This window comes from Grampus griseus (genome assembly GCF_964374135.1).
Source record: "Grampus griseus genome assembly, chromosome: 20".
Taxonomy (NCBI): Eukaryota; Metazoa; Chordata; class Mammalia; order Artiodactyla; family Delphinidae; genus Grampus; species Grampus griseus.
Window position 1 is genome coordinate 2,001,943 of NC_139014.1, and position 142,880 is coordinate 2,144,822.

Here is a 142,880-nt window from a genome sequence, read left to right on the forward strand (position 1 = left end):
ATTCCCCTCTTATAGGCTTAATCTGGCCTTTCTGATGTGCCTATGCTTCCTCTGACTTTCAGAAAGTCCGTGGCTGGGGGTGGGGGGGTGGGGGTGGGATAAACACAACTAAATAAAAGAAATACTCTGATAAGCAGGGGCCTTATCATACTGGTGGATTTCGGGGAGCAGCTGGCCTGTTAGGACAGTGATGTCCAACAGAAATACTATAAACACGAGTCATAGAGGAAATTAAAAATTTTCTAATAGCTATATTAAAAAGGTAAAAAACAAAAGCGAAATTAATCTTAATAATACTTAACCGAATATATCCAAAATATTACGGTTTCGGCCTGGAATCAGTATAAAAATTATTAGAGGTATTTATATATTTTTTGCATTATGTGTTAAATCCATTGTGTATATTACACATACAGCCCTAGAGCTATATACCCCAAGGGTACAACAGGTACCAGCCAGACACAAAGATACGTGTGTTCCAAGGACCTTCTTTATTCTTTTAGCGACTTCATATGTCCGAAAGCGTCCCCTGCCTCTCATCCCCTTTCCTCTTCCACGGGCGGATACTTGCATGGGAAAAAAAAATGGCTGAAGCAGTATAGAAGTCGCTCCCCCGCCCTCCCCTCCATCATCCCCGATGAGGGCAGTTTTTACAGGCGGCTGAGATTTCTCGTGTGGTCACAGACGGTTTGTGCCCACCGGCACGTTTTGTACTTCTCACTATGCGGAGTCGGGGCGAGGATGGGGACATTCCAGGAGCTAGAAGGACTCAGGCCTCTCTTGGACCCCGACAAAGTCCTTTCCAGCATTTTGTGCCCATAGGGACTGTGTGGCCTCCACTGGCGACAGCACCCATGGAGGGGAGAGCGGCCCGGTTGGCCAAACAGACACTTGGCAGGGCTCGGATTTCCTGGACCGGATGGCGGCCCGGAGCCCGGAGGCCGCGGCGCGGGCCGAGCACAGGATACGCGGCGGGCGTGCGCATCCCGGGATCCGCCCGCGCTCGGCCCCTGGCGCAGCTGCAGCGGATCCGCCTCCTCCTCCCGGGCTTGGAAGCGGCAGGAATTCCCCCTCCCCGGCCCCGCGTCCCCCTCCGGCCCGGGCTACGGGGCGGAGTCGCCCACCTGTCATCCGAGACGCCCCACGTGGGTCGGCCTGGGTTGGGGGCGGGGGTTGAAGGCAGGGAGAAAAGGCGGAGGCGGCAAGGGAGGTGGGAGTGAGGGTGGGGAGAAGAGAGGCGAGGAGGAGAGAGGGGAGCTGCCCAAAGCCGCGCGGAGAGCGAGAGAAGAGCAGCAGAGAGAAAAGAGAGGACCTGTGGCGTCCAGACTGGAACAGGTAAGGGGCGGCAGGTGAACAGAGGAGGGAAGCCTCGGGCTAGAGAGAGTGAGGAGAAGACCAGAGGCAAGCGCGAGGAGAGCTGCGGACGAGGGACAAGGCAGGACGGAAAGAAGGGTAGAAGGGGGATCATTCCAGGCGGAGGAGGGGCGAGGGTCCTTCAACGAGCGGCGGCGGAGGACCCGGGGCCGCTGCCCCTTTAAGGTTGCCAAGGCGACGGCTCTGGCCAGAGCGAGGCGCATTGACGTCAGCAGCCGGGCACTGATTGGCTGCGACGCGGCCGTTTCCGGTGGAGCCGCCGAGCAGCAGCTGTAGCCGAGTGGATTCGGGCTGGGAGGGGAGCGCTGAGGTAGCTCCGCCGGCCGCCGCCTCGACCGCAGTCCGAACCCGCCGCCGCCCGCCCGCAGGTGAGAGGCCTCGGCGGGGTCCCCCGCGCGCCCAGCTTTGCCGCCAGCCGCCCGTTTGGAGGCGCCGGGCCGATCCAAGATGGCGTCGCGGGGAGCGACCTGCGGGGGACGGCCGCACCCCCTGCGCCTCCCGGCCCGGCGCCTCCAGAGGGCCCCCCGCGGGCCTAGCTCCCTAGCCCGGGTCTGCGCCCCCCAGACCCCCGGGGTCCGCTCCGGCCGCCCCGCCCCTGCGACCTCCCCGCTCGCCCTCCCGCGTCTCCTGAAGGACGGTGGCGAGATGTCCCCGGAATCCGCCATCGACCCCCTGCCTTTCCGGCTGCTCCGGGGACCCGGCAGTCCTCGTTTTCCTCTCTCCGGCCTCTTCCGCGGGCGCTTCCCCTTCCTTCCCGGGATTGTCGCCCCGCCCCCGCGGTGGTCGTCGCCCGGCCGCTCCGTGGCTTTCTGTTCCCTCTCCCCTGCCCCCCTTTCCCGGTCCCCGCCCCCCCAGGTCTCCCCTTGGCCTTCCGACCCGAGCGGGATGCAGGATGGGCCTCCCTTCGTCTCGTGGCCGTGACTGTGGCCTAAGTGGAGTGAAGGGCACTTCCGTGTCCTTGCCCCCGAAACGTGCGCGGTACCTGTGACCCGCCCCCCCTCCCCCGGCAGCTCAGTGTAGGTGCGACGCCGAACGGCGTCACCGCCGGAGGGATGCCCGAGAGATGGGTCTTCTCGGTGCTCCGAGGATGACCCCGAGGAAGGGCTCCTGGCTGGTCTGAGGGTCTGCGGCCTGAATCAGCGAGTTTCTCAAGGTGTCTGGCATAGCGCCTCGCGTGTGATCCCTTTGAAACGGAATTGTGTCACAACCGACTTTATGAAAGAAAGAATCTCAGTGTTTTCTGAGGAGGAGAGGCAATGCAGTGTACGTTTTGCAGCAGTTAAATAATTGGGGGCGGGGGGGAGCTAAATTGTTAGGCTCTTACAACCAAGTACGAGGACGGACTTAATCTAGGTGTATTCGATTAAAAAAATAAGACCGAAATACGGATATTCCGGGGTTCACACGGTGACCTGACTGCGCCAGTCCTGGGGCATTTATGTTAATATGCTACCTTATTTCCAGTGTCCTCCTTTTGGTGTTTTAAATACATTGTTGCAAACAACAAACCAGTCTCACGCTTAGCCCCAGTTCTCTCATTTCTACCGCAGACCAGATCTTCGAATGATTTCTCTGATCCGTTGAATACATGTATTGATATTCCTGAGATGGATCTGAATGTTTTGAAGCATAAAAAGATCTGATTGATCATTGTTCTCGGTGGCTTTCAGTACAGTATTTTTTCAAATGCAGAAAATCCTACTGAAGTGGATTCTCAGTTCATGTGGCTGTCTGAACTGGAAAAGGGGCTGGTGTAAATCTGTCCGAAAGTACCGTGTTTTTTGTGTGTTTGTTTTGTTTTGTTTTTTGTGTTTGTATTAGAGTGTTTATTTCTGAAGTAGCAGCATGAGTCTTTTTCTGTGGCCTCTTAGTTTACGTGCTTGTCAGGGAGCTACGACTTTCTCATGGTCTGTTAATTAGTTTACTCGTTATTGACCCTTACCATGAAAGTTGTCAAAACAAGATGCCTAACAGCACGGTAGCTCTTTACTCTGCTGATTCTTTCTTCTTTGACATTTATAATGTCATCTCAGTGGTTTTGTGTGCATTATATTTGGAAAAGACCAACTAGTATTGAATTCAGTTGCAAAGTGGAGGAGACCTCACTTTTATCTTCTAATCTTAATTACTTAATAATTAGGAGTTGAAAGGAAAACAGTTTATGGCTCTTTTGTTAAATTAGTAAGCTTTTAATTCCAGGGTAAGGTTAGCTGCCCATTGTTATATTTATTTTACTTCACATCGAGGTAGTTTGAACCTTCTAAAATTCACTAAATGCAGTTTTATCTATTGAGTCTTCATGTGAGTTTAAAACTTAATGTTTTAACATTTTCCTGTCCAGATGAATAAAATGTTTTTTTTCCTGTCCAAATCTTTTATCGTTTACTTAGTAAGGTGTTTCTTTGTTTATGTGGGGTTTTTTTTCTGTTAAGAATTTGCTCTCTTACTAGTGGGTAAGTGTGTTATCATCTAGAGCTGGAATCTGGTAAAAAGAGTCTAGGATTAAAAGTTGCTTTTATAACTCATCTGGGGTTTCTTTTGTGTTTTAAAAAATGTTGATTGTGCTAGTAGTTGGCTAACCAGAGCCTTTGCTCCAGTGGTTTGCTGGGTGAGATTAGGACACTCCCCTGGGATCTGGGTTACGAATAGGGAATGTCAGATGTTCTTTCTTGTGCTTTCTTGCTTTCACTTAGAGCTGACTTGTGTGCCCTTATAATTCTCTGTCCCGTTTGCCATGTACACACTTTGCACGGCATCATGATTTCTTTTGTAGGAGGAGAACTGAATGAAATTCCCTTAAGGGCCTGACTCCTCTGCACCCCGCCTCTGCCGGGGATAAGTGGCTCATACTTCCAGCGGAGAGCTGAGGTTCTTCTCACTGTGGCTGCCTGCAGAGCCTAGATCCTGTGCAGCAGGACCTCAGTGAAACACTACTTTGAGAGAATGCTATTTCTGTACATACTTGACTCCCTAGCCCTCACCTCCCTGTTTAAAAAAAAATCTACTTAGAAAGAAATCCTTGTGAATCAGTTGCCTAGTGAATTTGTTAGGTCGAAGGCCAAATTGACATTTGCTCTTTGTAAACAGTTTTCACAGGCATCTGTGTGTTTTCCCCATAGTGAGCCATGGCGTCTGGCAGCACCGCCAGCGAGGAGGAGCGCAGCCTCCGGGAATGCGAGCTCTACGTGCAGAAGCACAACATCCAGGCCCTGCTCAAGGACTCCATCGTGCAGTTGTGCACCGCGCGGCCCGAGAGGCCCATGGCATTCCTCAGGGAATACTTTGAGAGGTTGGAGAAGGTAAAAATAAATGGGGCAGAGCATGAGATGACCCTGACGGTTGTTAAAGGGGATGCTGTAGAGTGTCGCTGATTTGTACCTTTTGGAAGAAAAGGAATTCTGACCAAATCATAATCTATAATCATCATCATCATCTAAAATAGAACTTCAGAAAAGAAATGTAGTTAACGCACTTGAAGTAATTTTTAACTTTGTAATCAGTAGAATTTATCAAAACCAATCTGTATGCTAAGTTTACTTGGCTAACAGGTTTTCGTCTTCCAAACATATAGTTCCTTGTAACTATTTTAATTAGTACATAAAACTGACTAAATGAAATAACTGACTAGGTACAGTTGATCAGAAGTAGTACAGCACTGTACAGCAGAACCTAACACAACATTGTAAATCAGCTATACTCCAGTAAAAATTTTTTAAAGTACAGCAGTGGTACTGCTGTACCACTGAAGTGAGAAATTCTACAGTACTTGAAAGCATTTAATGCTTTTTTCTTCAGCAAAGCAAGTGAACTTATAGGTTTTATCCCACCTTTTGAAATCACTGTAATGAAACAGTTGAGTCTAGCTTGTGACTGATATTTCAGAAACTCTGAATTAGTGAAGTGTGTTTTACTGTAGAATATGTCTCAGGTGAATCGACTCTAGAACAGAGAGATCAAGATGGATGGTTATCAAAATTTTACTTTACAGCTCTGGTCAGGACTTGTTTCCTCTTGAAAAAAAAATTAATGTAGTTTTTAGTCGTTGTTGTTCATCCTCATTCTGTGTATGTCAGTGGGACCTAAGCATGTGGTGTGTGCTTTTCTAAGCAAAATGATCATTTTTCATCAAGGTCGATGCTTCAGTTCACTTCCCTCAAAAAATGATGAATGAGAAAGTTTGGATTGTTAAATGTTTTGAGTAGTTTGTTTGATTTGCTTCTGAAATTCAGCGAGATAAATTTACAGGTTTTCTTAAGCATATTGAAGTTTTGATGTGGTTCATAATTGTGAACCAGTTGGGGGGCATTTTCTTAGATATATGATTGTTAATTATCTAATTGTATTGCAGAAATATTTGTAATCTATCCCACTGGTTTGGACAGTTTCTTAACCAGCATAATTTACTAGTAAAAGAGTCTGTTTTACTAGTGTTTAAAAAATGTTTGGGTGGCTCAGTGATCAGGAATTTTCTACTGTTTTCTTGAAAAGCTGTTTGTTGAAATTGGTGTCTAGTACCGTGATTAGACTAATCAAAAACAACAACAGGGGCTTCCCTGGTGGCGCAGTGGTTGAGAGCCCGCCTGCCGATGCAGGGGGCAGGGGACGCGGGTTCGTGCCCCGCTCCGGGAAGATCCCACATGCTGCGGAGCGGCTGGGCCCGTGAGCCATGGCCGCTGAGCCTGCGCGTCCGGAGCCTGTGCTCCGCAGCGGGAGAGGCCACAGCAGTGAGAGGCCCGTGTACCGCAAAAACAACAACAACAAAAAACTAACCAGTCCCGATGAATGTAGCCTTGCTGTCTTGGAATTGTGGTAGAAAGTCTGGTTTTCTCTTATTTAAGCAGTTTCCTGATAGTGAAATACTGTAGCGCCAGGCTGCTGTGGGCCTTCCCTGTTTTGAAGTGAAGTGTGTTTCTGGAGACCTGATTCTGAAATTGGTCACTGTAAGGTGATCCCTCTTCTTCTCTTTGGACATCAATAGAAGCCATCTGATGAGGGGATGAGGTTGGTGAGACGTGAAGGGTGTGTCTTTTTATAGGGAGTGTTGCATGTGTGGTGCTCATTTCAGAGCCTGTACTCTCATAGCCCTGTTTAAGCACTGAGCAAGGGGAAAACAAGAAATGATGATTAAAGTAGTTTCTTTGCACGTGGGATTTTTTAATTTAATGATTGTTGGCTTCTTTGCCTTTTAATAAAAGTCACAGCTTAACGCTTTTTCTTATAATTCAAGGATCTTTGTTCACTTGTATACATTCCTTTAGCCAGGGTTGAATGTAAATATCTGGACTTTCAAGTAACTAGGTTTTCAACTTTTCAAGAGGTCATTGTTCTGTGCATTAGGTGTTAGGTTATATGTGTGAAAATATGGTCACGCTCTTGTCATCTCTTTCCCTGTGTTAACCAGGGGTCATGTTTCTGGTACCCTCAACTGCTCGATAAGAGATGCACCAAAAAGCTCCATTGAAAGCTTCTGCGTTTTATTTCAGACTGTTACCTGTAATTTGAATCCTCTTTTCTGCACACATTTATTAGAACCTCCCTGTCCGATAGATCAGAGGAATTTTAATAGCTCCGACCATGGAGTGTCTTCTGTGTGCCAGGTACCGTGTGAGCACGTTACATACATACATACATGCTCATTATTTCAGATGTGTGAGGTTGCTGATTATCACCATTTTACAGAGGTAGCAGGTAAAACTAAGAGAAATCAGGTAACTTCCTGTGGTCACACAGGGTAGTAGCTTTATGTTGTACCATACGACCCCCAAATTTCATTTGTTTACTACAGAAGTCCTCATTTCTTGGTCATGTGCAGCTCTTGTGGGCTCAGCCCATCTTCTCTTCTTGGCTCCATGTGTCTTGTTCTGGGGTTGAGTGGAAGGAGCTGCTCCCAAGGCTGAGAGGGATCGGATGCTGCAGGGGCCAGAGTCAGATCTTACAAGAGGACATGCTGTGGCAAAACAAGCCACTTACCCAGCCCCAGGTCCGTGGGACGGGGACGTTTACTTCACCTACAGGGAAGCATGGAATGGCAGGGGCAGGGAGGGGACAAATAGTGATTGTTGAAAGCATATTAAGTAAGCGGTGGGCACAGCACCGGAGCTTAATACTCTAGGATGTGTTGACAGTAAGTGGACCGGGAGGGGTTCTTTTGTCTGTTTTTGTTTTAATAAGTGAGAGAACTGAGGAGGGAGGAGACTGACCGAAGGATGAACAGCAAGAAAACAACAGCAAGAAAAAGGACGTAAAACTGTGTAATAGAAATCGATGATCTCAGTGATGGCTCTGAGTCACCAGGATTAGGTTCTAGCTGATTGCTATTGAAGATGAAAACCCATGGAACAGTGTTAAAATCAAAATGCTTTTGGTACTTCAAAATTGTCTTAAAAATTCAGTTAGATAGAAGACAGTTCCAAATGAGATATTACTTGTGAAACTTTCCGTGAAATTTTTGTGAAATATCAGTGACAGATTTTGGGGTAGAATTTGTGTTTTCATTTATACTCTTGAACTTTAGACTTTGGGGGAGACTTGAGTTTTAAAGTTCTCTGTTAATATGGAATGGGAAAACCTCACCTGTTTACTGGAATTACCGGAATGAAAATGAAGTGGGTTTTCTTTAAAAATGTATTTTTTTAAAAAATGGTTGTATATTTGCACATGGTTCAAAATTCTGCAGGTACAAAAGGATATGACAATAAAAAGTCTTTTCCCCACTTCGTTGTCTTCCTAGAGTGCAGGAAGACACTGTGTTCCAGGGATAATATATGGGCACTTACAAATTCATATCCAGCATGTGCATGGTATTCCATTGTATGGATGTACTAGTTTATTTAATCTCCATGTTGACGACCATTTTGGTGGTTTCCAGTGTTTTACTATTAAAAGCAGTGATATAATAAATAACCTTGTATATCTTGTCATTTCACACACACGCATATTTTAGAATAGATTCCTGGCAGTAGACTTACTGGATTATTTGGTCAACAGGTAAGTGCATTTGTAACTAAATATGCAAATATATTAAAGTTGTGTTTGTTATAGGCTTTTCTTACTGTGTTTTTAATTGAAAATTAGAAAATCTAGAGAAATGAGAAAAATAAAGCCAATTCCTCCCTCCAAAAAATAAAAAAATAAAAATCAAACATGAGTCTATAATAGAGATAAACACTATTAATGCCTTGATTGTTATCGTTCTAGACTTTTCTTGCTGCATTTATATGTTCTTTTATTTGTCTTGATGCCAAATGCAGAGCTGAGTACCATGCAGGAGAAAAAGTAGGCAGGTCCTTAGTTTCTTTTTTATCAAAAAATTTTCAGAAATAGTAAATGCTGAGTTCATTTAGAATTTGAAAGACGGCTTAGAAAAATAATGGAGGGTGAGTCAGATGAATGAGAATGTAAATAGCTCACCATTCTTGGCTTTTTTCATTCTGATTTTACGTCAGGGCATAACTCATTCTTTACTGAAGACCTGCGAGGAATTTCTTTTTAAGGCCCTAGATCTGAAAAATAAGAACGTTAAGTAGTTGATATCAGTTTTAAACGGATTGGTTTAATAAGTTTTTAAAAGCGGGTAAACTTTTTTTTGTTTTAACTTCAAGTGTCAACCCTGACCATAAAGAATGCTTCCAGCTCTGTTAGGAGAAGTATTGTTACATCCGATCTTAGTTAAATTCTAGGTTGCCATCACATTTCATTATTTGTTTATACCTGAGACTCCAGCTACAATATGAGCTCCACAGGCTCAGGACTCTCTCCTATTGGTGTTTTTTTTTTTTTTTTAAATAAATTTATTTATTTATGGCAGCGTTGGGTCTTCGTTGCTGTGCGTGGGCTTCTCATTGCAGTGGCTTCTGTTGTCGCGGAGCACGGGCTCTAGGCACGCGGGCTTCAGTGGCTGTGGCTCGAAGGCTCTAGGGCACAGGCTCAGTAGTTGTGGCGCGCGGGCTTAGTTGCTCCGCGGTATGTGGGATCTTCCCGGACCAGGGCTTGAACCTGTGTTTCCTGCATTGGCAGGCGGATTCTTAACCACTGCACCACCAGGGAAGCCCTCCGACTGGTTTTTATGTTCCCCTTGCCTAGTGTAGACTTGGCGTGGCAGATCCAGAGAATACATATTGAATGAATGGAGTAGCACAGTGATCTAGGCATTCTTCTGTCACTTTGCTGTGCCTGAGTGATTATTCCTAGACGGCATTCTTGGGCGGGGCAGGGATCTCACACTAATTTCCCAGCCTTTTGTTTTTACAGTTCATTACTGTTGAGTGCATTACAAATCATTGTCGGTATATTATCATAATGAGTATATAATTTTTTATTTGCCTGTTACGTGCCCTGTACCAGTGGCTTTTGTTCATTAATAAATACAGCATCTGTTACCCTCTGAGAAACAGTGAAGTCTTTCCAGAGTATTTCTTTTCAAGCTTGACTCTCCATTTTTTCCCCCATTTGTAATTGACCTTTGCCCCTTAACTTTCAGCTTGGTAATAGAGGGAGAGATTTGAAGTGACTGAGAAGGACCGTCATTGGAGTATGAGAATACCAGCTGAAGAATGCCATGCTGAAGGGTCTCATTTTATAAACTTATAATCTTTTTCAGGAGGAGGCAAAACAGATCCAGACTCTGCAGAAAGCGAGCGCTCGTGCAGACTCGAGGGAGGATGAAATCTCTCCTCCTCCACCCAACCCAGCGGTAAAGGGCCGGAGGCGACGAGGCGCCATCAGTGCCGAGGTCTACACGGAGGAAGATGCTGCATCCTACGTGAGGAAGGTAGTGTTCATATCTGAGCACTGGGACCCACGTGGTAGCCATCCAGTCTTCTCTGATGAATGCGTGCACTGTTTTGAGTAGTAAAACACAAACAGGATGGATCGTACTCCATCCTGTACAGTTCCTGGGTACTTGGGGAACAGGTTTCTGTAACAGCATACCATCAGAGGAAATAACTAACAGTAATTATGAAACAGTGCATAAGTGAGTTTTGGGGGTTTTCTTTTGCATGTTGTTGTTTTGCAGTAGAAGAGCAGGCAGTACTCCTTTTTCTCTTGAATCATGGTGTCAGTTTCTTGACATCCTGTAATTCATGTTGTGGCTTTCAGCCTTTTACCCTATGAGCGTCATTTGTCTCAGTTGGCTCTTAGAGCCAGTCTGCCATTTCGAGTTAAGCTGTTAGCCTGAAGGGGGAAGGGAATTGAGCTTGCAAGAGGTTGTGAGACTAACAGTACCTGATCACAGTTTAGAAAATGACCAGTTGTCAGAAAATGCTTAGTTTTGCCTCACTAATCACCTTGGGCAAGGTGATTTTGGTTTGTTCCTTTAGTTGTTGACTAGGAACCAAATACTAGCCTTTAAACACAGGCCTAGATGTAGGCAAAGGGGATTATTGAGTCAATATTTGTTGAGAACTTTGTGGATCAAAGACAGCGTGAGTGTTATGTTGAAAATATTTAACTCAAAGCAGCCTTGTTTAAATACCGTAATGTAGCTTGACATTTCATTGTAATTTAGGTTGCAAGCATGAAGTGGTCTTGGTTTATGGAATCGTCATTTTGACTTTCTGTTCTTTCTTAGGTTATACCAAAAGATTATAAGACAATGGCTGCTTTAGCCAAAGCCATTGAAAAGAATGTACTGTTTTCACATCTTGATGATAATGAGAGAAGGTAGGTGCAGGTACTTTGTTATACTATTTTTCCAGTGCAGTTGGTGTCCCAAACTAGTCTCATCACTGTTGCAAGTTTTAAGGCTCTTAGTAATTGTTCACCTGATAACAATCCAGGCTGAAAATCTGGGAGCTTTAATTCTAAGGTTAATGTTTGAAATCCACAGAAGCAGCACATGAAATGTAACGCGAGGCCTTCTCTCCCTTGCAGTGATATTTTTGATGCCATGTTTCCGGTGTCCTTTATTGCTGGAGAGACTGTTATTCAGCAGGGTAAGGGTGGCTGCTTTATGGCATGCACTGTTATTATTGAAGTTGTTTTCCTCTTTAAGCCCACGATTTTCCTTCTGTTATACTACTGGGTTTTCTTATTTCTTTTAATTAAAATCTTCTGAGCTAAAAGGCACACTTTGCCTAAGGGACTAATATTTCCCTAACATCTGATATAGTTTTGTTTATGGTAACTGTTAAAGGGAATTCATGCATTTTTACTTTGTATGGAATTCCAGAGCCACACATATTTCACATATCCTTTATATTGCTTATTAACCACTTACAAAGTAAAATAAAGTAGAAAATAAGCACAACACTTCTATTCTTCATCATCTAGCCCGTCTCTTTGTAAGGTTCTGTGCCTTCTACTGGTTCTTACCTTTTTTGACCACATATAGTAACATGGATCTCATCTTTTGGTGTCCTCTCTTTTTTCCTTTCTTATTTACTCTCGATATTTTCATGGGTCTTCATAATCCATATATTTTCTTGTTTAGTGACAATCTGATATTTGTTGCTTACTATTTGAGTTGTTTCTTGTTTTGTTGTTATAGATGATGTAGCGTTTAATGTCTTTGTACACACAAGTGGCTTTTTTTTTTTCCAGAGGCATTCTTTGCCACGAGATGACTAAAAACTCAGTTTTACGACTTCTAAAATAAATTGCTGGACTTTTTTCTTGAAAGTTTCTGTTCATTTGTAATATACTCTTCTCTCACAGCACCTCTCTGACATAAGTTCATTATTTTACATTAATTTGGTTTGATTTGTGCTTCTTTAATTAATATGCTTCTAACTTTTTTTTACTCTCCTCGCTTTCAGGTGATGAAGGGGATAACTTCTATGTGATTGATCAAGGAGAGATGGATGTAAGATTTAATAATTGCAAAAATATGTTGATAATCTTAAAAGTCAACTTGTTGATATTTATTGCTTGTAAGAGTTTCTGAAGGGCTATTACATCCTTGTATGTTCGATTCCTTTTGCCAAATATTTTACTGACACAGATACTTTCTAAAGGTAATTTCTTCAGCTAGACCTACAGTTCAGAACTTTTGCTAGATTAGTGGTTAAGGCGTGTGTGTGTGCTGTGGAATAAGACAGGTGTCAGGGAGAGTCTAGACCGGTCGTGAGCTGGGAGACTGGGTGTACAGCTTTCTTGGTTCTGGAAGTCTTGTTGCTCCCATAAGATTATTAGAAAACTCGGTACCTCCTGCAGGTAAAATGCTTGCCTAGCACCGTGCCTGGCACAGTGCTCTGTAAATACATGTGGTTAATATTAATGCTTAGTTCACTTTTTTTGCCCTGGTCATCCTTACAGAGGACTTTTTCTTATCAGATAATTAAACTAGGTAAATTACAGACACTCTGAACTTACTTAACTCATTGTCAGAAGTCAGCTGTTTTGCTCCGTTGTGTACCGAAACTGTAACACATTTTACTTTTTAAAACAAAGTTCAGGATTCTGACCTCTTAAAAAGGTTTGCAGGTTTTTAATACTTACGTATTTGTCTATGTAGAAAACAACAATGCTTTTGTATTTTAGGTCTATGTCAACAATGAGTGGGCAACCAGTGTTGGGGAAGGAGGGAGCTTTGGGGAGCTTGCTCTGATTTATGGAACACCTAGAGCAGCCACTGTCAAGGCAAAGACAAATGTGAAGCTGTGGGGTATCGACCGAGACAGCTATAGAAGAATCCTCATGGTAAGATGCGTACGTTTGGAGTGTGGCTCACAATCCAGGCTGTGTGACTAATGGTTAAATAGTACCACCACATTGAAATGAGAGTATTTTTTACTTTTAATGATTGAATGCTTGTATTAAGCCCAACTTAGCATTATTCATTATACCGTTTGAGACAGTGATCTTTTAGAACAAAACTTTGGCCAGAAATAACATGGGAAACAAATGTGGTGTATACGCAGTGGTCAGCTTATGTTTGGGAATCTCTCCATTTGTCAGTCAGTGCATCTTCCCTTAGCTGATCTTTACACATTACAGTTGGCCTGAGAGGTGCCGCTTCCGAGTGCATGACGTTATTGAAGGCCACTCAGAAGCCATCAGCTTCTCTAAATGGAAAGGAGGTTAGCAGTGGTGCAGGTTTCATGTCCCCTCTCACTGTAAAGGAATAAACGAAGTAATAAAACCATTGGAATGTTCTGCTGATGTAATTAGACTCTATGAGAACTTTCTGACAAATTTATGGAGTAGCTTGGGTGTTTAAGTCCCAGTAAATGGCATTAGTCATCTTAAATGGCTTTCTTAAATTTGTGTATTACATGTCTGGCTGTTTGACAGTACGCGGTTGGATGTACTTAGAAAATTTTCTGTACTGGGGGATGGAGATATGTATATCTATTGTGTATATACTTGTATATGTATATGTAATAGATACATATTATATAATAAATATTTACATACTTGGAAAATTTTCTGTACTGGGGATGGAGATAATGTATATCTATTATATATATACTTATGTAATAGATACATATTATATAATAAATATTAAATAATATAAATACATATTATACATATATATTTATAAGTATATAAATTGCCAAGGCAGTTTACTGTGTAAGGGATGTTTATTATAGAGGAACAGTGTGTTTCCCCTTTCTGTCCCCCAGATGTATTTAGCAAACCTTGCAGATAAGACATTTTGGTTTAGTTTGGGGTTACGGCACTTTTTTTGGTCAGGGTGGGATGTTGTTTCTATGGTAGCAGTTGTATTTCCTTCCTTCTGTGGAGGATCAGGGTTGTGGAAAAGGACCCTGGGCTGGAAATATATTCAACTGTAGTCACATATATGACTTGGGTTTTTGTTTCTTTGTTTTGTTTTGTTTTGAGAACTGATTGTTTGCTTTTTTGACACTTCGCTAATTTGTGAATTCTTTGGGCATATACCTGGTGTTTCTTTTAGGAGCAAGTTACTAAGAGCTTTTGATTGAACTGAATAGAGGGCTTACCATCTTCAACAGGAAGAAACCAGTCATGTATCAAGCAGCAGTAGCAAGCTTTGACTTCTCTGTTGTTGTTCATTTACTTGAAACAGTGTTTCTTACTCCACAGCGTGATGTGAATTACACTTTCTTTTTTCATTTATAGGGAAGCACACTGAGAAAGCGCAAGATGTATGAGGAGTTTCTTAGTAAAGTGTCTATTTTAGGTAAGTTTTGGAAGATTGCACGGAGAATTGTTGTATTGAAGTGTTAGTCATGCTTAAGGAAACTGATTGTATTTCATAAAGATTACTCCAGTTATCAACTCTTTTTCTTTTTTTAATGGTTAACAAAAACCATATGGAATGCAGAGTTGAAGTGTGACTAAATTAGAAGTAATTTTAAAGTGCGTTTAATTTGCTAGTATATGACAGACCTCTAAATTAGAAATAAGTGTTACTTATTCCTCCTGGAGAGACAGAAAGACTGGAAGTGTTCTCCTGAGTGTGGACTTTCACAGTTGTTCCCCCTGGGACTTGTTTCTCTGTTGCTCCGTCAGTGAGTTTATTGGTTCAGGAAAGTGAGTATTTCCAAGAATGCATTTCCTCTGTAGAAAGAATAGGTGTCATTAGCTTGCTTTCTCTGAAAAAATGCTAGAAGTGTGGGGAAATTTAGAGTAAAGTAGGGTAATTGGAGGCATTTCTACATATTTTGTTATGTGGACTTAGAGACATTATTACAAGCTGTTCTTCATTGGGAGGGGAAATGGCGATTTATAAGGTAATATAGTCTTGAGTCATTGCTTTGTTACAGTGAATTGACTTTTTTGCCCTTATTTGTCCTTTCTCTGAAATGGTTACATTTGTTTAGTGTCTTGGGTGTTAGTTTGGCCTTTGGGAACAAAAGTTATTTTCTAGTTACTCTTGTTGGTTTTGTAAATAAATTCTACTGAGGATTTAAATTGATACATTATTTCTCTGAATCTCTGGAACTATTACTTTTGGGTCCTGTAATTGTAGGTTCGATTTGCATTGATGGCATTCTTTAGGAATACTTAACCGTTACATTTTTCTTATCCCTGTACCATCGGACGCAGTTGGTATAGGTTAACCTGGCCACTTGGCTACTGAAAGAAAGCTCTAGGGTCATCTGTAAGTAACAGGAGGATCTTGGTGAGACGAGAGGTAGTTGAAGACAGGTGCCATGTTGGATTAGAGCCACTACTAGAGTATTTTGGTTGACTTCTTTATACCTTTTGTTTTGAGATTTTTTAGCAATACCAAATAATGCAGAGAAATTCTTTTGATTCCTGCCTTTTAGAATCTCTGGACAAGTGGGAGCGTCTCACGGTAGCTGATGCGTTGGAACCAGTGCAGTTTGAAGACGGGCAGAAGATTGTGGTGCAGGGGGAGCCGGGAGATGAGTTCTTCATTATTTTAGAGGTAAAGACGGGGCAGCACTGGGCGGGGAATAGGGGGACACCAGTTCTCATTTACAGCTACCGTTCTTAAGATAAACAGTTTTATTTAAAAATTATCGTTCCCTTTGAAATGTCGTCGTTTGGTTTTCGGCCAGGCCACCACATTTTAAATGAGGGCTTTGCATGAAGTAATAGCCGAATTCTGACCTACTCGAATTAATTCTCCTCACAGAAGCCAAACAGAACTCAGCCATTTAGCACACAGGCTGTGATGTACTGCACCGTTCTTGTTAAAATCATGCATTTGGGCTAATTTGGCAAACAGGATCAAAGGCAGGTATTTAAATTCTAAATGTTACCATGTTTTATATCGTCACAATCCATGGAAATGTCTAGCAGATACTCTTGCCAGCCAAGGAGATCCACAGAGCAGATTCGCTGAATGTGGCTCAGTAGATGCTAATCGCTGTTGTTTAAGCCAGGGGTCGAGGAAGTCTTTCTGTAAAGGGCCAGACAGTAAGTAATTTAGGCATTTATGAGCCATAGTGTTTCTGTTGCAGACTCAACTCTTGTCATAGTGGGAAAGCAGCCATGGACAGTATCTAAATGAGTTGGTGTATTGTTCCAATAAAATTTTATTTATAAAAGCAGTGAGCTTGGATTTGGCCCTCCTTCTGCAGTTTGCTATCCTGAGTCTGAACCCTCGAAGTACCTCAGCGTGATGAGAAGTACCTCCTAGCAGGAACTGTGGGGGTAAATAAGCGTCAAGCCTGTAGTGACTCTTCAGTTACCTTTTATCACATGAACACAGAGGATTTGAAATAACTGCTGAGTCCTTTTTTTTTTTTTTTTTGCAGAGTAGCTAAAATTGCATAGGATATTTAAAATGCCACCCAGGATTTGAAAGTATTAATGTGTTTTGCTTTTTGGTGATTTTGTTATAGGGTTCAGCGGCTGTGCTACAGCGTCGTTCAGAAAATGAAGAATTTGTTGAAGTGGGAAGATTGGGGCCTTCTGATTATTTTGGTATGTGGATTTCCTCACAATAAACACAGTTTCTGTAAGTCACTTCTCAGTGAGCTATCACAGTCTTTCATAATCTTGCCTTTTCTTCTCCTGAATTTTATTTATTTATTTTATTTATTTATTTATTTTTGCGGTATGCGGGCGGGCCTCTCACTGTTGTGGCCTCTCCCGCTGCGGAGCACAGGCTCCGGACGCGCAGGCTCAGCGGCCATGGCTCACGGGCCCAGCCGCTCCGCGGCATGTGGGATCTTCCCGGACCGGGGCACGAACCCGTGTCCCCTGCATCGGCAGGCGGACTGTCAACCACTGCGCCACTGGGGAAGCCCTGAATTTTATTTTTTATTTTAGTTTTCGGCTCTCAGAGAAGTAGTGTGAGATTTTGACCTTGACTCAGTTAATAATTAAGTTATTGATTGTCTCATATCTGTCAGTTGGTTTTTTCCTGAGGTGCAGATGTAGTGTGGCCTGTACTGAGTTACTAGGAGGAAAAATACGGGTTTTCTTTTCCCCGGAGGGCGCCCCTCAGAAGACGTTTCTGAGGGAGCTAGCCTACTCTCAGCCCTTTCCCCTCCTGCAGGCGAAATCGCGCTGCTGATGAATCGTCCTCGCGCTGCCACCGTGGCTGCCCGTGGCCCGCTGAAGTGCGTCAAGCTGGACCGCCCGAGGTTTGAACGTGTTCTTGGCCCGTGCTCGGACATCCTCAAACGGAACATCCAGCAGTACAACAGTTTTGTGTCCCTGTCCGTCTGAAACCTGCTTCCCGTGCCTCCCTTCCGCCTCTCCCTGTCCAGGCTTCCCCATGCAGACTGCTCTCTGGCCCCTCTTTGCAGCGCCACGTGGCCAGTGGCATCGCAGCTTCTTGTCGGTTTCTGTTAAAAGTTGCTCTTATTGCACCATTTTTATTTTGGAGCATTAACTGAGTGCTCATACACAGTTAAATAAATAGAAAGAGTTCTGTGGAGACTTGGCTGTTCCTGCTTCTCTGTGCAGTGTTAGTGTTCACCCTGGGCCGCGCGTGCCATGCTTTCTGGTGAGGGCAGACCCTGCGCCATATGAGTTACCATAGAGTCATGATGTAACCGTGCAAGATTGCCTTTCAAGTGACAGAAGTTTCCTGTTACCATAAGCAGATTCTAGACTGTGGCCATATATGCTATATTTCTTTATAGAATAAACGATCTCTCATTAAGCTCTGAGGATTAGGAAAAACAGATATAGAAAAATCTTAGTATAGTAGAAAGACATCCGCCTGTATTTAAACTAGTTTAAGGGTGAAAAAATGCCCATTTTTGCTAATTATCAGGTGGAAATGATCTGTTCAGTTCTTTTTTTTTCTTTTTAACAAGAATTTTTATTTGTCAAGCGACTTTGCCTGGTTTTGTTTATATCTTGTTCTTAATGTTTCCTCTCCAGTTCTAAAATATGTTGAGGAGTGGCTGTCTATACCTACCTGCCTTTTAAGGTTCACACCAAATCATAAGCTGCAAACATTGGGTAATGATTTAACTGCATCTGCCTCAGCTCACAGACTCTGATCACACCTTCATTTATCCAGCTGGTGCCAAATGTTGATCATCACATGCTGAATTGAGAATAAGAATTTGAGGTCTGCACTCTAGGTTGCTAACTTAGACTTTTTAGTTAATGTATATCCTTCAGTTGAGTCCAGGATAATAATCTCTTACGCTCTTTAAGCACTGATTCCAGGAGATTGGATTTACTGGGAAAAGACAGACTAAATGTTGTAACCGAAAAATGGAGGTGGGATTGCTAAAGGGAGAAGTGACAGGTGGACAAAGTTCAGTGTCGGGAGCTCTGCCCCACTCAGTTCACTGGGGCAGGAGATTTGGGAAGAAGTGTTTTACTTTGCTTTAACCTTTCCTCCCCTGTTTACATCGACTAGAATTTATGGTGGGTTGCGGGGTGGGGTAGGACGTGTTTGTGTTTCAAATTGGTCTAAAAGGCCATCCTACTGAAAAGTTCTGCTTTCCTATCTACCACCTTATTTCTCTGGCAAACGTTTTTGTGTAAACAAGTGTTTTGAGTCTTAACTTTATTTCAGTATTTTCCAGCCTTATCAAGGTTATGTGTTGTTACATTATTCCATGTGCACCAATGATACCCAACTGTTTATTTTTATTATTGTTATTTTTTGAAACAAAATTTCACAGTTCCATAATGTAGGCACTTTTATTTGCATTGTGATTTATATAGTATATAGGGTTATATTGGGGGTGACTGCAAGCATTTTTTCCATCTGTGTGCATCTGGCTCTGATTTTTAATCCCCTCTCCTTCCCCTTTCCCAGGTAATTTAAATTGGTCATGGTACATTTTTTTCATAGATTTGAACAGCTTTTGGGTTGTTACTAAGTTTGGAGTATGAATCTGGGAAAGAGATTTTATTTACATTCTAGTGTGGGATAGAAAGCCACCTTATTTCAAATGTTTTATTTTTCAAAATAATCTTTACTAAATGAGGATTTTCTGGTCTGTATTTTGTGTTTAGCTTTTTATATTTAAAAGATTAAAAATAAAAATTATGTTCTTATTAGCTTAAAGCTTGATTTGATCTTTGTTTAAATGCCAAAACTGTACTTAACTAAATTATTTAGAACGCCGTAAGTTTGCAGAGTTTCATATATGTATATAGTCATGCTCCTGTGTATGTTCAGATTCATAACAGTGATTTCTAAATGGGTTCTGTTCTTAAATCATTCGGCTTTGCTGTTTACTCCCTTTTGTAATTTTTAATCTAAGAAAATTTAAGTCTGAATTTAAAAATGATCACATTTAAAGCCTTATCTTTGTGCAGTCTATGTGAGAAATCACGATTGGCATCATTTGTCTCAGTGGATATTCAGGGCTTTAGAAGTCATTATTTCTGGGCTTGGTAAGTGGATTTATGAGCTCCACTGCTCTAGAAAGCGTAGATGGCCAAAGGACCATTTTGTATTGTTTCCTGGTCACTAGTCTGATTATACTGTGTGTGCTAATATACCCTCTTCTTTTTGTTGTAGATTGTCTTAATGGTAGGTCAAGTAATAAAAAAGATTAAATAATTTAATTCTCTAACGAATCAGTTTTTCTTCCCTTTCTCCTTTGCTCCTCTTCTTCCTCTCCCCCCCACCCCCCGAAGCTGCTAATCCGGTGGGCATGAATGAAAATCGAAAGTGAATTAGGGGATCGGTGTTTTGAAACAATAATGTGTTTGTTTTCAGTGTTTTCCAATTCAGTTTGTCAAAGAATGAATCTAAAAACCTTTCTTTAAGAGTAATTGAGATGTAGCAGATCTGTACTGAGCAATGGAAGGAAAACAATAAATCAGAGGTCAAAGATTTCCTTTTTATTGAGGGTAGACTGGTTCTCTGGCTTTGGAACTTTCCCACACTTACTGGGGGATGTCATTTCTAGGTCAGCATACCCTTTGGTTTAAATTTAATATGTGCATTCATATATTTAGGTATGCTTCTGTATTTCGCACACATATAAAGTCATTTCTAACATGTCTCATTTCTGAGGTGGGGACGATTGAATTGAATTCATTCGCGTATTGGAATACTCCACGTGCGTCCAGTGGAGTCGGAGATGATGTCGCTGCCCAGGACTTTGCTTAAGCCGCGCCACTTTGTACACATGCACTTCGTCCAGATTCGGCAATCCCCTCCCTCAGCCTGCTGGAGCTGGAACCTTGGAGTCACAACAGAACATAATTGAAGAACATTTTCCTGGGTTGACTGTACTGGTTGCAGTTTAATTTTCCCTCGAAAACACTGGCTTATATGAAATCCCTTTTTGTATTTTAATGGCTTAAATATTGACAGTGTAAAATTGAAGTAGTATGATGTTAGTTTTCTTAATATTGCTTTCTCTCCAACCACAGATGAACAGCTGAACCCTTTTTGTATTTTTTTTTTTTTTTTTTTTTTTTTGCGGTACGCAGGCCTCTCACTGTTGTGGCCTCTCCCGTCCGGACCTTTTTGTATTTTTGTTAGGCCCTGGCAGTGTACTTCTAGATGGGCTAAAACTACTAAAACAACATGGAGAAGCAGTGTGTTGATCACCATCATAATAGCCATCAGGAAAGACTGTGGAGAGAACACAAACGGAGAATGGTAAATCTCTCCCTTCTTACCCTAAGGAGTTTCACACAGCAGTCAGTGTTACTGTGTGCGTATAAAGTTAAAATTTGTGGACTGACAGAAGTCCAGAGCTGTGACTGCATCCTGATGCTGCCTAAAAACCCAAACCACTAATGAGCAGAATTTTTTCGTTTTGCGAAAGCTCTCTGCCAGTGTAGCTTAAGTAGCTTTGTGGTTTTCTAAGTCACCACTAGATGGAGGGCTTTTTATCATCTTTGTTAGCCTCAAAGTCAGTTACAGTCGGTCCTCGTTGTTCACGGATGCTGTATTTGCGAACTTTGCAAATTTGCGTACTTGCTGAAATTCATCTGTAACCCCCAAATCAGTACTCCCGGCACTGTCACAGTCATTCCCAGACTTGAGTGGAGAGGGGCCCGCGTCTCCCGACACGCGAGTGCCTGGCACAGGTCAGACGGGGCACACTCTGCCTTCTAGTTTCAGCTGAAATCAGATGCCCTTGTTTTGGTCTATTTAGTGCCACTTTTTTGCATTTTTGTACTTCCTGTTGGTGATTTCTCTATTTAAAGTGGCCCCCAGAGGAGTGCTCGTGTCCTGGCTGGGGGTCCCGAGGGTGAGAAGGCTGTGGTGGGTCTCTAGAGGGGTACGTGTTAGCCAGCTTCTCTCAGGCGTGAGAGGCAGCGCCATTGGCCGAGCTCAGTGTTCGTGAAGCAACAGTGGATACTAACTGAGGTGTCTTCATCACACCGTAACGCAGGAATCAAGATCGTGTATTGGTAGGTTGACAGGAGTGTCACCAGAGGCTCTCACAGGAACCTACAGCCCCGTATCGCTTCTAGGGGAAGGCGGCACAGGAACCTACAGCCCCGTATCGCTCCTAGGAGAAGGCGGCACAGGAACCTACAGCCCCGTATCGCTTCTAGGGGAAGGCGGCACAGGAACCTACAGCCCCGTATCGCTTCTAGGGGAAGGCGGCACAGGAACCTACAGCCCCGTATCGCTCCTAGGAGAAGGCGGCACAGGAACCTACAGCCCCGTATCGCTTCTAGGGGAAGGCGGCACAGGAACCTACAGCCCCGTATCGCTCCTAGGAGAAGGCGGCACAGGAACCTACAGCCCCGTATCGCTTCTAGGGGAAGGCGGCACAGGAACCTACAGCCCCGTATCGCTTCTAGGGGAAGGCGGCACAGGAACCTACAGCCCCGTATCGCTCCTAGGAGAAGGCGGCACAGGAACCTACAGCCCCGTATCGCTTCTAGGGGAAGGCGGCACAGGAACCTACAGCCCTGTATCGCTCCTAGGGGAAGGCGGCACAGGAACCTACAGCCCCGTATCGCTCCTAGGGGAAGGCGGCACAGGAACCTACAGCCCCGTATCGCTCCTAGGAGAAGGCGGCACAGGAACCTACAGCCCCGTATCGCTCCTAGGGGAAGGCGGCACAGGAACCTACAGCCCCGTATCGCTCCTAGGGGAAGGCGGCACAGGAACCTACAGCCCCGTATCGCTCCTAGGGGAAGGCGGCACAGGAACCTACAGCCCCGTATCGCTCCTAGGGGAAGGCGGCACAGGAACCTACAGCCCCGTATCGCTCCTAGGGGAAGGCGGCACAGGAACCTACAGCCCCGTATCGCTTCTAGGGGAAGGCGGCACAGGAACCTACAGCCCCGTATCGCTCCTAGGGGAAGGCGGCACAGGAACCTACAGCCCCGTATCGCTCCTAGGGGAAGGCGGCACAGGAACCTACAGCCCCGTATCGCTCCTAGGAGAAGGCGGCACAGGAACCTACAGCCCCGTATCGCTCCTAGGGGAAGGCGGCACAGGAACCTACAGCCCCGTATCGCTCCTAGGGGAAGGCGGCACAGGAACCTACAGCCCCGTATCGCTCCTAGGGGAAGGCGGCACAGGAACCTACAGCCCCGTATCGCTCCTAGGGGAAGGCGGCACAGGAACCTACAGCCCCGTATCGCTCCTAGGGGAAGGCGGCACAGGAACCTACAGCCCCGTATCGCTTCTAGGGGAAGGCGGCACAGGAACCTACAGCCCCGTATCGCTCCTAGGGGAAGGCGGCACAGGAACCTACAGCCCCGTATCGCTTCTAGGGGAAGGCGGCACAGGAACCTACAGCCCCGTATCGCTCCTAGGGGAAGGCGGCACAGGAACCTACAGCCCCGTATCGCTCCTAGGGGAAGGCGGCACAGGAACCTACAGCCCCGTATCGCTCCTAGGAGAAGGCGGCACAGGAACCTACAGCCCCGTATCGCTCCTAGGGGAAGGCGGCACAGGAACCTACAGCCCCGTATCGCTCCTAGGAGAAGGCGGCACAGGAACCTACAGCCCCGTATCGCTTCTAGGGGAAGGCGGCACAGGAACCTACAGCCCCGTATCGCTCCTAGGAGAAGGCGGCACAGGAACCTACAGCCCCGTATCGCTCCTAGGGGAAGGCGGCACAGGAACCTACAGCCCCGTATCGCTCCTAGGAGAAGGCGGCACAGGAACCTACAGCCCCGTATCGCTTCTAGGGGAAGGCGGCACAGGAACCTACAGCCCCGTATCGCTCCTAGGAGAAGGCGGCACAGGAACCTACAGCCCCGTATCGCTTCTAGGGGAAGGCGGCACAGGAACCTACAGCCCCGTATCGCTCCTAGGAGAAGGCGGCACAGGAACCTACAGCCCCGTATCGCTCCTAGGGGAAGGCGGCACAGGAACCTACAGCCCTGCATCGCTTCTAGGGGAAGGCGGCACAGGAACCTACAGCCCTGTATCGCTTCTAGGGGAAGGCGGCACAGGAACCTACAGCCCCGTATCGCTCCTAGGGGAAGGCGGCACAGGAACCTACAGCCCCGTATCGCTCCTAGGGGAAGGCGGCACAGGAACCTACAGCCCCGTATCGCTCCTAGGAGAAGGCGGCACAGGAACCTACAGCCCCGTATCGCTCCTAGGGGAAGGCGGCACAGGAACCTACAGCCCCGTATCGCTCCTAGGAGAAGGCGGCACAGGAACCTACAGCCCCGTATCGCTTCTAGGGGAAGGCGGCACAGGAACCTACAGCCCCGTATCGCTCCTAGGAGAAGGCGGCACAGGAACCTACAGCCCCGTATCGCTCCTAGGGGAAGGCGGCACAGGAACCTACAGCCCCGTATCGCTCCTAGGAGAAGGCGGCACAGGAACCTACAGCCCCGTATCGCTTCTAGGGGAAGGCGGCACAGGAACCTACAGCCCCGTATCGCTCCTAGGAGAAGGCGGCACAGGAACCTACAGCCCCGTATCGCTTCTAGGGGAAGGCGGCACAGGAACCTACAGCCCCGTATCGCTCCTAGGAGAAGGCGGCACAGGAACCTACAGCCCCGTATCGCTCCTAGGGGAAGGCGGCACAGGAACCTACAGCCCTGCATCGCTTCTAGGGGAAGGCGGCACAGGAACCTACAGCCCTGTATCGCTTCTAGGGGAAGGCGGCACAGGAACCTACAGCCCCGTATCGCTTCTAGGGGAAGGCGGCTGTCTCCGCTGATTCCGTGTCCTTGGTGATTCATCAACCATAAAACTACCACAGATAAGAGAATCAACTACCCTTTTTACCGTCTTCAGACTCAGATTGTCCTCCTGACTTTGGGGGAGGCTAAGTGAGTTCCTCCAGACCCCTTTCTCCACCAGCTCGTGGGCTGTCGGTTCCCTTTCATTTTTTAGTTTGCTGTTAGTAGTACTGACAGGAAAACATGAAAAGTTCTTAACATAGAGACAGGAGAGTTTTTATGTCATGCAAAATTGAACAGTGGTCCAAAGTGAGCGTGTTGGAAGAACTTGATAGATCTAAGACTGGGGTCTTTTGTTTTCTGGTATTTTTGACAAATGGTAGTGGCTTAATTTTGGTATTAGTGAAAAAATAATGGATGGGTGAATAATAAAACATCTAGGTACGCGACATACTGTGGTCAAACTCAGTTCTCTTACTCTCAGTCTGTAAAGTACGCCAGCATTTTTATTATAGGCCATCTGAAAACTAGTCCGTTGTCACGGAAGAGGCCGGGTCGAGGTGCAGCTGGCCTGCCTTCCTGAGCCTCTGCAGTTTGCGAGTTCAGACCATTTTGTGCTATAGTCTCTGAACACCTTCGCCTGAATATTCTCCTCTCGCTCCGCTGCGTGTGATTACCTGGCTCCCCCTCCAAGAGGAAACGTAGGCTTGAAGTAGAAGAAACCATCTGTGAAGTGGGAGGCCTTGAGCAGCAGTAGAGACGCCTCAGTAACACGAGGCTCTGGGATTGAGGTTCCTCTGCTGAAGACTGGTTTTTGTTTTAAAGCCAACAAATACAACTGCATGAATTGGGTGAGATGCTGTTGAGTTTTGCATTACAGTGGAAAGAACGCTTTGGGATAGTTTTGAATCATTAAGTTGCATGATTTTAGCTAACCTTCCTGAGCCTTAGTTTTCTTGGAGGTACCCTGGGGGTCAGGGATCCTGTCTGTCGGGGAGGATTGGAAGCCTGCGTTTGACTTTGGCACGTGGAGAACGAGCTCCGTGAATGGAAGTGGTATCACTATCACGGGGACGTAGGTTCGGGGCAGCGTACCAGTGATGGGGGCAGCCGGGCTGGGCCGGAAGCGCCCCTGTCTCTGGGCACACGGCAGACGTCTTGGATGACGTCTAGAGGCGTCTTGACCTCATACCCGCTTTAGCGACAGCTTCTTCTCACCCTACTCGTACTGGTATTTGCGCCTCTGGCCTGTACCAGAAAAGCTGGGCTGATGAAATCAGCCGTTTTTACTTGCTGAGTGATTAATGTGAATACACGCCTATCCTGTGTGTTTTCATGGATTGTTGAATAAGAAACAGCCTCCTCTTCAGACACCAGCAGGTCAGCTGGGAGGAGGCTGAAGAGACAGGAAACCCCTGAGATGCCCACTTTTGAGGGAGGCTTTGAAAGTAAATTTGACTTAGTGCTTTCTGAGTGAGCAGAGGGGAGTGGCATCCAGAGTGCCAGGCTTCTCCAGACAGCCCGCTGCGCTTGGGGACGGGGCGGTGGGGACAATGCCTGAATCTTAGGGGAGGAGGACTCACCGGTGGGCTCGGGTCGGTCCTGGCTGTGCTGCTTAGTCCAGGCTCATGGACCTGCCGGACCCGTTCTTCCGCTGTCCCCCCTCAGGGCCACCCTCGCTTTGCCTTCTATTGTTGCTGGATGCCAGCTTTGACAGCCTTGATGTTATTTCAATTGACATTTACTCTTCGGATTGAAATATCCCTTTGCTGATACTCTGAGCAAATCCCTATGTTACTTTCACCTCTTGTAATAACACTTCTGAGAAATTACTTTAGGACCAGTCAGTAGGGATTACTGTGTTCAGACTGGGCCGCAGTGTTTAGAATATGAACAGAAAGCGTGCAGACTACTTGGAACCAGTTGGAGTTACCATATTTAGGTTTTTTTGGGGGGGTCTGCTTGTGAGATGCCAGATGTTTATTAATCTGGATCGGGAATTATCCTTGTAGATGTAATAAAGATCTGGGGGTGTCCATCTGACGTCCCGTAATTTTATTTGTTACAGTTAATGCTCTCTCCTGGGAGCCAGGCTTCCAGGCTGGTCCCGTGTCCAGATTTCCCAGTGGGCTCAGCAGGTGGTCTGTGGCCTTGAAGCAGAGCTTCTGGGGAGCTAGGGAGCCAGGGCAGTGCTCCAAGGAGGAAAGTGCAGTGGGTCCCACTTCTTCTGCTCTTTTGGAATCATCCCAGTGCCCTGCCTGCTTCGTGAGCTCCTGACCCAGGCCCCAGCCTGGCCTGGGGCCCGCGAGGACACTGTGGTCCACACTCCAGAGTCCACCGCGGGCTCCAGGCGTAGTTCCCGAGGTCGGACTCGTCCAGCCCCTAGCTGGGGCCGGAGTCTGGGGCCGACTGTCCCGTGGGGCCGTTGGCCACGACGCTGTGCTCTCCGTGGGCCTCAATGCAGCCCCGCACGGTCCTCAGGACAGTCTGGAGCCTGCGATCGAGGGCGAGGAGGTGCGGCTCTGTGAGCACAGGCGTGAGCTGGTCTTCCAGCAGCGACTCCCTCATTACGTCGCTGAGTCTGTAGTCGGCTTGGGCCAGCAGCTGCAGGTGCGAGAGTGTTTTCCTTTTTATTCTGGAAGGACAAAGTCAGGGGACCAAGTAAGTAAACGTAAAGAAAGAAACTTCTCGAACTTACTTCCTTTCCCGCCGACAGTGGTGGGGGCTGACGTCTGGAGAGCCTTCGCCCCCAGTGTCTTCTCAGGCACGCTTAATGCAAACCCCGTAAGAAGGGAATGGACGAAGGGTGACAGCTATAGGACTTGGCGGTCCTTGGCCCAGTCGTCCCGCCAAGCATCTGCTGCTCCTCGGGGAGTCCGAACAGAAGTGCTGTGTAATAACGACTTCTCAAGGAAATTGAAAGCTAACGAGAGAAGTTTCCAGCAGGTGAAATGATGGAGATGTTTGCCGTCTCAGAGGCTGCGGGTACCGCCGGGCTCCAAGTTGTTTCTGCTCGACTTTGTAATTCTGATTTCTCTGTGTCAGATTCTAAAATCAGGGATGGAAACGGGGTAGGGCCAACCTTGCCTTTAGTATTTTGATTTCTTTTTATGTGGGAACGTGACCTGGACTCAGATGTGTAAGCAGCTTAGGTGTCCACGCATTGTCATACACAACTCCTGCCTTTCCTACTCAGGAGGAGAGGAAGTGGGGTGGGAGGGAGGCACACGTAAGCTACCCCAAGAAGTGGAGAAAGAAAGTTCAGGCTCTGCTCTGAGTTTTCCAGCTGGAAATAGACACCGTTTTGCTATGCGTGGGCCACGTATTTCTAATTAGCTCCGGACACTGCAGCTGAGCAGGTGGACGATCTTGACCAGCTCGGCTGAAACACCAGAGAGGTGTAGAGGCAGGGCAGAGATTCTCTGGAGAAATGCTGGCCAGGCAGAGGCCTGAGGACTTCCTTTAATCTGACATGAGTTTATGGGACTTCAGTCAGGATTTTGCTTAGCTGGTGATCAGGCAGTAATACCTATGAGCTTACGTGAGTGCGGGGCGCAGCAGAGGTCTGGTTAGTCCTGTCAGAGGCCGCCGGGCTCTTCGAAAAGTGAGTGATGATCTGAGTGTGTTATTAAAGCGGGCGACCGAGAGGTTTTAAAAGATTAGATCCTAAGTCATCTGCTGAGAGATGAAGGTGTGAGAAGTGGGACAGTTCTGTGGTTGTAGCACAAGGAATGAGGTTGTTCCTGTCATTCTACCCACCCACATCCTCGGCCAGTGAAAACTGATGACCTGCACAGCTTGGTGGCAAGCAGGACGAAGTGTCACAGTTGTGACCCGTCCCTGAACGGAAAGCTCACCGGCAGCACTGGGAGAGTGGCGAGAGGATGGAGACTTCGTCGTGGGAGTGCCGTCCAAACCTGCAGGGAGGAGAGACAGGCTTTCACGGGAGCACGGGCGTGTGGGGGGAAAGGCACCACCCCCCGCCTCAGTGCTTCCTCCTGCCTCCCCCTCAGCCGTTTTTGAATCCCAGCTTGGGGTAAAATGCCGGGGATCACGGCCACTGCCTCTCCAGCCCTTCTCCGTCAGGTCACAAGAGCCTCTGTCCACAGCTGGCAAAAGCAAGCATCCGTTCGTTCATTTATGCACCGGCCGCACAGGGCCAAGGCCAAGCACGAGGATGATGCGCTGGGTCTCCGGGAGGGGACCGTGGGGCGAGTTACAGAAAACGTGGATCTGCTTCCTAGCGCTCTTAGGCTGGAGGAGAGTCAGGCGGTACTCAGCAAAGATCAAGAGCAGAGGAAACGGGGCCAGGAGGGCCCGGAGGGGGCGGGACGCGACCGTGGAGGCCCTGGCTCGGGCCCTGCTGCCCCCGGGCCGCTGCACAGCGGTGCCGCCGCCGGAGAAGGGCCGTGGGGACGCTCACCCCCTGGCGTTGTCGAGGTGAATCAGGAACCCGTCGTCCCCAAATTTGGTGAACGTCTCGTAGTGGTGCCGGTCCATGTTTCCTGTGGAGGAGGGGAGGCGTGGGCGCGGGCTCCCGCCCTGTGAGACCCCGGGCGGCTCGGAGGCCTGCGGGCTGCTCAGAGGCCAGAGTCGGAACCCGGGCCTCCAGCTGTTGCGCCCCCAGGTGGCCGGTGGAATCGCGGAGGGGGCAGGAGGGAGCCAGGCGGGCGGGCAGAGCCGGTGCGAGCTGCTGTCCCGTCGGGGGCTTTTCCCACCCGCGCCGGCGCCCCTTCGCTGCGCAGGCGCGGCTCCGGGCCGCCTCCCAGGGCGCACAGCGGCCTTGCTGCCGAGCCTTCCGTTCCCTGGGCCGCGCCGCTGCGCCCGCTGTGCGCCTCCCCGCAGCCCCCTCGCAGGAGGGCAGCCCGCTCACTCCTGTCCCCGGGGCCTCTACCACTTGGAGCCCCTGGATGGCGCGAGGTTATGGAGGCCGGGTGGCCCAGGCCGCAGGGTCCCCGCCCGGCCGGGCCCCGCGGGCAGCACCCACCCGTCAGGAAGTCGAAGATGGCCATGTCGATGATGTTGAGGAGGCGGCCGCTGCTGCTGTGCGGGTAGACCTGCTTCACCGTGTCGCAGTAAAGAGGGTTGACTTCCCACCTGAGGGGAGAACAGGGCCTGGGCTGCAGAAGCCCGGACGGCAAGGTGTCCGACCCGCATCCATGTCCCCCGGTCCTGCCCGGGCCGCCGGCAGCAGGCGCCCCCACCAGGACCTGGGCAAGGACCCGCGGGACCGGCAGACGCCCTGGGTGAGAAGGGGTGGGGCCCTTTCTCCGCGCGTTTCCGAGCATCGCCTGGCTGGGCGCCGTACTGCCCGTGTGCCGCGAGGGCACCCGCTCCCTCTGCGGCCCCTCGCCCAGCCTCTCGGGCGCTTGCCCTCCGGTCTCCCGAGCCGCTCGCAGCCCCCCTGCCAGCCATCCTCTGCCATTTCTCTGCCACATGGGCTCCTCCGCCTAGAACGCCCCCAGGTCCCTTTTCGTCTGAGGGGGGGGGTCTTCCTCAGCCTTCACGAGTCCCTAAGGATCTGTCACGTCCCCCAGAAATTCTGGCCCGGTTACTCCTCTTCCCACCACGGTTGGGGTGGCTGGATCGACGAGCCCATTCATTCAGTCACCTCGTATTAACTGAGGACCTGCCCTGTGCCCGGGAGTGTGCCACGCCCTGGGGAACAACCGTGAGGTCCCGGCTTCACGGCGTGGACTCAGCAAACCCGGCCCCTCCCGCGGCCTCCCCGTGGGCATCTCTGCGGGACAGCAGGTGGGCACTGCGTTCTCACAGCCTGGCTACCGTCTGCCGCCCCGCTGGACCGCAGAGCTTCTTGAAGGGACAGCCCAGGTCTGTCCTGTCTCCCCCAGCATCCAGTGCTGGGTACGCAGTGGGCTCTTTATAACCAAACGCATGAACGAAAGGGACAGAACGGACACCAGGATCCACGTGAGACGAGGCAGAGGAGGACTGAGGCAGCGTCAGGGCTCCCCAGTCCTGGCGAGCGAGTCCTTGGTCCAGGGGCCACTCACTCCTCTTTGCCCGCCAGCGAGTAGGAGCGGATCCAGGGGCTGGGGACGGACAGCCGGGGGGCCAAGTTGAGGGACGGCAGGAATGCGGACAGGGAGCCCTCCAGCAGGTGCGGGTTGCCGCATACGGCATACTCCGTCTTGCACAGGTACGGGCACTTGGCGAAGAAACACACGTTGCTGGCTAGAGGCGGAGAAGGAGAGCGGTAAGCGGAGGACGCACGCCGTCCTCCTGCCCCACGAAATCCATGAGGAGGGAAGGGAAACCCTGAACCCGCGGCTCGGGGGGGAGAAGGCCGGGGAAGAAGAAAACAGCGCCTTTTCCCGATGCAGGGGCTTGTGGATGCTCTTAAACCGAGCATCCTGGGGACCAGCTCTCAAACGTCCGAGTAGAGACGGTGTGGGACCAGCCTTGCTGCATCGCACCCACGCGACCAACCCGGCCTTTGTTCAGATGGGTGGCATCGGATTCGGGGGCGGCCGGCATCAGAGTTCAGGGCCCAGGCTGGTGAGCATCTCACGTCCAGCCGTCTCCCATCCCCAGGTCACCTTGTGTGACGCCCAGGTGGCCCGGGGTGCGAGTGTCTGATGGCAGCATGTAGCCACCTGATAGGGGATGGGGCCACCAGCAGGAGGTCAGACCACACTGGCCAACCACATTCTTAGACCCAGAGTGTTGCTTTGGCCAGAAGCCTACCTGGAGAGATAAAGAAAACACTCTGCAGGATCTCATTCTTGGTGACCTCCAGGATTTCCTTGGTGACATTGACTAGCCTCCCTACGGTCGGTGGTACCCGTCGGAAGTCCAGAATCCTGAAAGAGGGGGAGCCCAGTTCACATCTGGGGGATGATCGCCCATTAGAAACGGACCTGCTGCGAATTCCCGGGCGGTCCAGTGGTTAGGACTCCGCGCTTCCACCGCAGAGGGCACAGGTTCTATCCCTGGTCAGGGAACTAAGATCCTGCCTGCAAGCCACGCGGCAGGATCCAAAAAAGAAAAGAAAAAAAAAGAAACGGACCGGCCTTCTGACCACACCCAGCCGAGGGCGGGGCTCTCCGCAGTGCAGAGCCGACCGTGCCGAGGCTAGCCTGCATCTAAGGGGCTGGGAGAACGGGTGGGAAAGGAATCCTTAACCCAGGAGGCCTCCCGGGCAAAGCTTCCACCCTCCAAGCTGTGTCCTAGCTCAGTGCTTCTCACGCTCCAGTGTGCACATGAGTCACCCGCGATCTTGTTCAGATGCGGCTCTGAGTCAGTGGGTCCAGGATGAGGCTGAGAGTCTGCATTTCTGAAGAGCTCCCAGGGGGTGGCCAGGCTGCTGGTCCCCAGACCACACCTCGAGGAGCAACGACAGGCAAACAGAGGGAGCTAGGAAACTGAGGAAAGTGCTCTCACCTTTTAATATCGTAACCTTGAGACCCTTTGGGGAAATGGCCGTGGGCACATTCTCGCCACTTTCAGGGCAGGAAACTAGAGCCAGATCACAATGTCAGGTTCAGGTGTAGCTTGGGCAGTCTGGCAGGGTTAGTTTTCTTACTAAGTGACTCTTTTCATTACATTAAAAGGCCTTGTGGGGCTTCCCTGGTGGTGCAGTGGTGAAGAATCCGCCTGCCAATGCAGGGGACACGGGTTCGAACCCTGCTCTGGGAAGGTCCCACATGCTGCGGAGGAACTAAGCCCGTGCACAACTTCTGAGCCTGCATGCCTTAGAGCCCGTGAGCTGCAACTGCTGAGCCTGTGAGCCGCGACTACTGAGCCCGTGTGCCACAACTACTGAGCCTGCGCTCCAGAGCGCATGAGCCACAACTACTGAAGCCCGCGCGCCTAGAGCCCGTGCTCCGCAACAAGAGAAGCCACCACATTGAGAGGCCCCCCGCTCGCTGCAACTAGAGAAAGCCCGTGCACAGCAACAAAGACCCAACACAGCCAAAAATAAAATAAATAAGTAACAAAAAGGCCTTGTGATTTTCGATCCATGGGGTTGGATGGGTCATGTTGGGTTTGAAGGTGTTGGGACCCACGAAGAAGATGAAGTACCAGGAAGAAGTGGGGGCGGGCCGGGTCTCCCTGGGGCGCCCTCTGGGGATTGGCCTCCGCAGTCAGCACCGCCTCCCTGGGGCCAGACTCTACCTGTCCAGATGGAAAGCCGCAATCTCAGCGTTGTGTCTCTGAAAATCAATGAAGTAGAAGAAGTCCTCGGGCGTCTCTTCATCTCGCAGCTGTCTGGAAGGAAGGAATCACGCCCTGGACTCAGACCTCAGCTGGGAGCCTGAGAAAAGAGCTGGTACACGTGACCAGATGGAAAGGAAGACACGCTTTTATGCTTTTCAGGGAGGCACAGATGATGGGACAGCACATCAGGAACAGCCCGTGGCTCCCTCGGCTGGAGAGACCGGCAGGCGGGAGGAGCGAAGCTTCTTGCAAGATGCGGACCGTCCTGGAGGCCCCCGGGCGCCAAGCCTCCTTCTCGAGCAGCTCTGGTGACGGCCGCTGATTCTCTGAAAAGCCCAGTGGTTGGAGGGAAGAAATCCATTCTTCCGCAGATACACAGAAGACAGGGCACTGGCTAACACACCAGAGGTTGTGTACACCCGGGGGCCAAGGACTAAGAGAGGTGGGGTACGAGACAGAACTTTATAAAAGGAAAAGTGCCCTACAGGTGCGATTTAGCATGACTGACCCGGAAGAGCGAAAAGTTCCGGGTCTGTGAATCGACCGTCTACTCGGAGGCATCTCACCTGGGTCGTGAGAGCGGGTCCTGCCAGAGATTGAAGGGAGGCTAATGCAGAGGATATGTACGTATGTACATTAAAGAATCCCTACTAGATTCCTGAAAAGCACCATCCTGCCTGGTCATGAAGGGCCGGCTGGGTAGGTATGTTTAGGTGCCTCCCAGTAATATGAAGGGCATCCCGGCTGCTGCCCCAGGTTGACTGGCCCCAGTGCTGATGATAATCCTTGGAAGAAGGATGATCTTCAAGTAATTTTATAATCCACCGTGCGGGGCTGCACGAGGGCTGTGAAAGCAATGCAAATGTAAATCAGCGCAATGTTGTGTAACGAGCCGTAAGTACGCGGCGCCCGCAATGGAAACAGGGATGGGCGCTTCGTCCCAAACACCAGCCAGTCCTGGAAGCCACGGCAAGGGGCTGCCCAGAGTGGGCACTCTCCTTTAGAAGGTGCAGCCGCACTTAGAGTACGGCCCAGGCCTGACCCAGGGCTGCTTACAGCATCGCCGAATGTCCAGGTCAGCAAGGACTGTCCATGTGTCCTCAGCTCGTTTTCGTTCCTGAATTCTGTATGTAAGAATACACAGTCTGGGAATTCCCTGGCGGTCCAGGGTTTAGGACCCGGCACTTTCACTGCTACGACCCACGGGTTTAACCCCTGGCCAGGAAAAAAAAAAAAAGGTAAAGAAAAAATAAAAATTAAAAAAAAGAGAGAATATACAATCTCTGGGATGCCCTTTAGAATTTTCTAAACCATCCTTTCTTCATTTTTGTATGGCATGTTTAGGCATGATTTTAAATTTGAAAATCATTTCTCCTTTACGTCGGTACTTCCCAAAGCTTGAGACGCACAGATGTATTTCTCATTGCATCTATTGAATTATATCACATTAAAAATATAAGCTTTGTGGTCAGAATTTGTGTTACCCAAAGATAAATTTCTACTTTCCTTTTTTAAAAAGGGACAAATGCTGTTTACTTTACATTACTTGTAGGAAAAAAATGCATGCTTTTTCAAGAAATACATTTTAAAATGATACTTTGGCTTGGGACTAAATTTTAGAAAATGCAGATTAAAGTTTGTGTTATGGCGTGAGCGTAGATCAAATGGCTTTTGTGACCTAATGTTGGAAGCTTTTGCATTATACTCAGGGAAACAGCTGGTTCAGTTGAGCACTTTTTGCGTTTCGTTCGTAATTGACAAGGCAGAGAAGAGATTTCAGGCTGTTATTTCATGGGCTTTCTTGCAAATAAAACACTACAAGTGTGAGTAGTTTTTTCTCCCCCAAATAGAGCTCATCCACTCTCTATTAGCTTCCAGTTTTTAAAATTACAGACATCTTCATGTGCCACCTATGAATTTTGCTCAGAGAATGCAATTCGTGGATCTGGCAATAAATGGTGAATTTGCAGATTTATCATTATTTTGACGCTTCTCTTGAACATCTCGTGTTTCTACATCAGTGTTCCTTCTGCTTCCTCTCTAACTGATGCTCAGTTAGGACTATACATTAAACATGCACGACTAACCGTAACGATCATTTAAAACTGTCCAATGGCCCAAACACGTGGGTGGCTCTGTGTCCAGCTGAGTGGCACCCAGGAGTCTTGTGCCTGCTTCTGGACCTGGGCTGATGGCCCTGTGTGCGCAAAGCTGTCGCTCTCTTTTAAAAGGAACACAGTTCTTTTGAGTACTTTATAGGCTTGAATATAAGATGAGACCCCCCTCCCCAAACTGTCCCTCAGAAAAGGGAGTCTTAACGTGTTCAAGGGCTCCCTCTCAATTTCTTTATTTTGTTTGGGACAGATTCATTCAGCTGAGATGCTGCTTTTATTACCTGACTGAACTGGTTAAAACAGGCTGCTCGTGGTGACAGGGGCAGAATGTAACATGGATTTAACATTGACCCCAAACTCGACTCCAGCGATGCTGAGGACCAATGTCAAAAATTTTGGACAAGTGACATGTGAGACTGGGTGGGGGGGAAGCAATATTTCCAAATCTCTGTATTGTTTTATATGATGAGATTTTTTTTCATCGGTAAATTAAATACAGGCAGACATTCCCTCGTTTCATGTACATCGTTATATATTTATTTATTTATTTTGTAGTACTCCATCTGTTTCTTTTCTTTTCCTTTTTTTTTTTTTTTTTTTTTTTTGCTGTACGCGGGCCTCTCACTGTTGTGGCCTTTCCCGTTGCGGAGCACAGGCTCCGGACGCGCAGGCTCAGCGGCCATGGCTCACGGGCCCAGCCGCTCCGCGGCATGTGGGATCTTCCCGGACCGGGGCACGAACCCGCGTCCCCTGCATCGGCAGGCGGACTCCCAACCCCTGCGCCACCAGGGAAGCCCTGTTTCTTTTCTTTTTTTAATTTTATTTCTTTTTAATGCAGCAGGTTCTTATTAGTTATCTATGTTATACATATCAGTGTATATATGTCAATCCCAATCTCCCAATACATCGTTATTTATTTAAATTGACCAAACAACTAGATTTTTGGATTTTCACATGGAAAAATGGAGGGTCTCCTTGTGTGGCAGTGGTTTTCAAGGCTGTCCTTGCCTTGGGATTAGAGGGGGCCCCCAGACCGATCCTATTGGACCCCCTGAGGGTGGGATGCAGGCATCAGGGTTTTTCAAGGCTTCCCAGGTGATTCAGCGCGCAGCTGATGTATTATAAAGCTCTCCTTAGTACTTTATATGCCTACGTATGTAAGTGCTTAGTGCGTTATAAGGGCTTTTGCTAGGGCAGTGCAGGGATCAGAGCTAAGGCTTTTTATTTAGTGCTCATTCGACCATCAGACCCACCTACAGGGCCTTCAGTATGGCTCTCCGTTGACGGAAGTTTTGGAATCTAAGTCAGCCGAATGGGATTCCACCGGAAGACCGCGCCTTCTGGCAGAAAGCATGACTTGGGTAATGAGACCCCTCCTGGGCCATTTTCTCTTGGGCGTGTCGTGTCCAGGGGACCATTCCTGATTCAGGAATCTCAAACCTCTGCTGCAGACCCTTTGGGGGCCAGGAGCCCGTACGCACACCAAGCTCTGTCCGTAGACTGAATACCTATTATTTCGCCCACAGAGACACACTACAAAATTTTAAAGGCATGTATTTGCTGTTGTTACAAATAAAATAGAAATTAATTTAAAAGTGTGATTGGCTGTAGAGAACAAACGTATGGACACCAAGGGGGGAAAGCGGGGAGGGGAGTGATGGTGGTGGGATGAACTGGGAGATTGGGATTGACATGTATACACTAATATGTATAAAATAGATAACTAATAAGAACCTGCTGTATAAAAAATAAATACATAAAATTTTTAAAAAAGTGTGATTGGCTTCAGGGTAGCCTTTCTTCATGGTCTAGTTTTTCAATCAAAACAAGTATTGTTATGTAGATATCTCTAACTTTTTTGAGGGTCCTAGTCCTGGAAAAAAAGCGAGGCTCATTTCTGGAGGTAGAGTGTGAATTTGGCAGTCCAGCTGCCTGGTTTGAATCCTGCTTCCACTGCTTGCAGCTGGGAGGTTGGGGCGAGCTGGCCTCTCCCGGCCTCAGTGTTTTCATCCATAAAGTGGACACTGTAACAGTCCCCGACTAATAAGATGGTGGATGGTCCAAAGGCACGATGCATGTCAAGTGTGTCGCAGAAATACCAGCAAAGACCCAGCTCTTACTATTTTGAATCATTATCACCAAAACAGTCGTCTGCTTGTGCAGATGGCCCCAAAGAGAGTCTATAAATGCTTGGCTCAAAGATTTTAGACCACTTTTGTTCATTTTTGGTCAGAACTCCCCCAGGGCTGCCGCAGCTATGCATATGGAGGTGAGGAGAGCAGTCACTTACCTCATAGGTTTGAACATGGCCTTCCCGAAGTCCGAGAACCTCAGAACCAGTTTGAGGTGGACCCCACTGGGTTTCACGACTGTTTGGGGAGAAGGGGGAGTTAACGATGCTTCTGGGCCCAAGGTCCGGGCTGTGATCATTTCCTCATTCAATAAACCCAGCCCATTTCTTCTCTTCGCCCTTCTTACTTGAGACCCTAAAGAGTGGGTTTTGCTCACAAGAGCCTGCAGGGTACAGTCCAGCGGGTCAGGCCATGGAGAGTGTGTCCAGCGACTCAAGATAAAACTTTCTCTGCTGTTACAGGGAAAGGGCAAAACAGTGCAGGTTTCCCCAGAGGGACACTCGCTGAAAACCCCAAAGGATGTTTTCCTAAGAAGAGCTGACCCCTTCCTCTTCGCTTCAGCTGTGCCTTAGAGACTCTGACTATGCCACCTGTTACATGGCATTAGACTTGGTTATTGATATCTCTTCCTACGTAAGACTGGACACCTGGGCTGTGATGGGGCTTGGTGACACCTGAGGTGCACGTGCATGGTCCTGCCAGTGGGTACCGCCTCCTGATGTGTGTCCTGGGCACCTCACTCGCCTGGCCCTGCCCCTGCCCTGCCGTCAGCCCCGCGAGGGGCGGGATAATGCCTCCCTCACCTTTGCCTTCTAAAAAATGGCAAATGGCAGGGGCGAACCTAAAGAAAACGGAAGCCCCAGGCCCTACAAACTTGCGTCTTTAACAAGTCGTGACCCACGGAAATTTCTGACGTGTGCTCAGTTCATCGAGGTCACTGGAGGGGGCTCCTCGTGGCCGGCAGTGACTGGTGGGATCTCATGTCCAGGCACACCTGTACCCAAGTCACAGCGCCCTGGCAGGGACAGTGCTGTATCTCACGCCTATCTTTTTGATTCTACTCGTCATTTACCCCAGGGCATCTCAACCTTGGCTGCATGAGGATCACCTGGAGTGTTTTTATATAAATGCTGGTGCCTGGGCTTCCCCCTGGCAATCGAATCAAAACCTCTGGGGTGGGGACCAAGACGCAGCAATTTTTAAAGCTCCCTGGGTGACTACTCTGCCGCCGGGTTGAGAATCACCGTCCTGCACCATTGCTTCTTACATCTGAAAATGTACTCTAGTCCCCTGAGGATTTTGTGAAAATCCAGATTCTGACTCAGAAAATCAGGGCGGGGACTGAGATTCTGCGTTTCTGGCAAGCTCCTGAATGGTGCGAAAGATGCTGGGCCAAGGACCACCTGCCGCCCAGCAGGGTCCTACCCAAGAGCTCCTCTCAAATGCCTTTTCTTTTGTGCGGGAAGGTGGGGAGAAATGTAGGTTCTCAGAGATGAGGCAGAGGGACCCATGCTCCTCAGCTGCTGACGGAGCCCCACGGAGTGGGCAGCGGGACCTTCACGTTGCTGCCAGGTACTGGGCTCCACAGGGCAGTGAGGGGATGGAGGGGGATGGAGGGGGGCAGGGCGGGGCCACGGCGGGGGCGGGGCCAGGGCATGGGCGTGGCGTGGCCGGGGCCAGGGTCCGGGGGTGGGGCGGGGCTGGGGATGAGGCGCGGCCAGGGCCCGGGGGCGTGGCCGGGTTGGGGCGGGGCGGGGCCGGGGCCCGGGGCGGGGCCGGGGATGGGGCGCGGCGGGCCGGGGGCGGGGCCGGGCCACTTACTCTGGGTGCAGTCGCAGGCTCCAAGCAAGGCTTTCTCGTCCTGACTGTAGTCTGCGAAGGAGGGGCAGGGCGCTGAGAACCCTCGACTCTGGTTCAGACACCAGAGGGAGAGCCTGGAAGGCAGCCTGGGGCCCTTGCGCATTCAGTAAGGGACCTCCCCGAGCCCCGTTTGGGGCCGCAGCCTCCCAGCCTGCTCCATCCAGGCCCCATGCTCTCTAGCCCTTCCGTGGACGCTCCAGCAACAGCTGGTGGGGAAACGGGTGCTGGCTGGTGTCTGCAAATCCCTCAGTGTGTCCCTTAGGCTGGCGTAGTGCTCGAGGCCTCAGGCAGCAGGCCGCCACTGGGTCCTCGGCCAGGTCACTTTTAAACTCTCCGAGCCTCAGTTTTCCCATCTGTAAAGCAGCAGTGGTAATGTCTACATCATGAGCTCACTGTATAAGAGAGAGTCGCCAGATTCAAAAGGAGCAGTGGCCCAGTAGTGGCCATCACCTTTCTGTAAGCTACGGACACCTCCTGTGCGTCCCGTATGGGGTTGTGATGAGATCACGGTTGTAAGATCTCTTCCAAAGGGAAAAAGGTCACTGTCTGTGTTTTTCTGCTTCTTTCTCTCTTGGGTGTCAGAACCAACCCTTTACTACTTCACCCTGGAGCCTGGCCTGGCTGGGTTACCCAGCCTCTCTGGGAGAGAGAGTCAGTCCATCCCGCCTGGTCCTGTGACCCTCACCAGCGCTGATGGTGGGAAGGTGCCTCATGTCGTGGAGAAGTTTGCTGACGACGGGACTGGACCGGGAGTACAGGCCGTGGCGGCTGATCCCCAGGTGGAACTGGATCCAGCTGGTCTCCAGGTGGAGCTGCAGTGGGGGATCCAGGGAAGTGAGATTCAGCTGCTCTCTGTATATCCTGTGTCGCCTGAAAGAGCCGGAAGAGTTTTTCTTCAGCTGCGGGAACAAGAGAGCAAAGACCTGCCGAAGCGCCTTGTCTGGACTCTCCGTTCCTTCATTCATTTAGCACCTGGTATGTATAAGGCTTGAGGCTGTGCTTAGGGTCGCACGGGGGACAAAGCAGCCACAGGGCTTCCTGCCCTCAGAGGGTTTACAATCCAGGGAGCGAAACAGGCAAACAGTTACACAGGGCCACACACACATCCACAAATACCTAACCACAGACCATGACGAATACTGTGAAGGAAAAGCGCAGAAGGTTAAGAGTCAAATTAGGGGCCTTGTGTAATCTGGGACCTCAGGGCGTGATCCTGGGCCGCTTCCGGCACTTTCCCCTGAAAAAGTCTGTATTTTATACTTCCCAATATTTCCTGATCTTAGGAGTCAGGAGGTAGGAGAGAGAAGGTAATTGATGAGAATGAAAAGAATGAGGGTCAGGACTGTTAAGGAGATGAATCAATACGTCCTATGAGAAAAGAAGAATTAATTAGCCATGTACTGTTGGTCCTGCTTAGGAAACTTTCCTGCCAGGATAAAAAGAAAAAGCTGAACAACAACGCCACTGCCACGCAGAGGCTCAGAGCCCAGTCTGGGAGACAAGCGGTACGTCCATGAAATCATCAGAGCAGAATATAAGGCAGTTGTAATCAACGGCTGGACATGTGTTCAGACAAAAATGCCTTAACATTTTGGGGAAGGGAAAGACGATTATATGGTGAAGTAGTCAGAGGAAGACTCCGATGGGAGAAAGTGGGCTTCAGCTGGATCCACAAGGGTGGTGTTTGGATTGAAGGGGAGATGTGGGGTGTGCTCCTGGATTGGGGACAACGTGGACATGACGAGAGGCAGGCGAGGGACAGGTATAGCTGAGGATTAGAGAGGAAGGATGGATGAAATAGATGGCTGAGTGAAAAGATGGAGGTCGTCTGACTGGAAAGCAAGGCAAGTCGGCACATGTCATCTGACGAGGTGAAGCTGACCGGGACGGGCTAAGTGGGATTATGGGGCAGGGTTTGCAAGTCCCTATACATCCGTATTTATCAAACCGTGATACCTTACCTCTGAGGTCTGTGATGGGGTACATAACAAAACAAACACGGCCGATATTCTTGGCGTGTCAAATGTTCTCACGGGTAAATAGTTTTAAAAATTACTTTTATATTAAAATAAATATGGACACGTTATGGGGAGGGAAATGAAACAATCAGTTTTAATAAAAAACAGTAAATTTCCAAGAAAATTTCACTTGGTCACCTCAGACTTTACCTCCAAGAGTCCGGACCCTCAGGAGGGAATGGAGTTTTGTTTTGTGTTTTTTGTTCTGCACTCACCTCGCCCTGTGTGAATACAGTCAGATAATAACGCTGTCCTGGGTGAGAGTCATTTGTCTTGCGGAAGAGGCTCAGGTTTATAACCTGCTGTGGAAGGATGGCTGTCTGGCAGCTCTAGGTCCTAGCCTTCTTGGTACCTGCTCCAGGGTCCTGGTGGCCTCTGGGTGCCCCTACTTTTGGAGACCTTCGCCTTTTATCATGTCACACATATTAAAATCCACCCCTCCTTCAATATTTGTTGCTATCCCTTTTGAAAATTTTCTTTTATCATTCTGAATCTGTTAAGAATAAAGTATCAAAATAAACAAGAACAAAGAATATATTACCTAGTAGTATAACCAAGTCAACACTGGCTCGTTGTTCTGTGGACATTTAATTATATATTAATTCATTTTGTTTTGGAGTTTTTTTGTTTTTCCATTTCTGAGCCAATCCATTTTCTTTGTTCAGGCCTCAGAGCATCGTCAAAGCTTTTGTATGTCTCAGGCACCGTGTCCACATTGTAAATGGATGAAGATCCCTGACCTACTGTCTCTGTCAGCTCAGGCTGCACAAACAAAATTCCACAGGCTGGTGGTTCAAACAACAGGAATTTATTCTCTCACAGGTCTGGAGGCTCAAGTCAAGATCAAGGTGTCGCCAGGTTTGGTTTTTCCTGCAGCCTCTCTCCTCAGCTTGCAGACGGCCACCTTCTTTCTTGTTGTCTCCTGCCACGGTCTCCTCTCTTGAGGACACATCTCCGGTGTCTCCTCCTTTTCTTATAAGGACATGGGTCCTATTGGATTAGGGCCCCACCCTGTTGCTCTTTCTTCCAGACTCTTACTGCCACCATCCTTCCTAGAGGAACAGCTCCACTGGCTCGAGCAGATGAGCCCTCCTGGGACGACCCTTTCTTCCTCTCTTCCAATCTGTCGCTTCATATTTTCTATCATTCAAGCCATAATTCTGAAAATAGCCAACCGGAAAGAAAGATCTGGTGCAGGTGAGTTCCAGACTGTGACACAACATTACGGTTGAGGACAAGGACGCGCAAGCCAGGCAGAGACTCAAAAGGAAGGCTTGGACCAAAGAAGCCAAGGCTGTCGGATAATGAGCTCGGGCTTGGAAGGGATCCGAAAGACCCTTGAACCCAACGTGTTACTCCATTTACCACATTCCTATCCAGGAGTTGCCTATTTTGTACTGGATCAGCTCCAGTGAAGCAGATGTATCTACTCTACATCCAGAGTAGCCCAGTCCATCAGCCCAGCTCTCTTAGGAAGCATTTTCCAATTCCGGGCCAAAGTCTTTCTAGAGCTTCCATCAAGGAGTCCTGGCTCTATCCCCTGGATTTATGCAGAACAAATCCCTTCCTTACATTGTAGCCTTGTAAGTATTTGAAGATGGATGTCACGTGACCTCAGTTCCCATCTTCAGGTTGAGTTTCTGCATTCCCTTCACCACCTTCCCAGGCCACGGTGTGATCCATTTGTGATTCTGGTTATGTGGGTCTGCTTCCCTCTTCTTTCTTTCTTTTTGTTCTTTTTAAAAATATTTATTTATTTGGCTGCATCGGGTCTTCCTTATGGCACTCGGGATCTTTCGTTGCGGCACACGGGCTTCTCTCTAGTTGTGACACGTGGGCTCTGGAGCACACGGGCTCAGCAGTTGCAGCGTGTGGGCTTAGTTGCCCCGCGGCATGTGGGATCTTAGTTCCCCGACCAGGGATCGAACCTGCGTCCCCTCTACTGGAAGGCAGATTCTTAACCCCTGGACCACCAGGGAAGTCCCACTTCCCTCTTATTTCTGACACCCAGAATGAAATGCAAGAGCCCAACATGGATTGTCCAGTGCAGAGCAGAAGAGGATAATTACCACCCCCATTCAAGATGTTTTCTTCCTATTCAGGTAGTCAACTAATAAATAAATGTGGAGAAACCACATCACACGTCTCTGAGAAAATAGAGATGTTGTGGTTGGCAGAATTCTAGAACTGGCCTTCAAGGTTCCACGCCCTCATCGCTAGAACCTGTGAACATGATGACCTGTCACTCCCAGGATTATTCTATGTTGTGGCACAGTTGACCGGGGGTGAGGAGATGAACCAGCAGGGCCTAATGTAGTTACATGACTCTTGAAAGCAGAGCGTTTTCTCTGGCTGGTAGCAGAAGGAACCGAAATGTCTGTCGAGGGATGAATGGATAAAGAAAATGTGGTATATACACACAACGGAAGATCACTCAGCTTTACAAAAGAAGGAAATCCTGCCTTTTGCAACAATATCAGTGCACCTGGAGGACATTAAGCTTAGTGAAATAAGCCAGACACAGCAAGACAGACACTGAGTGATCTCACTTCTATGTGGACTCTGAAAAAGTCAAATTTAATAGCAGCAGAGAGAACAGTGGTTTCCAGGGGCTGGAGGGAGGGGGAAGTGGGGGGAGAGTGGTCAAAGGGTGCAAAGTTTCAGCTGTGCGGGATGAATAACCCCTGGGGACCTAATATACAGCCTGGCGACTCTAGTTAATCACACTGTACTGTATGCTTAAAATTTACTAGAAGCGTAGGAGATCTTTGTTCTCCAAAAGGAGGGGAGCAAAGATGGCTGGGACGTCCCCCCAAGACAGCAAGCTCTGGGCAGGCAGCCTTCCAGCTGTGGGTGGAGGGGGGGCTTGAACCATTGGTGTAATTATCCGAAGTGTCTCCTGTTAAACTGCTTCAGTCCTAGCAGTTTACTAGGTCTGCAGGCCACCGGCCAGCTTTTCCTTACTTTATGCACATTTATTTTTATTTTAAAAGAGAGCCGGGCCAGGCTCTAGTTCCCAAGGCTACTTTGAGGCTTAAACTCTGGGACTGCTCGACTCTCTTGGGAGTCTGGTGGAAAGACTGCAAAGTCCTGAGCGGAGTTAGTCACCCCGAGCTAGAGCAGCAGAAAGAGAAACAATGATTCTGGGATTTGGAGCAGGGCTGGGGAAGAGGTGGGGTTTTCTTAAGCGGAGCTGCAAGCTGATGGGTTCCAGCTACAACAACAGTCCAACAGCCGGGGCTCCAGCCTCCAAATAGAAAAACAAATGCGGCAAATTGAGTGTAACTTCCTCAGGAGGACAAATCGCTCTTTAAAACGTTCATATTTACTGTTGGGTGGGGATGCATAGCTCTCTGGTTAGCGATTCTGCCCTTCCCGGGGCCAGTGTCACAGCCTGGGCGGGGGCGGTGGGGGGGAGCACAAAGAAAGGGCATTACGGGATCCTTCACACTGGGTTTTTTTGTTTGCTTTGGGTTTTTTGTTTGTCTGTTTTTTTGCGGTACGCGGACCTACTCATTGTCGTGGCCTCTCCCGTTGCGGAGCACAGGCTCCCGACGCGCAGGCTCAGCGGCCATGGCTCACGGGCCCAGCCGCTCCGCGGCATGTGGGATCCTCCTGGACAGGGGCACGAACCCGCGTCCCCTGCATCGGCAGGCGGACTCCCAACCACTGGGCCACCAGCGAAGCCCCCGGTTTGGGTTTTTTTTTTTTAATGGTTAAGGTAGAGCTGCTGAGAGTTGTCTATTTTTTTTTCTTTCTTCTTTTTTTTTTTTTATCAGAAACATTGTCTGTGTGCCCTTTGTTCCTTGGGGACAACCAGCAGTGGTGTGCTGGAGCTGGCTTGGACAGGTAGCTTGACATCTGCCGTTGTGGGAGAATTTACACCATGGAAACTGGCAAATGTGACAGGTCGGGGCTTTTTGGCCCCTAGAGGAGAGCCCGTTCCCACTGGCCTGTGCTCTGATTATGGTTGTGTGCATGCAAACATAAAAATGGTAAAAGAGATAACCAGCAAGGACCTACTGTACAGCACAGGGAACTCTGCTCAATATTCTGTAATAAGAATCTAAATGGGAAAAGAATTTGACAAAGCATGGTTATATGTACCTGTATAACTGAATCACTTCGCTGTACACCTGAAACTAACACAACATTGTTAATCGGCTATACCCCAATATAAAATAAAAATTAAAAAAATATGGCCAACACAGAAATTACCTGCTTTTTTTTACCTGTTTGTTATACCCAAGGAAAAAAAGAAAGTAGATTTCTAAAAACGCAGCTCAATGTGGCAAAAGTAAATATAAAAAAATATTATATATTAAAAAAATATTATATACATGGGGCGAGGGATTGTTATGTAGAGTATCAGCCAAGATAATCCTGGTCTTTAAACTAGCCTTACTTTTAAAGGAAGAAATAAAGTCGGTACCAAACAATAAAGCACAAAGTATTGATGGGATGTTGCTTTCATTCATAAAAATCCTCGGTTACAAGTCCCATGGCCTTGAGGTGAGGGGTAAACTCCACTCTGCTCCTTACCCTCGGAAGTACTGGAGTTTTCCACAAAAATTGTTCTGAATAGGAAATATTTACACGGTTCAAAATTTTAAATTTCAAACATCTCCCTTCCATCCCCGTCTGCCCGTTCACCGACTTCCGTCTCCAGAGGTAACTGATGTGGCCAGTTTTTCCCCTTGTTTCTCTCCCCTTTTACCCTTATAGGTTTTGTAGCATAAAATCCACTGTCCTGAAACCTGCTTTGCTCTCGTCACTAGGTTTTGGCAACTGTTCCAATGCAGCACCCAGAACGCTCCTTATTCCTTTGTAAGGCTGCACAGTATTCCAGTGTTTGGGAATCACAGAATTCACCTTATTCCTTATTGGTAAAAATCTAGGTTGTTTGAATTCTTTTGTTACCACAAGCGATGCTGTGAAGTCTAACCTGTACCTGTGACGTTTCCCTTGTGCGGGAGGATGTCTGTACAGTGAAATTCTAGAAGCGGAATTGATGGGTCAAAGGTAGATATGAATACATTTGTCATTGTTACAGAAATTACCAAGCTGCCCTCCTCCAAGGGTGAGCGCTGTCTGAGACTATTTTCACGCAGCTTTGCCAACAGTGTTACTTTTTTTTTTTTTTTTTTTTTTGTTTTTTTTTGTTTTTTTTTTGCGGTACATGGGCCTCTCACTCTTGTGGCCTCTCCCGGTGCAGAGCACAGGCTCCGGACGTGCAGGCTCAGCGGCCATGGCTCACGGGCCCAGCCAGTCCGCGGCACGTGGGATCCTCCCAGACCGGGGCACGAACCCGTGTCCCCTGCATCGGCAGGCGGACTCTCAACCACTGCGCCACCAGGGAAGCCCAGTGTTACTTTTTGATCAACCTAATAGGGGAAAAATGGTATCTCCGTGTATTTTAAATGCACGTCTCTATCTCGCGAGGAGTGAAGCTGAGCTGATCACTCAGCTGAGCATCTTTTCATGTGTTCAGGAGTCATTTCCATTTCCTCTGCCCATTTGTGCTGGGCTGTTCATCTTTTTCTTCCTGATTGCGCACACGTAGAAAATCAGCTCTTTCTCCCTACTAGGATTTGCAAATATTTCCCCCACCCCAATTTTTGGACTTTATTTGGGGTGATCTTTTTCATGCAAAAATGTTGATTTTTATAAAGGCTGAAATGACCACTCCTTTTATTCAGGCGCTGACTTCTACGTTATACTTAGAAAAGCCAGTCTCCCTTTGAAGTGACGGGAATACAAAACGAAATCAAAGCAAATCATGGTTCCTCCTAGTATTTTCTGGTTTCATTTTTTCCATTTAAATATTTAGTAAAAGGTATGTAGAAAATATTTAGTATGGCATGCACCTTTTTCCCCGCTAGATAGCTAGCCGGTTCTCTAAAAGTCATTGATTAAACAGTCCATTTAAAAAAATCTCACTGATTAAAAACATCATCTTTTTTCACACGATACATTTCCATTTATATTTTGGGGTCTATTTCTGGGTTCTCCGTTCTGTTTCATGTTCTGTCTAGCCATGCTCCGGTAGGATAGTCTGAACTTTTAAAAAAACTTCATAAAACACTTTAATAGCTGGTAAGGCTAGTCCCCCTGTATTGCTCTTTTTAAGAGTTTTCCTATGTGGACCAACTTGTGTAGTTACCTACATGAATTTTACAATTATAAGATGCTTTTAAAGTGGAAACCTTAAAAGGGTTTAAACAGGCTTACTGAGTAGCATCGAGTATAATGCTTTCTTGCATTATTGATGAAAATACTTTGGTACATCTTTTCAGAGGGCAACTTTCCATTTCCAAATTTATAATGAGTTTACCCTTTGACTCAGCAGGTGCCCAAGGACGGCTGCCAGTTTTAACTATTATTACTGCTTATAAAGTCCAGAGAGCAGGTAGATCATCACATTTGCAGTGGGTCACAGAAACCACCGGCTTCACAAGCCACAGCAAAATCCCCGGAACAGCCTGTAAGCAAGAAGGGAAGGACCTCTGCGCTACACACATCCTGTAAGCAAGAAGGGAAGGACCTCTGTCTTACTGCTGCGCTACATACTGCCCTTCGCCTGCCCTGGCATGTCTGCAAGGTCACGGATCATCCCAGGGACCCGGGAATCCCACTGTGGCTTGTCTGCGGTCTCTAGGTGTGCTAAGGAAGCAGTAGCCAAGTTATCTTCGGGGCATTAGAGAAAAATGCTTTCTCCGTCCTTTGACTGTTCAGGCAGGTCTGGCCTGGGGCTGGGTGGGAAGCCTGGAGCCGGGCACTTCAGCTGCTGCCGCCCAGCTAAGTGAGGGCCTGGGAACTCTTCCTGGGATGTGGGGAGCTAAGAGTGTGTGGAGGATGCCATTCCTGGCTCTGGTCCCTCCTGGGATTCTCAGGGCAGAGCCCCTGGGGTGTGGTATTTGGGGGCCAGGTGCTGTGAACACATCTGGCAAGGAGGGGAGACAGCTGTGACTCAGAGGGTTCCGGAAGGACCTGGAAGGTTCTCAGAGGCTTGGGCGCCGCCCTCCCCCACACCATGCTCCCAGTCGCTGAGCGCACGGCTTCAGGCCTGAAAAACTTCCTCGGTTCTTCGATTTCCGGTCCGGAGGAAAGACGAGGGGTAGGATAGACCCCCTCCCTGCACTTGGTTTCAAGGTGTAGATGCCTCCACTGTATTTAGGTTCCTCATGGGGCGGGGTCAGGCTCTTTGGGGATAATTCTGGCACCAGATCGTGCAAAGAAATACGCAAGAATACTGTCTGATGGTCCATAAAGCGGAGAGGCTAGGGCTGGACCAGGACAGGCAGTCGAGGTCCCATCAGTTCTAGGAACAAGCTAGTCACTGCTCAGGCGACCTGGCCGCGAAGCGCAGAAATCTGACTCCCGTCCCCTCCAAATCATTCCTCAAAGCTGCAGTTTCACCTCTGCAACCTCTACAATGTTGCCCTTCCTCCTGTTGCCCTGCCACCTCAGCCCTCACACCTCGCCTGGAGCCTGCAGTGGCTTCTTAACTGATGTTCAGGACTCAAGTCTTCTCCCTCGTCTCTCCAGGCTCCGATCTCAGCCAAATTATCTGGAAATCAGAGCTCCAAGCACGCGTCTCCCTCCTGCACAATTCTTTGCCATGTCCTCGCTGCCAGCCCTGATTCTGGTATCCCCCAGGAGCCCCTCTGACCCCTTCTAGGCTCCCCCCGCCCCCATTCCCTTCCTACCTAAGCACTATGTTTAGTGCTCCCAGACCTTCCTCCCCACCTCGTGCTGTTTCTCCCATGGGAATGCCTACTGCCACATTTTCATCTCCAGATTCCAGGGTCAAACTCTCAAGGAACGTCCTCTCTGAAGCTTTTCCCGTTCTGCACGTGGATGTGAGCTTTCTCTCTCGCCCCTGCGAATCCGTATGCACCTCCCATCTCTTCTGCTGTTCTTGCTGTATGCAACAGGTGCTCAATAAAGTCTGGGGAACCAACGAACGTGCTCCGTACCTCACCCACAGTGGGTGCACAGCGCTGTAAGAACTACCCTCTGTATTCTTCTGGAAAGACAATTAATGGGAATCACAGGCGTCCTCAAGGGCAGCTGACGTGCGTGCTTTCTGGATAGCGTATGTTTGCTCTAACGCTGAAGTTTCCAGAACTCCTGCCTGCCGTCCTTCCTTCTTTCTAACCGTAGCCTCTCGTAAATTTCCTGGTTCTCCTGAGTCAGGACAGACTGAACTGATCCTGGGAATTAATTTCTGTCCTTTCCAGCTGAAATAACCAGTCTCTCTTTGGCATTTGGACACACGTTCCCTGCCAAAAGCAACGAGGCCAGGCCCTGGCAGGCAGAGAGCCATTTCAGCTGCATGCCTGAGAATCTATATTTTGCTACATTCTCTCGTTATGAAGCTGTGATGAGAGATGACATACTCTCTGCTTTAAGGGCTCACACTGAGGTCCCCTGGGGAGGAATCTGGTGAAAATCCATTAATTATTTTCTAATTGATTGACCCCCTGCTTGTTTTTTAGAGCCGTTCATTCCCAGCATGGCTGGGAGATGCCGCGCCTGGTGGAGAAGTATGATGGGGCTCCCCGAACCCCATCATCTGGCTTAGGACGGATCATCTGGGGAGGTTCACAGAGCCCAGACCGTCTGCTCCCAGCAGCCTGAGCAGCCGGAGGGAGGCGGGGTTGTCAGGCACTCAGGCAAAATTTCCTCTTTTGGAAACTCAGTTGAGTGGTCGTTGTGCTGGAGCATTGGGCAGGAGATGGGGCGACAGCGAAAGATTTCAGAGCCATGTGGGTTTTCTTCCCAACAAAGCTCTACGTTTCTCGAGGGCAGGAGCCTGCCTAAGATTTTTACATCCTCCTTAGCATTTGACAAAATGCTCTGCGCACAGGAAATGTTCTATAAATAACTGATTCTTAGATGCCTGAACAATTTTCCTGCTGCAAAAACTCCATCAGACTCCAAAATACTAGTATCAAAACTTGGGGCGGGGGGGCCAAGAATCTCTTGAACACAGGCATTGCACTAGAACTCTATCTCTGTTAGAAGGGAACTCATAAGGTTACTTATTTATTATCTTACTCATCTTATGAATTTCCAAAAGCACTCTGCCATGATGAAAATTATAAAAGCATTCCAGTGAACCTCTAAGGGACTCGGCTTTCGACCTCAATCTGTGCATCTGTTTGATCCACGGGTCTGTTTCAATATTCTTAGCCTTGACATTGGTCTTAGAAAGAACATTTTCCCAGAGTTGCTTCATTTGGGTGGTGACGAGTTTGGAAAAGTCTTCCTTCGTCTTGTCCTATTTCTCCTGTGAATAAGGAGCTGGTTCAGTGGAACTGACGCCCCCGTGCCCAGGAGCTGTCACTGGGTGGGGGGCAGTGGATGCTAATGGGTTGGAGAGAGGCTACTGCTTCTCCATCCCATCCCGAGTTCTGCAACGTGGCTGCCCACTGGGCCCTTTAAATGGACCTGGCTGGCCAGGGAAACAAGCTCCCAGGAGAACACGAGAGCCATGGCAATGGCTGGCCCACTCCTCATGGCTGTCCCCAGCTCTGCTCTCACGTGGAGTCATCACGCCAACACCGACGGGGCTCCGTGCCCACCCCTCAGGACCCTCCTCCCCCTCCAGAGGGGGCAGGGGCACCGTCGGCCTCATCTCACAGACAAGGAGGCCGGCACGGGTGAGCTAGCTCAAGGTCATCTGGCCGGAGAATGCCACCCCAGAGCAGACACAGGTGTGAACCTGGCCAGTTGGCTTCTGAGGTCAGGTTCTGCGTTCCCACTTGACGTGCCTTCCACACTGGGGCCTCCGCCCCGCCCTCCGCCCTCCTCCTGGCGCCGAGCGCAGGCTCCCTCTGACCTCCCAGCTCGTCCCCAGGGAGAGGGACCCATAGGCACGTGATGCCACCAGAGCTCCATCCAGCGGGGGAGCGTTGCTGGAGACAACTTCCACTCACCTGGGGGCTGGCTACTGTGGAAGACGTTACTAAGTGGAGTTGGGGATATAGGCACAAAGGGACTTGCTGGACTCACACAGAAATCCGAGATAAAGTGAGGAATCTCGGTCCCCATGACCCAAAATGTGATCTTGTTTTTTTTTTTTTTCTCTTGGTCTTATCAAAATGGTTAGACTTGCCCGTTTTGCTCAGACCTTGCTGGGTTTTTTTCTGATTTATTTATTTACTTATTTTTAATTCTATACAATTTTTAAAAGTTACTTTCCATTTACAGTTATTACAAAATACTGGCTGTACTTCCTGTGTTGTGCATACATCCTTGAGCCTGTCTTACGCCCGACAGTTTGTATCTCCCACTCCCCCCCCAACCATATTGTCCCCCTCACTGGTGTCCACTAGTTTGTATCTGTAAGTCTGCTTCTTTTATGCTCTATTCGCTAGTTTGTTGTGTTTTTTTAAGATTCCACATATAAATGACACACAGTATTTATCTTTATCTGTCTGACTTATTTCACTAAGCATAATACCCTCCAAGTCCATCCGTGTTGCTGCAAATGGCAAAATTTCGTTCTTTTTAACGGCTGAGTAATATTCCACTGTGTATACGTATACACATATGCATGTGTTGATGGACACTTAGGTTGTTTCCATGTCTTGGCAACCGTCAACAGACCTTGCTGATTTTGGATGAGCTAACAGAGCGAGGACACTCCCGGAGCTGGGACTATGGTCTCAGTGACAGACTTGCATCTCCACCCTCGCAACAACTTCCAGACCTATCGCCGAAGATGAGGGCAGACTGGACATCCTGGAGAAGATGGCAGGTCTTCTTAGATCCTGGTCTAAGGGGTCCCCAGAGTCGAGGTAGGGACCTAGCAGAGAACTTCTAGCTGGGCCACGTTTCCCAGATTCCGGTCCTGGGCACAAAGCAAAGCACCTGCACAACTAACACACATCACTTGCTCCGTAAGAGTCGCAAACTGCAGCCTCTCTGGGAGTTACATAAAGGCAGTAAAGGCTCTGAGAAGTCCTGCAGTCAGGCTTCCTGTGCAGAGGGCAGTTCCTAAACCTTCCCTTTACAGAGCCCATGACGACACGCACTGGATTCTATGTGGCGCACAACACATTTTGAGAAACATTAAATATTAACACTGAACGCTCAACCTCATCACGACGTGACCATTCACAAAGCCAAGGTCCCACAGCTGTGAACTACATTGTTCCATGGGATACGGCCTCCATGGTGTAGACCAGAGGTTGTCAACTAGGGGCAACCTCACCCCTCACAGATGGCAATATTTGGAGACATTTTTGCGTCGCAGTTGGTGGAGAGGGGTGCTAACGGACGCTGCTAAACATCTTCTAATGCATTCTCCTCTTTTATTTAATTTTCTGTTGAGCCTAGCACGGCAGAAAATCGTCTGCCCCAAATGGCAGTAGTGCTGAGGTTGAGAAACCCCTGGCTGGAGTTACAGAATCATGAGCACAGAAGGCACTTAATCCTCTGATAATGACCTGAAAATTGCTATGATTGATTCTGGTCTCTGCGCAATTTAATATTTTCCACAGACAGCATAAAAGCCTTCCTCGGGGTCTCCTACACTCCTCCGAGATCCTCTGCACAGCAAAAACTTTAAGTATTATTTAATTGTATAAAAAAAAACAAAAACAAATGTGGGTCAGCCATCATTTAGCTGTCAGGCTTCTACTGACCTAACAAGCATATGGATAAAATACCAACACACGTGTTACTTGCAAAGGAGGCACTACTAAATTCTGGTTCTTTCCTCTTCCAACTGTGCAACCTAAAATAGACGAGTGTATGTTTCACACACACACACACACAGTTAGCAAATGACACCGACGCTGGAATTGGATGGCTGTGTACCCTCCCTCTCCTCCACCATTTTCCCGAGTGCGAAAAGCAGAGCTGAGGTCTAAAGGCAGCGCTCAGCGTGGGCTGAGAACAGAGGAGACTAAATCCACACGCTGGGTCCTTCGATAAACACACGCTGACCGGAACATACGTCTTTTCAAAAGTGTCCGACCTTTGCCTTACCGCCTGTCGCCAGGCGTGGGCATCCGAAGGAGAGAAGGATCTGACTGCAGGGGCTGGGGGCACGTATTCTCATGGTTTGTAGGCAAACTTCCTGGTGGCTTCCCCACAGGTTAAATTCTTTCAAGTCCTTGGCCCATGCGCTGGCGCTAATTTGCATGGTGTTATCTTTCCATCTGATTTACACGCGGAGAGGACCATTGGCCTCTTTTCCTCCCGAGCCTATGAGAAGTCATCCGTGGGGTAGGATAATTTATTGAGATATTAATGTGGTTTTTGTTCTTGTGGAATTTTACCCACCTCTATTCTAAGAAGGGGCCGGACTTTGTGTTTCTCTGTCTTAGGGGGTGTTTATGATCCAGGACCAGGCAGACATTTAGACAGGCTTCCCCACTCCTTCTCTGGCTTCTGAAATGGTTTTATTTTCGGAAAGCCTAAACTCAGCAAAGGGAGAGGCTAGACAGGGGAGAGAGGAGGGAAGTGCAGGCAGAAGGAAAGAGGCAGATTCGCTGAGATCAGGAAAGGAAAGTTGGCTTGGGGTGGTGAGTCCTGGAGGTGACCCTAGGTGGTGGGAAGCGGCTGTGCGGTGCACGCGGGAAGGCGCATTTCAGGCAGCAGCAAATAGTCCCGTGCCCGAGCTCGCCACAAAAGCAGCACTGCCACCCTCATGCACGAGACCAGGTGACAGAATGAGGACCTCACACCTTCTGCTCCCTAAGACCCTAAGGACATTCCCCCGACACTAGGGGGTCTAGGGAAAGGAACCCCAGTTGACGACTGAGATTGAATTTCCAACCAACCTCACGGGAAACGGGCTTAGAGTCCCACTGGATGTGATTTTAGAAATAGGAATCCTCGGTACATGTCTTCGACACTTGCATTTGGAGAGTAAAATCAGGTTCTGGGGAGAAACAACATGGTCCTGACAGCTCAGTGGTTTCACACAGCAAAGGTTTCTCTCTTAGTTGTGCTGCTTTTCTAACGAAGGTCAGTCAGTGGGGATTCTGCTCCACAGAGGGACTCAGGGGTCAGCTGGATGGACACACCAAGACCCCCGCTTGTGGTCTCCCAGCCAGCGGGGCTACAAACGAGAGGAACTGGAGGGGTTGGGTCCCGGCTTTTAAAGGCTCTGGCCAGGAAGTAGATCATTTCAGCTCACATCGCATGGGCTGGAACTCGGCACAGGGTCCCCCCAGCTGTGAGGGGGCTGGGACGCCCCTGGATCCCGACGCCTCTCCCATAGCCTTGTGCTGCTTCTTTAACGCAGGAGGCATCGTTGTAGTTAATACTATCGATCTCTGCATTTGCGAAGAGATTCCTGCAAATGTATTTTGGGGGTTCTCTCCCTGTGCTGTCGAAGCCCTGTGACTACATCACTCCTCCAATCCACAGAGGAGGAAAGGAAGGTCTGCACAGTGGAAGCAGCAACACGGTCCATGGAAAAGGAGAAAGTGAACAGCCAGGGTTCTGACCTAAGCCTTTTCTGCCCTTCCACGGAGGCTGCAGAGACGGAGACGCTTTGTCAAGGTGCATCGAGAACACTGGGGGAAACTCCTGAAACATCAGGGTGGTGGCGGAAACTCGGAACCTGCTTATCTGAGAAAGTAATAACTGTACGGAGGTTTCAGTGAGATTTTGCCAAACGGGCTGATTTCCCGGCACAAACCCCTTGCTTTCTGGCTGAAATACAATCGCTTTCTCCTCTTGGAGCTGTGTCGCAATGGGCCACTTGTTTTCACTCCGGGCTTCGCTGGGTCCCTGGCCCCATGCTGCTGTCCCAGAACCACAGCTCTGGCCTGGCGGTGGCATAAGCCCTGCCCAGAGATCGGGGCTTCCGAGCTGGAGCGGACGGAATGGGGAGGGGCACGTCAGAGAGCATCCCACGTGTGGGAGCCACGGGGATCTCTGTCCCTGTGAACAAACATCAGGCGGAAGGAGAGCCAGTGGCCCAGGGGGGTCCACAGGTCTGAATAATAACAAGGAACACAGCTCACCCTCCCCTGACACTTACACTGCAGCAAGCACTGTCCGAAGCACTCTGCAGTTTTAACTCTTTGAGGCCTCCCAGGAGCTCCGTAGAAGGTCAGTATTATTGTTACTACCTCGGGGCCCAGATGAAGGCGGTCCAAGTGAACGGTCCAAGGTCACCCTGCTAAGAAGCGGCAGACCTGTGATTAAACCCAAGCCTGGAATCAGGACATGGGTGAGAGATTCTTCCAATAAAGCTTTTTACCCTGACGGTAAAAAACAAAACTTTAGTCTAAAGATGAACAGCAGCTCTACGGTGTATAAGGACGGACAAGTTGGGCTCTTTGTAGAGCTTTTGAGCTTCGTGACAACCTCGTCTCCGGAAGGACCACGGCAGTCCCCACCTGCAGAGTCCAGGACCGGAAGCAGCTCTGCCCTTCCCACCTGTGGGCCTCGCAGGGCTGGGGCTCTGATCGCCGCCCACTACTCTTCCCGCGCTGAAAGTGCACCAGGATCCGACCTAAGACGCGAGGCACAGTCGGCGTGGAGGCGGCACCTCTGCCTTGGAAGTCCGGGTTCCGGTGGGACCCAGCTGGTCTGAGCCTCCCATCTGAGGATGGACTACAGCGCCTCTCCTATGGGGCAGCTCTGAGGCTAAAGGAGACGGTGTGTGTACGTGTGGATGTATGTGGATACATATGTACACGTGTATGTGGAGGTGTGTGTGTATATACGAGTGTGTGTGGATGCATGTGGATACGTGTGTACACGTGTATGTGTGTATATGGAGGCGTATGTGTGTACGTGTGTGTGTGGACATGTGGATGTGTGTGTATGTATTGTGTGTGTGGAGGCGTGTGAAGATGTGTGTGTACGTGTGTGTGTGTGTGCGCGCACGCACGTACGTGGGGATAGAATTTCTGACGTCGGGAGACTAATTGCAGGCTGCCCCAGGTCCGTGTCTTCCCCCGCCCACAAGCTCTGGGTATCTGATGTCAAAGTGACTGCGGAGAGATGAACACGCGCACATTCTCTCTGGCAGCAGCAGCTGAGGCTGAGGCCAGGCAGGCCAGGGGCTGGGCTGGAAGCACGGGTGCTTTTCCCTGGCGTCTGGGAACCACAAAGGCTGTTTCTTCCTCCTCTCCTCCACCCACTGGGCATCAAACATCGATGAACGCGGCTGGCTGTTGGTGGCTATCAGATAACCCATACGGAGCGTACCACAATAACTAACTAGTGTTCCCTTACCTACTGGCGACTCAGGGCCGCAGGAAGCAGGCGCCCTGCCCCGTGTGTTACACACGTGACCTCAATCTGCCCTCCCGACACCGCCAGAGGTAGGTATGCGGCCCACTTTACAGGGCAGGAAACAGAGGCGGGAGGAAATGAGCCTCAGGCCTCCCAGTGCTTCAGAGGCAGAGTCAGGATTGAAGCCCAGAGCTGCCCAACTGCAAAGCCTCCGAGATGCTCCCTTATTCATTCGTTTACCAAACACTCAGTAAGTACCTGCTATACACAGGCAGTGTTTTAGACCCCGGGGTTACACTGCCCAAGAAGCTAACAGCATCCCGCCTTCTGTTCATTTCCTGTGGCGGCCCTAACAAATGACCTCAAACTCGGGAGCTTCACAGAAATTCATTCTCAGAGCTCTGGGGCCCAAGAGTCTGAAATCGTGGCGTGGGCCAGGCCCTGCTCCTTCTAGGGGCTGCAGGGGAGAATCCATTCTCTGCTTCTTCCCGTTCCGGTGGCTACTGGCGTTCCTTGGCTTGCGGCCACATCACTCCAGCCTCTGCCTTCTTGGTCACAAAGTCTCCTCCTTTTCTGTCTGTGTCTAATCTCGCTCTGCTTTTCTCTTACAAAGACACGGGTCATAGGATTTAGGGTCCACCCACACAATCCAGCAAGATCTCCTCACGTCAAGATCCTTAACTGCATCTGCAAAGAATTTTTTTCCAAGAGGTAACGGTGACATGTTCTGGGGATCAGGACATGGCTGTATCCATTCGATTCAATCCCTCCTTGAAAAGCTGATGAGGATATACACGAAGCATATCAATAGACAGGAGGGCATGTGTTAAGAGCCCTGATGAAAACAAAGCAGGAGTTGGTAGAAGAGGGTCCTGGGATCCCTTATGTTGGAGGGGCGGGAAAGATCTCTCAGAGTGGGCAGTTTTGCAAGTTGACCTGAAGGAAAAGAGTCAGCAGATCATCTCCAGTGGGCCCCAATGTTCTGGCCCACCTGGTTGTTTACTTATACCTTAATGAGTAAATAACATTTTGGGGGGCTTCCCTGGTGGCACAGTGGTTAAGAATCCGCCTGCCAACGCAGGGGACACGGGTTCAAGCCCTGGTCCAGGAAGATCCCACATGCCGCGGAGCAACTAAGCCCGTGCACCACAACTACCGAGCCTGCACTCTAGAGCCCGCGAGCCACAACTACTGAGCCCGCGAGCCACAACTACTGAAGCCTGCACACCTAGAGCCCGTGCTCCGCAACAAGAGAAGCCACCACAATGAGAAGCCTGCGCACCACAACGAAAGAGTAGCCCCCGCTCGCCACAACTAGAGAAAGCCTGTGTGCAGCAAAGAAGACCCAATGCAGCCATAAATAAATAAACAAATAAATTAATAATAAAAAAACCATTTTGGGTGCGTTAGGCACAGTGTCCCCTGCCCGGAGAGCGAGGAAGAAGCATTTTCATAGATGCAGATAAAGTGGTTGTAATATCACAAATTACAAGTAGCCTAAACAGACCGCTAGCTTGGTTCCTGCCAAAAAGAAGGTCTGGAGATCAACTGCTGTAAATCCAAGATCATCGTTTTGGGCTGACCCCCCAGACCTTTCAATGGATTTACAGCCCATAACAGAACAGAACGCCACCTCATCCAGTTACCTGGGGTGTACAGTTTGCAATGAGTTTAACCCAGAGGGGCCCCTGGTAGGTTACACTGCTCACATTAGGCATCCAATGGTTGCTTTATTGATGGTTTTCTAATACCTAAGGTGGGCATTGGCTTATCATCTATTTTTAATATTTTTCCAGCCAAACATTTTGCAGTCGCATTCCACGGCACATGGCTTTGATGCACTGATCACCCGTTGGCTCACCTGTCACAGCAGGTCCAAAAGAATTGTCCGAGGAGAGTCCAAGCTGCTCCCGGCCCTTCGGCCCCTCTCTGGACAGAGGTCCGTGGCTTGAGTTCACTCACTGATCCCGTCTGACTCCGCGACCTTCGTAAAGAACCTTTGTTCCTAAGTCCAAGTTCAGCTAATTACTAGGTCTATGTCTCTGTTCCGAATGACAAGCCTGACGACCTACATTCCAGGCACCGCCGAGCGTTTCATCCTAAAGGCACTGCCCTGAATGCCTATCAGAAGCTCTAGCAGAGAAAACAAGATCTGTAATGTAAACGATAAAATACTCTTTTTATGTAAATCTTTTAGGTAAACGACAAAAGTCTCTTTAAAAAAATAAAAATAAAATGGCACCTGCAGGGCCTTTATGGTCATCATAACACACGACTGTAGCGGGCTGCACGCTGCTCCACCAAAAGATGTCTGTGACCTGATCTCCGGAACCTGTGAAAGTGACCTTATTTGGAAAAAGAGCGTGTGCAGAGGTAAGTAAGGCTCTTGAGATGAGATTGTCTTGGATTACCAGGTGAGTCCTAAATCCACGACGTGTGTCCTTAGAGGAGAGAGACAGAGATACAAGAAGAGGTTATGTGATCAAGGATGCCGGAGCTGGAGTGATGCAGCCACAAGCCGAGGGATGCTGGCAGCCAAAGAAGTTGCAAGAGGCACAGAATGGATTCTCCCATAGACACTCTGGAAGGCCTGCTACCCTGCCCACACCTCGATTTCAGATCGCAGCCTCCAGAATTGTGAAAGAATAAATTTACGTTGTTTCAAGCCACCAACAGTGACTTAAACAGTGGCAATCTGTCACTGTAGCCCTAGGAAACAAATACAGTGACTGAATTCTCTTTTTAGACCCTGCTCAGGAAATGCCAAGAGATCCGATGGCTTAAAGACTTGACTTCCAGCTTCCTAGAAGTGGGATGTGTCAGGCATCCAGCTGTTGCTGTGCAGCTCATAAAGGGATCCCGGAGAGGGGTCCAGGTTACTGAGGCAGAAAAGTTTGTCATAGAAAACCCATCCTGGATGGCATATTTAATTTTTTAATAGCAAATTGCATGAGAAGATCTCAGCTTCTCACCATTATATTATAATAACATATTGATATAATAAACAGGGAGCACACACTTTTCCATGTGTTGCTTTGAGGGCCTCGAGTTGCACTGACGGCGTTTTTGTCCATTTCAGTGGAGAGTTCTCTGAGAGGTCTGGCCTCTTGAGGGTCTCAGGACAAGGCAGCGCTTGTGGTTCTTGCCGAGTTTTTTCATCAGGGGTCCCACACGGAGCTCACGGAAGCCTCGCCAGCCTGGGGCAATGCCAGGGGATACTGCTTTATAATAAAATATGGATTGACTGGACATCTTTCCATGGGGGTACACCGGTCAACCACTTACTGGCTGTAAAGCCCAATCTTTTTCAGTAATGAACTAATTATAGACTGTTTAAAGAGCTTCAGGAAGTAGAAAGGACTCTGCCTATTCATGGTGTTAACAATATTAACAATTATTTTCACAGATGCCTTATAGATAAATGGACAGATAATGGCCTTTGGAAATTTGTTTATAAAATACAGGCTCTTAATACACCTGATAAGGAAGAACAAACCTTCATAATTGTTCTAAATATTATGTTGGTTAATACAAAAGGTTGGTTAATATGAAAGTGTTTAAAAATTTATAAAAATTTATAAAACAAACAAAACAAGGATGTCTCACAACATCCTTGTGAGAGGATGCTGTGTACTCATTCCACTCAATCAGAGCATCTGTGGCCTTGGGGAGGATTAGAGTTACTACAGGAGGAATGCAAAGAGAGACAAAGGGCCAGTTTTCAGCTTTTGACCTCAAAGATGGCCTGCAGAAGAAGGTGGACTTAAAGTCTATCCATAAATACACAGGTTGAAAAGAGAATAATTGAAGAGCTAAACACGTGGCCCCAAGGAAGGGGTTGAGTCCATCTTGTCTGGGAGTCAGGGAGGCCGAGAGGCCTCTAGAGGCTGGAAGGACCGTACCGGGAGGAGGGAGACAGTTTCAGAGATGGCTTTCGGCACCCTGCCCCGGGGAACTGAGGTGGATACGCGCCTAAGTCAGCACAATTTGTGGGGACACAATTCGGTCCACAGCAGCTTCACTAGATTTGTGAAGGGTTATATTATTTTTCCCATTGACGCCCAGGAAGGGGTCTTACCCCTGAGAGCTGCCTGTCCGGCACCCAACAACTCACCAGGAGAAAAGACTACCCTCAAGCCTTTGCTCACTAGAAGAGGACTAAGGTGTGCAGACCACCTCCACTTCGATGGCCATGGTGGCTGCATCTCCCCAGGTGGCCTTGGATCTCCTGGGGCCAATCGAATGTCGCAGAAGTGACCTTCATCAGGTTTTAGCCAGGACCTCAAGAGGCTACGCACACTTCTGCTCTCCCTCGGTACCCTGCTGCTACCACGTGAACAAGACCGATTGGCTGGACTGGGGGATGAGAGGCCACGTGGAGCCGTGATCATCATCTCAGCCCAGGTCCTAGACACGGGACTCCATAGGAGGAAGTACATCCCAGAGGTGGACCACGGATGCCTGAGGGAGCCCAGCAGAAACCAGAAGAACTGCTTGACTGAGCCCAGCCCAAATCGCTCACCTGCAGAATCACGAGTTAAGTAAATGGTTCTTGTTTTAAGTCACTAAGTATTGGAGTGATTTGTTAGGAAACAAAAGCAGAGAGTATACAGGACCTAAAAGTTGCTCTTTTATGCTCGAGTGGCCAGAAGCATTGGCAAAGTCATGGTGGGGGCCTGGTTATCAGAGAGAATGAGTGATAACAGCTGGGGCTGGGAGACGAGGGGGGCACGAGGCTTGGGTTGCAGGCACATCGATGTTAGGAAAAAAGGAAAGGAATCTACTCTATTTCTGTATCTGCCAAATCAGGGGTTTTCAAATTTTTTCTAGAAGTGGGACTTTCTTTTCAAAAGAAATCTTACACAGAATCCCCAATGGATAAAATAGGTCAAACTTATAACTTTTGGGTATAAATTGAATTTATATGGTCAAATATGTAAAATTATTTTTAAAAGCTAGTAAGAACAAGAGGGATAATAGGATTATGGACTCAAGCACTCAAAATCGGGGGGGAATGGAGGACAGAATAGTCTTATTTCAGTACCCACTTAATTTCTGCATGTTATTTTGGGAGCAGAGTGTAAAAAAATCCTGATAAACACACAGAAGTCATTGGGACAGGAGACAGTTTTTTAACAGCTCTCCTTGCAATGTCAGGACACTCCTCAATGAAACAAAGATGGGAGGAAAGTCATCTGTCCACATAAATTACCCGTGGCTGGCTCAGGGTGCTACAGTGTGCAGAACACAATCAGGTGTGCATTTTCTCGTATTACGTCAAGATTGCCTTAAAGTATATACTTTCAAAATGCAAATTCAATCAATCATTTGCAGAACCTGTGAAGCACCTCCAGGAACCCTGGAAGTTCATGAGACACACTGGGAAAATGCTTGTCCCATATGTTCACTCAGAAGAAATCCTGGTTGAAGATGTGCAGAGCTTGGAAAACAGCTGTCAGAGCCTTTGGGAACCACAGACTCACCCTCTTCATGTCAAAAGGAGGAACATAGGCCTGGAGAAGGTAAGTGTTTCTCTTGGGATTAACACTCAGGCATCTTGGTTCTCAGTTGAGTTTTGGGAGAAAGAGACACTAGCCCATTAATGGGTCCACAGGAATTCCTTCTTTAGGCTCCCATGAAGAGAGCACGGCTGATTTAAGAGAAAGCCCAAATAAATAAAGATTCCTATCTTCTTGCGGTAATTTTAACGGTTGGTGTAAAAGTTCTGCACATTAGGAATCTGTTACGAATGAATTTATTTTTAAAAATGCAGCAAGCACAAGTTGAGAAACTTTCTAGCATCACTCTGGTCACATAAGTTCTTCTGGGTCACTTGAGGTCTGGGCACCCAGCCAGGTTTGGGGGAACTGCTCTTCCCACACTGAGCCACGTGGCTTGAATGGAGAGCTCAGTGGAGACTTTCCAATGACTCCACCTCCCCAGCGTCAGTGATTGGTTGAAGCCTGGGCATGCTCCTCAGAACTGGACCAATCATAACCCTCTAGAGCCTAGTCGTATCCCCAGGCCTGGCCAATCAGTGGCTTTGCCCAGGGTCTTTCTTTTCGGAAATTTTAGAAGCCCTTTTCTCTCTCTGGTCCCAGGGTTTTGGGGGCTTGAAACCGCAAGAGGGGATTACAACAAGAGGAAGAACTAAGCGTAGGGAGAGTAGAGACAGCTGACGTCACGGAATTTTGGTTACTTGATTCTCTACATTTCCTTTAAGTGCTTGCGTCGGTGGGAGTTGGGTTTCTGTCATTTGACATCAAAGTACTCTGATGAGTGTAGGCAACACTTTGCAAATACAATGTATTGTTTCCTAAGAAAATAAACATATGCACAGAAAGCAAAGTACGCATAAAACTTAAGGGAAATAGAGACCTCATCACTTGAACTCAGTAGGATCCGATGACCCCGGTTAAAAAAAACACACACACACACAAAAAAAACCCCTGCAACGAAAGGGTGGTTAATCAGGGCTTGACTTGACGATGGAGTTGTGGCTGGTCAGTCTGACTTCCCCCAGCATCTCTGAGCGCCCAAGAGGAGCACAGAAGAGGCATAAATAAGCAGCCGCTGGTTGTGCAGAATTCTTTAACTCAGAGTGAAAAATCATGAGCTGGGCTGTGAGTGCAGATAAACACACTTTCCCTACAGGATTTGTCACTCATCAGCCACGGAAGAAAATGAACCAGAGAAATAGAAAAGCCCACTGAAACTGACGAAACCGGGATGACTGCATTGGCCAGAAGAGACAATCTGTCCCTCCATACAGGCTCCATTTTTTTTTTTTTTTTTTTTTTTTTGCGGTACGCGGGCCTCTCACTGCTGTGGCCTCTCCCGCTGCGGAGCACAGGCTCCGGACGCGCAGGCTCAGCGGCCATGGCTCACGGGCCCAGCCGCTCTGCGGCATGTGGGATCTTCCCGGACCGGGGCACGAACCCGTATCCCCTGCAACGGCAGGCGGACTCTCAACCACTGCACCACCAGGGGAGCCCCAGGCTCCGTTTTGGTGAGCATCACGAAAAGTACTTACCCACGAACTACAGAGCTTGACCCAGGTACAGACAGCTGAAGGCAAGTTTGTTCTCTGAGAGCTGAACTTGACTTCCCAGGGCTGAACAGCTCTGGTCTTCTTCTGCCAGCAGAGCTCTTTTCTAACCCATCCACCTCTCCCACGCTGTCTAAATTCCCATCTCCCCCCAGGCCATCTTGTCTTTTATGGTCCAGCGCCTCAATTCATCTGACCCTGTGCCAACGACTCCTCAAGTTTCTCTCTACTCTCCACATTTTGCTGAATTTTATTACAGGTTCCTGGCTTCTTGGGAACCATAGTCCTGCGCTATTTTCTATCCCCTGTGACTTCCCAAATTTACCTGGTTGGTTACTAGAGAATCTGATAAAAATAGGCCCTTTTCTGGTTCTTCCTGTGCCTCTCGCTCCAGCCCGATGATGCTGGCGGTCTCCAGTTCTTGGCTTCCAAGGTCAGCCTCCAGGGATCGACAGTATTGGATGTTGGCATCTCCAAGGCACTCAAGCTCAGTTCTGTCTTGATTTCACGTTTCAACCACAGGACATCCTGCCAAGTGGCAGGCCATAAAAAGAACTAGGCCTTTTCTTTTTCCGCACTACGGTTTTCCTTAGGCATATGTGTGTGTGCCTGCCTATAACGACAGGTACGCAGACGCCCTTACTCCTAGGGACTTCTGCTCCACTAAGGCTGCAGCTGTGTAGAATCCTCGCTCGGCTTTTAGCCACGCGAAGGCCGACTTCAGCAGGATCCACAGGTTCTCGTCACCCTCCAGTTTAATGAATAATTCCAAGGAAAACACAGGTCAGCGCCTCCCAGGGGGCGAGTGGGGACTGCTCCGGCTAAGTCAGGGTCTCTCTGTGGTTCCCACTTTTCTTGAATGAGTGACTTTCTGGCGGCTCCTCCTCAGAAAGTTCAGGGAGCTGAGGCAATTCTCTCTTCTTGGCAAACGGCACCTTTTCAACTTTCCTTCAGGGCTTTTTTTTTTTTTGGAAATTGATTTTATTTACGCGACTGCGGTAGGGAGAGCACCCCAGATCCAAATTCCAGGATGTCTCAGCAGGCTGGCTTTGCCTTTGCCTTTTATAGGGAGGAAGAGCCAGGTTATGGGTGGGATAATTTTACGGTTAAGATTGTTTTTGTTCGAGGCTTCTTCTCTCCCATAGGGGCGCAGGCCATTGACTAAGGGCCCCCAAATCCTGAGGTCGTCTGTCCCCCATTATCTGTCCCACAGATATTTACTCTGGCTCTCCCCTACGGGGAACCATGAAACAGATGTATTCGTGCAACCATGTGCAAGCTGGGGGCTTTTCATGCCTGGAGCAAGTGGTCATTCATGCTCGCATGACAGCTGCCATGACGCTGCACGGTCATAACAATTAACCTGATGGTATAGGGAGAGGATGGGTCTAGTCAGGGAGGGACCAGAGTGGGTGGAAGTAGTCGGAAAAGCCTTTCCAGGAGCGGAAAAGCGAGCACCCGTGGACGTCCAAGGATGCAGAGGGCGAGAGCTGCTGGTCAGAGAGCATGGATTCTAGAGCCAGACCCTCTGGGTGCAAAGGCTGCCTGAGGTTTGCTAGCTGCCTGACTTAAGAAGACAAGTTATGACCACCTTCCCATCCCCAGTTTCCTCCATAAAATGAAGTAAACACAGTGCTGAACTAGTTTTCCAACCTTGTGGCTTTAACCAATACCCACTGATTAGCTCCCCGAGCGATAGGTCAGAATCGAGCTCAGCGCGACGGAGTTCCCTGCACAGGCTGTACAAGGGTGAAGTTAAGTCATCAGCTAGGTAGAGTTCTTGCCTGGAGATTCTGGGGAAGGATCTGCTTCCGTGCTCACTCTTGCTGTTGGCAGCATTCATTTCTTGTGGCCGTAGGGCTGAGGTCCCTGTTTCCTGGCTGGCTGTCGACTGGGGCCCATCTTAGACCCTGAGGGTCACTCATCTCTCCTGCCACATGGCCCCTCCTTCTCCGAGTCAGCAATGGGACATCCAACCCTTGTCATATGCGGAGTCTCTGACCTCCTCTTCTTTGACCAGCCAGAGAAAACTCTGCTTTTAAAGGGCTCATGTGATTAGGTCCGGCATACCTGGGTCATCTCCCTATCCCAAGGTCAACCGGTCTGGGACTTCAGTTACATCTGTAAATTCCCTTTACTGCAGTACCTAGATGAGCACTGGATTGGATAATGAGGTGTGTGTACACCCAGAGCCTGGCCTCTAGGGAGCGCATCTTGGAATCCTGCACCTACTTCTCAGGAAATTGTGAGGCCTGAGCTAGCAAGTGTACGTCAAGTACCTGGCACCTACCAAGCATGTCTCAGGTAGGAGGATTTGCATGCAAAGAACTACCAAGTGGAGTTCCCAGAGGGACGAGAATTTGGTTGGGGTAAAAGGGGGCTGTCAGCGGTTGGGACCAATGGAACAGCTGGTGAGCATCTTCCAGTTCTTGGCCGACGGGCTTCCTTCTGATGCAGCTGGAGACCGGAAGTGCCGTCCTCCTTGGATGAATGCTGGTACCCTCCCTGGTTTAGGTCTTTGCTGAGCTGACTGCAATGAGAACTGAGCTTTGAAATGAGGGAGCAGGAACCTGGAAACGGCCTCTGGACGAGCTCTCTCTGAAACCATCTGCTTGGAGCTTTTGGCTCTGAGAAGAGTGGAGAGGTTTCCTCCAGCTACAAATCCAGGGATTCAGAAACCACTAAAATCACAGCTTTTCCCAACCGGCCAAGCAAGGCTCTAATTGGGAGAAAAGAGAAATGGAAGTCCAGATCCCCACTCCTTCTGCTAGCCACACACAGGTGGTGGCTGAGGCCCCTCTTCAAATCCCAGAAGGCTCGTTTCCTTTCTCAGCCTGGCATCACTGGCGGAAGAATCGAACAAGGGGTCCAGGTCCTGCTGACTCTGGGTGAATGACAAATGGCCGGCCCCCCTGAGTGAGACCCCGGGCTTTTATCTGCTCTGTGAGCTGAACTGCCTGTTCTCAATAACTCTGCGCTCCAAACGATCTCGGGCCAGCATGAGATAAGGTGGAAAGAGATAAAAAGGAGGGGATGAGAACAAAGAGATTTTATTTTCTATTCCCCGGATGCCACGGTGGGAAGAAGCTTTTTCTCCAGCAATTCCTAGACCAGACCACGCTCATGCCCAGCTGAATTCTTGCCCGTCTCTCTGGCATCACCCCCCCCCCCCCCCCGCCGCCGGCCCCGCCACCTGCTGCCGCTCTCCTACAACTGCTTCGGCTTCTGGATCTTCTCATAGCTTCTCCGGGAAAAACCGGAGCCAATTTACTTCCCTCAAACAGCTGTCATTCTTGCAAAGCTGTCTCTTTGCTGTGATTTTCAAAGGGAGACTCAGGGCCAGGCTTTCTTCAGCGAAGGCAAGCAGTGGAGGTGTGAAGGCGGAAGACAGGGGCATCCGATGGAGGGAAAGACACAGGTACACACACGTGTTTGAGAAATGCTGACTCGGTAAGTGCAGGAAAATATAACCTTCTTGATCCCTGAGGATGAGGTCGAGAAAGAAAAGCAGAGAGTGGCAAACTTGCATCTGTGCTGTAGCTGCCGGAGTTCTTACACCAGGCAGGCATGACCCTGTCTGACCTTGACTGTCAGACCAGAGGGTTACAGAGGAACCGACCAAAGATATGAGGGCAAACGGCCAAACCAAGCTGACCGGCTCTGACATGTCAAAGGACAGATGCTGTCTGGCTCGGGCAGCTGCTGGGCGGGGAAGGAACCCAGAGCTCAGCCTCTAAGATGTAAGGGCAGCAACAGCATGAACCTGGGCTCCAGGTGAGCGCTGCCCTCCACCACCGCTTTGAAAGGAAAAGGCTTCATCTGGCTTGTTGGTTTAAGGTCTGAAATAGTGACGACCCCACTTCCCGGGCTCCCTGTGTGCTCTCTTCTCTAGTCAAGAGAGGTGCCGAACGTGCTGGACCGCTCGCTGATCAGCGGCCGATGGCGCGACAGAGACATTTTCCCCGACTGCATCTTTAACTTGGATTGCTGCCGCACTTAGTTACATCGCGAGGGGGAAAAGAGAGGAAGGGAGGGAAGAGCAGCTCGTTGAGGAGGTCTGCACAAAGCTTCGTGACAGCACGAGGATAGCACACCCTACCCAGCGTGTCAACCACATGTTGACACCCCGTGAACAAATACCGATCGAGAACCTGAAACGTTCAAAACAGTGTATCAGCTCCATCTGCCACTGAAATCAAAAAGAGACGTGCTGCGGAGGAAAAGGCGGGCCGTGTCCTAACTCCTATCGGTGACGAGCTCAAGTTATAGAAAGATACGTTCTGACTTCATACCAGTACTTATTAGTGTGGTGGTTTAAAATAAAAAAAATCATTCACTCAGACTAATGGGCTCCTCTGGGCCACTGGGGAGGAAATGCTGATTTGGCTAGTTTATTACCTGCGCCTCTCCCAGTGAGGCAGATTGGTTTACTGCTACAATTATTCTGGATAGCAGTTAATGATGCTAAGTGATTACTGGTAGGGTGGCATCCACATATGTCTAGAAAGGCCTGGCTTTTCAATACTGGCTGGGTTGTGGCTGCAAACAAGGGGGGCTTGTCTGTGCAAGAGGGAAACAATTGGCAAGGTCACTCCCTGTTGTTGTTTTTTTCCTTTTTTTTCCTTTCCTTTGTTCGTTCTGATTGTCTGCACTGAAATCTGGAGCGTTGGTTGGCCCTGCACATCGCAGCAGGTACTTTTTATGTGTCCTCACATGGTCAGGGCGCTGTCTCACTTAAGGTAATGAGTGACTATCTCTCACAATAGAACTTTGAGTGCAATTCCAACGCACCCTGGCTAATGAGTCTTCCACATTCCATTTTTAGCCCTGGTATACACACGTATTAAAATCCTTGCCTTGACATTTACAATGCAGTTTGGGTGAAGGTTCTCTGCCTCTGGGGTCCGGTTTCAACACTTGTAAGTGCAGCTCCCCTCCTGTTATAGCCCACAAACCTCACTTGAGATCTCAAGTAATAAAAGGTAGTGATGAGTAGGTATCACAACTGTCACGTTCAACCAACCACACGAAACTACTCTGTTAGCGCCGAATACAGCAAGGTCACCAGTCCCCATCAAACCTCCGTTAAATGCCCAAGATCACTCCTGGTCAGTAAATGTGTTTTTCTGACATATAATGGCACAGAAATCAAGCTCAAAACTCTGTAGGACAGATGGGTGAGAAAGACTTTCGCTTTTCTTCCAAAATATTCCCTTCAACTCTCCGTAAGGACAAAAGTAACGTTAAGGCCACAGAAATGTGAGTTATGTGACTATTGATCGACATTGACAAAAGCAAGCAACTTCTCCCACGGTCCCTCCTCAAATCCTCAATGGATGTGGAGATAATTTTCCAAGGGCAAAACTTCTAGCTCACTGATCTGCACGTTATTGATGAAATAAAGGTAATATCGAAAATGACAGTGCCTGAGAAGCAATCTCAAACTGTCTTTTTATTGCGTCCAATCAGCAAGAGAATCGAGAACCACTTTCTTTTTAATACAAAATCATCAGCCAGTTGAAACTGAAACGCACCACAGTGACTTCAGCCAGTAACTCTCAATTTTTTTTCTTTTTGCTTTCTGAAGGCCCCCTCCACCCCTGGTCAGTCTCAGCACTACAGAGTAACGAGCAGTAAAACTGGACTAGCGCTGACCTTCCATAGACGTTTATGTCTACCCATCCTCCAGAGGGGCTATAAAGCCAGCAAAGACATCTCATCTGGAAATCTCTTGTATTAAGAAAAGTGATGGGCGCGGTCCGAAAGTGGACTGAGTGATCTGTAGACCAGTGTGTACTTCAAAACAGAGTCCTAACTCCTGTGAAGGCCTTCTGTCATCAGCTGGGGACCTCAGAACTGACCATTCCAGCTTCTCCAAAGGACCCTCCCACCCTATCCTTTCACACACACACAAAATCCTTCTTAATATTAGCCTACATATGTTTGGCATTTTTTTCCCTCTATATTTTGCCTTGGATTTAAACAAAATTCCCAGGTAGATTTTTATCTTCCCCGTGCCCAAATCCCCACTATAATAAAACCGCCTGCAGGTCGTAACTCTCACGGGACAAGCCACTTTGTAAATTGCACAGCGTGGCGACCATTTCAGGAAACTGACCACTGACTTTCTGCCCGGCTGACCTCTCGTGATCTCTGACCCCGGGCAGAGGAATAAGCAAAGGGGAAGAGCCGGGTGGCGGGTGTAGCCTCGCTTTGTGGAAGGCGCCCAGGTCTAGAGGTAGGTGCCGGGTTCGAAGCAGCTCTCTCTCGAGTTGCTCTGCTGGGGAACCTCATTCTGGAAAACCGAAGTCCGGCAGCGGCTTTCCACATCAGTGCCAGGAGAAAGAGGGGGGAGATGGCCCGGGGAACAGAAGGGGCTCAGGATGGACCCCCAGGGGCTCGCAGGGAGAGGAGCTGGGAGCACCTCCTGCTGGCGCTGCTGCCCAGAAGCTCTTCCTCGCGCGGAGATCGGCTCGGGGGCCGGGCGCCGGGGCGCGGGGTCTCACCTGTTCCAGCGGGCCACCTTCCTCCGGTAATAGCGCAGCGCCTCGGGGCCGGCCAGGAGCGAGTCCTCGGGCCCCAGCAGCGGCGGCTTCTCCGGCTCGTTGTACAGCGGGTGCGCGAAGAGGGCCCGCAGCTTGGAGCCGGGGCCGCCGCCGTCCGGCTCGGCCGGGGGAACGTGGCGCGCGGCCGGCCGAGGGGCCGAGGTGGCGGCGCGGTGGGCGCACGGGCAGCCGGGCGGGCGCTCCCGGGGCCGCAGCCGGCGCCGTACCCGGGGCCCGAGGTGGAAGTAGAGGTCGGCGGCCAGCAGCACGCCCAGCAGCAGCAGGGTCCGCAGGCGGTCCCGGCGCAGCCCCGGCATGGCCCCGCCGCGGGGTGGTGGTGTTGGGGCGAGGCGCCGGAGCCCCGGGACGGGGCGCTGCCCGCGCGGAGAGCCCCCTCCGAGGGCGGTGGCCCTTGAACTCGGGGCCGGGGCGCCGAACGCGCGGGGGCTGGCGGCGTGGAAGGGCGTCCCCTCTCTGCGCGGAGCGGTCCCCGAGAGCCGCTGTCTCCCGGGCCCCTGTTTCTCGCACCTTCTCTGCCCCGCGCCCGGCAGCCCGGGAGTCCGCGGCAGGTGGAGGCTCGGGGCGCGGGGACGGGCGGCGCTCGCCTCCCGGAGGAGGGGGAGGGCGGCTGCGGAGCCAGCGGCGTCTCTCCGGAGGATGCGGCCGCTCGGGCTCCTCCTGCGGGCGGCGGGGACGCCCGTGCCCCCGGCTCCGCGGGCCGAGCTGGTGTGCGCGCCCGGCCCCCGGAGGAGGGTGACGCCGGGTCGCCCCCGCCCACTCCCGCTGGCACCTGCCTCCGGCGCCGCCCGCCAGCCAACTCCGAGCCCTCTTCCGGCCCTGCCGGTCCACCTGGTCACCCGCCCCGCCGCGCGCGCGCCTTCCGCCCTCGCCCGGGACCCCCGCTTGCCCTGCCCGGGGCTCAGGCCGGGCGCTTGGTGCGGGGAAGGTGGGGCTCCCGCGGTGTGCGCGCGAGACCTTCGATTTTCATGTTGATTTCCTAGAAAACAAGACAGCTCCCGGAAAGCCTTTCTCCTCTAAGATTTGCCAGGTGTGTGTGTGTGTGTGTGTGTGTGTGTGTGCGCGCGCGCGCGCGTGTGGTCTTTTCTCTCTTTGCATCTTCCCGCAGAGCACCCACTTGATCCATAAGGACTGCGTGTCGTGTGCATGTGCTTGGCACGTACTGGGCGCTCGGGAAACAGCCGCTTAGCCAAGGAAAAAGTTTGACCTTTAAAAAAAAGGCATCGGTTCCACCTAGCATCTTGGCGACTTCCTGTTTGGAGGGAGTTTGGTGCCAACTGCGCCTGCACTGTACCGAGAGGAAATCTGTCTTGCAGCGAAGGAGGGGAGCGTCCACCTCCGCCCGCATGACCCCACTCCGAACTTTTGCGGTGAGCTGGGTGTGAAGGCGGGTCCGCCCACATGATTCAGGCTTTCTCCCGATATCCTGTGAGGTCACTTCTACTTCCCCACTCCATTTTCCCGTTGAGGAAGAGGGAGAGGCAGTTGCCTGGCCCTGAACTCCGGGCTCCTCTGTTTAATGACCTGGTGGGATGGCGAAGTGCTCACCGAAACCCCCCCCCCCCCCCCCCCCCCCCCCCGCCTGCTGGGTGTGGAGCGAAAGGCATCTTCGCCTGAGCGAGCTGCCCGCCCAGGCAGCAGCGGTTCCCTCCCGCGTCTGGGGACCCCGGTCTTTAACCCCGTCCTTTCCTGCTGGAGTCAAGAACCCTCAGACACACTTGGACTTGTGGGTTCAGACCAGAGTTCTTGCTCCTGTGGTTCGGCGGGAGACCCTTGTGGCCTTTGCCATCCCCATCATTTGTAAGGGAACATGGTAATAGAACCTACCCCACAGGGTTATTGTGTGGCGAGAGCCACTTGAAGCCTAGAACTTGCTTTGAACAGCACGTGGTACGTGTGAAAGATGTGTTTGCCAGAAATATGATTACTTCTTGGTTCCTGTTGTACACCGGGACAGGTTCGAGATGGTGAGTGGGACAAAAATAGAAAAGTACTGAAAAGGAAGATGCCAAAAAGGGACGACTGTCAGCAACACAACGTAGTGGCCTAAAATGCCTAGTCCAAGTGAGCAGTGCCGAGGTGATACTATTGCCAGCTGCTCCTCTCAGCTGGGTACGCTGGCAGGATTTTTAGGGGTTTTTTTTTGAACCACCTTCTTCTTTTTCTCTGCAGTTCATTTCGAACTGGTCTCCAGTTTCTAAGAAACTTTGCAGCTCCGGATGTGGCTAATTAGGCATCCATGCTAGAGGGTGAAGAAGTTAGGCGTGGGGCAGTGTTGCATCTGTAATAACTAGGCTGCGTTTCTGGGCTGGCAGAGGACGTGGCCACGAAGCCATCACACGTCTTATGACTTCACTTCTTGCGCACGCACGGGGTCCTGCTCGCTCAGTAGAGTCTTTTGTATGAGCTCGATTCAGGAAACAGTATTCCTGACTCAAGTAGGGACCATCGCAGCGTGTTTTCCCAGCCCTACAAAGGTCAAGGGCAAAAGGGCGTGTGGAAGTCAGATGTGAAGTGTGAATAAGGTTGGGGTGGGAGAGTGGAAACCCTACAGGCAGAGTTGACCAGGCAGAGGTCACTGTCCTCAGGGTTTGTCTAAATCTCTCCTTCTTTCTCCCAGAAATGAGCCTTTCCCTTGGGCTCCTGCTCTGACTCTCCACATTTTGGGCCCTGGCTTCCTCCCCAGCCTCATCTGTGTCCCTCATGTTGAGTTTAGTGGTTTATTTGCTTTATGGTTTGAATTTTGTACCCCCCCATTTATATGTTTAAATCCTAACTCTTAATGCCTCAGAAGGTGACCTTACTTGGAAGTAGGGCCGATGCAGGTGCTATTAGTTAAGAGGAGGTCACACTGGAGTAGAGTGCATGACTGGTGTCCTTATAAAAAGGGGGACTTTGGACACAGAGGCGTAAGCGCATAAGGAGAATTCCACGTGAGGATGAAGTTAGAGATCAGGGTGCTGCTTCCACAAGCCAGGGAAGGCCAAGGATGGCTAGCAAACCACCAGCAGTTAGGGAAGGGGCATGGAGCAGATCTGCTTTCCTAGCCCTCAGGGGAGACCAGCCCTGCCAGTTCCCTGATCTGAGACTCTGGCCTCCAGAACTGTGAGACAGTATACTTCTGTTGTCTCAGCCACCCAGCTTGTGGCCCTTAGTTACAGCAGCCCTTGCAGTCGAATCCAGTGCACATCTGCCTTCCTCGCTGGAGCCTGACCTCCTAAAGTGTACACGGAGGCTGGTACCTAAGGACTGGGGGCTCTGAGGACAGGGTTTATCACTTGGGAAATGCTTGAGAAGTTTTTGCAGAAGGAATGAAGGGAAATCATTGGAGGCAGGGATCTCAGGCTATACCTCTGCAGCTATAGCCTCTCACACAGAGCCTGGTATCCCGGAGGCGCTGAACTATTGGTTACAATAAAATAACAACTTGGGACCCTGTAGGAGATGAAGAAGAAATACAAGACATGGTTCCTCCCTTGAAGCATCTCTTATGGTTATTAGAGAAACCAGATCTGTCTGTATCCAGGAGACAATGAAGACAGAGGTCCCTGAGCAGGCTAGGGAATCTGAGCCATGGCAGAAATGAGGAGGAGGAAACGCAAAGGGCACTTGTGTTTCCTTTCAGTCTAGCTAAATATCAAGCCCTCTATTTCCAGGAATTAAATCATGAAAACAACAGTCAACACTTAAACACAAGAGCTCTTCAATCTGTGACGGTTGCACTGATTTCTGTTGTACACATGTTCATATGTTACTTAAAACACGACTAGTTGTTTCTTGTTTGTGTGGTTGGTTTTCTACACTAGGCGCTAACTCCACGAGCACGGGGCCGACGTGTTCCCCCTCCTTTTCCTGCTTTCATAGGAACTCTTACATCGAAGGCATGGAGCTGAAATTAGCAAACACCTGTGGAATAAATGATACCTGTATATGTGGGTCCGTGTATGCTCAGGTATCCGGGACGTGGTTTGAAAAAGAGTATTTAAAAAATCTGGACTTTTGGGACTTCCCCGGCGGTCCAGTGGGTAAGACTCCACGCTTCCACTGCAGGGGGCACAGGTTGGATCCCTGGTCGGGGAACTAAGATCCCGTATGCCATGCAGCGCGTCCAAAATAAAAATAAAATTTAAAAAATCAGGACTTTTAAGATCTGACCCCAGAATATGTTAAATATTATATTTAGTTAGAATATCTAAACCTTAGGAATCCTGATGGACCTATTGAAAGAGCAATAGGTAAGAGACATAGAATGAAATAACTATGCTAACTGCAGACATCTGTGTCCCTAAGAGATTTTGTTACTGTACAGATGTGTATGAGGAAAACGTTACCTTTACCTGCTGTCGCAGCAACCAGTGAGAGAGGAGAGAAGCAATTAGACTACTGTCAATGGCAGATCCAGAACGGAGCGGGATTCAGAAAACTGATACTGATCTGGTGTTGGACTCACTCTTCTCTTATTCTGAGCTAGAAAGTCCAGAGTTTTCTGTTCATGACCAAAAAAAAAAGTGCAGCCTGTGGATTTGAATTACCTGGGGTGTTTGTAAAAAGGTAAATCCCAGGGTCATTCCCTAGATCTAGTGAATCGGGGCCTTTGGAAGTGGGACCAGGAATGTGCAGTTTCAATAAGCTGATTCTTACCAGCTCCTACGGTTCTGCACACACTGAGGTCCAATTCTGATACACGCTGAAGTTTGGGAATCATTGGTTGAGAGGATAGTGCTAATGAGAGCAGAGTTATAGATTTGATTCCAAACGGTCCAGCTGGGCTGCATTGCCCAGGGCTGGCGTTCTGACTTGTGTCATAAAGTTGAGAGAGAGAGAGAGAGAGTAGGGGTATAAGTTAGTTTGGTCCAGCGCAATCCATCCCCACTACTAGGGAACAAATAAACAAGCAGCCCCAGTGCCTGCTCTTTACAGGTGTGATCTTGCTCTAAAAAGTCACGGCTTTGCTGCATTACCTTCCCTGGGCCTCGGTTTCCCCATCTGGAACATGAAGCACAGATATGAGTCGTCTCTGAGGTCCTTCTCAGTTCTAAAAAACGATAATTGTACAGTTTTTTCTTGTACTAGCATGCAATAATCCAGCTCTTTTCGCACAACTTTATTTCCAGTGTAAAGTAAATAATTGAGGCAACGTAAGAGCACTGAGCTGGGAGTCAGGAAGCAGGAACCTCGATCCTGGCTCAGGCGATAAGCAGCTCGGTGACACGGGGGCAAATCATCTGATGCCTCTGGGCTTCATTTTCCTCATATGTAAAATGAGCACTTTAAGTTAGACAATTTCAAAATCCCCTCTTAGAATTATTATCCTTCATGAATGATGAGGAAACACGAATAAAAAACAACTAAGAGAACTCATTGCCAGCAGGCTTGCTCTAATAGAAATGCTAAATCAGTTTTTCAGATGGAAGACAAATTCTACCAAAGGGAAACCTGGAACGTTAGGAGTGAAGGAAGAGCAACAGAAATGCGAACTATCTGGGAAAATATAATAGATTCTTTTTTTCCTCATAAATTAAAACAAATATGTATGATAGTTGAAAGCATGTCTGATGGGTTACAACATCTACAGACTTAATGGCCACTAAGCATAAAAGGAGGAGGGTGAAGTAACCTATAAAGCCGGTAAGGGTTCTGTACTCCCCTTGAAGTGGTAATATTAAGGCTAAGTAGACTGAGAAATGTTCCATTCATAGATTGTAATCCCTGAAAAAACCTCAGTTCACCAAGAAGGCATAATAATCCTTACAGTGCATATTTTAACAAGATGTATGTTAACATGTATGTTTTTAACAACATGAAGCAAAACTAATAAAGCCAAAGGAAGAAATGGACAAATCCAACAATTATAGCTCGAAACCAATTTTTTTCTTCTCTGCAAGACAAGGATACAGTAGAACTGAACAGTGCTTCAGCCAACTGGATCTAATTGACATTTACAGTATCCGCCACTCAACAGCAACATAATACATACATACATATATATATATATATATATATTTTTTTTGTTTTGTTTTGTTTTTGCGTTACGCGGGCCTCTCACTGTTGTGGCCTCTCCCGTTGCGGAGCACAGGCTCCGGACGTGCAGGCTCAGCGGCCACGGCTCAAGGGCCCAGCCGCTCCGCGGCACGTGGGATCTTCCCGGACCGGGGCACGAACCCGTGTCCCCTGCATCGGCAGGCGGACTCTCAACCACTGTGCCACCAGGGAAGCCCCAATACATATTATTTTTAAGTGTATATGACATACACCAAGATAGACTATACCCCGGGTTATAAAACAAACCTTAAAAAATTTAAAAGAATCAAAATCATACAAATTATGTTCTCTGATCATAATAAAATTATACTAGAAATCAACTACAGAAAGATACCTGTAAATTTCCAAGAATTTGGAAAGATAAACACAAACTTACCATTAGACCCAGTAATCCCACAGCTAGGTATTTACCCAGATGAATCGAAGACTTGTGTGTGCACAGAGACCTGTCTGTGAAGGTTTAGAGCAGCTTTATTCATAATTGCCAGAGTTCGGAAGTAATGCAAATGTCCTTCGATGGGCACAATAGATAAAGTGTTGTACATTCATACAATGGAATACTACTCAGCAATAATAAGGAACAAAGTATTGATGTGCGTGACCGCATGGCTGCATCTCAAAGGCATGGTGCTGAAAGGAAGCAGCCATTAGTATGATAGCCCAGAATTGGAAAAACTGTGGTGACAGAGAACGGACCAGTGGTTACCAGGCATCGGGGCAGGGACAAAGGTGTGATTACAAAGGAGGAGCCTGTTAGAGTTGTTTTGGGTGATGGACCTGCTCTGAATCGTCATCGTGGTGGTGGTCACACCAGTGTGTACATGCCTTAAAACTCTCAGAGCTGTACCTTTTTTAAAAAGGTGAATTTTATTGGTCATAGTGTTCTCTTATCTATACATTAAAAACAAAAGAAAATAAAAAACAGAAGACGCATACATCTGTCCAAAAGAACTGTCCCTGCAGCCTGCCTTATAATAGCAAAGAAGTGCAAAAGATCTAAATGTCTGTCCACAGGAGAATAAGCAAATCAGCTGTGGTGTGGCCGTACAATGGGAAGCAGCCATTAAAAAGAAGGAACTGTATTTTCTGAACATAGATACATCTTCAAGTAGAGAAAGGATGGGAATATTCATATATGATATATAGGTGTGTGAGTGTGTGTGTCATAGTAGGATGCTATTTAATAAATTTCAAAACTGGCAAAGCAATTCTCAATATTATTTATGGATAAATATAAATTTAGTGAAATTAGAAAAACCTTTATGAGAGGGACGATTACCAGATTCAGCACAGTGGTTATATATGGGACTGAAGGGAGAGCAGTGGGATTGTGGAAGATTATACATGGGTCTTCAATAGTGTTGGTTATGATTTATTTCTCAGAAAAGGAGATCTGAAGTGCATATCACAAAACGTTTAAATCTGACAAAGTTGGGTGGTGAGTATATGGACGTTAGTCGTATTATTCTCTGTGCTTGTTTGCATACTTACAATAGTTCCTTAAAAACTTGATTTTCCTTGTGGCTCATATCCTGGGGTATTCAATCTTCTTAAAGAGACAGTTGAGCTAAAGAGTTGGGCTTTGATATTCAGATTAAGCAGGTTGATAAAAATCCACAGTCAAGAAACTTGAACCATGTCTTTAACAAGGAGATACATGATAGAGGGCAAAGAATACGTGTGAGGACCATCTTGACTTAAATCAGCTGCATAATATTAAATTCTATTTTGAATTGGAAGAAATCCATAAACTTAAGTGTAGCTGCTTCCGAATCCTGTAACTCTTCTAAGCAGCACACTTGTGCATGTTATGTGGGTTTTATAATCCCACCGAACAACAAGAGATGCGTTTTCTCTGGTTCACTTTTTGCTACTTTGATAGCATAGCTATTTTCAGAAGGTGGGAAGTTGGGATTTTGGGGGTCTTTAGAAAGCCAGGTCTTTAAGCATTTTTCACTGTTCCTAACCATTATGCAAATTCACAGCTAGTGGGTGAGACAAACATTAGACAAATGTAACACAAACAAATATCTTGTTCTGGCTCAAAGTTCAGCCACAGAACATCAACACAGCTGAAATAAATAGAAATGAGTCCAAAAAGCTTTGAAAATTAACCTGCCTTCAGTCAGTGTCTTTCGAGGGGGGTGGAGAAGTGAAAATTACCTTGCTGCAGTTTTTGATGATTAGTGTACCTTTCTAAACATCTGGGTAATCAAAGAATCTTTCCTCCCTGAAAGGAGGATTTCAGATATTTGTAACACAATATTATCATATTTTAGCCCCATCAGAGAGAGAATTATACAATTCTCAGTTGTGCTAAGTACAATTCCATCATCTTAACCCTTCATGGTTTTCGGTTTTTAAACATTTTAAAAAATTAATTAATTAATTTTTTGGCCACGCCCCGCAGCATGTGGGATCTTAGTTCCCTGACCAGGGATCCCACCCACGCCCCCTGCAGTGGAAGGGTGGAATCTTAACCACTGGACCACCAGGGAAGTCCCAGTTTTTTGTTTTTAATTGGGAAGCAAGGATGAAAGGTGTGACAGATGACTAATCATTTTGGAAGGAGGTAGATGACTGTAGCCCATCCCTGTGCAGAACTAATCATGTCCTCTTCTCTCTGGGTTAGACTAAGTCCCACGATTCAAAATCTCCAACTGTGTTTACCTCACAGTTGGGAAAAGGCACTTGGACCCTAGATTGGTCTGTATATTCTCCTTTTGTTCTCCCCAAGAGGTATGGTGACCGTAACTCATGAACTAAACATCTGAACTTAGGGTCCAGCCCATGGTTTCACATGTGCTCTAACAACGTCCCATCCCCCGAAATACAGGAAGTAGAGCTGCTGTGACCAAGCGCACATGCTGGGCCCTCATTTCCTTTCGGTGTTCGAGATGCAGCCTTAGAGAGATGAGGGCTGGAGCCTGGGGTTACAGGTCTAGATAAGCACTTCCAAAGTCGGTTGCTCAGCTCTGCTGATGAATTTAACCACTCTGACTCGTACCAGCTAGAGAGAGGTTGCGACAGCACGTTGTTGTCATGATGGATATATGCTTAATTATAGAAGTAATCCATGACCATCTTCTCTGTGTATAGTATTGGGACAATATATAAGCTTTTAGAGTAATAAATGGACGCCCCCCTTCCCCCTCCCTCTCGTTAACCGCAACCCCTTCCCAGGGGACAATATTATGGGCTGGATAGAACTCCTTCCAACACAGCATATACTCACATAGTCTTTCCTCCACCTTCCTAGTAATCAAGGAAGTGCAAATGAAAGCAATCGACGAGGGATACTTTCTTATCCTACTGTCATTGCTAAAAATGAATGAAAATATCCAGAATTGGTTAGAGCCTGGGGAAGGCACTGTACATGGGAGCAACCGTTCTGGAGCTTAATTTGGTCACGTCAGTGCATTGAGCCTGGATTATCAGCCAGGCTCAGTTAGGAGACTGAAAGCACGTTGGTTATTTGAATGAGAAAGATTTCATCAGAAGGACTGTTAGCTAGGAAAAATGATAGGGCGCCTTTCAAGGATCCAGAAGTAGCGTGTGCATCTAGGCTGAGGAGAAGTGGACAGTGAAGGAATTAAGGTTGAGGAAGATTCTCCCACCCCCTACGCAAGGCTGAGACTTAGATCTCCTGGGAGGTCACGTGTCCGCTACTGGAAAACCCAGCCACGGGCAGCGGAGAAACTGTGCACACGGCACGCCGTGTGGATCTGTAGATGTGTCCATGGAAGGTGAGGCAGGTGTCTGAGGCCGTGGCCAGAGTGGCGGTGGAAACAGCTACAGTGTGGAGCTGTGCATGTGGCTGAGCCTGGGGCTGGAGCTGGTCCGTGAGGGCGGCCTCTTTGCTGCCTAAAATAAGAAGCGCTGGGACCCAGAAGGAAGTGTCTTCCTGCCTCTGTCGCCTTGCGGTTTTTCTACGGCAGCTTCTGTCGACAAAGCCCCACATTGTGCCAGCTGGTCGAGGAGAAATGTTTACAGGGTCCAGCTCTGGTTTCACAAAGCAGGGGCAAGAAAGGTAGATTTGGAACTGAGACAAGAAATTGATAACTGGCACAGACTTTGACCTCCAAATTCCATTTTTAAAAATTTAAGGAAATCATCAAACGTGTACGTAAGTAGTTAGATAAAGAATGGTTATTGCAGTATAGAAAAAAAAATGGAAATCAGGTCAATGTTCCAAAGTTGAGAACTGCTTAGGCAAAATCTGTAAGATGAAGCTCTATGTATTTATTATCATGAACATGTGTCTATATCATTAGGTAAAAGGATGTATTAATAGCAACTTTTACATTATAACCCATTAAAAATATATTTATACCTATATTTCTGTGTATGGGTAGAAAAAGACTTTGAAAGGTTTGGTGTCTTATTCTTCAACTCCTGGGTATAGTATCTGGTTCACAGCTGTTGGTCGCTATTTACTGAGCAGATGTATTGTGTTAGCTTCCTAGGGCTGCTATAACAAATGGCTGCACACCTGGCACCTTTAAACGACAGAAATTTATTCTCTTGCAATTCTGGACACCAGAAGTCTGAAAGCAAGGGCCACGCGCCCTTGTCTTCCAACTTCTGGAGGCCCCAGGTGTTACCAAAAGTGGGGCGTGGCTCCTCCCTGCACGAGAGGCTAGGTTGGTGGAAAGGAAAGTCTGCTTCATTCCCGAGGCTGGCAACTGCGGGGAGGGCAGACTCGTGTCCAAAGGCCAACTCCCTGACTGACAACCAGAGCGAGAGGTTTTAAAGGGGAGTTTCAGGGGTATATAGGCAGAAGGAGGGGGCTACATGTAGAGACAGCACAGTCAGCTTGACAGTCGTCTTGAAATGGATCCTGCGGTGTCTGACCAGCATCATCTTGATTGTTTTAAGTACAGTAAGTCTTCAGTGCCAGGGTAGGTTTGTTCCCATTTCCCTGAGGCCTTGGAATTACGGCAGCTTATGTCACAGCTACAGTCTGGTCACCATGTAGTTAACTTCTTCCGCCTGGTGGGGTTTCAGTATCTCTAAGGCAGCTCACAGGACGTGGCTCAGAATATCATCTATAGCCTTTGAGAAGGAGCCAAAGGTCATTGACCCTGTTTAATGACTCAGCTGTTATTATTTTGCCCTGTTTGCTTTCCTTGGCTTCTGCATTTTCTCGCGTCTCTAATTAAACGTATTCTTTGGCTAAAGTTTTTCTACAGACAAAAGGCAGGTGGAGGACATCGGCGGGAAGGACCACAGGGCCCTGCTTGGGTCACAGGCATTCCTTGGCCCGTGGCTGCACCACTCGAGTCTCTGCTTCTGTCTTCACGTACTTTCTCCTCTCCTTATGAGAACACGAGCCATTGGATTCAGCACCTGTCGGATAATCCAGGGTGCTCTCATTTTGAGATCCTTAACGTAATTACATCTGCGAAGAACCTTTTTCCAAATCAGGTCACATTTCCAGGTCTAGTTGACATATCTTTTGGGGGAAGTGGATGAGCACATTTGACCCACGACACGTATGACCAAATACATAGCAACATGTTACAGTGGCTTCTTGGGTGGTAGGATTTAGGGATCATCTGAATTTTCCTCTGTCTTTTTTTTGCTTACCAGTATTTTTATGATTTTTATGCAAAGATCTTTGTATTACTTTTGAAATAAAAAGTAAAAAAATAGTTGGCATATGACAAATGAGGGACTACGTTGAGAAATGCCGACCTCATCCTCTTGAAGATATGGTTGAACCCACAGTTCACAAAACCCCAAACAACTGTATCCACTTTGAGAAGAAAACGGGGAGGAAATAAGGCATCTCAGGTAGAGGGGCAAGTTCATCACGCAGAGACCTGTGTTCGCTTATGCTCTAGGGCAAACCTGAAGAGCTCCCAGCTCAAAGCTGGACACGGAAGTCGGTAACCAGACGTCCACGCTTAGCCTCCTGGGCACCTGAGTTGAGCACACTTGTGGTCTGGGCAGCCCTCACCGCCTATGGCAGCAGATCAGGTCTGGAATCTCCCTGCATCTCTTTCTTTCAGCGTAGACCTCCTCCTCCTTTTCCATCTCATTCTCAGGCTATGATTCATTGATTAATTCCTAGGAAGATGTTGCACCATTAACATAGGAAGGTCTGTGACGTCAAAAGATCCGGGGATAAAAGGCATTTTAAAAGGCTGACATCTTCTTTTATTTAGAGAGGCAATCTTTCCAAAAGGAAAGAAAGGAAAACACGGCAGTTAGGGTATAATTATCTTTTAATTTTTTTTAAAGCTATAGTTTTATTTCCAGTCTTTTGTGGAGGTTAATCTTATTTTGTTTTAAAGCTTGAAGTTTAAAGCTAGCCTAAAACATGGATGAATATAGAGTGCTATACTCAAGATTCTAAATGTCTTCTTGGTGATAGATTTTTAAAAGTTAGGTTCATTAAAAAAATAATAATCACATATTAATCAAAAGAAAAGAAAAGTAATTCATTATGATCTTCAAAAATCATTGCCGGGGCTTCCCTGGTGGTGCAGTGGTTGAGAGTCCGCCTGCCGATGCAGGGCACACGGGTTCGTGCCCCGGTCTGGGAGGATCCCACATGCCGCGGAGCGGCTGGGCCCGTGAGCCATGGCCGCGGAGCCTGCGCGTCCGGAGCCTGTGCTCCGCAACGGGAGAGGCCACAACAGTGAGAGGCCCGCGTACCGCAAAAAAAGAAAAAAAAAATCATTGCTGATTTCAGATTGACACATTAACAATGATGTTAACATGTTAAGGCATCAGTTAAAATGTTTTGAATGGTTAATGATGAACGAATAAATACCTGAAATGTGAGAAAATGCCATGCTTTTTAAATTAGGACAATTTTTGTTGTTGTTGTTAAGAGCCAGATAGTAAATATTTCAGGCATTGTAGGCTAGATGGTCCTTGTCGCTATGATTTAACTCTGTCATTGTAGTAGGAAAGCAGCCAGAGACAATAGTAAACACACAGCATCTCTGTGTTCCAGGAAAACTTTATTTACAAAAACAAGAGGTGGGCCAGATGACGTCCATGGGTGGTAGTTTGCTGACCCCTGAAAGAAAAAATCAGAAAGTTGCAATAGGATACCAGTAATACAGTACTGGCTGTCTAGAATCTGGGAAAGCAGATTTTTATCTGCTTTGTTGTTTTTCTTTTTCTTTTTTTTCTTTTTATTTATTTTTTGCTGCGTTGAGTCTTCGTTGCTGTGTGCTGGCTTTCTCTAGTTGTGGTGAGCAGGAGCTACTCTCCGTTGCGGTGCGCGGGCTTCTCATTGCAGTGGCTTCTCTTGTTGCAGAACACCGGCTCTAGGCACGCGGGCTTCAGTAGTTGCGGCACGCGGGCTCAGTAGTTGTGGCTCATGGGCTTTAGAGCGCAGGCTCAGCAGTTGTGGTGCACGGGCTTAGTTGCTCCATGGCGTGTGGGATCTTCCTGGACCAGGGCTCGAACCCGTGTCCCCTGCATTGGCAGGCGGATTCTTAACCACTGTGCCACCAGGGACGTCCCTGTTGCTTTTCTTGTAAGAAGGAAATGCCAACATATTTGTAGCTATATGTGCTTTTCTTGGAAGATTAATCTGGGATCAGTGATGATTGGTATAAAAGGAAGAAAGAGAAAATGAACCTCTGTCTTTGTGAAACAAATTGTTAGATTCTCAGAAACAAGAATCTTTTCAATTAATTCTCTTGGCAATGCTTCTGCCCGTGATGTTCTGGGAACAGATTTAATAGATGCCTTGTAAGTTCACCTTACTATACAGAGCTTTTGCCATATGGAGTTATGTGTTGAATGACTGTGGTTTATGTCATAAGGTAGCTGAGTCTGGAAAATAATCAGTGATGACCTACACAAAGGGGCTTGAATGAATTCTTTTACACGTGATTTATTTATTCATCCTTGTTTATTTTTCCTACGTAATATTTGGTTGCAAGATAAAATTTAAGAGGAAAGTAAAACAATAGAAATTGAGGATGTTTTGGAGAGAGTATTGATGGAATATGGTTATATTCTGGGTTAACAGAGATACACAATCAGGGAGAATAGAGACGTAGACATAGATAACAAATGTATGGATACCAAGGGAGAAGGGGGGAGGGGAGGGAGGGATTGGGAGATTGGGACTGACACATACACACTATTGATACTATGTATAAAATAGACAACTAATAAGAACCTACTGTATAGCACAGGGAACTCTCCTTAATGCACTGTGGTGACCTAAATGGGAAGGAAATCCAAAAGAAAGGGGATATAGGTATACGTATGGCTGATTCACTTTGCTGTACAGTGGAAACTAACACACCGTTGTAAGCAACTATACTCCAATAAAAATTAATTTAAAAAAAAGAACCAGGGAGGACTGAGCACATTAATTAGAAAGTGAATTGCTTTGAATAAGAATATCTGTATTTGGTAGTTTTGGTTAGTTGAGGAAATCACTAACCTCTTACCTCTTTACCTTAATACCTATTAAATGCTTATTTAAGCAAATCGAATAACAGGCATGAACTCATGTCCTTTGCGTCTGTCGGGTTCTCTGGGATACAGATGCTGCGTACACGAGATTTACTGGGCAGCAGGGGCCATCTGACTGCGAGGAACCTCCGATAGTCTCCACCAGCCCAGTGGAGAGCTCTGGAGTCCTGTGTTGGTGGGGATCTTGCACCATGCTTTGCTCTGTCACTGGCAGGGCTGCCTCAGCTAAGAAGTGATCTTGGCAACCGCTGCCCGGCTCAGTTAACTGCCTTAAAAGCTCTGGTATCTCAGGCTTTCATCTTCTGATCCATTCTTCATGCTGTTGCTGAAGCTCCTTCTGCAAAGTGTAAATCTGTCATGTTGTTCCACAGCTTAAAATCTCACACCATCGACACTATTAAGGCCTAACTCTTTGAGAAGGCGTCTCTTGCGGTCTCATGACTGCTCTCATTTGGGCTTTATCTTTGGCCACTTCCTGCTCTGTACCCTGTGTCTCATCCGTGTTTTTATACCCATATCCATCGTGAAATACCTAGCATACCCAGACAGAGATAAGCCTCATTAAGACATACATCTTAAATTCTGTCTTACCTGTCTGCATAATTCCCCCCGCCCCGACCCATACCACCTGGGAAGTTCTAGCAAGGTTGACACTCATGTTCTTCTAATAAAGCTCAAATGGTTTCTTAATCTTTATGAAGATGACAAAAGGCTGGCTGACTTTAGCAGAAAACTGACGAATGTGGATTGGAACATGGTGCTTTAAGCTGATGGTGTGAAACCCGAGTGGAAACACCGAGGACTCAGGGAATCTGGGGGTGGGAGAGACATTTGGACATAAGGATCTTGATGAGGTCAGCATAGATATCACAGTCTATTCTGTGAGAAGGGATGAGGTAGAGTTTTGGAAGAATGCTTCAATGTATTTGGGTGCAAGTAATAGAAGTACAGTCAATAGTTGATTACTTAACTCTAGACCTGTTGTTGTTCAAGCATATGGGAAGTTTCAGCATTGGCTTGGAATTTCCTTGATGTCAGGGGACAGTCTTGGCTTCTATGTTCTTCTCTTGACCTTCCCTCTTGGTGACGAGATGGCACGGCTGGATACTTCATGTTCTTATGTGATGACATCCCAAGAAAAAGGAGATGGGCGGGAAGAAATGCTTTTCTCCTTGTATGCCTCTCTTATAGGAAGTAAAATGTTCCCCTGAACCCCTAAGAGGTCTTCCCTTTATCATGGATCAGAAATGGTTCATATGCCCATCCCTACACCACTCGCCGTCAAATGGGAACATTTTGCCATGATTGGGTTGAACACCTTGTTCTATTAGTCAGGTCACGTGAGCACAGCAACCACGAATGCTTGCTGTAGAGTTTACCAAGACTCAGGACTGGATCACAGTTTTGAGAGACAGAACAAAAGACTAAGACAAAAAGACAGATAAATAAGCCGGTGGTGTTGGTTGGGTAGAACGTGGCCATCAGTGTTGAATGAATCAGAGAAGTCAAGAGGAACAAGGGCTGAGTAAAGACTGAAGAATGTGACAATGAAGAAATTGTTGGTGAACTTTAAGAGCAGTTCTTTCCACTGAATGCTTAGGTTGGAAGCAAAAGGTCGTGGAGTCCTGGAGCAATTCAGTGATGTGGAAATACAGGTAGAACCTGTGTAATGATGTTTTTAGAGCTTTGACAGTGAATGAGAGGGCGGTGAGCCGGGAAGGCAGCCTTCATTTGGGCAACAAATGAAGTGAAAAGTGAGAGGGTTTTCAAAACGAAGGGATCTGGGTATGTTCAAAGGCGGTGGGAAGCAGCCAGGGGAGAAAAAGCAATAGAAAGGATGTAAAAGGAATGGAGAAAAGTGGGTCTCCTGGGTTCAATGGAGGGTAGAAGTGAAAAGCTCACTTTGGAGGAGAAGAGGCATATGATCAAAGAATGGAGAGAAGGATGAAAAATGTTGGTGGATGTTCTGAGATGTTAACAAAAGAAACGCAAAGGCTCAGAATGGATCTTCGAGAAGCAGGAGGTCTGGTCATTTCTAGAATTTACAGAGGAATAAAAGTGGAGAGTGGAGGTAGAGGGAAGGAATAGGTTAGAAGTGACAGATTGAGGAGACAGGAGAAGATCTGGAACGTCAAGAATCGGGAAAATGTTACAAGTTTAGAATAGAAACTAAAAAAAGGAAACACAAACCTCCTGGGAAATTAAATTTGATGACCAAAGGGAAACGGGAGCCAGAATCCTATAAATTTCCCCGGGAAGGGGAGGATTTATAGATGAAGAGGAATTTGACATGGAAAATTCACTTTTGGCTTTTCCCAACCGCCTGCTGTTTGTGCAATAACAAATAGTGTTTCTCAAAACCCAAATGTTTCAATTTCCTCAGTTGAGAGATGCCATGTTGCTGTTGTACTATTTATAAAGTAAGGCTTTGTTTGTTCAATCTCACTCAGGATGAGAAAGCTGAAAATAAGTCTCTGGGACAGAATTCGAGCCAGCTAAACCAAGGCTACATATAGGATACACATCGTCTGTGTGAGACACTAGGTTCTGAGAGGGCCTAAAATATAACACCCCTCTAACCTGCCTTAATTGGGAAGAGGTGAAAAATGGACATAAGAATTAGACAGATGGAGGTAAAAAGATCACCTTTCTTACTCACAAAGCATTATATTGTAGGGCATGGGTTAATCTGGCCAATAGGTTTGTGTACATGCCCCTGGATCAAACTTGCATCCCTCCCCAAAACTGGAGGCCTCCTTTGCTGGAATGATCCTACCCCCAAACTTGCTGGGTGGCCAAGAAGAAATGAGAATTCAGTGAGAATACAGGTTAACTATAGGTGGCTGGTTCCTCAAAGGGAGAATGGAGGGGGCTGGGTGCTGAGTTGAGCAAACTCAGATCCTTTTGCCAAACTCATGAGTCAGATAAGTCAGTGTCTCCTTCCCTGGGGTGGAGTCATTAAGGGGGGAAGGGAGAGCCCTGAGTATCATGCTAATAAATATTGTTCCCGTAGACTGTGTATTAAGTACCCCTCCCCAAACAAGGCACTTGTATTGGGTGCAGGGGCACAGGGGGTTACAAAGACAAATAACACATGCCCTAGGGTTCAAGGAACTTATAATCCAGCATGAGAGAGTAGATACAGCACGATGCAATGGGTAAAAATACAGAGATGCACGAGTGTAGGGCATTCAGTACAGGGTGAGGGAAATGGCAGAAACTGATGTTGAAAGGGGCCAGAAGCGGCCTTCACAATCTTCATTAAGGAATTTGGTCTTTATTAGACAGAACTAAGGAGCCATGGAAAGTTTCTGAGTAGCAGAGCAAACAGTTGGGTTTTGTTACGGGTTATTGAATGTTAAGTTCGTGTGCCCAACACATAGTGAGTCCAAACAAACTGAAACATGGGAGTTTGGAGCAGAGAAAGGTTTATTGCAGGGCCACGCGAGTAGATGGGTGTCTCCTGCCCCCAAAGCCCCAAACTCCCCCAAAGGGTTTCAGCAAAACCTTTTTTAAAGACAAGGTGAGGGAGGGCTGTGGTTGGCTGTTGCAGACTTCTTAGTGCTGGAATCCTTTGTTCTTGCAATTGTCCACATAGCTCAGATCATGGTGTTCCTGTCAACCTGCAAGAAAACAAATGTTATTCTCTGTTCTGCAACTTTTTAACTCTGTGTGAATGGAAGAGTGTTATTAAAGGTCAGAGACTTGAGAATGGGTTGTCCTGTATATTTCTGGCTATAGGCAACATTCTTTTGCAAAAGGTGCAGAGTCAGCATGACTAAGCACAGGCAACACAGCACAGAGGTGGAAGTACAAGAAAGAGATCCACACGGAGTCAGACGTACTCCTCCCCGCCAGAGTCTTAGGAAGGAGTGTGTAGGATGGGCTAGAATGGAGGAGAGGCTCAAGGAAGAGGCAATGAAGACCTGACTCAGGCAGAATTCAAGAGAGAGACCAGAGATGGAAACCATAGCGGAGGATTGGTTTGGGGGTATTGAAGAACGTGGGACAGTTAAAGTACCTCCCAAGACAGGCAGGAGCAAATGAGGAGAAGACATTGAGTTTGGCTTTGTATGTTTTGAGCTGGATAGGTTGGAAAGGTTTGTGCTCTCTTAGCAGGGAGTTAGACGCAAACAAAGAAACACACATAGACGAAAACAGATGAACGAGCACTTAACCGTGAGCTCAGCCCTGTCTTAGGTATTAGAGACACGAGGGTCAAGATGTTAGATTTTGTCCTTGTCTTCATACAGCTCACCATTGATCCAAAATCTTCCCATCTATGAATGGCAGGCTCTCAGCCCTCATTTAAATGATTTCCCAGATGTTGAGGGGACTCTCTCAAGGGGTGGGTCCAGAAACCAGTCTGTCCCCTGCAGTGCATCTGTCCTGCTTGGACCCTCCCATTCCACCTCCCATTCCTCTGTTCCACCCCCACTGCCTGAAAAACCTGTGCTCGGGGGAGCATCAATGTCAAGTGCAAGGGTGCCACCCTGCACTGGGCTCCGTCTATGCTTTGTCTCCTGAGGTTGCGAAATATCCCTTTTTCTGTCTATAGTTTTACAACAGCTGCCCTGGTTTCTGCCTCTACTGTCTTCCCTCCTGCTGGACCTGAAAGGGACCCCGTGCATGGACACGGTTTCATTCGTCTTCATTTGGTTTGTTCTCCAAATTTCCTCTTTCAAATGCTAGTTACAAATGGAGGAGGCTCCCATGCATGTGAAAGGAGATAGAGATGTGTGTGCCTGTGTGTGTGTGTGCGCACGTGCACACGCGTGGTCTGTACTAGCAGCAGGCAGATCAAAGTACTTTGCAACAAAGTACAATGACTAGGACTTCCCTGGTGGCGCAGTGGTTAAGAACCCACCTGCCAATGCAGGGGACACTGGTTCGATCCCTGGTCCCGGAAGATCCCACATGCCGCAGAGCAGCTAAGCCCGTGTGCCACAAAGCTCTCTCTCTAGAGCCCACAGGCCACAACTACTGACTCTGCACGCCACAACTACTGAAGCCCTCACGCCACAGCTACTGAGCCTGCACTCTAGAGCCCGCCAGCCACAACTACTGAGCCTGCGTGCTGCAACTACTGAAGCCCGTGTACCTAGAGACCTTGCTCCGCAACAAGAGAAGCCACCGCAGTGAGAAGCCCGTGTGCTGCAATGAAGACCCAATGCAGCCAAAAATAAATAAATAAAAGCAATAAATTTATATATTAAAAAAAAATACAGTGACTGTTGTGTGAAGGGAAGTAAAGAGCCCCACAAAGACAGATGATAGTGGATCTAATGGTCTAGGACAGAGATTCCCAAACTTTCTGGGTTCACAGAGCCCTTAGTGCCCTAGTAATTCTTCCGCAGTGCGTGAGGCCAAGAGAAATACCCAAGTTCTGTTTGTTAAGTGATCAGGTCCAAAAAACTTAGGGTTTATGTCCTAACAATTTAGTAGAAGTTTGAAAAATAATACACAGAAATCGAGAGAAAACCCTTTTGTTTTGAAAAATGATTACTTGCTAACGTTACATGTGTGCTTGTTGAGGATAACTTCTCAAATGTTGGCATCAGATCAGACCCCGCCACTCTCAGGTCCTTTCCCACAGTGATTGTCAGGTGGTTCTTTTTTTTTTTTTTGCGGTACGCGGGCCTCTCCCGTTGCGGAGCACAGGCTCCGGACGCGCAGGCTCAGCGGCCATGGCTCACGGGCTCAGCCGCTCCGCGGCATGTGGGATCCTCCCAGACCGGGGCACGAACCCATGTCCCCTGCATCAGCAGGCGGACCCCCAACCACTGCGCCACCAGGGAAGCCCTGTCAGGTGGTTCTTGCTTTTGGATCACGCCAACTGCCCTAATCCCAACTTCGCTCGAATTTGATCAAAAAGAAGGCAGTGATCTAACGTTGAAACTGCAAAACCTTGAATTAGGAATTATGTGTCCAACAGATGTCAACCACTGTAGGATTTCCCTTGAAATTAAAAAATACCCCAGAGTGTTCCCTGTGAATTTGCTGCCGTGCTCCAGGGCATCACAATGCATTGGGGTAGGGGCTCAAAGGAGGCCTCTGCGTGAAAGGAGGTTCGAACGAAGACACTATCATTAATGAACATGAATTAATGGGTAGGAATAGTCCAGGCAGAAGGGTCCCTGTAACAATGCAGTGAACAGGGTGACGTTTTGTGAGGGTCTCGTTCACGGAGGAATGTGGATTTTACAGCCCTTATCATGATCTGAATTTTTATATATATACGTATATACATATGTGTGTGTATGTATATGGTATATACATATATACGTATGTGTATATATATGGTTATATGGTTATATGTGCAATGATATTTTATATGTAAAATATTTTAGATATTTTATATATTATGTAATGATATAGTTTGTAATACAGAATTGTATACATTATTTATATTTTATATAGTATGTAATGATATAGTTTGTAATACAGAATTGTATACATTATTTATATTTTATATAGTATGTAATATACTTTACAATATGAAAGCAGCATATCTACACACGTGAATATACACTCACATCCGACTGTCTTCTTACGGCCATGCAGGGATGGGAAGGTTGTTGGCTGGGCGTGATGAGCCAGAGGGTGTGCCCAGTGGAAGCTGTGAGTCCTGGGCTTGTAGCACAATCAGCACAGTTTTAGAGCTTCCTCTAGCAACACTTGGGAAGAGGAACAGAGAAAATGGAAGGTTGGCTTTATTCAGGGTCAGGAATGGCTAAAAAAAATAAAAATAAAAAAAGCTGCGGCAGAAAATCCAGGGGCTTGAAGGTGTGAAGATTTCGGAGGTTTGCTGTCTTAACCTTCACAGTGCCTTGTCGCGGGGGCGCTGTTGGAGGGCTGCCTTCTGTGGCTCTTGATCCCTGATTGTAAAATTCTGTGGGGACGTGCCTTTGATGCAGGTGTCTTTTTGCTTCTGATGCTGGGCTCCTAGAATGCTCTTTCAACCTGGAGGCTCCTTTCTCCTTGGATATATATATTTCCTACCTACTGTTTTCTGTTTGGAACTAGAGCTCTTGTTATTGTTTGGCTGTTCAACCTTCTGGATTGATCCTTTCTCTCATGTCTCTCCCCTTCCACCCAATAGTTTTCACCTCCTTATCTCTATTTGTTCTCTTTCTGGGAGAGAAACTAGGATGAACTTCATCTTCAAGTTCATCAAGAGAAATTTTTATTTTGAGAGCTTTCTCTTTACTTTTTGAGAACTCTCCTTTGCTCTCTGATTAATAAATTCTTGTTTTATGGATACATTATTCTCCTCATATCTCTCCAAGGATGTTAACATTTTTTAAAAATCCTGCATCTTCCGTTTTCCTGTCCTCTTCCTCCCTCCCTCCCCCCCCCCTTCCTTCCTTCCTTCTTCCTTTGTCTCTCTCTGTCTCTTTCTCTGTTTTTCTTAATGAACCAAAGTTCTGAGAAAATTGAGAAATAAGACAAAAACCTAAGGCAGATGGGAGATCAAAACACCACTTTTCTTAAACTATTAAAAGCTCAGGTCGAGATGTGGCTTAGAGTGAAAGCCAAGTGGGCCTGTGACCTGAACCCTAGAATTTGGAGACTTATATACCCAGTCATGGGCAGTGCTGGACCCAGACAGGCCTCCTGTCATGGTGAGACTTAAATCAGGGAAGAGCAGAAGGAAACATGCTGTCTCCTGGACAGACTCTCTCCCAAGAAGAAATGGGGGGCAGGGCGCTGAACTAAGCGTGGCCAGATCTTCCCAGATTAACCATTCTTGCCCTGTGGCAGGAGCAGGTGAGAGTTTGGGAGAGGCCAAGAGTGAGTCACATCTCCATGCAGAAGGAGACACCGGAAGCTGGTACGTTTCCCTGCTGGCGTCTGCTTGCGGGGAGGGTCCTTGCCTGCACAGGAGTAGGTGAAGGTGTTGATGGTGATGAGTATCGGCTTCCACCGCATACTCTAGGGTGACTTCCTGTGACCCCCTCCCACACTCTGTGACATCAGATATCCCCAATTTATGTGTGTCTGGGAAGTCCAGCAGTGGGGAGAAGCAGTTCTTTTCTCAGTCCTCTTCTTTTATTCATGATGTTCTCTGCCCGGCGAAATAAGCCGCTCCTCCTGCCCTGCTTTCCATTCTTTAAGCTTCTATTGATCCATTCGAGGATATCCCTTCTCCTGAAGCCTCCGTCCTTGAGAATTTATATTTCTGTTCCTTTACTGTGTAAAGAGGTGCATTAAAGCGCAAGCTCTGGATTCTTACACTTGCTTTGCCACAAACTAATTGTATGGCTTTGGACAAATTCCTTGACTGCTCCAAGCCTTAGATTTTTTTCATCTGTAAAACAGGTTGTTATAAGGCTTTTTTTTTTTTTTTTTTTTTTTTTTACTAAGTCCAAGCTCATACTGTTTGCCACGTGAAAGGACAATAAATCGAAAAACTAGTTATTGGGGCAAGGAATCGTGACTTTATTTGGAAAGCCAGCAGACCGAGAAGCTGGTGGACTAGGGTCCCAAAGAATCCTCTTCCCCGAGTTAGAATTCAGGTTCCTTTTATACTAAAAGGGGAGGGGGTGTGGTTGGTTGTTGCAGACTTCTTGGTGTCAGCATCCTTTGTTCTTGCATCTGTCCCCATAGGTCAGGTCATGATGGTCCTGTAAACCTCCAACCAGACAAATGTTATTCTCTGTTCTGCAACTTTTTCTCTATGAGTGAATGGGAAAGTGTTATACTTATAAAGGTCAGGGCCTTGAGAATGGGCTATCCTGTATATTTCAGGCTATAAGCAACTTCCGTTTAGTGATTAACTTACAGCAAAAGCAATAGAGTACAAAGGTTAAAGTAAAAGAAACAGATCCAATATGGAGTCAGCTTTGTTCTTTCCTATGACAGTTTAAGGTTATAATACCTGTAAAACATTCATATCAATGTCTGACACATCATGATACATTTTAGTTATCATCATTAGAATCTCATTATCTTCTTAGCAGAGTTTTGGGAAGGGTAGGGTGTAAATGTGAGTGTTCTAGCACCACCTTTCTATTCGGTCTTCAGTGTTCTCATTTTGATTGGTGTTTCATCCAGACTGTTAATTTCCATGGAGGCAGAGTCGATCTTTCTCTTATTCTTTACTGTATCCGTTGCACTCATCACAACACACAGCCCTGGAGATATTTGTGGAGTGAGTCAGTGGAAACAAATTCACTCGTGATGCTCTTTGTAGGAGGCCATATTGTGTGGTGCTTGAGAACATGGGCTTTTGAATCAGGCTTCTTGGGCTTGATTTAGTGCTGGTTACTCACTGGTTGTATAACCTTGGACATGTTCTTAATTTCTCCAGTTCTCAATTTCCTCACCTGTAAAATGAGGGTAAGACAGTGCCTGCCTCCTAGGGCTCATATGAAGACAAAAAGAAATAAACTATATGAAACCGTTGGCCTAATGCCTGGTGTGTCATAATTGCTCGGTAAATGCTAGCTGCTCTTCTTGTTGTTATAATTGTTCATTTCCTGCACACCAGGCCCTGGGATAGGCACAGTATGCATGTCATTGATCGAGCGCCTACAGTTTGCTGCGTCCTGTACTTAATCCTGTAGTAGTTAAGAGTGTGGTATCTATAGTCAGATGGCCAGGGTTTGAATTCGGGTGTCAGATGAATAATTTTGAACCAGTTACTTGATCCTGTTGAATCTTACCATCTTACCATCAGTGCTTGTGGAATGAGGTTATAAGAAACCCTATCTGTTGGTAGTTATGAGGCAAACCTTAGCACAGAGCCTAGCACAAGGTAAATACATGCTCAGTAAATATTAGTTGTGTTGATGACCACGATGCTGGTGATCACTGTTGTTACTGACTGGGGTTCTTGGCCTCCTTGAGCAACAGAAATTGATCAGAGACCAGACAAGAGATTCAGGCAAGGCTTTACTGGGGCTGCTGCTGCAGCAGGGGACTGAGAACAAACAACAGGTCCCCTTGCTGGCTGGCTGAGGCGGGGGGCAGCTGGCTCCTTACGTGGGGTGAGGGTAGGGGTGCGTCCGGGGGTCGGGCGGGAGTGGTGGCTGACGTGTTCTGCCCACCCCTTGGTGGTGTCGAGTGCAGGGGGCCTGCGCAGCACCCTGCTGTCGCTCCCGGCTCCTTGGAAGTGGCAGCTGGGTTCTTTGGGCCTTTTTGTATCTTGTTGTCCAGAATTTGCCCCAACTGGGCATGCACGCAGTTATTTTTAGTCCCATGTAGTTTCTGTGTATTTTGTTGCTTGAGGAGACGTTTGTCCAGGTGCAAGCCCTGCAGCAAAGGGTCCCAGGTCCCAGCCTGTCTCACTATGACAGTGATGATGATGACCACGACAGAGTCATGGCGATGACAATGTCGACCACGATGCTAGGGACGAAGGTGACTCTACTGACTCGTGAAGTAGCAGAGTGTGGAGGTCATATGCTCGGGTTATAGCATCAGAAGGTCCTGGAGTTGAGTATCTGTTCTGTCTCACTGATTGTGTGGCCTTGGACAAGTTCTTTTCTCTAGTTACATTTCTGCATATTCATCTGTAAAAACATTAACTATTTCACAGGGCTGTTGGGAGGTTCAAATAGGACACTATATGTCATCAATTCTAGGCTGTATATTGTCCATAGTTTAACATCTCTGAAGTCAAGGATGCATCTTACAATTATTGCCAGACAGGTGGCACATGAATTGGATATTTGTGAAGCAAGTATTCATCAGTGGAGAAATGACCACAGTTCCATGTTTTGTTCTTGCAAAACTGATGGTTTCATGAGACCCTAAGGGAGGGATTTGATAAAGTGAGTCGATATCGACTCATTCGATATCGATGAGTAGAGAAAGCTGCGTTATTTATTTATTTATTTTGGAGATACACACAGAAGGATTTTTTTTATCCCTCGCTAAGCTATGTGACTGAAGGCAGGAGAAATCGTGAACTTCCACAGACTAGATGGAAGAAATTTCAAAGCAATGAGAGGTTGTTGTGATTGATTGTAGTATGATCAAGAAAGCACCAACATCGAAAGCTGCAGAACAGGTGTCAGTGTTAGAAGAAAATCCCGGAGGAGAATCATTGGTCGCCTGAATTTTGTGTGGAAAAATGTGGACGTTGATGACAGATTGAAAAACGGTTTAGAACGTTCAGACTCAACATTTAAAATGTCTTATATTTTCTTTCTCATTAAGACACACACAGGGCTTCCCTGGTGGCGCAGTGGTTGGGGGTCCGCCTGCCGATGCAGGGGACGCGGGTTCGTGCCCCGGTCCGGGAAGATCCCACATGCCGCGGAGCGGCTGGGCCCGTGAGCCATGGCCGCTGAGCCTGCGCGTCCGGAGCCTGTGCTCCGCAGCGGGAGGGGCCCCAACAGTGAGAGGCCCGCGTACCGCAATAAAAAAATAAAATAAAATACAGTAAAGTCTTGTTTCACTGTGTGTGTATGCACATCGGGGTCAAAATTCATTGCCTGTTACATTGAAGATTTTGTCCTTTCCTATGTGTATATTATTTCTTAATATATTTTTGTACATTATATGTATGTTTTATATTTGATAACTTGATAGGTGGGAATAATATATCTGTTTGTTTGTTTGACCTTGCAAGTGGGTCATCGTTACACCTGAAAGAGGGCCACCAAATTTCTTTGATTGACCATCAATACATTTTTTTTTTTTAACAATTAGAATTTTCCTGTCTGGCAAGTTAGTGAAAGCCTTATTTGTATTGTATCTGCAAATCAACATGAAATCTCCTTGGTGGATGCAACTTAGAAAAAATACACTAATGTCTTGGAAATTTCTTTCCATGTCAGTAAATAATAGACCATCATTGGGAATGAATGCAGAGTGTTTCTTTGCACGTATCTGCCATATTTTGCTTAATCGATCCTCTAGTAATGGACTTGTAAGTGATTTCTAATCTTTCTCTATTGCATAGTAAAGCATGCAGCGGTAAACATCCTTGTGTAATTCCTAGAATTATGACTGCTGGTTAAAGGTGTGCTGGTTTACACCTGGATACGTATTCCCAAGCCGCCCTGGAGAAATCTTGCTCACTGTTGTTTCATTTTTATGTAGTAAAATCGATCTCTTTACTTTTTTTTTTTTTTTAGATGTTGGGGGTAGGAGTTTATTAATTTATTTATTTACTTTTGCTGCGTTGGGTCTGAGTTTCCGTGCGAGGGCTTTCTCTAGTTGTGGCAAACGGGGGGCCACTCTTCATCGCGGTGCGGGGGCCTCTCACTATCGCGGCCTCTCTTGTTGCGGAGCACAGGCTCCAGACGCGCAGGCTCGGTAGTTGTGGCTCACGGGCCTAGTTGCTCCGCGGCATGTGGGATCCTCCCAGACCAGGGCTCGAACCCGTGTCCGCTGCATTAGCAGGCAGATTCTCTGCCACTGCGCCACCAGGGAAGCCCGATCTCTTTACTGTTTGATTTCTTCTATTCAAACCTTGGTAGACGTTTTCTTTTCAAAGCCTTGGCATATCTTCTTGTCATTTTTTTCTATAATTCGAGTGTTTAAACAGATACAACTTTAACCCAACTGAAGCTTGCAGGCTTTTGATTCCCAGTTTTATTAGAAATAAAGTGACTAACTTTTTCTTCAGGGCAGTAGTCAGGTGGTTGAGATAGGGTTTACTTTTGTGTAAATATTTATTATTATTCTCATTTCTACAAGTTGTTCACGACTCTTTCTTGTGAAAAAAATGCAAAAACAAAGCACAAAGCAAGAGATAAATAAACAGCCCAGGGACCTCTTCCACCACCCCTCGACCATCACATCCATTCCTCTCCCCAGAGGTAACCTGGGTTTATTACTTTTGTGTGTATCCTACCATGCGCTTTCTTTTGTATTTACATATATGACATGTGCATATAAAACCATGTAGATCTTGTGTTTTTGTTCTAATATAAATGCAATCACGCATATGTATTCTGCAGATTGCTTTTTCTACCCAGTAATATGACATGGTTCACTGTCTGTATCCAGACTTACCTTACTCCTTTTAACTGGTACATAGTCTCTCATAATACAGAGTTTGGTTTACTTAACCATTTCAACTAATGGACATGTAGGTTTTTGCACTATTAAAAAAGATGGTGCTGTCAGCAACCTTGTATACGTGCTTCTTTTGGGAACCTTTTCTCTAGGAGGATAAGAGAAGCGGAATTTCTAGGTCAAAGGAGAAGTCCATTTGAAGTACAGTTTCATTTCATTTTCAGTGTTTCTCGACCTTTTCTTCCCCCATTATCTCTGCCCCTGAGAAAAAAATTAAATTATTAAATGCAATTAAATACTTCAATTAATTCAAATTAAATGTGTCTCTGATGAGAGAAATTAACTTCTAGGAAATAAGATTCTGTGGGGTAGAGTTGAGCGTTGGAGGGCCGCGCCCTGTTCTCACGGCCAAGGCCTTTTCACCTCTAAGAACCGATTTTCCTCCCAGCGAGAATGCATGATTTAGATAAACACAAGCTGAAAACATTTTTTGTTGGGTGGAAAAGACACATCCCTCGTTTGTGATGACCGCAGGATGTCACATGGAAGTCCTGTCACCGGGAAGCACTTAGCGCTTGTGGCTTGCCTGGAACCCTCAAAAAATGTTACTCAATTGAACTGAATGTTGATGGTAACCATGTCCAAGGATGTTATCACGCTTGTTCTAAGGCAGAGCAGAGAGACACTACTAACTTGTCCTCCTTCCTCATACCTCAATTAGTGTTGTCAAGGATCACTAGACTATTGCTAGGCAATTCACAGAGGAAAAAATGTGGAAAAGAAATAACTGGGCTGGAGGCTGTCACTCATGGGAGTTTGCTCACACATTCCTTTTGGAGTAGCTTTTTTTTTTTTTTACATGTTTAAGAAGAATGGAATCTGAGGCCCAGGAGACGCAGCCTTTGAAATATGCTTTGTGACAAGCAGGATGGCAGGAACACCAAGCCATTGCGTTGGTTCTGTGAAAAAAACTTTGATGACTGACTCTGGAAGAAATTGGGCCCCTCGGACGTTGGAAAACTGCAACATGAAAGCCATGACATTTAGAAATAATTACTTCTAGCTCTGCAGTATGAACGCACCAATCATCCTAATGTGAAAGGAAGGCGTTCTAAACGATCGCAGGAATGAGACACAAAGTCACCAAGTGGGGAGGCTTGGAATAGGGCTGGAGACACAGCTGCGGTCTCAGTGCTGTCGGGGCAAAGAAGGATGCTCACCCCTTCTGTGTTTCAGAAAAGCTGTGGTCTCTTCCTCCCTGCACCGGCCGTGTAAATCTTGGGCAAATCGACTGGTGATTCTGATCCCTGGCTGAGCTGGACGAGCTGGAAGCCAGAAGGTTTTGCTCAAGTCACTTGGGTGGAGAGATTTAACGTCAAAACATTTAGAAGTGCCGCTGGAAGCTAATAAAATGCTCACGTAGGAATGAAGAGACTTCTTCAAGTTCTCAGTCACACTTTTATGCATATGTGAATGTTTTTATTTCCATAGTTATGGTTTCCCTTTCACATGGATTAGAAAAAAAATACAACTTAGCACATCAAACTACTGATTTCATAGGTCTTATTTATTGCCTAGGATGTGGCTTCTAAAAAATCCAGATTCATTGTAAATTGATTTATGTAAAAATAATGTATAAGGGTTGTATATGGAAATGGTCGGAAAAAATGAAGACGTTTCTAGAATGACTAGTTTGAGAAACAGTGATGTAAGCCATTCTTTCCTAGAGTTGACTACACTGCCCACCATTTAGCGTGGACCCGACAGAAGCAGTTAAAACCATTTACTGTGTCTTCTGCCGCTGAAAAGGAAGAGCAGGGAAGAAATCTCCAAGATGGTCTCAACTCCTTTGTGAGGTATCGACATACAAAACACCTCCTCTTACAAACACTAAAAGCTGACGTTTCCTGAGAGCTCACTGTGCCAGGTGTCGTCCTAAATGTTTTTAATGTATTTTGTTCCATCTAATCCTTTCGACAATCCTGGAAGCTAAATTCCATTACTATCATCATTGTCCCCATTTTACAGATTAGGAAACTGAGGCCCAGAGAGCGCTTTGCTGAAAGCTGTCGAGCTGATGGTAAAGAGGGCAGGGTTCGATCTCAGGCAGACTCCCTCCGGCCTGTACGCCTCTGTGTGCTTATTATAGGGTTTCACACAGCTCCCACCGTGAGCTGGAGCAGTTGGGGGTCTCCTTTTTTAAAAAAGACTTTATATATATTTTTAGGGAAGTTTAGGTTTAAGACAAAATAGAGAGGAAGACACAGAGATGTCCCATATACCCCCTGCCCCCTCCCCCCACACAGCCTCCCCGTGATCCACATCCCTCACCAGAGCCGGACGTGTGTTACAATGGATGAACTTACATTAACTCATCGCCTGAAACCCGTCGTGTACCTTTGGGTTCACTCTTGGTGGTGTATATTCTGTGGGTTTGGACAGTTGTATAATGACGTTTACCTATCATGATGATGCCATACAGAGTATTTTCACGGCCCTAAAGGTGCTGTGTGCTCCACTGTTGGGTGGGGCCCAAGAGTGCAGCACAGAGGAGCCGTTTGTAACAAGCTCCCAGGTGATGCTATTCCTGTGGGTCCTTGGACCACACTTTGCATATAAAGACCCAGAATCCTTTGTGACTGCAGGAAGCACCTCTCTTGTCATTTCTGTACCTGTCTTGTCTGTAAAGCAGCAACTGAGTTAAACGTGTGCATGAAATTGGATCCACACTCAGGATATTCGGCCATCAGAGGGGAACCAGATGCAGCACCTGTTTTTCTGTGGATTTCTCCCATCCTTTATGTGTTGGCTAAAAATGTAGCCTGTCTAGCTCCTCTCAAAGAGAAAAGCAAACAGGGGCATCAAGTCCACAGAGCACAAAGGCGGAGGCTGCCCCTTCCAGGGAAACAGGGTTCCTAGTACGTTTGGAGAGGTTCGCTGTTCGTCTTGGGCCTTGGGCTGCACGTTGGTGTTTAACTTTATGTAACATTTTGGCGCTTTCCCTAAGAAGAAGTGTTTCGAAATTGTTTGACGTCCCTGCTCTGGGATGTCTATAAAGAAACAAATTGTCCTTTAATACGAGATGACTTGGCAGTAAAGCATGGCCTGTCCCTTTTGCTGTCCAGAAATATCCCAAACTTGTGGCCTGTGAAGTCTTCCTTTCCATCCTTCCCTGAGATACCCTTTGAGACAGGAGCCTGCCAGGAATGCTCGCCTGCTTTGCATTCAATTGTATAAATGGTCATAGGTGTGAATGTTAGCCCAGGAGCCTGAGTGTACAAGAAAAACAACTTACAATGTATTTTTGAAATTCAATCTAACTTCTATTTCAAACCCTTATTTCACCAGAGTGGAAAACATTTAATCTCGGTTAACTGTTTTTTTTTTCTTTTTCTGCTCTAGGATTGTATTTAAATTTGGGGGAACCAAATGTCCCACGGGCTTATCTGCTCTTTAATGAGGTTACAAGGGCATTGGATGAGACAACTACCACCCAACTTGGTCTTCCTTCATTGGCCCAAGCGTGTCCCCGTAGGGACTTCCTTGTTCCTGTTGCATGGTTCCTACCTGGCTTTACTCTTACTCAGGATGTTTTCCAAGAAATATTTTGTCTAAGCTGAGAGTCCTTTCCAGGGCGCTAACATCCTGGGCTTTTGAAACATCACAGTCTGGAAAGTATTATTTTTTCCCTTTGCTTCCTTCTTTACATCATCCCCTGAACCAATAAGCATGAAATATCTTTGCTGTTAAAAACAGAAGAAGGGCCCAAAAGGAGAGAACAAAAGTTAATAGTATTTGAAATACGTTACGTTGCTACAAAATCTAATGCCCCAGGTGAACTGCCGTGTAATTTGTGTAGATCCGGGTGTGTTTTGATTTTTTCCACCCTGTAGGCATTTTAATGATGCTATAATTCTCCTAGAAGCTACTCTTCATGTTTGGCCTTCTTTCTTAAGGTTCACCCGATGTCTGCTAAAAACGTGTGGCGTCTGGAGAGGTGGGAGCTCCGCAGCTGGAGAAGGAAGGAGAATAAGAGAACCCTCCTGGAAACTTTGCTGGGTTACGCTTTGGAAAACGTGGCTTATACTAATGGCCCAACCTATGTGCGTTTGTAGCAAGGTGAGATAAACTAATTAACTCAATTCCAGTCATTGAGATAGTACTGGTGGCACGTTCATTTTACTGCGTGCTGTAACTGGGTGGTAGTTAAGGACATCAGCTTTGGAGTGAGAAAGCGTGTGCTCGATTCCTGGTTCTGACTCTTTTCACATTGTTGGCCTTGGGCAAGCTACTCCACCTCGCCAGTTTTTAAAATGGGGATAAGAGGAGTACAGCACCTGCCCTCCGTATCCGCGGGTTTCATATCCGCAGATTCAACCCATGGAGGATTTCCAATCGCGAAATTACGATCTGCAGTTGGTTGAGTCCTCGGATGCAAAACCCCGCGGATATGGTCGACTGTACTCGCTTAGGACAGCATTTTATATGAGGGTGTTGAGCATCCGCAAATTTGGGTATCGGCAGGGGCTCCTGGGACCCATCACCCAGGGATGTCAAGAGACGACTGTATGGGATGGGGCTGTTTAAATGTTTGAATGAGTCACTCAGATGCCTGTTAAGAGCTTAGTGCAATGAATGCCTGGCCTTTGGCAAGCACAGAATAAATGTTAATTTATGATAATCATCATACAGATAGGGTTGGTTTTCTGAAAATTTCCCCTTTTTAGTTAGCATCAAGGAGGTCCATTGTTTGGTCCTTGTTTATGAAGATGGAAAAACCCAAGAGGCACAAAGACCTTTATTTAACTGTGCATGAGTCTGAAAGCAGGCAAAGCCTCTGATGTGCACTAGCCATTGCCTTTTTCACCATGGGAATTATGGCTCTAACGTTTTATTTTGAGCATGTTGATTTAGCAAACCTAAGACCCTGGTTTTAATATACAAGATCTGAAGCATGGCCTCTTGTAACATATTCGCAGATGCTTGCGGTGGGAAGACTAGGTTAGGCTGTACCTGTTGACATCATGACTGGTCATGTCCAAGAAGCAAGACACATGCTTTGGAGTTGGCAAAGGAAAGGGTATTTTCACCCTAAACACACGGTTCATTTCAGTAATTGAGGCTGGATATTCACAAGTTGCAAAACTCTAGGCAGGTGTTCACAAGCCCGTGAGCAAGGACTGATAAAATTCACAGAGCGATAAGCTGAGTCTTATCATCGGAGAGTTCATACATAGGCAGGAGTCTCCGTCTGCTGCCACGAGTGTGATTTCTGGGCTCCTGCACCAATTTTATGGACTCCTTCTATCCAGGAACCTAAGCTTGGGAATGACAGACATCTGCCAACCTCTGAGTTCCAGCTAATCCTTTTGGGATGTGTCCTTGGAGCCCCGCTGCCCACCTACACACTCTCCTTCACTTCTTTAATATTCCCCCCCTCCTTACCTCCCCCTTTGCTTTTTTCTTTCTAGCCTGCTCTCCACCAAAACAAACATCACAGAAATTAACCAGTGTCATCTGGTAAGGCACAAGCTGCATGGCTGTGCGGCACAGTAGTATAATACTTTACCTCTTTCCAGAGAAAGAGTTTGGAATTTTGGTCCTGCCTCCACCCATTTCAAATTAAAAAGGCTGACCACAGCAGTGCCCGTGAGGATGTGGGGAAATGAGAACCGACTTCATGACTGCTGGGAATGTAAAGCTGTAGAAACACTTTAGGAAAAAGTCTTGACAGTTTCTCATAAAGTTTATACACTTACCAGACGATCCAGAAATTTCACTCCTAGGTGTGCACGTAAAAGAAACGAAAACATACATCCACAAAAAGAATTATACAGAAATGTTTATTGCAGTTTTATTTATAATAACAACAACAAAAAAAAAAACCCTGGAAGCAGCCCAGACGTTCACCAGATAGTGAATGGATAAAGAAATTGTGATATATCCATTCGGTGGATAAAAAGCAATAAAAAGAAACAAAAACTAATTTATACGTGCATCAGCATGGCTGTATCTCAAAAACATTATGCTGTGTGGAAGGAAACAGAGTAAATGGTATCTATGAAATTCTACAGCCGACAAAACCAGTCTAGAGTGACAGTTCAGTGGTTGCCTGGGGCTGAAGGTAGACATGGAGGACTTTCTGCCTTTTTTTTTTTTTTTTTTTTTTTTTTGCGGTACGCGGACCTCTCACTGCCGTGGCCTCTCCCGCTGCGGAGCACAGGCTCCGGACGCGCAGGCTCAGCGGCCATGGCTCACGGCCCCAGCCGCTCCGCGGCATGTGGGATCTTCCCGGACCGGGGCACGAACCCGTGTCCCCTGCATCGGCAGGCGGACTCCCAACCACTGCGCCACCAGGGAAGCCCGGACTTTTTGGAATGAAGACAAAGTTCCACATCTTAACTGTGGTGGTGGTTACACAGATGTGTGTGTTTTTCAAAACTCACGAACTGTATATATATTTTCCCAGTTTTATTGAGAAATAATTGACACACATCACTGGATAAATTTAAGGCCTGCAGTGTGCTGGTTTGATTTACATATATGGTGAAATACATGAAATCACCACAGGTTTAGCTAACATCTATCGTCTCATGTAGAGACAATAAAAAGAAAAGAAAGAAAAAAGAAAGCAAATTTTCTCCTTGTGATGAAAGCTCTCAGGATCTGAACAACTTTCCGATGTATCGTGCAGCCGTGGTAGCTGTTGTCATCCCGTTGTGCATTACATCCCTAATGCTTATTTACCTTTTTAGTTTTTTTTTAATTGAAGTAAAGTTTATTTTACAATGATTCGGTTCCCTGCAGAGAACCCCCTGTAAATGTCCATCTTAATTATGCTATATCCTTAAAATTTGTCTATCCTTAAATTTATGGTTGCAAAGAACAGGCAGCAACAGGGAAAATGCTTATTAAAAAAGAACATGTTACAAAATCGGACCCCTTCATAACAACTTTATTTGAAACAGATGCATAAGAAAAAGGATGGGAAAGATGTACCAAATCCCTTAACACTGGTACTGCTAGGATGGTAGGATTCTGGGTGATCCATGTTTCTGTCCCTCTAATTTTTACCCAAATAAAGAAAATTCAAAGGCAGCAATTCTGTTCAACTGTAGGGCCCACTTCCTTCAGAAATACCTGTGTGTAAAGGCAAGCTGGGAGGGAAGACTGAGTGAGCTGACCTTTGGAAGGACTTAGATTTACCTCTTGCCTTTTAATTTTTAAGAGCACAGTCAAATGATACAAGGGTAGACAGTAGCCACCCTTTCCAGCTTCGGGTCTGGGAGGATTCCCAGATTCCTCTCTCCCTGACCTGCTATGACCTAGAGATTTCAAGGGCTGTGGGTGGGAATGGAATTCTAGTCCTGACCTGGAGAATAGGAAGCAGAGGAACAAGGAATGAATGAGATTCTCTCATTAGATAACTTGTTTCCTAGAGCCAAGAAGGAAATCAACAAGGCGGTGTAGCCGGATAATTCAGGATAATTCAGGCTGCTATCGGCTGGGACACATCCTGTCCGCATCAGCTCAATGGGAAGACCGTGCGCTTGGGAGTTAGATAAACCTGGGGTGAGAACCGTTTGACCTTGGCCAACTCACTTGCCTTCATTAACCCTCAGGTTCCTCACTGAGAAAGGGGGATAGTAACATCTATCAGTAAAATTTAGACTTGTTTTGTTACAGACATTGGAACCTCACCCAAGACAACTTCAGCAATTTATCTTAAGGCTGCTTCTGTATCTATCTCATGTAACTTACGAAAAAAAAAGGAATCAGGAGTAGGAAAGCCACTGGAACTCCGGGAAAAAGAATTTCTTTTTTCTTTTCTACTTTTCCCTTGCCGATTTTTTCATTCTCCCATCCCACCCTCCAGACCAGCTTCTAAACTACTTATGGGGGGAGGGGGAGTTTGGGAGGATATCTGTATAAACTTGGCTGTGGAAGTCATTATTTTAAAATACTCGATTGGGGCCTTTCCATATTGGTGACACAGGTCTTCTTCAAAGTTGTTTCTCGTATTGAGTGGTGTGCTCCGGGTCACATGGCTTCTGCTGCATGTATTAGTGGCCGCAAAAAGCCTGCCTCGGTGCACAGGAAAAGCCACACCGCGTTCTCCGATGCATCCAAGGGAGCTGTGGCCTAGGAAGCGCTTCGTCTGTTTTCTGTGCTGTTTCATCCAGCCACAAGCTGGTCTTGTTGGCTTATAAAATTTCAACAGCTGGAGGAGAGTGGGGCTGTGGATGAGGAAGCCTACTATTGTTACTGTTCTTTAAACTTGCACCACGGGGGGGGGGGGGGAACTACATGACAAGTACTAATGTTTTGTGAATTTCCCTACCCGCCCCCCTCGCCCTGTGCGTGTGCATGACCAGAGAGAGAGAAGGAGGGAGAGAGGGAGGGAGAGAGACAGAGAGATCAAAGCCAAAAATACATAACAGGTTGTGATTTCAGTCTTACCTCTACTGATAAATTCTCTGAGGTTAGTCAGTGGAGTGCAAAAATCCCACTTTTAATAACTGTAAAGAGAAAGGTTGCCATACCATTTCAGGGTTAAAGTTAACAGCTTTGGTCAACAGAGAGGCTGGCCTTTTGCAAGTTTCTAGAAGAGATACTCTGATTGGACCAGCTTGGGCAGCCACCCCTTTCTAGACTAATCATCTGTGACCAGGGGCTGAGGTCACCGTGTACAGAATGGATTCCAGGGGTTCACGACTTTGCAAAGGGACACAATGACATGTCATAGGGTGCTGGACCTATCCTCTTCCAAGTATCCACCACACAAGCTCAGGAAGTGATGTGAAGATTAGATGTATGTCAAAACCCCAGTTTGAGACTGAAACAAAACAACAAGCTTTTGTTTCTTTTCTTGAAGCAAAACCCTGTTTTCTGAGAGCTCAGGATGAGTTGTCCATTCTGCTTCCTCTTGGCTCTGCTGATACACCAATGCCGGGATGGGGTAAATCATTGGTATTTCTAAGAAACCATTCCCTGAAGAAACCATTTCCTGAAGGAAGCAATTACCCGTCATAAGTACCTTTCAATTTTCATTTTATTGCACAAAATACTCAGTCTTGATAAAACTCCAGATCTACATTGAGCTTGACCTCCTAGGTTATTTCATGAATCCTCCCAGGAATCCTTTAGAAGGACAGTTATTATCCTTCTTTTGCAAACATGTTAATTGGAGATCAGGGAGGTGAAATGGCTTGCGTTAGGTGATTTGACTTAAGTCATCCAATTCCTAGTTTCATGCCATCTTCATTAGACAAAGTGGGGTCCTTTTAAGAGTCTCACACTCTCATAAATAGCTGAAGTTGTTTATTTAGTTAGAATTTGGTGTTTGATCAAGGCTTGGAAAGTTGCGCTCATTCCATAATGACCATGAGGCAGGCTGGGCATGGTCTCTGCCCTCGGGTAGCTTACAGCGGCAGGGCTGTAATATTGCTGAACAAATAATTATAGGACAGTTTAATTATTTTTATCCTGAGTCCTGTGTAGAAAATATACAGCGTATTTTGAAATATGCCTCTTAAAAATAGAGAACTTGGTGCCCCTGGTGGTGCAGTGGTTAAGAATCCTCCTGCCAATGCAGGGGACACGGGTTCGAGCCCTGGTCCGGGAAGATCCCACATGCTGCGGAGCAACTAAGCCTGTGCGCCACAACTACTGAGCCTGCGCTGTAGAGCCCGCGAGCCACAACTACTGAAGCCCGTGCACCTAGAGCCCGTGCTCCGTAACATGAGAAGCCATTGCAATGAGAAGCCCGCGCACCGCAACGAAGAGTAGCCCCCGCTCGCCGCAAGTAGAGAAAGCCCGTGCGCAGCAGCGAAGACCCAATGCAGCCAAAAATAAATAAGTAAATTTACAAAAAAAATAGAGAACTTAAAAATCTTCTTACCCCTTGATCAAGAATTCTATTTGCAGGCGTTTCTAATGTTTGTTTAACTTATTTTTTAATTTTATAATTTTTAATTTTTGTACAGTTTTAAAAGGTTACACTCCATTTACAGTTATTACAAAATATTGGTTATACTTCCCGTGTTGTACACTACATCCTTGAGCCTGTCTTACGCCCAGTGGTCTGTACCTCTCACTCCCCCACCCCTGTACTGCGGCTCCCCCCGGCCCGCATCACCGCCACTGGTACCCACCAGTTTGTTCTCTGTATCTGTGGGTCTGCTTCTTTTTTGTTATATTCACTAGCTTGTTGTGTTTATTAGACTCCACATATAAGTGATATCATTACAGTATTTGTCTTTCTCTATCTGACTTATTTCACTTAGCATAATGCCCTCCAAGTCCATCCATATTGCTGCAAACAGCAAAGTTTTGTCCTTTTTGATGACTGAGTAGTATTCCATTGTGTGTGTGTGTGTATGTCTATATGCCACATCTTTTTGTTTTGAAGTGAACTTTTTTGTTTTCTACATGCACCTTTGTAGTACTGGCACTGGTATTTTCTGAGGCTACACTCTTAGAAATAGAATTTCAGATTCCAGGGACATGGGCATTAACGAATTAATATTTGTGCGTTTACAGTCGTACCAAGAGTGTACGACAGTGTCTTTGATCTTGCCTTTTTGCTAACAGTGGATGTTATCAATATCATGAAAGTATTTCCTGTAATAATTTTTATCCCCCTAGAGTTTCAATGAGGTTCAGCATTTTTTTCATGTTTGCTCATGATTTGGGTTCCTTTCCTGTTGTCTGTTTTTACCGTTCACCTGGTCTCATTTGTTTGTTGGTCTTCTGTTGTGCTGTTTCCTCATTTCTCGTTGATTTGCAATAACTCTACATTCTGGATATTATTATTTTTTTTTTGCGGTACACGGGCCTCTCACTGTTGTGGCCTCTCCCATTGCGGAGCACAGGCTCCGGATGCGCAGGCTCAGCGGCCATGGCTCACGGGCCCAGCTGCTCCGCGGCATGTGGGATCTTCCCGGACCGGGGCACGAACCCATGTCCCCTGCATCGGCAGGCGGACTCTCAACCACTGCGCCACCAGGGAAGCCCTCGTTATTATTTCTTTATATTTTATTTGCTGAGCATATTTTCTTTCAGGCCGTTATTGGTTTGTTTGATTTTAACTCTATTTATGGTATCTTTTGTAGTGCAGATTTTCCATTTTTTGTGTTGTCAAATCTTTTCAATTAGACCTCAGTTTTATGTCTTGCTTAGGAAGTCTTTCTTAGGCTTAAAATTATAAAAAATTTGTCTATTTTTTCTAATGTTTTTGTAGCTTGTGGTTTATCTCTGGGTATTTAATCCATCTGGAATTCATTTTTGTGTATGAGGGAGGGATCTAACTCCTTTTGCAAAATGGAATATCTCAACACAATTGTTAAACAGTGTTTCTTTTCCCCTCCACTTGGAAAATGCTACATCCTGTACTATATGCCCACACAGTCATGCTTTTGTTTCTGGGCTGAAAATAATTAATTCTAATATAGAACTGTCACCAAATCAGTATTGCTTATGCAGATGTGCCGTTTCCCCAATATCAAAACAAACTAATTTTCTTGCAAGAAACAGTCCCCTTCCACCTCTGATTTTTCTTTTACCACTCGTACCTTTAGCATGTATGGCTGGTTTTCTTTCTTTTGTTGGTGTGGTACTTTGTGTTACTCCTGAAACATTTGACCTTGTGAACAGGCTTAATTTCCCCAAGAAATGGTGGCGAGCCTGGTAGCTTTTTCCCCTGCATATTCCCCAGCTCTGAATTTAGCCACTTGCAACAGACTTTGCCTCTGGCTTTTTCTTTCAACCTTGTTCTTGTTTGCTTCCAGGAGGAATCACCATGTGCTGGAATCTTAGGAGTGGGGAAGAGTCGTAGGTTATCAGGACCACATACAGATTCCCAGGTCTCACCCCTGAAGTTTATTGGTTTGAGGTTTAGCCCTAGAATCTGCACCGTTACAAAGCTAGGCCTTTGCTCTTTCTGCAGGCTAATCTCTCGTTTGTAAATAAGATGACAATTGGGCAACCAGAGCTGTGAGAACAAAACATCTGGTGCAGCAAATGATTCTCTAGGGTCGCTCTTCTAGTTTCCTCACAAGAGATGCTACAAATAAACTCTTGGGTCCTATTATTCCAAAGGCCACTTTGACATTTACTTTAGTGAAACAAGATGGAGGTATCTTTCTAACAAAAGTAACCAGCAAAGCCAAAAAAAGAAAGAAATCCAAAAGCACTAGATTGTAAGCATCTCTGTTGAGTGTCTTGCGTCCTTTCAGCATACGTGGGGATTACGCATTATGCCTCCACACTCCTCTCTCTTCTGAAGATGTCACTGAAGAAAGATTCCAGTGCTAACATCAGTCAGTTGCTTGGAAGCTGACCCCGGCTGAACCATTGCTTCTTTTTCCACCGCCTTTTCTGGAAATTATTAAGAGATAAATGACAGAGACCAAAATTTAAGAAAATGCCAGGAGTTTGTTTATTCTGATCTGGTTCCTTAGAGATGCAAATGCATCAGTTGTGAATATGATGGGTGGAATCATAGTATTTCAACCTGCCATCTCTACATCAAGGCCTAATTGGGTCTTGCTAGGAAAAAACAAACGGGTGCTCTGTTTGTCAAGACAAGAGAAGAGACTTCTTAGAACTTTTACCTCCGATAACTCAAGTCCAGACTCAACAAGTTAGTTCATTTATAAAGGGTTCCATTTCGTTTTCCTTTTTTTTTTTTTTTTTTTTGCGGTACGCGGGCCTCTCACTGTTGTGGCCTCTCCCGTTGCGGAGCACAGGCTCCGGACGCGCAGGCCCAATGGCCATGGCTCACGGACCCAGCCACTACGCAGCATGTGGGATCTTCCCGGACCGGGGCACGAACCCGTGTCCCCTGCATCGGCAGGCGGACTCTCAACCACTGCGCCACCGGGGAAGCCCCAAGGGTTCCATTTCTTAATGTATATGCAAATAAGCACCCTTGTCTCCGTACAGATATACGCACAGATGCACACCCCTAAGAGTGCGGCTTTTGTATTCATCGTTGCAAGATAGCCTCTATACCTAAAATTGCATTCTTATTTAGGCAGGAAGAAGGTGGAAGGGCAAAAATCAAGCCAGTTGAGTCTGTCCTTAAGAAAATCTCTCCTAGAATCCTTCACACAGGTCCCCGGACAACTCCAGCAGTAGACATAGCTGAGGACAATAAGCTTACAATAGTCCTGCCTCGAACAAAGGTGAGACTCGTAAGTGAAAAGGGGAGTATGGATCCTGAGAGTTAAGAAGCAGTGTCTGTCTTGGGGTTCCTCCCCGAAATTTCCCAAACCTCTGTGCTTTCCTGCGTCTCACCTGCAGCAGCCCAGTGGTACCACGATCCACTCACCTGTATCCCCTTATAACTGATCTCCCTGCACAGTGATGGGTTATCTTTTTATTTTTATTTATTTTGTAGTTTTTAGTTTATTTTTTTAAACGGCTTCACATTTCTTTCTTTCTATTTTTTTTTTCTTTTGGTCCGTGCCTCGTGGCTTGTGGGATCTTAGTTCCCCGACCAGGGATCGAACCCAGGCCTTCGACAGTGAAAGCTCGGAGTCCTAACCACTGGACCGTCAGGGTATTCCCTTGTAATCTCTTTAAAACGGTGTGAATTTGGATCACTTTGCTGGTTAAAACTTTTTATGACTTCCTATTTGAGTTAGAATAAAATGCACACATTTTTCTGTGACCTAAAAGGCCCACGTAATTGGGTATCCTCCGTTTAGTTTTGCTCTTTCTTCCTCCTGGCTTATAACAGGCCAGGCACATTGGCCTCCTGGCAGTACTTTAAACCCACTGTGATCTTTCCAGTGTTAGGACCTGGGTAATTGTTTCTCCAGCTCGGCTTCTCTCTTTCCACAAGTTTTTGTCCAAATGTCACTCTCTGGGACCATCCCATCCAGGACACTGCGATGGTCTTTTTGATGTGTCAATTTAGCTAGGCTACAGTCTTTAGTTCTAGAGCCAAACACAAATCTGGGCACTGCTGTGAAAGTATTTTGTGGATGTGATTGAAGTCCATAGTCGGTTGATGTGAACACAGGGAGATTTTCCTAGATAATCTGGGGGAACCTGATTCAACCATTTGAAAGGCCTCAAAAGCAGAGCTGAGGCTTCCATAAAGAAAAGGAGGGCTTCCCTGGTGGTGCAGTGGTTGGGAATCTGCCTGCCAATGCAGCGGACATGGGTTCGAGCCCTGGTCTGGGAGGATCCCACATGCCGCGGAGCGGCTAGGCCCGTGAGCCACAACTACTGAGCGTGCACGTCTGGAGCCTGTGCTCCACAACGGGAGAGGACGCAATAGTGAGAGGCCTGCGGACCACAATGAAGAGTGGCCCCCGCTCCTGGCAACTGGAGAAAGCCCTCGCACAGAACGCAGCCAAAAATAAATTAATTAATTTAAAAAAAAAAAGAAAAGAAAAAGAAATCTCACCTGTGCTTAGCCATTTAAGTCCATGTCCAAAGTGTCAGCCTGCTCTTCCCAACAGGCTGCCCTATGGGTTTTGGACTTGCGTAGCCAGGGCCCACCACTGTGTAAGCCGGTTTCTTGCAATAGATCTCATGATATGTATCTGTACTGGTCCTCTTCTCTGATTGACCCTGAAGGACACATCCCTCTTCCCCCACCTACCAGTTGCTCTTTATCACAAAACCCCATTTATTTCCTCCGAAGCACTGTATTCCATCTAAAATTACCTTGCTTATTTATATATTTACTTGTCTATACATTTATGTCTTTTCCTACTGAAATGGTTGCTCCCAGAAGGCAAAGTCGGTGCCCGCCGTCCTCACCACCGTATCTCCAGTACTTAAACAAGGTTTCATCCGTAGTCTGTGCTCAGTAAACATTTGTTGAAAGAATGGATGAATGGAAATCTGGTAATAAAATTTGGCCCACAATTCCCTTCCAGATTACATAGTTACATTTCCAGGCTACACCCAAAGAAATGATTTGGCAAGACTGCCCCCCCCCAAAAGTTAAATAAATTGTGGTGTATGCATTCACTGAAATGCTAACTGTTAACAATGAAAAGGTGGCTCTGTATTTGTGGATAAGGAAACAAGCAAAGGAAGGAGGCTACTGGACAACATACACGGTCATTTTCACAAACGTTTAAAAGAAAAGGGTAATATTAGAAGTATACAGTTTCAAATGGTCGCTTTATAAAATATACCTGTGGCTAACAAAAGTCCTAAAATAGTTTATAGCTTTGGAAATTGGAAAAACTGACGGCTACACATCTGTAAGAACAAATTTGCTTGTAGCTTTGGCTGGTCAGAGAATATATACTCCAAACTTTATATATGTTGCTGCAGGTTAATTTGTCCTAAGATGTGTGAATCGAAGAAACACATTCCTTGCATACAATGGGACCCACCTCCAGCTGGGAAGGTCCAGCTGGGATGGGTGGAAAAGCTGAGGGGGATTGGTGAAAAGGCGAGTGGTCTAGCTTGGTGGGAGCACAGAGGAGAGGAAACTGGGGCTGGAGAAGGATGTTAGGAGTATCCACGGTGGGTCTCCAGCTTCCAGGAGAAGCGCTCATGCCTAGTTTAGTAGGCAACAGGGGGACCACTGGAAGTTCTTGAGCAGGGCAGTGGTACCTGCCTGAGACTGTAGTTGCTCCGTAAAGTTGAATATTACGTGAATGATGGGTCGCAATGACCTGTTGAAAGTTACCTTTACAGAGCAGATATCACTTGAGATTGACCTCGGTCCTGAGAGCCAACAGAAGAAACACCTCTTCTGCCAAAGTAAATTGTGTTGTACTCCCTCCTCCTAACCTCCACCCCCCTTACCTACTTCCACGGAACCAGCAGTGACAGGCACTTGTCCCCATTTCCTGGACTCTCAGAATCCTGGGAAATCAAGGAAACCTGCTCTGAACTACGTCTGGTCCATATAAATGACAACTCATTTTTTTTCCTAATAAGATTTTTTTTTTTTTTTTTGCTGGCAGAATCACACAGCTATTTTCTAAATCAAAGATCAACTTGTTAGATTATTTTTTACGGGTGGCATAGGGGTAATGGCTTCTGTAAAACATCTGTTCTGTAATGAGAAAACAAAGATTTGTTTGCCCCAACTGAGTGCAATTACCTTTGGCTACCAGCGGGAAAGTTGTAGGAGCAGCGTCAAAATTCAAGGAGGATTGTTTGCAGCAGAATTTTTTCTTTTCTATTTTTTTTTCAACAGTAGCTAGGAGACTGTGTTCATCAGCATTTTATACGCTGTCCTAGAATAAAGCAAAACTCCCAGATCTGTGTGGGCTTGTTCATACAAATGACTGGTGAATCAGATTCAGTCAAGTCAAAGGAATTCTGTTTTGAAAAGAAGTGAGGGGAAATCCGAGTTAGGGGCCTTTCCTGCAAGTCCTTACATAGTTTTAATTCGAGGGCATCATTCATCCCCCGTGAGTTTAAGGTCTACTCTGGCAAAAGAATGACTACGCCGGAGGCCCCAGGCTTGCTCTGATTGGTTCTTCACGAGCCAATCAGATGTAGGCTCGCTGTGATTGCGCACATCCTGAGAGGGTGCTTCTCTGCTGTTCGATTGTCAACCGGTCTTCTCAGTGTGTCACTTGCAGCATCCTTGCCCCTGCACTCTCTGCATCCTCTGTGTCATCTTGTTGTCTCCCCCCATCACACCCAGGCCCTGATCTTATTCTCTTAATTCATTTTTTTGATCTTCCCAGTCACAGCTCCTACCCTGATTTCACCAGTGTCGAAAATTCATCCTCATCCAATTTCTCATTTCCACCTTGCAAGTTCTCCAAAAGTCGACTCCTTCCTGGAGCTTTGTCCAACACACTGAAGACCATGCATTCCTCTCTTGTTACTTTTCCAAAGTCCTTGTGCTTTGCAGACCGCTCTTCCTCTGACCCGGAGGATTGGTCTTCTTCATTGTTCTGTCCTGCACTCTCTCTCACTGTAGCAAATACTACAGGCTGGTGGCTGAAAACAGCAGACATTGCTGGGAAACAGAGTAATATTAGAATGACTTTTATTGGTGAAAATAGTACCTTGTTAACTAGAACGATGATTGTTAGAATCAGCTTTCATCGGAGAAAAGGAAGTATTCAGGTTTGGGGTGTTGGCTAAAGTGTTTTGGAGACACCTGTACCTTCCAACCCCAGGGTATGAAGATCTTGCAAGCCTGTAGCCGGTACTCTTAGAGTGAGTAGTCTTGTGTCCAGCTTGTGACCCTGGAACATTTCCAGTGGCCTGAATCCAACTGAGAGAATTGAATCCTGCTTCTGGAGTTGTTGTGTCTGTCTTGAGCAAACCTTTCTAATAAAGGAACTGTTCAAAGCTCCCAAGAGACAGAGAGTTGGGACTTCATTTGAGTCTGCAGAACTGATTGCGTGAACTGTTTTGTGTCTGCTTGCCAAGAAACGTTTGTTGAGTAAATGTCCATGTGGTTGGAAGACTGGTCTGAGATTTTCTTTCCTTACGCCCTGGCAGGAAGGTTGTAAGAGAATAGCTAAACCTTCCCCACCCTAAACTTCTTTAGCAGCTGCCATGATCTCCCTAAGCAGCTTACAAGTTATGCACGACCCTTAGGCCAGTTCACAGAATATGTAGACGGAGAGATAATAGACCATTTCGTTCATCAACTTATGAATCGAACAGTTAGACTGCAAATGGACAAGTACAAAAGCCTTTCTCTGGACAATTGAGAGTTGTTGCTCTCAAGGAAACTTCTCTTAAGCCTCGGGAGATGGGTAGCAGAGGGTGGGAGAGGAGAAATTCAACGACTAGCCGATGGCTACATTAAAAGCTGTGAGGGCCGGGACCCGGACGCCCACTCTGGGGGAATAACTGTGGCCGAGGCTGGCGAGATGGAGTCCTCGTGGATCCAGTGGCAATGAGGAAAAGACTCTGGTTGGGAAACGCGTGGCCCATGGCAAATATCTTTGTCCACAAAGATTTGTGACTTATTTCCTTCTCTTAAATCAGGACCAGACCGGCCCCAAATGCCAGCAAGTCCATAACAGCAGAGACCTACCAATTAGCAGGACCGTGAAATTAAGGACAGACCCATCTGGTGAGAGGAAACGGCCATTATGGTCCAAACCCTGCCTTGTCTTTGTCTTCTCATCCTGCATTTCCTTTGGTTTGGTTATGAGGTCAGTATCTAGGGGACCAAGAGGTGAGAGATTTTGTTTCTGGGTGAACGTCATCTCGACTAAACAGATGTTTGTGTATTTTAATCTCAGGACAGTGGTAAGGATGGGAGGTGATTAAATGAAGGGAGGATAGACCTTCCACTCACCCGTCCCTGCATTTGGGCTTCACTGTTACTAAACCCGTTCCACACTGATGTCACTCCCTTCAAGGCAAACGGCTTTATTTCTTATTCAGTCATCACAGTGGACCGATCTGTTATAATTAATTAATTAATTTTTGGCTGCGTTGGGTTTTCATTGCTGTGTGTGGGCTTTCTCTAGTTGCAGCGAGCGGGGGCTAATCTTCGTCGTGGTGCGCGGGCTTCTCATTGCGGTGGCTTCTCTTGTTGCGGAGCACGGGCTCTAGGCGCGTGGGCTTCAGTAGTTGTGGCATGCAGGCTCAGTAGTTGTGGCTCGCGGGCTCTAGAGCGCAGGCTCAGTCGTTGTGGCGCAGTGGCCTAGTTGCTCCGCGGCATGTGGGATCTTCCCGGACCAGGGCTCAAACCCGTGTCCCCTGCATTGGCAGGCAGATTCTTAACCACTGTGCCACCAGGGAAGTGCATTAGTTATCTATTTTATATCTAGCAGTGTGTATATGTTAATACCAACCTCCTCCTAATTTCTTCCTCCCCCTCACCTTTCCCCTTCAGTAACCGTAAGTTTTTGTTTTCCACGTCTGTGAGTCTGTTTTATAACTAAGTTCATTTGTATCATTTTTTTTAGATTCCACAAATAAGAGATATCGTATGGTATTTGTCCTTCTCTTTCTGACTTACCTCACTTAGTATGATAATCTCTAGGTGTATCCATGTTCCTGCAAATGGCATTATTTCATGCCTTTTTATGGCTGAGTAATATTCCATCGTATATATATACACCACATCTTCTCTATCCATTCCTCTGTCGATGGACACTTAGGTTGCCTCCATGTCCTGGCTACTGTAAACAGTGCTGCTTGCTGTGAACACAGGTACATCTTTGTATTGATTGCTGTAACCTGGCCGTCAACTCCACACGTGGTTACAGGCAGCAACACTCCTGGAATGGGAGTTTCGATTGAGAAAAAAGAAAAAATTGAAGTTGAAAGGCAGGGCTGGGGTGGGGAGGCTGTTAGATGGAAGTCTGAATGATGTAATAAACAACAACAGAGACCACGACAGCTAAAACATGTTTATCGTGTTGTTTCATCAGACGGCAGCCCACAGCATCCCACTAATCTTCAGGTAGAGGGCTCATAAATGGTGTGAGCTGACGTCTTTGCGCCTCTGTCCTTTCTGCTTGTGAGTAGCCCTCCAGCTCTCCCCTTCTGCACGCTCACCCCGTGTTTCCTGACCTCGTCCCAGCTCCAGGCCTGCCTGATGTTGGTGCTGGATTCCCCTCCCCTGCACCCTTCTGTGCTGCAAGAGCAGTAACCTCTCATTACCCTACTGGAATTATTTACCTGTGTCTCCGACTAGACGGGAAGTTCCATGAAGACTGGGGTCTTGCCCATCCGTACAAGAGAAGGACTTCAGTCATGAATGAGCAGGGAAGAGAGGAAGAAGAGGGGAAGAATGAAGAAAGGCAGGTCAGATGGCACCAAAGGCAGACGCTGTGATGGTCTCTAAGGGTTGCTGGTGCCGGCTCCTTTCCTTCCCAGAGTCTAATCTCAACAAGTTAGGTCTCTGCTTAATACCTCCTCCTCTACCTCGTTATTTCCCTCTTCTAGTTCAAGTGAGTTTGGGGGAGGGAGGCTGGAAGGCTCAGCTGGGTCTTTGTGTTCTACTTCTCAGAACAACTCAGGATTAGGGGTGCACGGCAGTAAAAAGAAGTTACGTGAAATGGAGTGTAGTGGATGATGAAATATGCCACTGAGATCCCACTTCAGGACCAGAGGCTGTTCCTGCAGATGTCCCGAGGGTTGCCTGGCTCGCGTTGAGCCCCCAGCGCCCCCCTCACTGAACAGGGCATCCTTACTCAAAGCACGTCCTCCCGCGTGGTAGCCCCGTCCAGTGACTGGTTGATGCAGAAGTCCAAAGACTCAGCTTTCTAGAAAGAAAGACCATCTCTGCTTCAGGACCCCCCAGGGTGGGAACTGAGGCTGCAGTTGCAACTGCCTCCAAGCTCGAGCCTCCCTCTCCCCGTCCCATGTCCCTCACTCCTTTACAAGCACGGCTCCTAAGGGCACTCACCAGCGAGCCTTAGTCACAGGTATCTCCACCTCGGCGTTGTGTCCTAGGGCTCCTATCCTAGGACAGGCAGTTCATACTCCAAATGTCCACATGCCCGTCTATACACATAGCCTGGTGAGAATTTTTCACTTAGCAAATGTATTTAAGAATCTTAACGCAACTCATGGTATCTCCAGCCTGCCCAGGGGTCAGAATGGGTTCACATTAATAATAGTAATAACGGATGCTGACTTTGGTTGTGCCTTGCTTGTCGTTGAAGGATGAAGGGCTCCCTTCTATATCCCCACCCGTTATTCCTGGCTGTCCTCAGGGTGTCCTCCTATGTGCCCATAAGTAGATCTTTGTGCTTCACCTGGCCTCTGCCACGTTCTTTTCCTTCTGCCTTGGCTCCTTTGATGATATTTTCTGCCCGTGGAGCTGTACCCAAGGACTTGGCCACAGCACTGCTGTGGGAGGGGCCCATGATTAAAAATACTGGCATCTCCACTGAGGGCACTGACTTTGGTCCAGAGTCGCCATTGCTTCTTCCTGCTTCCCAATTAGCTATGGGTTCTGGGGGCTCAGACTGCCAGCGCTGGAGCCTTGGGCTCTGCTAATGGGCTGGTGGCTATGAGGTGTTACCGTGTCTCGGTACCAGGCCATCACTGTCATGGCCCCCACGATCCCATAATATTTCCATCGTTTTACTTGTAGCCCCTTTCTTCCCGGGACTCAGTCCTAAGTCCACGAGGGGTTGTTCTGAGTGACAGATCCCCCTGCAGGGCCAGAAGTGGCCTCTTGCTTCCCAATGATCGAGGCCTCTAGTGATTCCTGCTCATACCTGAGTCCTCAGGGAAACACAGCTTAAGTTCAGGACAAGATCCTTCCTACGCTGAAAGCAACGCCAGTTTGCTTTCCTGAAACTCTTAGAAGAGTTTTCAGACTCTTTTGTACCTGGGAAAATGTCAGAATGGTCTAGATTCGTCCATACGTGTATAAACTCAGGCACACGTTGTATAAAGAATTTAAAAAAATTTTAAGTGTGATAAAATACACACAACATCTACTGCATTAACCATTATAAGCGTACAGCTCAGTAGTATTAAATACATTTACCCTGTTGCGTAACCATCGCTACCATCCGTCTCCGGAATTATCTCCGTCTTGAAAAGCTGAAACCCTAAAGCCATTAAACACTGACTCCCCATTCCTCCCCCCGCCAGCCCCTGGCTACCACCAGTCACTTTCTGTCTCTGATTTTTACTAATCTGGGTCCATCATGTAAGTGAACTCATATAGTATTTGTCTGTTTTTGACTGGCTTATTTCATGAACATAATTTCCTCAAGGTTCGTCCATGTGATAGCATATGTCAGAATTTCTTTCTTTTTTAAGACTAAATAATATTCCACTGTATTTATAGACTACATTTTGCTTATCCATCCATCCACTGATGGACACTTGCTCACTTCCCCATTTTAGCTATGGTGAGTAATGCTACTATGAAAATGGGTGTACAAACATCTAAGACCCTGCTTTCAATTCTTTGGGGGTACATACCCAGAAGTGGAATTGCTGAATGATATGGTAATTCTGTTTTTAATTCTTTGAGGAACTGCCATACTATTTTTCATAGTCACTGTACCATTTTACTGTCCCACTAAAAGTGCACAAAGGTTCCAGTTTCTCCACATCTTTGCCAACATTTGTTATCTTCTGTTTTTGGTGTTTTTTTTAAAAAATAGTAGCCATCCTAATGGGTGTGAGGTAGAGAGCGACTACATTTGAAAGCAACTCTGTTGTAAGGGCAGAAGACCTAAATAGACATGTGTCCAAAGAAGACATACAGATGGCCAATAGGCACAGGAAAAGATGCTCAATGTCGTTAATTATTAGAGAAATGCAAATTGGAGCTATAATGATGTACCATCTCACACCAGTCAGAATGGCCATCATTAAAAAGTCTACAAATAACACATTCTGGAGAGGGTGCTGAGAAAAGGGAACCCTCCTACACTGTCGGTAGGAATGTAAGTTGATACAGCCACTATGGAGGACAGTATAGAGGTTCCTTGAAAAACTAGACATAGAGCTACCATATGATCCAGCAATCCCACTCCTGGGCATATATCCGGACAAAACTCTAATCGAAAAGATATATGCACACCTATGTTCGTAGCAGTCCTATTTCACAATAGCCAAGACATAGAAGCCACCTAAATGTCCATCGACAGACGGATGATAAAGAAGATGTGGTGCATATATACAATGGAATACTACTCAGCCATAAAAAAATGAAATAATGCCATTTGCAGCAACATGCATGGACCTAGAGATTATCATACTAAGTGCAGTAAGTCAGACAGAGAAAGACAAATATCATATGATATCCATTTACCATGTGGAATCTAAAAAAAAATGATACAAATGAACTTATTGATGAAGAGAAAACGACTCACAGACATAGAGAACAAACTTATGGTTACCAGAGGGGTAGAGGCGGGAGGGATAAATGAGGAGTTTGGGATTAGCAGATACAGAGTACTATATATAAAATAGAAAAACAACAAGGCCTTGCTGTATAGCACGGGGAACCATATTCAATATCCTGTGATAAACCATAATGAAAAGGAACATACACATGTGTATGTATATGTGTAACTGAACACGTTGCTGTACACCAGAAACGAATACAACATTGTAAATCAACTCCACTTCAAAAAAAAATTCAAATTAGGAAAAGAAAGCAACTTTGTTCTCAGCTGAACAACCTGATGGTGATTTTTTTACTCCTGTGACTATGAAGAAGGATATTTCTCCAATCTGTCTGTCAGGGTTCAGTTATGATGCTATTGCTATATGAAGACTGCACAGGCAGATCGAAGCAGAAAGACACCTCAGGGGCCCAGGCCATGAGAAGACAGGAGAGAGCCAAGCAGAAGACCTCTTAAGAGTGCAAGGGGGGACAAGACCCAGCTGAGCTGGTGACTGCTGTGCAGCCGTCGGGTCAAATTATATCTCTTGGATGAAGATCCTCATTAAAGTCCTGCACCTCAGAGACAGTTTGGCCTCCCGAGGTGCATCATTACGGAAGACGAGGCATGAAAACAGTAATTTAAATGGAGTTGAAAGAGCAGTCTAGCTTAGAAAAGGTATTCATGTTTCAATCGCTCTCAGGAAGAGACTTCTTGGGATAAAGTACATTGACTGAAGGAATCGTGGGCAAGGTAATCGTTCGAAGGCAAATGTTCCCTGTCCTGGTGAGCAAGAAACATGGAGCACAGCCCGTGGCTGTCAGGGTCGATCGTTTTCTTCCAAATCATTTCATTCCAGAATAATTTTCATGTTGTCGGTGGGAGGGGCCGGTTTATCAAATGCTACCTCGTACTCAGAAGCATAGCCGTTGCTAAGGAGCTACACGCCTCCCTGGGAGGGAGAGTTGCAAAATGACTCTCTTGAGGAATCGTGGCTGGAGGATGGAGCATTTTCCCCCGTACTGTCCCCAGCTGTGCTCCCCTGCATTCCCTCACACTGTCTGAACCCAGCAGGGCGATGGTAAGACAGCTTCTCGGGAGAAAGGGAGCAGGCAAGTGTCATTTTCTTGCTGCACTTGAAGACACCCAACAGAGGACATGCAAAGCACAGGTGTGGGAGTTTGGCTGACTTGCAGTAAAAAATAATCGTGGTTTCCTGTTTGTTGCTTATTTTCATTCCTAAGTGGTGATGAGCTTCTGGGACTTCCTGCCAGGACTAGCATTTTCTGCAGACAAAGTAGGTGTCATTTGGGGACCAAAAAAACGTCCATACCTGCAACTTTCCAAAAATGCTCACATCTCACACTCATCAGTGTCACTCCTTAAAGTAATATAGACTATTTTAAATTGGGCTAAATCGTTGTGTTACTTGGAGTGTCGAAAGACTGGCACCTTGAAGCACTAAAATTTTCTCACGTATCTGATGAACTTAAAGCAGTTCTCGGTCCAGAGAATATTCGGTTGTCCATCCGTCTACCCATTCATCGATGTACCCACCCAACCATCTATCCATCCACCCATCCATCCATCCACCCGTCCATCCATCTGTCCATTCTCTAGGTGCCTCTTTACTCCCAACTCATTTTATACGGTCTTCCACTGATCTGATACGGTCTTGGGACTTCTAATAATTCCAGGGATATATGCTGGCTTTTCCAAGCAGACTGAGGTCTCCTGAGTGGAGAGAGAATAGCTACTACTTAAAAACTTTCATCAGAGTGGAGAGCAAAAGGCCAGGTCGCCAACAGGTGTGCAATATATTCATGCTGAAATGAAATGGGACCTGGGAAACGATTTGCCCAGCCTGACAGCGGAAGGCCTCCCAACAAAGCCTTCCTCCTGTTTCCTTGCAAGATTGCCGCAACGTGGCCATTTTCAGACTCTGATTTACAAGATGGGTAGAACTGCCTCAGTTACACAAAACACACGATGCTGCTTAAGGAAGCTGCCGGCGGTTGCAGGGGAGCCTGCTGACGTCCAGTTGTAGCTCTTGGAGCTTTCAAACACCCCCACGTGCACCCCCTCCGTCACGGGCACATTGACCTCTGAGTCTCCTTGTGCTTTCATCAGCATCTTCTCCAGTGCCTGGTAACAGCTATCCCCTTAGTGCAAAACCACACCTGATTTTCCAAAGCCTGGGGGCCATGTTTTTCTTTTTCTCATTCATCCTCTTCTTTGCCAGACATTGAATGAGTAGCCACTGAGTACCAGGCGTGGGGCCGGGCGTAGGAGGACATGGGGGCAGTTAATACATCACTGATGCTCTTTGGGAAATCAGAATCCTCAAGACAGACAACGGAGAACCACGACTCATTGCGATAAAGATCGTAACAGCGGAGAAAATAGAGGCACGGTTCCTGCTTGTGAGTCGGGAGGAGGCTTCGCAGAGAAGGTGACTTTCCAGCTAAGTCCTGAGGATACGCTGGAGTTCCCCAGAAGATAAGGAGAGGAAGGACAGTCCTGGCAGAAGGATGATTCTGTGTAAACGTAGAGAAGAGTGTGGGCATCCAGGACATTTGGTGGTGCAGAGGGGTCAGTGTGCACGGAGCAGGGTGGATGTGAGGGGGCGGAATCGAAGAAGCTGGGTGGGAAGAAGCAGGAGATGAGGCTGGAGCGGATGAAGAAGGGCCCTGTGTGACTCGCCAAGGATGTTGGCTCCTACTGTTTAGAGGCAAAGGGGAGCAATTTGAGGAGTGGGGACCCACAATCACACTTGTGTTTCAGAAAAATAGTTCTGACAAGGAGAGTTGCTATGGGGCTCTTGCAGATGTAGAGGAGAGATGGAGAGGGTTAAAGCTAAGATAGTGGAGACAGGATGGAGATGAGGGATGTAGTTAATTCGAAAGATGCTTAGAAGGGAAGAGAAGTGGGTCACACACACACACACACACACACACACACACACACACACACACACACAGAGGAGGGAGAGAGATGTTAAGACTTCCCCAAGATTTCCTTTTCTAATAACAGTAGACGGCAGCTTTATTAAGTGAGACGGGGAATATAGGAGGAAGGAAAAAAGACTTTGGAGGGGGTGTGATGTTTGGAGTTTGGGACATGTTGGACTTAGAGACACCCAGACAGTTCTAGAACCCTGGGAAGAGGGACGAAAGGACAGACGGTGCCGTGCTGTGGAACGTCTCTGCACCTGACTCACAGGCCAACAAGTTTAGGGTGCAATGGGAGACTTTATCTTCTTGAGCATCACGCGGGCTTGGGCTCAAGAGCTGTCACCGTAAGTTACGTACAGCCTGATGTACAACAAGCTGACCCGCAGCCAGCCTGCTCGCACGCCTGAAAAGCGGAGGATGCTACTCCCCAGCTCTGTGCTGAGATAGGAGACAGTGGGCTGGTGTTGAGGCCCTGAGGCATGGACGGCCCTCTGCAAGCAGGGGTGTCTGTGGCACAGAGCTCTAAAGAGACGCTTCTAAGCCCTCAAGTAGGCTCTGGGCAGATTTAGCTTTTCCCAAGATTCTAATTTAAAAAAAAACAAACCACAGAAGATCACTCTGGGAAATGCTCCCACGCTGGATTCACCGTGCTTTCCAAGGCTGCTTCTTCACCTTCATTACTCCTGGAAGCAGGTCCGCAGATTCCAGGACCAGCGGCCCCGAGATTCCACTCACGTGTTCCCTTTCCCGGCATTCAGAAAAACATTTGGAAAAAACCCCAGAGACTACCGTCCACACAGCAGCCCTCAGCCGTGACTGCAATCGCTCAATTATACGGCCAGTCACGAAGTGCAGATTATAGGGTTTCATAGCTGAAGGCTCTGTGAGTTGACCAGATAAAACTAAATAAGAAAAAAAAAAAAACCAACATGCAAATGTTGGACGTTTTCTGAGCATGTGGCAACATTTAGTTCCAGTCAGCAAGAAATAGGAACAAAACAAAACAAAACTGTGAGCAAGTCTTTGGATTTTTCTTTGTTTTCTGCTTTCTTTGGTTTCTTGGGGATGTGGATAATGTGAGACCCAGGCGCGCTTCTAAAGGGTTAGATTGTTTGAAATTCCCTGATGTAACACCATCATAGACGGACGGGCTACGTGCTGCTTTTTGTTTTTGTCTTCAGTTCACTTCTTTAATTGAAGTAGAGTTAATTTACAATGTGATAGTTTCAAGTGTACAGCAAGGTGGTTCAGTTATATATATATGTATATAGATATACATGTATACCTATTCTTTTTCAGATTCTTTTCCATTCTAGGTTATCACAAGATACTGACTTTCGTTCCCTGTACTAGATAGTAGGAGCTTGTTACTTGCTATTTTTGCATGAGCTCTGTTTCAGCAGTTTGTTGCTAGATCTGTGTCTTGGAACTGGAGACAGTGGTGTATGGGTCCTCAGGTCAGCCTGGATGGCTGACCCTATTCCAGCAAGCGGTACCACCACCCACCCAGTTGCTCCCGCTGGTACATCGTAGGGACTCACGGAGACATTTGCCGAATGAATGACGGAGCCTGGGGGACAGACACCTGCCAGCCGCCATGACAGCATCTCAGAGTTCCCCGCCTTCACAGCCACCACCCTGAGTGGACAGAGTAGAGACTGCCTCAGGCCAAGCCATGGGGGCAGGTGCCACGGTCAGGACAGGCACTGCAGCAGGGCAGGTGGAAGGGGTCAGAGGACCACAGAGCCGGCTGGTGAGGGCGCGGGCAGTGGACTGAGCAGGGCGATGGGGAGAGTGGACTGAGGACCCCACGCAAGCAGGGACATCGTCCCACCCGCAGTTTATGCCCAGGCCCCGGTACGAGCCTGGCATGTGGGAGATGCTCGGGACATGAATGCAGGGGCAGAGGGCAGGAGTCCCCTTCTTCACTCCCCCTCATTCCCCAATGACCCTGCCTCCCTCCTTTACCTGTCACCCTCAGGACCCAAATCCCCTGCAGGCGCCCAGGGGGCGGGAAGTGCCCTGTCTCTGGGTTAGTGGCTGTGCAGCTTCCCGCCAGGACGAGTCTCTCCCAGCCCAGACCAATCAGCATCACGGGTCTCCTGTCCTTCCTGCCACCTTGGGGTTGGGAGGGCTTCTGAGGACTCTTATCTTTATCCAGGGACCTATCCACAGTCACAATGGCAAAGCAGATGGGGAAGTTTAACACACAGTAAGAAGATCCATTTCTAGAGCCACAAATAAAAGGCACCCCTGAAACTCCGTAAAAATGGGACCAACCCCGTTTCTTTGGGCTTCAGTCTCGCTTCCCCGTTGTAAACAGTCAGCTGCCTGTGCTCTCCTCCACCGGGCGGGGGTCCCAGCCTTTGCGCATCCCAAGGGCTCCCGGGTAGGCTGGCACACCTGGCGGCAAGAGGGGGCCCGCTGCCCTTCAGGGCAGGAGGAGAATTTCTTTACTTTCAGGAGAAAGGTACGCATCAGACAGAAAGGTGCGGCTCCCCGGATGGTGAGAGGGAGTGTCGCAGGAATTTTCCTGAATTCATGACACCCCCACACACGTGCACCGAGGTCTGGATGTGAGACCTGGATACCTTCCTGACTTCCTTTGCTGGTCAATGGACATAGTCATGGACTTTGGACTTCAAGGAAAATTTTGTAAAGTGGAGATAGGTAGAATTCCTTAGTCAGAAATCGTGAAGGGGAATTTGGCTTAAGAAAGAGCAGGCAGCTTTCTCTGCAAAGGGCCAGATAGTGAATATTTCCAGCTTTTCGGGCCATGGAGTCTCTGTTGTAACTAACTTAGTCGACGCTGCTGTTGTAGCCCCAGAGCCGCAGTAGAAAATGTGCAAACGAGAGGGTGTGTCTGCATCCTCATAGAACTTGATGTACTTAAACCAGGAGGGTCGGGTTTGGCCCAAGAGCTGTAGTGTGGGAATCCCTGCTTTAAGAGAGATGGGAAACGCTAAAATATAAAATTCTCCCTGTGTCATCGTGAATCATGGCAATAAGATGAAAAGCAAGTAGACAATTGAATTAATCAGCATAGCTGCAAAGGGAGCTGTGTACCCTAGATTGAAAGAGGACATGTGCCAGAAAGGAGGGGACCGTGGTGTCTGTGCCTTTCCTACAGCTCAGAAATAAACAGGCTGATGTTAAAAAATTAAGCCTTCTGTGAATCAGCGAAAAAAGTTAAGGATTAGAAGTAAAGAAGGACAAGGTCTTGTTTTTGTTTTGGGGGGGGTGCGCGTTGTTTAGTATGTTCAAAAGTTCAGAGCCTTCAAGGAATCAAGCCCAGGCTGGCTGCAAATTCAATTACAAAATCTAGGGTCCCAACGCACCTAGAAGTCATCCAGTCCCTGTTCTAGACTTTACGTGTGACTGCACTTGAAGCAGCTTGGAGATACAAGGCTCCCTTCTACAAGAGAAGAGGAAAGGAAAGGAGAGGAAAAAGAAGAGAAGAGGAGAGAAGAGAAAAAAGAACCCAGCTCCTAGAGTCAGTGATCTCATTGTGTTCATCCGTCACTCGTGTCCACGCTGGCTAACTTTCACAGGCGCGATGCAACCCTGCCTGAGTGTAATCTAACTTCCTAATGCTGCTGGGCAGTTATTTATCCTCCCACACGTAGGCACTGAGGGGGTCGATCACGGCAAGACTACGCCTCTACACGTTGAAGAAAGCATTTCTTCAACGCTTTGCTCTGCTGGGCCAGCCGTGACCTTGGTGTTCCTCACTGGCTTTGCCCCAGATTTTAGGAGCTGATGTTGTGAAGAGAGGTGTCTGCTGACATGGTTCCTGCATCCTTCCGGCGGCCGAGGGGAGGCATTGCTCTTCTACCAGAATGAAGATAAAAGCATGCAATAAGCGTGACACAGCATCTTCTCCAGGATGCCAGAGTCAGTATTAAAAAAAACCAACGACTCAGAACGATCCTCTCTGGAGTCTGCCAAAAAACACTGAAAAGTTAGTGGGATTCTGATGTCTTTAGTGGGTGGGAATGCAGTGGTGGGTGATTAGCAAAGCCTGGCATCTCCCCCATAGTGGACTCTCCGCAGATGTCTGTAAAAACAAATAAAAGGGGGTGAGGGTTTCCTTCTAGCTGCACTGCCTCTCAGGTTGCGTTTCAGGTCTTTGTAGAAGCCTGTGATGTTATGGGGGGCAAAGTTCCTGTTTGGACCCAGGCAAACCAAATCCAACCTTAATTTTACAAAACCAGGGTTCACGTCGCTCTCTGTGTCAAAGGGCTGCCGCTGGCTGGGTGGTTATCTTAAAAAGAGGAACCCAGCTTCCCTGGGCTTTGCCAAAGCCTCCTCAGCCAGTGAGGATCGGATTCCTGCCGCATTTGCAATCAGGGAATATTCCGCAGGCAGAAGAGGACAGGACGCATTCCGGGGTGTGGGGTGCGCCCTTCGTGTGGGAGAAGGACCCGGAGGATGAGAAGGGGTTAGGGAAGGGGAGCCTGCGGCTTCACGTGGCTCTTTCTCCTTGTGAAAAATTGTGGCACCCTGGCAATTTTTAGGACCCTCTCCGTGGTAGTAATTTTCTGAGGGGGCAGGGGAATGGTGGCTGGGGGACCAGAGGGGGAAATTAGAAAGAGGCTGCTCTCCGGAAGTGATTAAACCCTGGACAGAGACACAGATATTCATAGAAGACTGAGCAAATTTCAGAGATGATTCTTTATCACCTCAAAACTAGCTCCATGCCCTCAATCCTGAAAGCACTTCTCTTGTACAGAAAGGGCAGCTTTGCATCTTGGCGTTCGATTCTGAGCTCTTTAAGGCAGAGGCTGGGTTGTACTGATCTTTGAAAACCCAGCACCTGGCATGAAACTTGGCATATAGTAGTTGCTCGATACCTGCAGGTGGCAGAGTAAATGTTGAACGAGCCACATGAGAAAACAGCCTTCCTGGATACGTGGGCAACTTAATCTTGTCTCAGTACTACCCCCGCTACTCCCCAGCCAGAGGCGGGTTGCCTACTAAAAGTAGCCGCCGTCCAGACCCGGGAGGGTGGCTTGAAAAGGTGTGAAATGTGTTGAATTTCAATCTCTTCGCTGAAAGTAGATGGAAAAATGCTTTGTCGCTGGCCGTGTCTCTTCGGCTTATGTCTTCAGGAGTTTCTCTCTCTCGCCTTGTTTTTTTTTTTCACTTTGTCGGAGGCTTTATTATTTTTTTATACATCTTTATTGGAGTATAATTTCTTTACAATGGTGTGTTAGTTTCTGCTGTACAACAAAGTGAGTCAGCTATACATACACATATATCCCCATATCTCCTCCCTCTTGCGTCTCCCTCCCACCCTCCCTATCCCACCCCTCTAGGTGGTCACAGAGCACCGAGCTGATCTCCCTGTGCTATGCGGCTGCTTCCCACTAGCTATCTGTTTTACATTTGGTAGTGTATATATGTCCGTGCCACTCTCTCACTTCGTCCCAGCTTACCCTTCCCCCTCCCTGTGTCCTCAAGTCCATCCTCTACCTCTGCATCTTTATTCCTGTCCTGCCCCTAAGTTCTTCAGAACCATTTTTCTAGATTCCATGTATATATTAGCACATGGGATTTTTCTCTTTCTGACTTACTTCACTCTGTATGACAGACTCTAGGTCCATCCATCTCACTACAAATAACTCAATTTCATTCCTTGTTGTGGCTGAGTAATATTCCATTGTATATATGTGCCACATCTTCTTTATCCATTCGTCTGTCGATGGGCATTTAGGTTGCTTCCGTGTCCTGGCTATTGTAAATAGTGCTGCAATGAACATTGGGGTCCATGTCTCTTGTTGAATTATGGTTTTCTCAGGGTATATGCTCAGTAGTGGGGTTGCTGGGTCCTGTGGTAGTTCTATTTTTAGTTTTTTAAGGAACTTCCATACTGTTCTCCATAGTGGCTGTATCAATTTACATTCCCACCAACAGTGCAGGAGGCTTCCCTTTTCTCCACACCTTCTCCAGCATTTATTGTTTGTAGACTTTTTTTTTTTTTTTCCTGCGGTACGCGGGCCTCTCACCGCTGCGGCCTCTCCCGTTGCGGAGCACAGGCTCCGGACGCGCAGGGCCAGCGGCCATGGCCCACATGCCCAGCCGCTCCGCGGCATGCGGGACCCTCCCGGACCGGGGCACGAACCCACGTCCCCTGCATCGGCAGGCGGACTCCCAACCACTGCGCCACCAGGGAAGCCCTGTTTGTAGACTTTTTGATGATGGCCATTCTGACTGGTGTGAGGTGATTCCTCATGGTAGCTTTGATGTGCATTTCTCTAACAATTAGTGATGTTGAGCATCCTTTCATGTGTTTGCTGGCAATCTGTATGTCTTCTTTGGAGAAATGTCTATTTAGGTCTTTGCCCATCTCTTAAAGGGGAATTTCGCTTTCACACCATTGGGACAAGATCAAGCTTTGGCAACAGCAGCGGTTCTCATCCCTGCGGGGGGGGGGGGGTGTTGGGAACTCCTGGGGACTTTAAAAACTTCCAAGGCAAGTGTGCACCCCAGGCCGTATCCATCTGCGTTTTGGCAGGTGGGACCCTGGACAAGCCCTACAGATGATTCAGACATGTACAGCCAAAGTTAAGTTTGCTGCTCTGACTATAATTTAGCAGCAAACAAGGGGGCTTTTAAGGGTGGAAATGAGAATGCTGTGGATTACAGCACTTGCGTGGAGTCAGCACTTCTTATTTTTGACATGGCTTCTCTGAGCCAAGAAAACTCTGAGTCTTTATATCAAAACGTCAGATTTCATTGGATTAAAGCTTTATCGCTATTCGACAACTTTTTTTTTTTTTTTTTCTTGCGGTACGCGGGCCTCTCACTGCCGTGGCCTCTCCCGTTGCGGAGCACAGGCTCCGGACGCGCAGGCTCAGCGGCCATGGCTCACGGGCCCAGCCGCTCCGCGGCACGTGGGATCTTCCCGGATCGGGGCACGAACCCGTGTCCCCTGCATCGGCAGGCGGACTCCCAACCACTGCGCCACCAGGGAAGCCCTATTTGACAACTTTTGAACTGGGGGTGGAGGGAGCATTTTTAGTGTTAGAGAAATGCTAGCATTTCTTTCAGAACAAGGTTTGTGTTCTTATTTTCTGAATCCCCAGCTCCTAACATGGGGCCTGCCATGTAGAAGATGCTCAATAATTCTAAACGAATTAGAGCAGCTGCTGCTCGCTGGACACCTGCTGTTATATGCAGCATCTCCTTTGACTTTTAAAGCCAGCAAAGGAGAGAGCCATCTCGGGAGGATGAGGACAGGCAGACAGTGATGATGGCCTTGGGTCTCTGACGCTACCGTGGGGCCACCTACTAGTCCTCCTGGCCTTCCTCTGGGCATCTTGTCATTTGGGGAAAATACACTCTTCTTTGTGTTGGTGGACATTTTTCTTCTCATTTCTTCAGGTCAAATGCTGTTCTGTCTGATATACACACCTTCTTCATGAGGTTTATCCCTAGGTATTGGAGAATACTTGGCAAACTGACCAGCGTTAGCTCGTACACGGAAAAATTCAATGTCTTTGTTATAATTTCAGGATCTCTTAATACTGATGCAATTGGTAAGAAGGGGAAGGACGGGGATGCCCCTCTTCCTCAGTACTGACTCATGGGAAGTTGGGATCATGGCGTGGGATGGGGAATAAGGTGTCCTAAACAGATTTAACCAGGATAGCAATCACCCGTTGGGCCTGATGTGTCTAATTTTGTCCGAGGCAGAGAAGACCCAAGAAGGAGTTGCTCTCTGCCTCTGAGCCCCCTTATCTGAGTGTCTGTCTAAAAAATATATGCAGGTCTGGGGTTAGATGAGTGGAGTGTAGCCAGCATACATGCCAGCAAGGCCACCCCCGGCATCAGTAGACACAGGAGCTGGACCCACTTTTCCCTTCCTGGTCCCATCACAGCTGAATCCTTGAATTCAGCTCAAGGCCACCTGGACAAACTGTAGCTCACTCAGAGGAGAGTGATGAGTATGGTGTGGAAAACGAAAACCCTAAAACTCTCTTTGTTCTTTGGGGCATGACTGGAAGAGGTGGGCATAATTAGACTGAAGAAGAATTAATCCAGTGGGGGTCATGGCTGTTACTTTCAAATATCTGAAGGCTGCCATGTAGAAGAGGGAGCAGACTCATCGGACCAGCCCCAGTGGGTGGAACTAGAACCAATGAAGGAAGCTACAGGCAGGCAGGTTTGGATTGGGGTTTGGACACAATGCTAACAGCCACAGCCGCCAAAGACGGAGTGGCCCATCTCAGTAGATGGTCCCATCGCTGGTGACATGGAAGCGTAGGTGGAACCACCATCTACGTTTGCAGGGATGCGGTACAGGATCCCGGCACACGTTCACATGCCGTTTCCTTTCCTCTATGTCTCCAGCGATGAGTCAAAGAGTTTTTCAGCCCCTACTATGCGTCAGGCTCTTAGTGGTCAGACCTTTAAGATCTCTCCGAACTTGGTGATTCTTTGAGGATCTGAGGACGATGAGCTCCATTTTGCCCAGGAAAAACTATGGCACTGAGATCTGGCAAGAGTTGCACAAAGCCAGACAGCATGCAAGGGGTGGACCCTCCATCCTCTCTGAGCTTTCGCTCTCTCCGCTCTCCTTTCTCGTTCAATCGTCTGTTCTTTTCCGAGAAAACCAAATCATGCTCTGCTAAGCCATGTAGTCTTGAGCACGTTTAGGCAGAAGGGGCCCTATTGGTCTGAAAGATGTTTCCCCGACTCCGAGAAACTGGAGCAAACTCTCCCTTTGATCTGCAATCTTCCAAGTCTCCCCAGATACCCTCGAGCAGAGACAGGTTATACGCAAGGGCTGTGGTTCAAGATTTCATACAACACGTGGCTCGCCGGTTGGGGAGCGGCTGCGGATTCTTCAGCTACAGTCACCCCTGCTATTCTCTGCACCGAGATTCGCACATTTCCAAGCAAAAGCCCATTGCTTTTTAGCCATTTCTCAATCTCTCAGCCTCTCTCCCCACCACTCCACCGTGCCGGATCTCTACGTCTTCCGTCTTCGGGTATCTCCTGCCGGGACCTCTTTCCTGGCAGAACCCCCATTGGTTTAGGGGCACCTAACCAGGCAGCGAAAACCAACCTGGCTTTGGAGCTGGGCATTCCACAGGCAAGGAGGGCCATCCGGATCCGGCCTCTCTTCTTCTGTATGCGGCAGGCTTGCAAGATGTAGGGAGGGCAAATTAGCAGCTGTGTAGGAGTGCCGGACGCTGAAAAAGCATCTGTTGGAAAACTTGCTTTGTAATTTCCCGAGGCTTTCAGGGTCAGAAGTGGGTAAAAACCCCCCAAATGGAAGAAAATCCTAATCACTTTCAAGTGGGAGGAAAATAAGAAACAGACAGGCTCACGTGGGTGCAGGCTCCCACGATAGTTTCCAAAGCTTCCAAAACACTGGTCGCTTAGGGACCAAGCCCTGATCTTCTCCTGAGGTCCTTTATTTGGCCCAGCTGGGACCATCAGTGGATGGGAGTGGTGTTCAAATCCACCCTCTCCCTACACTGCTCTGTGAGGCTGGAGCTGAGCTGGAAGATGGAATAGGGTCCGTAGCTACATACTCTCTGCCTTAGTGTTTCGGATAATCTTTATTGGTTTTATTCACCCAGGTATTTTCAGCACCTGCGACAGTGCCTGGAGCAGAATGGGTGCTCAAAAAATATTCAGTGAATGAAAGAACGAGTCCCTTTTTGTATCCTACACACTCCCTAAATTCCTTGTCACTTAGCTGACTTTGTACCCACGGTTGATGCATGAAACTAAGGTGAAAAAGCAAAGGAGGCTTTGATCTCTAAGCAGAGCTGGAGGGGAATATAAATTAGGCAGGTTGGAAGAGTAGGATAAAATCAACACAGCAGTGTGGAGGTGTCTGGGAAAGCTATGGGCTCATGTGCAGACCCTCAGAAGGCATTTGAGCTGGGAGACAGGAGAAGGCCAGACGTCTGTCTCTGGTGCCTTTGAAGTTGACAGCTCATTCTGAACTCTGTTAGCATTTGCACTTGCTTTGCTTCGAGATAAAGAATCTCCTCTTTCTCTCCTTCTACTTTTGCTGCGTTTCTCCTCTCCTCTTCGCCTTCCCCACAGTGCTTCTTAAGTACTAGTTTTTCAGTCCTGCGGAGTAGGACCAGGTTTTGCAAAAGACCCATTTTCTGAGCTCTGCCTTATCTGGTTCATGTCTTCACAGTTTTCATTGGCCTCAATGTGACTGAAACCAAGAAGACTTAGGGAATAGAAAGTGATTTGCAAAACGTGAGCAGTGTCTGCATAACTAAGAACCCTTTCTGACTCTGTGTGAATAGGGCTCTGGGGGTAATTAAGAGAATTTCTGTAACCCCTGCTCTGGCAACTGGAATTTGTCACTTGGTTAACACTTGGAGTCAGTGATAGCTCCATGTTAGTGGTCAGAAAGGGTGGCATCTTCCAGTTAGTCAATGAAGCCAGAAGATAACTTTGTACCTTAAAAAATACACTCTTGTTCTCCTCTCCTCTATCAATGAGGCACACTCAGAGCAGAAACATTTTGTGGATGTCTTTACCAAAGGTGTGATTTCTTTGACTAGAGGAGATGGACATGCAAAGATGACTTACCCGGCTCTGGGCACAGAGAGTGCAGGCCCCTCCCTGTGTTAATGATGTGTTGGTACATCAGGACTTCGAGAGCCACAGGCAGAGAAAAGTCAGTCCTTGGGTAAGAGGTGAGGCAGAGAGGGAGAGGGAACAGGAGAGAGACGTTACGAAAGGAGAAGGAAGGAGACCTGCTTCCCGTCAGCTCAGGTGCTGCAGCTTAGTCACTGCTGCCCCTCCTCTGACATCTACCGTTGGCACTAAGTGATTGTTCCCCATTCTTGAAGAGACGCCTCATTGGCTGGTGGCCGCTCTCTATCGCATGGGGTGTGCCCGGGGCTCAGGTATGTGCTCTGTGGGCTTAGAGACGGAGCCCCTGTGGAAGAGCGCAACTCTGCAGAAGTAAACGCAACGAATGGGGTAAGGGATGCTGGGTCCTGGGCCAGAATCAATTCCTCTCCCTGCAAAGGTGAGGCTGACCCTCTGGGACTCAGGACACAGTCTGTGGCTATTGAGCTAATTGGCCTGTGTGGCCTTTGGTTTCATCGGGCACAGCCGTCTTCGGTCCAACCCTGGCTATTACCCAAGTACGGAAATGAGAGTTTGGGAGCCAGACGTTAAGTCATGACGAGTAGTAGCTCTGCAGACTTGCGTCTGACAACCTAATTTCCCGCCCTGTTCACTGTGTCCCATCACATCAACTCCGCCCTTGCCCCAGAAGCCTCCAGGCCCAGAGCCCCATTTCCCAAAACGGAAGGATGCCTGTAGATGAGCCAGGATGGGCCGGGTCTGCAGCCCTGAGCTGGCCTTACCCTTGGCATCTTTTCGTGGTTCTGTTTTGCCAGGAGAAGGGCCTTCCTCAGCAGCCTTGTCGCCCCCTGTTTCCTTTGTCTTGTTGTCCGTGGTCAGGGCCCCTTGCCCTGTCTGCAGCATCTGACTGTAAGGCGAGGTCTGGGCTTCAGGCAGATCTTCCTTCTTGTTCTCCTTCCTTCTCCCACGGAGAGCTCTACACGGAAACCCCACCACCAGCTGCGACGCTTTTGAGGGATTCAACTGCCCCTAAATAAGTGGCCTGACGTGTGGTCATTAAGAGGAAGGAGGCGAACTGGAACACTTAACTTCATGAAAAATTATGTACGGGACCTCCCCGGCGGTCCAGTGGTTAAGGCTTCACCTGCCCTGGTCGGGGAGCTAAGATGCCTCGTGGCCAAAAAACCAAAAAACATAAAACAGAAGCAATATTGTAACAAATTCAATAAAGACTTTAAAAATGGTCCCCATCAAACAAATCTTTAAAAAGGTTATGTAATCTGGAAAGCAACTGAATTGATGCCGTTAGCTTATTCTTGCGTATAGTAGAATGAGAGAAGGGTGACAGTATCCCCAAGTAGCAGGACGATTGGAGAACAGGTATATGTGTGCGTGTGTGTGCGTGCGTGTGTGTGCGTGCGTGTGTGTATGCATACGAATGAATGAATGAAAGAAAATAGTTCTTACAGGGATGAAACACAGGAGGTCAGGCTACAGCTAAGGTCTAGCATTTCATTTTTATGGGGTAGGATTAATATACTGCACGTCAAACTGTGTTCTCTCTTTCAGTTTTCCCCATTTCCCATTATATCAATTAAAAAGAGAGTATTTGGGGGAGTATTGAAACAGTTCTTCAGTGACTCTCAAACCTCCAAGTCATCCCTCTTGGCGGGATCCACAAAGGTTCTTCCTGATTTGACCCCTCCTCACTTCATCCCCTCCCCGCTCCCCCGAGTGCTGGAACACCCCAGGGCCCTCAGGCTTGCGTGACCCAGCTTGCGTTTCTCACTCTGCTGGGAGTGTAACCCTTTCCCCCTTTCCCTCCGTTGTACTCCCACCCTACTGGGGACTCCTCATTGCCACGTCCGCGAATTGTCCCAGCCATCGATGTAGACCTGCCCTCCCTCTGGTCCCCAGCCCCTTTCAAGCACCTCCATTCTAGTACTGACCAAGCGTGCAGTCAATGATCCGTCTTCATGTCTCTCTCCACTGTTAGATTTTACGTTCCATGAGGTCCTAGCCTCTGTCTGTTCACCAGTGTCTCCGAGCATGTGGCACTGTATCTGGCAAGAGGTAGTCGCTCAGTTCATATTGATGCATGGAAGGGTGGATGGGTAGAGGACAAAGTATTGGGTATAGGGAGAAGGGAATAAAAGACAGTAGATTAAAAATATTAACTACGTGGGCTTCCCTGGTGGCACAGTGGTTGAGAGTCCGCCTGCCGATGCAGGGGACACGGGTTCGTGCCCCAGTCCGGGAAGATCCCACATGCCGTGGAGCGGCTGGGCCCGTGAGCCATGGCCGCTGAGCCTGCACGTCCGGAGCCTGTGCTCCGCAACGGGAGAGGCCACAACAGTGAGAGGCCTGCGTACCGCAAAAAAAAAAAAAAAAAAAAAAAAAAATTAACTACGTGGAAGGGAGAGACGCGGGTGTGATCACTCCACTGCAGACCCACAGTGGTACCCAGGGTCAGTCAGGGGCTGAAGGTCAAGGTCGTGTTTGTACCAATGTTGTCTCTGGGATTTGTCAAGAGTGTCCAGCTGCGCTAAGGGCCCAGAAAACAGGACATGGTTTTGCCTTTGCCTTTCGTGGTTAGCACATCTGAAGAAGCACTAAGTGGTAACATCTCTGCTGAGCTTAAGTTCTTCCCTGAAAGCCAGAGAAACTTAATCTGAAACCCAGGCTCCTGGAGGTGAATCATTAGAAGAAAACGTTAAGGTTTAGAAATAACAGTGTCCCTCTGGGAGCCTTGCGTTAACACCACGTACGGAACTGTCCTCACTGAGCTTGGACAGGAACCTGGAATTTTCTCCATACCATATAAAAACAAAAGTGTATGTTTTTTCTCTGATGAGCTTGAACTTGGTTTCTGGAGTTGTGGTCTCTGAAGCCTCTATTCACTTATGGTGGTTCTTCTGCCCCTTCTCGAAAGATGCAACTCCAGCGGCTTGTGTGCGGCACGGTTGTGAGTAGCCGGGCAGTTTCTTAAGAAAAACAACATTCTTGAACTGAGAAGAACATCTGCTCTGTGTCTGATCATCAGAAACCTCCAACTTCGCTAGCAAGTTGTAACATTTGAACCGATCACCCAAGGCATATCTTGGCACATTAAGGAAATGTACACTCAATAAAGATGCTATTGTACGTGTCTCTAGGGCCCTATTCAAGGATGGAGGAGGGTTCCCCTCCGCCAGGAATGCTTGTTTATGAAGTTGTAGCTGCGTGGTACCATTTATAGGACCCAGGCAGATAGGCAAATGAGTGTGGCCCACAGGACTCAGCTAAGCCTTTCCTCGTCAAGCTGAAATGGGCCGTCGAGTGGCTGCCGAGGGGCGGGGATGCGGCCCCCACCCCGAGCACATTCTGGCCTGTAAAAATTACGCTCATAAAATGTTGGAAAGAAGAGGAGACCTTCTAAGGGGCCCCACATCAAGTCACCCGTGGGGGAACGGACCACTTCCCATCTGTTTTAAATTAAATGTGTTTATTTTCTTTGCATCTCGCTCCCCAGCTCATTGTAATCGGTTAGAAAATGTCTTCTGTGATGTTAACTGAAAGCATATTTTTTAATAAGTTGAACTGGCTCTTTGCTTTCACACACAAGGCAGTGACATGGCTTCTTTCACCGTGACTCTGGCGTGTCCTCCGTGGCAGCTGTTGGACGGTGCCTGGGGCTCTCTTTGTTCAACACTCGTTTTTTGTTCCCTGTGACGCCCCAGACTCTATGCTGGGTGTTAGGGGTAGAGTGGAGACAAGAGCGTCAGTGACTAAATACATAAAGTAATTGTCCTTCGTGAAAGTGCTAGAAGGGACATAAGCAAGGGACAGGGAGAGTGTCATTGTCAAGGACCACCTTCTGAACTGGGTGGGCTGGCTCTCTGGGCTAGAGGATTTGGATCTGAGGCCTGAAGGGTCAGAACAAGCCATTCAGATAGAACCCGGGAGATGAGTATTCCAGGCAGAGGAAACAGCTGTGTAAAGGCCTTGAGACAGTCAAGGGTTTGCAACATTTGAGGAAGAGAAAACAAGCCAGGGTGGTTGGAATAGACGGAGAAAGGGAAAGTGGGGAGGGATGAGGCTGGAGCAGGGCCGGGGCAGGCAGGGCCTCCTGGGGAACGCTCAGGATTTTAGATTTTATTCTAGAAGCCACAGAACGGCAGGAGAAAATGCCAGGCTTGGGTTCGCCTCTTTCGAGGATTAGGTGGGCGAAATTGAGAAGGACAGGTTGGAGAGGGGAGGGATGCCGCGGAGGCGCCGGGTGGGAGGGGCTTGTATCAGTCCAGGTAGTGGTGACGCAGCACGCTTTGGCGTGGCATCCTTGGAGACGGAGGTCAAAGGGTGGGATTCAGAGGTTCTGGAGGTTAGACTTGACAGGACCTGCTGATGCATCAGCCAGAGCGGGGGGGCGGGGGGGAGAGGAAGACTCTAGAACTCAAGGGATCTGGTGGTGTTTTGACCTTAGCAACGGGGCAGTTGAGGGTGCTATTTACAAAAAGGAGAAATCCAGGGGCAGGGCTGTTTCGTGGGAAGGCGGGGAACAGAAGTCCGTTCCAAACATATTGAGTGGGCAGTTCTGTTACTAAGCTCCGTGTAGAAAGGTCTCTTAGCTCTAAGTCTCCTGAAAGGACACACTTTGTAATTTATCGTTATAACTTTAGAAGTAATGATGGAAACATTTGGAGGAACGTGTGACGGAGCTTGAGACGGGGGAATCGGAGATGATTCAAGGGCTGGCAATAAATCTAGTGACGAACATCGCGTATGGAAACACATAACCGCGGATTTTCTCCTTTGCAAAGTCTCGTTGGACTTTATTCCTATATTGGAATAAAAGTGCTGGATGGGGTGTGTGTGCAGGGAGTCTGAGAGCTGTTTGTGCCGAGAGGGATGGCTGAAACATCCAGAAAGGCCGAGGTGAATTACGGTGCAGAGAAGCAAGTGTTAATACTCAGGGCTTGGAAAGCGTGCCTAGGGAGGGGTACAATCTGCTTATCTAATGTCATCCTTTCAGTTCCAGCAAGGGGAACCCATCTTCTTAAGCTACTCTTTAAAAATGACATTTTCTCTGTACATCAGGTATTGAAGGAAAAAAAAGGGGGAACGGAGGCACCTCTGAACGTTTCTTCAGCTGAGTCTCTGCCTTCCTATTGATTTTCAGCAGACTCTGTTTTCCCACCAGCCTGCCCACTTCCGAGTACAGGCAGTCCCATGCTTTTCTTTGCTTTGCTTGTCTCTTTTCCTGTTTGCTGCTCTAAAGGCGTCCGTGGTGCTTTTAGGAAGCATAGCGTTTGGATGCTTGTTGACCAGCCTGTACTGCAAAATGTTAACCTGAGGTTATCACAGGTAGCTGACTTGGAAGAAAAGCTTTTCCCAGTGGGTTTCTGGTTTGTGTGCCTAGGATCTCAGAATCGTGCAGGGGAAAGTCTTCTAGTTTTGGTAGAAAAAGCTTAATTTGGGGGTCAGAGAGGCTTGGGTTGAGTTCTTAGCTCTACTGTCTTCTAGCTTGTGACTTAAAGTTTTTAAAAATTGAAGTACAGTTGCTGTACAATACTATATAAGTCACAGGAGTCCTAAATAGTGATTCACAATTTTTAAAGGTTATACTCCATTTATAGTTATTATAAAATATTGGCTATATTCCCTTTGTTGTACAATATATCCTTGTAGCTTATTTTATACCTAATAATTCGTACCTCTTAATCTCCTACCCCTATATTGCCCCTCCCTCCTTCCCCCTCCCCACTAATAACCACTAGTTTGTTCTCTGTATCTCTGAGTCTGCTTCTTTTTTTGTTTGTTTGTTTTTGCGGTACGTGGGCCTCTCACTGTTGTGGCCTCTCCCGTTGTGGAGCACGGGCTCCAGACGCACAGGCTCCGGACGCACAGGCTCAGCGGCCCAGCCACTCCGTGGCATGTGGGATCTTCCCGGACCGGGGCACGAACCCACGTCCCCTGCATCGGCAGGTGGACTCTCAACCACTGCGCCACCAGGGAAGCCCTGCTTCTTTTTTTTTCATATTCACTAGTTTGTTGTATTTTTTAGATTCCACATATAAGTGGTATCATACAGTATTTCTGACAACATTTCTGAACCCTGTGTTTTCATCTGGAAGACGTGGGTAATGAGATATATGTAAATTGCAGAGTAGTGGTAAAGATGAGATGAGATGACATATGTGAAGTTCTTAGCATGAGACTTAATTCATACTGGTTACCACAAATATTATTATTAGACTTACAAACTCAATGGTTGTCAATTGGACAGGAAACAAACGTCCCCGGTTTGTAGCTCTGTAAAGGCTGTTGACAAGCATCACAGCCGTGTGTGCAGGGGTGCTGGGGTAGGGTTCTCCATTCCAGTCTAACAGAAGTTGCACGCTGGACGTCCTGATTGTATAATTAAAATCAGCCATTTTTTCAGTTTGAATGAAAACTGTAAATTGAACCAGTAAGTTAAAAAATGGGAACCTTTTCTATGCCATGTGGATTACAAACTTCTCTCGAAGAACCATCTGGTGACATGGGCCCCCACCGTTCCAGACGGCAGCCATCAGCTGTGACTTGGAAGCTGATGGTAAGGTACCGCGTGCCCTTCCCCGCTCCCCGCCCCTCTTGGAGAGCCTGGTCTTATGTTTTATGTGCGCCCTTGGCTAGCTTGTATGACCTTAGGCAAATTCTTCTTCTCTTAGCCTTGGCTCCCCATCTGTAAAACGGAGATGTTAATAACAAAGCGAACCCCACAAGTCTCTTTTGAGGATGAAAGAACATCGACAACAAGTTTTTCCACAGTGCTTGGCATACAGAAAGCACTCAGGGCTAGCTGCTGTTGTCGCCATCAGAGCACTTTGCAAATTAATAGCCATCTGATTGTAATACATACTTAGACGGACACTGATAGAAGTTGAACTGTGGCTGAGACAGACATATGTTATAGACATATCATATTTTTGAAAAAATACCAATACTGTTTTCTTTTTTGTACACCCTTGTACTTGATCCAATCCCCACTCCCCTTCCAGGGAGAAGCTTTTAGGCTGGATCTCGTCCATCACATCCACTCTCTACTCTTCTCCATCTTGGAGCTGACCAGTTGGGTTCTATCAGTGGAACCCCAGCCTCTGGCGTCCAGTTAGGTTTGGCCAATGGGATGCTCCAGTGAGGGGGAGGGGAATCAAAAGGAGGGAGGATAATCATGTCAGTATTTATTCCTGTCTGGTTCCTTCCCTGAGAAGTTGCCTTGAGCCTGCGAAGATCCCAACCCAAGGATACTGGTTCTTTTTACACACTGTCTCCATCTGGGTTTGGAGAACACTTCCCTCAGACTCTCAGGTCTTGGACCTATAGGTGGTAATGATTACATCATTACTAGTCCCAGGCAACATGCTATTTCTTGCTTTTCCCCTATACCTCTCCCATAACTTTGTAAAGCCACTTTGATTTATCCTGTGTCATCAGGACATTCCACCGTCCTGGAGAAAATTAGGATTATTAAAGCAGAAAGCAAAGAAAATGAAGTCAATTTTAAGATCCTGGCATTTCGAATCCACAGCGAGGTAGAAGCCAGGCTTTGTGCAGAGAGAAAGGGTTTTCTAAATTCCAAAAGGTTTCCTTTAACACATAAAGAGCCAGGCTAGACCAAGGAGGGTCAAAGCCATAGTGCAGAGCAGGCAGAGGAAATGCCTTCGGGGAAGTGTCCACAGGACGGGAAAAGGATGTGAAGACCGTGGCCACAGGAGGGCGATCCTGAGCGGAAAGCTAGGATGCTGACCGCAGCTCGGCCACCGAGAAGTGACTGTCTCCTCCCTCGGCGCCCCCTGGCCCCAACCTGGTTTAAGCAAAATTAGGGGGTGGGAAGCCCTCACAGAAACCCCGGGAGGTGTGGGGGAGAGTCCCCCATGCGCTCCCAGTGTGTCTGCCAGGGTTTGGAGGTGGCGGAACAGCCAGGACGCTGGGCTCCTCGTGGCCCCGGTGACAGGTGGCTGAGGTGTTGAGAGCGGTAGTCCTGGCACAGACCTGTGTTCAGGGCAAGGAAGCAGGAGGCCACAACGCATAGGGACCTGGTGATTTGAGGGACCCCAGGGACCATGGGCTGCAGCAGCAGATGACAGCAGGACACCATGAGGGGCAGCAAGATCTGCCACCCCTGAGTCATCAGCAGCCCAGGACATTTAGAGACAAGACAGGCCCATAGCCAAGGACTCCGAGGACGCCTGTCACCTCCCTCTGCACCCGGTCCCTGCTGGGAAGGAGCGGGAGAAATGACCCCTTGATGGAGGGAGGAAACAGCCTGTGAGCTGACTCTTGATTTACCCAAACGAGGCTGAGTTAATGTCAAAGTGAAATGTCTCAGAGAACAGAATAAGTTACCCTTAATTGGCAATTTTTATTTTTCTTGGCCATCAGGAGGAATGGAAACTCCAGCGTCACAGACTAGTGATAAACCTCCTCTAGCTTCATTTTCCCCACACCCCTGTGCTCTGTGTACATTTCAATGCCGTCTCCTCGACTTTCTTACAAGATGGGTCCTTTACACTGGACCCTTGTCTTTTGAGCCACATTGAGTCAAGCTAAAGGTGGTGAATGCATTCCGTCTAATACAATGCCTTTTACTTATTAAACTATTTTTACTATAATAACTAAAGGAAATGAATACAGAAAGAAAAATGTGCATATCCCCTCTACCATACCACAAAGACATCCACTTTACAAAAAGTGGTTTTCTCATCCATGTTGCTAAAATCCTAGCTGACATGTTGGTTAAACCCTCTGCTTAAGGAAGGCTCTGCTACCAACACTCAGAGACGGTCCCCAATGACATAAAGGAAGAGAGATTTGAGCTGATCACCTGACCTTGTCATATGGCATCGGGCTTCTGCTCACTTGGGAGACCTTCCAGTTAGTGAAATGGGACATTCTTCGGACGGTGTTCAGATTCCACAGTGTGGACAGGATTTCACTCTTTGCTTCCTACTTCTTAGCCTTTGCCCTCATACAAAATCCCAGGCTTCACGGGAATTCCTCTCCATCCTTTCTCTGGCATCCTAGACCCTGGTTCTGGGACTCTGGACTTATTTGGAATTCTCTGGACGTTATGATGCTGCCGATGGAATTCCTAAGCCTTTTTGAGCGGGAGTCCTAAAGACGAGATCTTAGCTCTTGCTGACCTCGGCGCGGTTTTTTCTCCTTTGTGCTCTAATGCACATGACATTGGGGGAGTGTTTTCCTTGGACAGGGGAATGAGCAGTGAAGCAAAATATATCCCCCTGCTCTTGGGTGTATTGCCCTGATTGGGAAGCATAGGTCGTTCCAAACGATGGCTTATTCTTGTGCTTCCATTGACTTGGAACTGGAAAGAGATGCGATCAGATCTGCCCACATCCAGGAGTAGGGGAGATGCCTATTTCAACAGGATTGCCTCCCAGCTTCATCTAGATGTGAGATTATGGGTCTAGGACCCTACTGTGGTAAAGGCAAGCCGCTGGTGTTTTGAGATGCCATTTGGTGTTCTCTCCAAATATTCCCAGGGGTGTTCCCTCTGCCGTCCACAGTTTGCAGGTTCTTCCAGAAGAGCCTTGGGTCATGGCCACCTTGGGGCCACACAGGAAGTTCTCAGTACCGGCAATCATGCTCCTGTGGACTGGCTTTTCAACTCTGACGGCAGAGGCTCTTCTTATATCAGCCCTGCGGAGTCAAATGGAGGAAA

The 142,880-nt window shown here is 47.5% G+C and overlaps 2 protein-coding genes across 7 annotated transcripts; one reads left to right on the forward strand and one right to left on the reverse strand.

Moving 5' to 3' along the window:
- Positions 1-1,071: 1,071 nt before the first annotated feature.
- PRKAR1A (protein kinase cAMP-dependent type I regulatory subunit alpha) lies at positions 1,072-17,659 on the forward strand. 2 transcript variants are annotated; one of them, XM_082678389.1, is made up of 11 exons: positions 1,072-1,335; positions 4,494-4,673; positions 9,974-10,144; positions 10,946-11,037; positions 11,248-11,309; positions 12,132-12,178; positions 12,856-13,014; positions 14,419-14,479; positions 15,573-15,694; positions 16,617-16,698; positions 17,276-17,659. In XM_082678389.1, exons 2-11 carry the CDS (start codon positions 4,500-4,502, stop codon positions 17,446-17,448), a joined length of 1,143 nt encoding a protein of 380 aa, XP_082534515.1. In that variant the 5' UTR covers positions 1,072-1,335; positions 4,494-4,499; the 3' UTR covers positions 17,449-17,659. The 2 variants fall into 2 exon arrangements, with proteins under 2 accessions (XP_082534515.1, XP_082534514.1); XM_082678388.1 differs by lacking the exon at positions 1,072-1,335 and adding an exon at positions 1,607-1,742.
- A 149-nt stretch (positions 17,660-17,808) lies between these two features.
- Positions 17,809-69,698, reverse strand: FAM20A (FAM20A golgi associated secretory pathway pseudokinase; the record flags this gene model as incomplete). Of its 5 annotated transcripts, XR_014298283.1 has the most annotated exons (12): positions 26,751-26,871; positions 26,966-27,315; positions 28,125-28,184; positions 28,691-28,772; positions 29,255-29,364; positions 30,282-30,462; positions 30,976-31,091; positions 32,407-32,499; positions 36,853-36,931; positions 38,516-38,566; positions 39,240-39,424; positions 69,343-69,698. XR_014298283.1 is itself a non-coding variant. In XM_082678382.1 (11 exons), the coding sequence occupies 11 exons, from the start codon at positions 69,696-69,698 to the stop codon at positions 20,240-20,242; spliced, it is 1,461 nt and encodes a 486-aa protein (XP_082534508.1). In that variant the 3' UTR covers positions 17,809-20,239. The 5 variants fall into 5 exon arrangements, 4 of the variants coding, with proteins under 4 accessions (XP_082534508.1, XP_082534509.1, XP_082534507.1 ...); XM_082678382.1 differs by lacking the exons at positions 26,751-26,871; positions 26,966-27,315 and adding an exon at positions 17,809-20,387; XM_082678383.1 differs by lacking the exons at positions 26,751-26,871; positions 26,966-27,315 and adding an exon at positions 20,245-20,785.
- Positions 69,699-142,880: the final 73,182 nt, after the last annotated feature.

Excerpts from the sequence above, each read along its gene's own strand:
- PRKAR1A (XM_082678389.1), top strand. The coding sequence starts at position 4,500 with ATGGCGTCTGGCAGCACCGCCAGCGAGGAGGAGCGCAGCCTCCGGGAA. Across the intron at positions 10,145-10,945 it reads CTGCATCCTACGTGAGGAAG|GTTATACCAAAAGATTATAA; the intron begins GTAGTGTTCATA and ends GTTCTTTCTTAG. Across the intron at positions 16,699-17,275 it reads GGGGCCTTCTGATTATTTTG|GCGAAATCGCGCTGCTGATG; the intron begins GTATGTGGATTT and ends CCCCTCCTGCAG.